The sequence below is a fragment of the Trifolium pratense genome, linkage group LG5 (assembly GCF_020283565.1).
Source record: "Trifolium pratense cultivar HEN17-A07 linkage group LG5, ARS_RC_1.1, whole genome shotgun sequence".
NCBI lineage: Eukaryota > Viridiplantae > Streptophyta > Magnoliopsida > Fabales > Fabaceae > Trifolium > Trifolium pratense.
In genome coordinates, this window is record NC_060063.1 from 35,161,074 (window position 1) to 35,296,359 (window position 135,286).

At 34.4% G+C, this 135,286-nt stretch overlaps 7 protein-coding genes, 1 long non-coding RNA gene and 2 other non-coding genes across 41 annotated transcripts; 6 read left to right on the top strand and 4 right to left on the bottom strand.

The window, feature by feature from the left end:
* Positions 1-7,477: 7,477 nt before the first annotated feature.
* On the top strand, positions 7,478-9,875 carry LOC123884567 (protein SRG1). The gene is made up of 4 exons (XM_045933684.1): positions 7,478-7,809; positions 8,267-8,514; positions 8,752-9,079; positions 9,376-9,875. The coding sequence occupies exons 1-4, from the start codon at positions 7,549-7,551 to the stop codon at positions 9,628-9,630; spliced, it is 1,092 nt and encodes a 363-aa protein (XP_045789640.1). The 5' UTR covers positions 7,478-7,548; the 3' UTR covers positions 9,631-9,875.
* Positions 9,876-16,573: 6,698 nt separating this feature from the next.
* Positions 16,574-25,209, bottom strand: LOC123883783 (dephospho-CoA kinase-like). Of its 32 annotated transcripts, none has more exons than XM_045932692.1 (11): positions 24,909-25,208; positions 24,328-24,414; positions 23,300-23,617; positions 23,047-23,133; positions 20,324-20,446; positions 20,078-20,223; positions 19,589-19,995; positions 18,928-19,058; positions 18,767-18,829; positions 17,808-17,941; positions 16,603-17,655 (listed from the first exon to the last, which is right to left on the bottom strand). In XM_045932692.1, exons 5-10 carry the CDS (start codon positions 20,429-20,431, stop codon positions 17,870-17,872), a joined length of 927 nt encoding a protein of 308 aa, XP_045788648.1. In that variant the 5' UTR covers positions 20,432-20,446; positions 23,047-23,133; positions 23,300-23,617; positions 24,328-24,414; positions 24,909-25,208; the 3' UTR covers positions 16,603-17,655; positions 17,808-17,869. The 32 variants fall into 32 exon arrangements, with proteins under 32 accessions (XP_045788647.1, XP_045788646.1, XP_045788648.1 ...); XM_045932693.1 differs by having other exon boundaries at positions 23,300-23,779; XM_045932683.1 differs by having other exon boundaries at positions 20,324-20,501; positions 23,300-23,779.
* Positions 25,210-28,247: 3,038 nt separating this feature from the next.
* Positions 28,248-28,862, top strand: LOC123886510. Its single transcript, XM_045935825.1, has one exon. The coding sequence runs from the start codon at positions 28,248-28,250 to the stop codon at positions 28,860-28,862; it is 615 nt and encodes a 204-aa protein (XP_045791781.1).
* Positions 28,863-38,335: 9,473 nt separating this feature from the next.
* Positions 38,336-42,842, bottom strand: LOC123886511. Its single transcript, XM_045935827.1, has 2 exons — positions 41,972-42,842; positions 38,336-39,867 (listed from the first exon to the last, which is right to left on the bottom strand). The coding sequence occupies exons 1-2, from the start codon at positions 42,840-42,842 to the stop codon at positions 38,336-38,338; spliced, it is 2,403 nt and encodes an 800-aa protein (XP_045791783.1).
* LOC123887802 lies at positions 42,358-42,464 on the top strand. Its single transcript, XR_006801796.1, has one exon. It is a non-coding gene; the product is annotated as a small nucleolar RNA R71 (small nucleolar RNA).
* A 2,906-nt stretch (positions 42,843-45,748) lies between the features above and the next one.
* On the bottom strand, positions 45,749-50,255 carry LOC123886512. The gene is made up of 2 exons (XM_045935828.1): positions 49,385-50,255; positions 45,749-47,280 (listed from the first exon to the last, which is right to left on the bottom strand). The coding sequence occupies exons 1-2, from the start codon at positions 50,253-50,255 to the stop codon at positions 45,749-45,751; spliced, it is 2,403 nt and encodes an 800-aa protein (XP_045791784.1).
* Positions 49,771-49,877, top strand: LOC123887803. Its single transcript, XR_006801797.1, has one exon. It is a non-coding gene; the product is annotated as a small nucleolar RNA R71 (small nucleolar RNA).
* Positions 50,256-52,441: 2,186 nt separating the features above from the next.
* On the bottom strand, positions 52,442-56,541 carry LOC123887464. The gene is made up of 2 exons (XM_045936782.1): positions 55,930-56,541; positions 52,442-54,517 (listed from the first exon to the last, which is right to left on the bottom strand). Exon 2 carries the CDS (start codon positions 54,064-54,066, stop codon positions 53,122-53,124), a length of 945 nt encoding a protein of 314 aa, XP_045792738.1. The 5' UTR covers positions 54,067-54,517; positions 55,930-56,541; the 3' UTR covers positions 52,442-53,121.
* Positions 56,542-113,266: 56,725 nt separating this feature from the next.
* On the top strand, positions 113,267-117,349 carry LOC123886513. The gene is made up of 5 exons (XM_045935829.1): positions 113,267-113,900; positions 114,006-114,617; positions 114,735-115,587; positions 115,842-116,373; positions 117,341-117,349. The coding sequence occupies exons 1-5, from the start codon at positions 113,267-113,269 to the stop codon at positions 117,347-117,349; spliced, it is 2,640 nt and encodes an 879-aa protein (XP_045791785.1).
* Positions 117,350-130,666: 13,317 nt separating this feature from the next.
* LOC123885099 lies at positions 130,667-134,708 on the top strand. The gene is made up of 3 exons (XR_006801074.1): positions 130,667-131,429; positions 133,804-133,894; positions 134,332-134,708. It is a non-coding gene; the product is annotated as an uncharacterized LOC123885099 (long non-coding RNA).
* Positions 134,709-135,286: the final 578 nt, after the last annotated feature.

Sequence of the window (135,286 nt, forward strand, 5' to 3'; positions counted from 1 at the left end):
CTTGGCACGGGTCCGGATACTAGTTTAAACAATTCAACCACATCTTCCAAATATTCATATAACTCATCAAAAACTCTAAAATGGGTCCCATTAGATCATATAAAAAACACATGTATGGTTAAAATCATATAGTTTTAATATTACATTTGTTTTTATTGAACAAAGCAGACTAATGGCCGTTCCTGAATAGAAACACGTTTTTTTTATTAGGAATGAGGCAGTCTATCAAATATAGGTCTTGTATGACAAAGAGCACGTTTGTTTTCAGTGTAACAACGGTACACGTGGCACCGATATTGGTGCTCTTAGAGTCCTAACTAATCTTGTAGTGACTAGAAATAAAATAGTGTGAATTGGTTTGTATGAGCCATAATATATGATGCTTGTATTTCAAACTTACTACATTTAAAATTTCAAATCCCTTTGTTGATAGGATAAACACTTGTAAGTAGCATCTCTAGATAGCAGTATAGCTTATTTATTTAGGGAGCGTTTCTTTCACTTCTTAAAATAATATAACCAGGATACTAAGGTTGAAAATAAATAAACCCATGTTTGGTACATTAAAACACAAAAAAATAAGCTTTGGAATAAAACGTACTCAGGAACCTCAAACTACCCACGTCCCCCACGTTCTTCTCCAATTTATTCCCATAAGATGAGGGCTGGAAATTTTTTTCCCATGAACCATGAACCCATGTTCTACTATGAAAACTCATTTTTACCTTGATTTACCCTTTGATACACTTTTACATTAAAATTGGCTTAAAGTGATAATACATGAATTCAGTCATGTGATTAAGAGAATTAATTAATTAATTAATTTATCAATTCAATAGCTTTTCTAAACCACCGGTACGTATATATCTTCTTTTCACTTTCGAATATACAAATTTTGTATTTAACAATATATCCATAGCCAATTGCAGTTACTAAAATGAGTAATGGAGATGAAAATTAAAGCTACTATAATATGTGAGACAAATTTTGGACTTCAATACAAACGGATTTTGAAAATATGGTGATAATCATGAATAGATTTTGTAAATCCCCAAGGTAATATTGTTGGTTTCATTGTATATTGATTAGGGGTATTTTGATAATTATAATATTAATTCTCAGGAATATAGATTCCAAACCAAACATAGTTTAGCTATTACTTGGAATTTTTAAGAAAAAATTGTCTAGGAATAAAATTACTAACCAAACACTTTCCTGTGAAACAAGTGTGTATCCGTGAAACAAACACCCCTTAAGAATGTAAAGCTAAACAAATAACTATGGTTTTAATTTTGTATTTTATACGCATTTTCCTAAATTGGAGTGTGTTAGAACCAACCATATAACCTCATTTCCGCATGGTGTATGAGGTTTGAGGGCAGGCTCGTTGACACACAAAAAAGTAAGAGAAAAAAAAAGTGAAGTTGGATGAAGAACCTCATTTCATATGAGATCGAGCAGCTTTGCTCCTTTTCTTAAGGCTTCTTTTTTTCCTTTTCCTTTCATAGATTGAAGACATGTGGCAGTAATAAATCTGATGGCTATAATTTAATTTTTAATTATTAATTATGGTCTTTAAATTATAGCCATCAGATTTATTACTGCCACATGTCTTCAATCTATGAAAGGAAAAAGAAAAAAAGGAGCATTAGGAAAATGAGCAAAGCTGCTTTTTTAAATTAAAGATGCCGAATATTAGTATAGAATCATTCAAGTTCTAGATTAAATTATGTCTCTTTTGGAATGCTTGCTATAGACTTAAGGGATTAGGATTATCATGGTAAAAGATTTGGTCTTTTAGTGAAGTTTAAACTAAAAAGATTCCACAACCACTACTAACACATGACTAAGAATCAATATATTGTTCTTAAATAAATGTCTTTTAATGTCTCCTCTCTTAAAAATTAAAAGGGAACCTTGAAGGATACTACTACACATAAAATCAATCTCATGTATAAAATAAAGAATAATGCTAGCAACACACTCTTTAACGAACACACTTCAACACACTCTCTTTTATTGGTTGAAATTCACATGGGTCCCATAAAAAAATGTGGACCAATATAACTTTTATGGGATCCATATAAAATTTAACCAATAGAAGAGAGTGTGTTAGAGTGTGTTTGTTAAAGAGTGTGTTGCTAGCACTCCTCTAAAATAAATTAATAGCCGATATTACTTTGATCCAAGTGGACTACAAAAAAATTCTTCAAGTAAAAGTTTTGAGTTCAAGTGGAATAATTCTTTGGCGATATTTTATTTATCTCATAACCGAACTCCGGATTACTAGGGCACTATTCCTCTAGAAAATGGAGGGTTAACACAAAGAGAAAAATGAATATGCACTGACAGTGTAAAATAATTTTATGCTGTCAACCAATACCAATAATATTTTCCACCATATCACCTCACTTTCTTAATATGATGTGGAAGAATGCTTCATTCTTATTGGTTGTCAGTGTAAAATTAATGGCTTTAATGTATTTTTGATCCCCCTATTTTGAAAAACATGAACTTTTGATCCTCCTATTTTAAAAGCCAACTTTTTGATCCCCCTATTTTAAAAAATATGAACTTTTGATCCCCCTATTTTAGATTTTTCTGAATTTTAGTCTCACAACTCAATTTTGTAAGATTTTTGCTGATGTGTCAAGCTCATTAATGACGTGGCAGTTTCCATGTTGACAAAACATTTCCGTGCCGCCGGTTCCCAAATCATGACACCCTAAGAAATCAGAAACACAAATAATCATGCTCGTATTAACATCCTTCGTCTTTGTTCGTTTCCTCTCAATCACTCATTGACTTTGTTTTCAATCGTTAACTTTTTTTGGGTAATTTACTGATTTTTTATTATATATATATATATATATATATATATATATATATATATATATATATATATATATATATATATATATATAGAGGTTAATTTTACTGTTTTCGTTCATCTCTGCCCAATCCGTATCATCCATATTTGTCGGCTTCGTTTCGCGCAACGCCTTCTGTAAACTCTGTTGAGCCAACATATCCTTAACCCTTCTCTGCCATAATCCGAAATTGCCCGTTCCGTTGAACCTTGCCACTTCGAATTTTGCCGGGTTAATCGTCATCTAATACCAATTGTCGACACATCAGCAAAAATTTGACCAAATTGAGTTCGGGGACTAAAATTCAGAAAAATCTAAAATAGGGGATCAAAACTTCAGGTTTTTCAAAATAGGGGATCAAAAGGTTGACTTTTAAAATAGGAGATCAAAAGTTCAGGTTTTTCAAAATAGGGGGATCAAAAAGTTGGCTTTTAAAATAGAGGGATCAAAAATGCATTAAAGCCAAAATTAATTTACACTGACGGTGCATAGTCTTCAAATGCTAACACAAAACACAGAAAAAATTTGGGTTTGAAGATGACACTGTACTAGGAGGCTAGTAAGAGTTGTAGGCGAAAGTTAATCATTGACAAAGTTGATAGATACTTCACATTATACCATGATTATAAAAAAAGAAACACAAAATTAGTAGTATTATTTTTCTTTAAACCCCACCACAGTGGGAATTTCATGATACCATGTTATCTTCTTTTTTCCCTTCTCTTTTGGAGGTCAACACACTACTCCAACCAGTGTAGTTTGAAACGAAGGGCACAATATTCGATGATCTTGGTACTAAATTACTTTTGACCTAATTGATATTCTCTTCAGCTAAACTTTAAGCGTGTGCTTATATAAATTTTATTTTGCTTGATCTTGATTCTACAAAGTTGATTTTGATTTGATTAAGTGTAAATTAAAGTTGTTACTCACTTTTGTGTAAATTAAAATCGCTTTGGAATATCACGTCAGCCTAAAAGATGGACGTGAAATTTCAATCCACTTAGCTACTTGACAAAAAAAAAAAAAGCAATCCCTTAGCTTGTTTCCAATATGTATCTAAGATGTTGTTTCTTGAATTGTAAGAGATGAGTACTTTTTGTACTTCTTATAATCAATCTTTGTTTATAAAAAAAAATAGAAAAATGAGAAAAAATATATTTAACTTCAATATGAAGAAGACACATATTGTTAATCCTTTTTCAATTCCGTAATTTCAAAGTTAGTAGTCTTTTTTAACTTATATTGAAAAAAAACTTAATTACCGATTTATACAAATAGAATATAATTAACCTTTTTTTCATGGAGATATTTCCATTATATTTTCATGGAGTAACATGCATGTGAAAATATTTACTTTATATCAATCAAAGGCAGAGACCACAAAATAATTTGTTTGTTTCCACTTGTATCATTATCAAGATGAGCAAAAAAAAAAGCATGTGGGGTGTAAAAGTTATGTATGTGTGTTTGTAACTTATGAATGCTACAATGAAGTTACGCCAACCTTAGCATAGCACTTCCTCACATAATTGATGGAAGAATTAAACAGTAATTAAGTAGACAAAACCATCTGGATTACCTAATTTGATCATTAGAGGAGAGTTTTTTCTTTGTGATTAGAGAGAAGAGAGAACCCACATGTCATTCCTTAATGTTTATTAGTTCATATAATTGGAGGTCATGAGGTAAGCACCCAACAAGCAATTTGTGATGGTTCATAGTGCATGATTCTAAGGTGAAATACAATTTAGTGCTATAATTAACAATTAATTTAACAAGCTTAAAAAGCAAAACTCTTCTATTGTCATCATATCAAAAATTAGTACTCCACAAGTTTTGGCTCAACTGGAAAAAAATATCGAAATTGTTAGGTCGGACGTAATGATTGGAGTTCGAACCCTAACTCCTTCATTGTGTGTGAGTTTATAATGACTTTATCATGTCGTCTATTTATCAAAAGAAAAAGTCAGTAAATGCAAATTGAGAATATAAAATTCAAGGGTTGTTATTTCAGCACTTGGTAATTAATGATCCATAATATTCATTTTACTCTCTAAGTGAATTGTTCATTTTAGAAGAATCTAATACGGTAAATTTTCGTGTTTAACTTGATTAAAAAACATATTTAACTTTTTTTTTTTTTTGTGGAGATATTTTCATGACATTAAAGAGTAGTATGTGGTAAATACTTTATATCAATCAGAGTCAGAATCCATAGAATATTTTGTTTGTTTCCACTTGTATCATTGCCAAGATGATGAAAAAAATGTTGTGGGGTGCTTACAAGTAAATGACGTGATGCAACTTATGCCTGCTACAATATAGTAGCAAAACATTTAAGCATGAGAGGGGGGTAGACAATAGCAACTTGACAAATGACACTAAATTTGGTCTGCAAAATGGTGGCATTGTTTTTTGGACAATCAAATGTGACCGTACTTTACCACTAGTAGGGTAGAATAATATGCACCGCAAGTTATTATTAAGCTTATTTCATTAATTGCTCTTAAATAAAATATGCAACTATATAATAAGAGACTGATTTTTTAACAAAGTCATTTTATCATGCTGTGGAAGGTGATGTAATGCATATTATAGTAACAAAGTACCATTAGACAAAGGAAAAGGGCTTAAGAGAAAAAGTAAAACACAAGTTGGGGGAAAAAGAGAGCAAAGTTGATGCAATAATTTTGGGGCTATGATATTCCACAAAGATAGTTTTGTATTAAGCATTTGATTAATTAATTAGTCCCTTTGGTTAAATTTCAACCGTTGATTAATAGTTAGTAGAATCTATATTATTATTACTCCTCCCTCCGTTTTAAAATTATAGAGTGCGTTTGATATGCTAAAAAATAAGGGATTGGACAGGACAACTTCTGTTGTACTGTGTTTGATTTTAAAACTGTTTCTGGTACTGGACAAACTAGGGGCCAAGTGACAGGACAAAACTTGAAATTCTTGTCCCCCACAGAATCACAGGACGACATTTTGTCCTCAGCACAAGTTGTCTAAAATACAAAAATAATCTTTTATCCACCAAACATCGTACAACACAAAGTTTGTTCAATACCTTAAACGTTTGTCCTGTGCTGTTCTGTCTTGTACTGTCCTATACTGTTCTGTCCAGTATTTATATTTTGCAGATCAAACGGACCCATAGAAAATAGTTTACAAACATATTATAATCTTACCTCGCTCTAAGTATATATAATGAGGTACAATCCTATGAATTATAGTATGCAAATTTTAACTCATGACAAATATTTTTTTATTGTATTTTAAAATTTTATAATGAGCTTTAATTAATAGTTTTTATTTTTATTTTTTAGTTTCATGTTTTATAGGACACAAATATGATAAATTACTACGATTAAAAAATAGACATACATATTATTATATGATTAGAAATATTCAACCTTTTGTCAAAAAGAAATATTCAACCTATTATAATTTATTCTAACAATATTGCGTCAACACTGTGATTCGAGATTTGGATTTGATCTAACCTGTTGATTAGAGTAGGTGATGACCCATCCATTGAGCAATTCGTCCGTCGGAGGGGGGGTTGTACCTTCAGGCACTCCGATGCTTAAGTCAGCAAGAGAATGAGAGATACTCGAAAGAAGAGAGAGTCTGAAGAATTGAATACCTGGCTCTCCTGTATAGGAGAGCTTATATAGTTGCCCTCGGCGCTGAGCCAAAGGTTGGTCTAATGGGCTGGAATAAACCAGCCCAATAGACTCAACTGCCAAGATAGTCCATGTATCGTAGGGGAGGCGGTTATTCGCCCCTATCTTGGTTGGAGCCGTTCCATTATATGTGGGTAATGGATAAGCTCCATGATTAGAGAGGCGGTTGGATAATTGAGCACGCGACCATCGTGCTATGAAGCCGTTACGTCGTGGAGGACACGTCATGGGCTGACGTGTCGGGGAAACCTCCCCTTATTGGGCTGTGCCCCAAATTCCGGGCAGGAGGGTAATTGAGCCAGCTCTTGGCCCAGTCCAGAACAGGATCATCTTCAATTTTCTCTCATGTTTTCTTAATCTAAGCGTTAATTTTCTTTCCTTTTAATTCTTTATAATTTACTGACCCTTAAATTAAGAAAAATGAGAGAAAACATAAAGAAAATTGAAGATGATCCAAATTCCTACTATCCGTGCGTATGTATACGCTGCTGACCAGGTTTGGGTGCAGTCAGGGATTTCTTACTGCACTTCATTTGGGCACATCAGAGGCGTTCAATAACAGACCGGACGATTAGATTTAAAACTCAATTTTATATTTAAAAAACTAACTAATATTTGAACTTAAAATCTTAACCGTCTGATTAAGATCAGACAGTTTGTATGGACTGACTGCATGCATTTTAACTACACCGGATTTTTTTCATATGCTGCACATGATTCACATATTATTTAATCTAACCTTTAACTGAAAGGTTAAAATAAAGATTTCACACAATTCATATTTCATAGATTCATGTGTGAATATAATATAATATAATATTGCACAATTATGCAAAATTATTCTTTTGAATATTTTAATGTAAACGTCACAAAGATCTTAACTTCACCTTCCACTATAAATACAAGCTTAATTGCGAGAATGAAGATATAAAACAATCAGTTCAATATAAAATTTTAGTTCAAAAAAATTCTGTTTCCTTTCCATGGCTCCTGTACCAATTTCTAACATCAACATAGGACACATTGATGATGTTCAAGAGTTAAGAAGAACTAAACCGAAGACAGTTCCTCAAAGATTTGTAAGAGACATGACAGAAAGACCAACATTTCAAACATCTCTTTCCCTACCAAACACTAACATGCCTGTCATTGATTTTTCTAAGCTTAGTAAAGGGAGCAAAGAGGAATTGCTCAATGAACTTTATAAGCTTTCAACTGCATGTGAGGAGTGGGGATTTTTTCAGGTAAAAATGTTAATAATCTCTTAAGCTAGCTACTATTATTTCATTATTATTATTTAAGCTTTGATGTACTTTTTTTTTTTTTTGATAAGCAAGCAAGCTTTCATTTACGTAATGACGTCCTGTTTGGATATACAACTTAATTAAGCGTTTATTGAATAAACGTTTTTCATTTATGTATAGATTATTTTTATAATAAAAGATAAAATTAAGTCAAATTGGCTATAACTATAAGTTGTTTTCATCATAAGCTATACTGGAGAGCTTATGAAAATAAGCCGAAAACAAATTATGAACATGTCATAAGTTATTTTCATAAATTCTTCCAAACTGTCTCATAAATGCTTATGCGAATAGATAAACTCAAATAAGTCATCCGATCAGACCCTTAATATGGTTAACATAAATTTTAAAGACATAATTGTTCATTGAAATTAATAATAGTTATTGTTGTCATTAGGTGATTAATCATGAGATTGACCTTAATCTGATGGAGAACATAGAGGAAATGAGTAAGGAGTTTTTCATGCTACCTTTGGAAGAGAAACAAAAGTACCCTATGGCTCCAGGAACAGTCCAAGGGTATGGACAAGCTTTTGTTTTCTCAGAGGACCAGAAGCTTGATTGGTGCAACATGTTTGCTCTTGGAATTGAACCTCACTATGTTAGGAACCCAAATCTTTGGCCAAAGAAGCCAGAAAGACTCAGGTAATGTACATATATGCAACAGTCACATATGTCTTTAATTAGGACTAAAAAAAAAATAGTTTTAGAAAAATGCATTGTGCCCCTTCTTCAAGTTGTTTAATTATAGCTTATAACAGATTGATCATTCCTACCATGTCATTAGCATAATAGATACATGTCATTAGCACAAAAAATATATTTAAGCCTTTTATTAATTTATTTACTTAGTAAAATGATTTTTTTCCCATACTAATGCAGTGAAACAATAGAATTATACTCAAGAAATATAAGGAAACTCTGCCAAAATTTGCTGAAATACATAGCATTAGGGTTGAATTTGGAAGAAGATGTTTTTGAGAAGATGTTTGGTGAAGTAGTACAAGCCATAAGGATGAATTACTATCCAACATGTTCAAGACCTGACCTTGTTTTAGGTTTGAGTCCTCATTCAGATGGAAGTGCTCTCACTGTGTTGCAACAAGCTAAGGGAAGCCCAGTGGGCCTTCAAATACTTAAGGACAACACATGGGTCCCTATTGAACCAATTCCAAATGCTCTTGTCATCAACATTGGTGACACAATAGAAGTAAGAGGACTAATTGCACTTTTTTCTTTCCCTCTTTATTTAACTTTTGAATTTAATTACTATATTACAATAGTGTACCTAACTATATATATTTCAACATATATATAGATGACGGTTTTAAGTTGTTGCAGTCCGCAACTGTAATTGTGGCCGTAATATAAATAATTGTGAAGTCTCTGCAACACTATATAGTGATCGAATACATATATAAACATTTTTTTTCTCACTCGAAGTATATAGTGATTAAATTGTTCATTATCTTCTGGATGACTTAGCTTCTAATTTACATTTTTTAGGTTCTTACAAATAGAAAATACAAGAGTGTGGAACATAGAGCTGTGGCTCATGAGGAAAAAGATAGACTCTCAATTGTGACATTTTATGCTCCTAACTATGAAATAGAGCTTGGACCAATGCAAGAATTTGTGGATGAAAAGCATCCATGCAAGTACAGAAGATACAATCATGGAGAGTATAGTAAACATTATGTAACAAATAAGTTACAAGGAAAGAGGACCCTTGACTTTGCCAAGATGGAAATTATAAAATAAAAATAAAAATAGGAAGTATTAGTTCTCCAACTAGTTAGGAGCACTATAATATAATTAGACTATTGAGTATATATAAAAATCAACCACATAAAGTATCAAGTCAAGCTCTTAATCATTATTTTTATTGAAAAATAGGTAGAAGAAATAGTTTGGCAATTAGAGGAGTGTGATTGTGGCCAGATACATTATGTAATATGCTAGCTTTCAATGAAAATTAATTAAATCTAATAATACTTCATTTCCAAGTTTGTGTTGGTGTTATCAAATGGAAAAAGTTAGTGGTTCTAAACAATGGTTCTATTTTCTTTGAGCAATTTGAAGAAATTTTATTTTTCTGCTACATATTAGAATAATGCTAGCAACACACTCTTTAACAAACACACTCCAACACACTCTCTTTTATTGGTTGAAATTCACATGGGTCCCATAAAAAATGTGGACCCATATGGAGCACTTCCACACATAATTTGTGAGAGAGACAAAATCATATTAATAGAGGGTCCACATACCATTCCTTAATATATTATTAGTTCATATAATTGGAGGGGCCTGAGGGAAGCACCAAGCAAGTTGAGATGGTTCATAGTGCATAAGGTGAAATACCATTTAGTGCTATAATTAACAATTAATTTAACAAGCTTACAAAAATCAAAACTCTTTTTCTTACATTGCCAATACAAATGATGCACAAAGTGAAAAAATGTACTTTAATAAGTGATTGCATAAAAAAATGAGATCAAGGTGATTTAAATTAAAAAGATGGACGGTTAGCCGAGGTTCTAGAGGTTGTTCGAGAAGAGCGATCGTATACAACACCAAAATTATAGGGGTACCAATTTTTTTTTACTAAATGTATGTGTATGTTTGTGCACTCGCATATGCGAACGTGTTAAAATAAATAAATTATATAATTATTATAACTAAATTTCAAATTTGACTTATGATTTTGATAATAAAATCTTTTTGAAGAATTAAACATTATCAGAGAGATTCTAACAATTAAATTTATTTGGTGTGAATTTTTTCATATTGATATAATCTTAAAAAAAAATATTTTATATTATATATTTATAATGTATGGCTTATAAAAACAAATAAGACACTAAAATTATATCTTGTATAGGGCATTTAAAATTTCAGGACGGTTGAATACTTTTTTTAATAAAATATTAATTAATTTCATGAGTGGTGGTGATTGTTGAGCTAAGCAAAGAAACTATACAAATTGTGTTGTAGAGCAAAGATTTGAGGCATGAAAAGCTACCCAATAAAGAAGGTGCAACATGAAAATTTAAAGAATTTAGTGGGGGAGGAAGAAATATCAACAAAAAGTACATATTAACTAAATAAAAAAACTCAGCACTAGGATGAAAAAAAAGAAGAAGAAGAAGATGAGTGCTAAGTGTCCCAATGGCCCCAAGGTTTAGTCAGGTACTTAAAGATTGAATTCAAAAACTAGGTGCCATAAACTATGATTATATATACTAAACTTGTCATTATAAAAATTATGGGACAACAAAATTTCAAGTTGATCAAGAAACTAATTAATATTCAAATCAGATCATTAATTTGACAAAAGATTTTTACAAATAAAGGGTATGTTTGTTTCAACTTTAAAAAAATAGATTTTTTCTTTGTATTTTCTAAAATAGATTTTGTAAAACCGATTTTTAAAATATTACAAATTTTTTTTATATTTATTTTTTCTAAATTGAAAAACTAATTTTGACATCATATAACATAAACACACATTATTGAAGATCAAAACATAGTCAAAATCACAATTTTTTCAAAAAGTTGTATTTCAAAAATGATTTTTATGAAATGAAATAGCTTCAAAATTAAGTGATTTTTCGAAATTTTGATATCCAAAATTTTTTTCAATAAGATGATCAAATTCCTAAAATAATATTTTAAGAATAACTATTCAAACCAAATTTTCATTTGAAGCTTTTATAAAAAGTTTCTTTGAAATTTTTTTTTACACAAAATTATATAACACTACAAGAACTTTTTTTAAAAAAATCTATAACAAACAGACTCAAAATTGGAGGGATATACCAATAGTTAGTTGGTGTGCAATGATAATTGACATTGTATTTGATAGGAAGGACCACAATTCGATCCCTTACAACTGCGATCAGGAGGGGGTTGGAATCATTTGATACCAGAATATTGGTGGTGAAAATAAAAATAAAAAATTAGAGGGGAGATTTAGTCCATGATTAATTAAGGGAAAAGCTAAAATGTGCCCTAAGGGCACATGTTAGTGATTCAAAAAAAGAAAACATTTTATCATAATTCATGTATCTAATTCATTTTTTAAACTTGATCACAACTTTTAGTCAAAAAAAATAAAATTGTTCACAACTTAATTACACAAAATTTAAGAATATATTTCTACTTTTTAGTTCTTAACATGTGCTCTTAGGGCACATTTTAGCAAGACCCTTTATTTAATTATGTGTGTTTTGTGTGATGATATTATAAATGTTCACAATCACGACCCTCCACCGATAGACAGAGACAAATGGGAATAACAAAACTACGTCTACAAAATGCGAATATCATGATGTTGTTCAAAGGCAACGTGATGCTCCTTGGTCAGATGACCAAGATATTGGCGGAACCTCCTAGTTGTCAACGCTCGATCACTCCCTTTCCCACTAAGTGATTGCTTAGGGATTTTTTCCCTCTCGACTTTGGATCTTAGCATCCCAAAAGTCCGTGAGTACAAACAATCTAGGCCTGTATTCGAAGTTTCTCAGTGGTTGGTAAGGCGAAATTGGGCCACCCTAGCCCATTGAGTGCTCTACCCTGGGACATCGACATTATACGCTAAACTAAAATAGATTTCGCGGCAGTCCTTAACATTGAGAAAAATAGTATTTAAATGTGGCAGATGTATTGAGATGAGAATATTAATGAGACATTATTATTGTACAATCAGGAGTATATTATTAGTGATTGAAATTCAATCAACCTTCTAACCAGGGATGACAATTTGACCCATATCCAGTGGGCACACACAAAAAATACCCATAACAGGTAAGGTAAAAACCTGCATTTTGGGTATGGGCACATGTATGAGTAATTACTTGCAAAAATGAACGGGTATGAGTGCGAGTACGAGTACCTTATTACCCACCCCGCCTTATACTCACATAATATATATTTATTTATTTTATATATATTTTTATATAATAACATATGTATATCGATTTTAAAAAATACATCAACTATTAAACTATTGCACATTTTTAATAAAAATATTTATTTATAATATAATATAAACACAATGTGAAATGAACTTTAACACGAGGTTGGTAAATTTTTTGTTTATAATTTTCATGAGTCAACGTTAAAATCTTAAAAAAAATTAATTATATTAAAACGATATGATATTTTATAATCGATCGATTTATTTTTAGTAAAAATGCGGGTGACGGGTACAAATATATGTACTTAGGTACCCATAGGGTATGAGGACGGGGACAAATGTTGTTACTTACGCGGGTATGAGGATGAGTACATGTATTTTTTCAAACTACATATACGGGGATGAGGACTATAATACCCTGTCCATACCCTACTTGTAATAGCTCTTTGCCTTTTTATTAGGTTGTAATATATTGTGTATATATTGGATTAGTTGATGAATGAATGAAATAAACAGAAAGAATTTTGTGGTGAATCTTATTAAGACGTGACCTTATTATGATTATAGAAATATCAAAAACCATTATGCCATAACTCAAATTGTAACATGATGTTTTTTTCCCAAAAATCCTAGATATCGTAATAAAATTCAGATTTCGAGTTAACAAGCTAAATCAACATTTCAATTGTATTAGTACTAAATTACTAAAGAAAATTCATACATAAAGTTAAATTGTGTGTTTTAATTTGTTATATAAAATTTAATACTGTATGAAATTCATACATAAACGTTAATTTGTGCGTTTTAATTCATACACAATATTTACTTGATGCTATGAAGGAAGTGGAACGCATAGGCCTAATAAATGTCATTTTTGAAACCGACTCCAAAAGTTTTCTAGATGTAATCCATCGCCGAGTCAATGACGTCTCTAAATAGGGTGGGCTGGGTAGCTCAACTGGTTAAGCTAGTTGAGCTAAAGATTAAGGAGCATGAGGTATTATCAACAATCTAATAGTACTTATATGATGAACTTGTAGTTTTAGACACGCATGAATTTTACTATCAAGATCATAAGAGTCTAAGTTTATTTTAAAATTGAGTTATAATAATTATTTTAACATATGGATGCATGCACGCACGCACGCACGCACATGCGAGTGCATGCATGCACATACACACACTAAGTAATAAAAAGAAATGGTGCCCATAAAATTTTAGTGTCTTGTCGACCGCTCCTCTCAATTTCAAATTGCACCTGACATATAATATGGGCGAGAGTAGTACTATTTTAATGGAACCAATCTATGAGCCCGATTGAAATTGGATGTTGTTATTCCTCCTGCTTTTTTCCGTCTTTTTCTTTGGTTTTACTGTGCATCTTCAAATAAAAAGGTGCGACAGGGATTCCTTCTTATTTGGCATTCGACGTTGTGGTTTTTATGGAAAGCAAGGAACGCCAGGATTTTTAATAATGTTATTAAAGATCCAATTAGTTAATATTGTTGAAGAGGTGAAAGTTATGTCGTGGAGGTGGAGCGTTCACCGCCTGAATATTGCGCCTTGTTTATTGTATGAATGGCTGCAGGAACCGGGCTATTGTTTCTGGGGGTGATTGCTTTATCATTTTCTTCTTGGGTGTATTCTGGTGCTGCTTCTTTAGTTTTTCTGTTGCTTGGTTTTTTCTGGGGGTGATAAAGAATGTGTTGTCCTGACAAAGGAGAAAAAACTAACATTGTAATACTACAAACTAATATTGCTCATACAAAAAAAATGACGTCTTTGAATTTAGCTCTTTAATTGTCATGATTAAGAATGTGTCGTCTTTATATTCAAACTTCCCGATAAAGTTTATTAAGTAACAAGCGAACTCGGTAGTCATAAGTTTCCCGGTAAAATAATTCATACACAACATTTCGAAACATGTTTAAACCAACACCGATGTTTATTACTATTATTATTTTTCCTCCTTTAATTGGCATGAGCATGAGGAAATCATTTACAATTTGACTTAAAGCACCCCCATGTATGAGGAACGTGGAAATAATAAATGGGCATATACACTTAAAAATATAACCAAAGTGCTTACGCAAAGTTTTGTGCTACTAGAATTATAGTTTCAGTACTTATAATAAATGTTTGAATAAGTGGTGGGGCCCATGGTACAATTTTGTGGAAATTTATTTATGCGTCACAAAGCAACATTGATTGAATAATTTTATAGCACGAAGTGTTTTTTAGATCAAAGTACAACCGTTGGAATGATGATGTGCTTAAACCTCATCATCAACATAAGGAACATTGACATTCATTAAAGAAATTGTTAGTCTTTGCTTGTTTAGTTAGGTAAGTGAATGCAAACTGTTTATTTTACTTTATTTATTAACTACAACTTAGCATTGATTTGTTATTTGTATAAGTTTGTTCAAGTTCACATCATTTGAATTTGAACCGTTTTCTAGTCGTATGATGCTTTCTCAATAAAAATTAAAAGTAATTGGTTTTTTCAATTTATTCTTCCAAAAACCGGATACTCTAATTGTTTCAAGTCATTGTTTGTTTAATAACTAACTCTCATCGTAGTTCAATTGTTTTAATAAGATGATTAATAAATAAAGGGTACTGTTAACATGTGCATATAGGGCACATGTTAAGGAGTAATAAATGTTAGTTGACCCCACTTATTTTACTTGGAAAGAAGTAGCATCATAAAGTGTGTCTCATAAAAAAATTAAAGACAAAATTGCCCTCATGTATTACAGACAGACACGTATAACCTTACCATGTGAATGGCTCAGATTTACTTTCACATAAATCGATTTAAAAAATTATTTTTTCATCCCGCGACTCTTCTGTGTCTTAGTCTTAGGTTCAACCGCCACACCCTTCGTCTTCAACAATTCGCCCTTCGCCGTCGACGCTGAGTCCTTCACTGGTTAAAGTTAACAGATGTATTAAAGCTTGTCAGTTTCCTCCCCATGTTTCCCATTATTGTTTTAATCTTTCTCCGTGACTATTTGGTTAAATGCTTCAAGTTCAATCTTTCCATCTTTTGAATCTCTTTTAAGTTTATAATCTTTTAATCCTCCCTCTGTTCTTTCTTCAATTTTTAATCTTGCTATTCCTTGACACTAAGTAATAGTGGGTTATTCTTTAACATCTAAAATAATGTGCGAATGTTGGTGGAAAATTGTCTTTTAATCTTTCCCTCTGGTACAACTAGACAAAGCAGTGGCGTTATTTAAAAATGGGTTTTTAAGTTCTGAGATTAGATGGGTTATGCAATGTTGAATTCTAAATTGTGAGAAAATTTGATTCGCTATTTTGTTTGTTTGTTTGTTAAAGTTAAATTGAAGTAAAACAAAATTATCATGTTAATTTAAAACCAAAAATACAGTAGTTGTAAATGGTGTTGTGGTGGCGGTGGGGTGGGTCGGGCTAGGAGAGAAACGGATGGTTTCACTTTCAGTCGAGTTACAGGGTGAGGGGTAATTTTGGCAAAATAAAAAATAAAAGCACATTTTTTTATATTTATTTGACTGAAGTTGATTTTCTTTTAGTCCAAAATAAAAATAGGTGGGACTAACCATCATTTATTACTCCTTATCATGTGCCTTAGGTGCACAAGTTAACATTGCCCATAAATAAAAAGTATATTTTCAAATAACTAAGAGAAACGATCAAATACCTAGTGTGTAGATTATTTGGTTCACAAGCAAGTGTATGTAACTACTATAAATAAACCATTGTAATGTGAATTCAATGCTTAATGAAATCATATTACCAAAACTCATCTCTATTCTCTCATTTTTTATACTTAAAATTCATTGCTTAATCTCAAGTGTTTGTTCATCTTGCTTAGCTTTGTTGTTAGCACGCGTTGCGCCCAAACCTGCATAATTGCAGGCCTTGTTCTAACACAACACATATGTGACAGTTAAATTAAATAGTGTTACACCATTAAAAATGGAACTTCATCAAGCAGTTGGGACTTGATATACAACAATACAAGTAGAGGCACCATAGAACATGCCACAGTGCATGCCATAGCGATGTCAATTAACTTATAGTGCTTTCCACACCCCGCCCCGTAGAGGGAAATTTACCTGTGAATGCAGTGCGGGCCACAGCTCTCCCTTTCACTCGAAACAAGAGTTTCGTGCCAAGCATAAATATTGAATCAATAGGACTATATTCTAATCCTAGAAATGCCATAACTCTCTTTCTGAATGTCTCAACTTTATTTCTCAAAAAACCGGACCGGACAGGGGTGCGGAAATAGCAATAATTAAATGAATAGGCTCTTGTCAATAGGTTGTTTGGCGAATCCACACTAGCTAACTTTACACAGAAGGACCACCACCATTGATACATTGATAGTGGATTAAGTGGCAAACCTATACTATGCCCAAGTGCGGACTTACTTAAGTAAGGGTATCCTATTGCTAAACATCCGGCTACCCATAGTTTGAAGGGAAGAAGCCCATGTCTGGAGCTATGCCACTGTAGAATCATTAATATTCGCGGAGACTATTTATATTATCGGACACATCAGAAACATTGAACAAGACCACAATGATTTAAAATTAAACATGTAAAAGCCTAATTAGTTGCTTCTTATTGCCACATCCCAACATATGCATCTAATTAGCATTAACCAATACAATCTGAAGACAAAGACAACCCACCTCTACATTTTATATTGCAAGAGATAAATAAGAAAACCAGATTAGAACCTGCACAGCCTCTTGACTTCAACTTCTGTCCAATAGAACCCGATTTAAACATGTATGCTGCTCATTACAATTCCTAAACAAGCCTGAACAGTGAAATCTGGCCTTAAAAAATTAATGCAGTCCCAAAACCTGCATCAACAATTAATATCCCTTTTAATAGATAGCACATACTCTTTAATATCACTTTTAACAGTCACATTACAATCATAACCACTCCACCTTTGGAAAATTGGAAATGCATAAAAGACATACTTGAAAATGAAATATACCAACCACCATACCTGGACGCAACAAGAAAACGTAGGGGACAAATCTTTCTTCATATTTTCTCAAACAATTCCATCTATCTTTTCCACATAAGCATGAATTGCAAGTGCTGGTGGCTTTGGAAACAACATCGTGTGGTTCTCAACTCCTGCTCAATCATTAGCAATGTTAGTATTTGTATCATTAAATTTAGAATATAAAAACTACATGTGGAAAGATACTCATAGTTTAGATAAGAGCTAGAGTGAAAGTGATGTTCAATAGAATATTAAGAGAAGTGTCCTAATCATTCACTAGAAAACAAGAGAAAATTACACGGTTCCAACTCTTTCTAAGCAACTCATTGACCACTAAAGCATTCTGCTCATACACTACAGTTGAAATCCAAAGAGAGCACAAAAGAGCAAATCTTGCACAAGTGTTGATGATAAAAAAATCAAAGTGTAACCACAGTCACTTGTGAAACAAGTTAACTGTTTTCTAGTGTATGCTTAGCTGTCGTAACTGCAAAATAGTTAGTTATTATGATATCCTACTTGTATAAGTAGCATACTCTTCTTATTGTATCACCTGAGATTTTGTGAATAATTTTTTTTCTTGCTTGCCTCATTCCACGCCTATTTTCCTACGTTCATCGTTTCTGCAGTTCTGCGCCCATCTTACGCTCATTCATGGCATAACAATTCTACTCTTCACAACAAGAACACATGAAGGCCTAAAAAAAGAAAAGAAAAACACCCTAACACAACAAATACGGATCATCCAATCCGATCTACACCACTTACAACAACTCAAATAAACCAGACACCCACAATAAAATTCCTTGAAAACAACTACACACTTAACCTACGATAAATAGTGATAAAAGTGTTACTTATAATTTTTTTTAATCTAAATCTAGTATAGAGGTCAAAAGATTTGTAACTAGGCCAGAAACCAGTGGTTAAAATTGTAACTGTCAAGGAATTCCTACATTAAGATATTGGTTAAATATTCCACTTGTTTGATTCCCCTTCGCCAGCGCCAAATCTGTAACCTGGAAAAACCCACATAAAGAACGAAATTTTCTTTTATTATGCTACAAAATAGTTGAATATAGAATATCAGCTCAACACAAAGACTTGAATGACTGACCATTCCTTCCATATTTGAGGTAAATTGACCACCACACTGTTGCTTCAACTTTGTCAAAATACTCTTCTCGTTCTCATGGTCATTCATTGTTCTGGGAAAGAAATGAACACTACTCCCGTCTTTCTTAGCACCTAAAAGCATAGCAGGTAATAAGGTTCTTAGTTACCCACAAAAGATCAGTGAATTTCATTGAACACAATTCAAATATATAAATACTAGTGTGTGCAGTTCTCTTGAGGTTAAATTCCCTTGATTACTAAATGCTAGTGTGTGCAGTTCAATATGCTGATCACTTTTCTCATAGGTCTTTAAAATATAAATACTTGAAGAATAATGCAAATACTTAAAACAGTGCTTCAAAAGTAAAAGTATCAAATAAATGAATTATATCTTAATAAAATATTTACTAATGGCCTTTACAGGTGCTTATGAATTGGAACAGATAGAGGATATGCCAATCTCTTGAGGTTTGAAGCTACACTTTCTTACTCAAAAATATATATATAAAACCAACATATATATATATAAATACACATTATTGGCATGTTACATAAAAAAGCTTACTCAAAAAAAAAGTTACAGTAAAACACTTCACAAAACACATTATTGGCAAGTGGCTATGAATTGTTGTTGTTAAATGCCCTCATACATAGAACAACACCTGAGGTAAGTGAAGCAAGAATGATCGAGACTCCCTGCCTAGAACGCCAAAACTCATACCATGCCAAGGGTCCAGTCACACGAACCAAAACCTTTTGAAATTGTTCATTCAAGTCGTCTAGTGACCCGGTGTTGTCAATTACTATATCAGCTTTACTCTTTTTAGCATCCAGCGGCATCTGAGCATTAACCCTGTTACGACCATCCTCCTCACTGGACTTGTCTCTTGTCAAGAGTCTTTGAATCTGTGTTTCAGGATCAACCCACACAACAATAATGGGCTTCGTGAACTTGTCTATCTTGGCCTCAAATAACAAAGGGACATCGAGAACAATGACCTTGTAACCTTTCGACCACAACTTCACAACTTCCCAAAAGATCCCGGACGATATATAAGGTGCCAACAATCTAAAACAATCATCATAACCAAAACTTCAAAAGTAAAAAAAAATAAAATGAAATCAAATAGAGTTCTCACAACATAAATTACCGATTGAGAAATTGACGCTTATCGGGATCAGCAAAAACAATTTGACCCAGTCTAGTTCTATTAACTTCACCATTGTCAAGTAGAATTTCCTCCCCAAACGCAGCAACGACTTTTTTCCATCCACCACTCCCTTTCTTCAACGCCTCCTGGTAATTCAAATCCCAATAACCACCGAACTTGAGAGGGTTCTGCCCGCATTATAAGAAAAATCTAAAAAGTAAAAAACACAATGAAAAAGAAACGTACGCGAGCAACTACATCAGCGTCAACAACGGGGATGTCATGAGACTTGAATAAATTGGAAACGGTGCTCTTGCCACTTGCTATTCCACCAGTCAGTCCAACGATCCTCATTCTTTTTATCAATCACTGCACCCTTGCAACTTGTCAGCTATTTAGTTCAGAGTTTTTTTTTTCACTTACCCTGGTGAGCAGTGACGGTAACAAAAACATTACATCTCAACATGTACACACATAAATAACTCAAATAAGTATACAAATTTAAGGATACTGCACAAAAATGTTTAATACTACAAACAACATCAGAGCAAGCACAATATACAACTGTAAAAACACAGATCAAATATGTGTGCCCATCTACAGAGGTACTATACCGCTACTATGCAGCAGTAGCCGACTAGAAGTAATTACTAAAATGATGAAATTAGACTACTCAAGTAACAAGTCAGGATATTAACAAGAATAAAACCAAAAATAACATGTTTTACTCCATCTTTTATTTATTTAACAATTGATCAATATTGTACCAGAAGTGACTCCAATAAACCTGAAAGTGGGATCCAAACTTTAAACTCTTGAATCCACTACCTTCAAACCAAATACATTCTTCTGTTTCATAATATTGAATAAAAATTTTCAAACTGATTCTAAGGTAAATGCTTCACTCACAGCTCTGTCTGCATTCTATACCTCTGAAAGCTGATGCAAGGTCACTACTCAAGGTTGTTTGGAATCTTGGATGGCAAATTTACGGAAATTTTAAAGGGAAGGTGCATAGGGAATTAAATTGCATCTATTAATTTTACCAAATTACTAGCTTCTGTATTTATTTTGAGAATTAAATTTTTTGAATAATCAACTACACGTACTCAGTTACACACTAGTTATGACTGGAGAATGTGTAACTTGTCTAAGTTTCACAACTCAATTTCAGTGAAGGTGTTTAACAAAGGCCTAATGCCACATAGACTTTTGTACAATGAAAATGCAGTCATAGGCACCACTAAGTCAAAAGTTAGTTAGTTGTTTACAATAATTTAAGGGTTAAATAGGATTTTTAAGTCCCTACAATATCACGACCTTTCAAGTTTAGTTTCTACATAAATTTTACTGTTTTTAATCTATATTTGAAAATTATCCCTACAAAAATATAACAAAAAATTAAGACTAAACTTCAAAGCTCATGATTTTATGAACATATTGAACACATTTATAAAAGCAAATTTTGCAAGGATTTTGATATAGTAGACACTAATTGGCCGCAATCTGACCGCTATTAGTGGTGCTACAGGCTACAGCCGCTACTCAAAATCACAATGCAATGATGTCCCCCGTAGTGCCTAGGGGCGGCTAGGTTAAGCTACATCGTATCATTATCATAGTAATTGCTAACCAACTAAGACAAAACCAATTACTATCATTAATCTATACAAGAAGCTTCAAACTATTAAAAATATTCAAAGTAAAATTGAAAAAGAAAAACCAATCACAACTCATAAATATAAACCAACTAATCAATCAAATAAAGGGAAATAATATGAACCTAGAGATTGAAATTCAAATTGGGTTTCAGAACCAGGTACGTTTTTACAGAAGGGTGTTGCTGAAAGACCCCCCAAAAAAAATTAAAAAAAATAAATCAATGGAAAATGATGAATTGAAACAAAATGTTAATAAAAATCTAAGCTTTTTCACCTTTAAAGCACAAATCAATAGAAAAGTTGCAGACTTTAGAAATCCAGGAAGCACAATCACACAACTCAGTCAAAGCAATTTAATAATCAGCTCATTGTCAATATTTTTGAACAACAATTAAAAAGATATCCACTTATGTTTTGGTGTCTAATATGCTTATTGCCAGGAGGATCATTCCCGAAGATCTAGAATCAGCATTCAAAGTTATATGGAAGTGTCAGGCACCGACTAAAGTCACGGGGTTTGTGTGGATGGTTCTCCACGATAGAGCGCCGACTAGAGAGAATTTGGTTAGGCAACATGTTATTACAGAAGAAGGAGATCAAAACTGCGTTTTCTGTGGAGATTGAGTGGAATCGGGGACTCACCTGTTTCTATATTGCAGAGTAATTTTACAGGTCTTGGAACGTGTTTTTAATTGGTTAGGTATGCATTTCATGTTACCTCACGATGTCAGGTCCCTTCTTAATTATGTTGTGGCAACTCCGAGTGGTAAAAGTATGAGACAAGGTTTGGTAATGATTTGGCATGCGGTGATTTGGTCGGTGTGGCGTCATAGAAACAGGATTATTTTCGAAAATGTGGCGGTGGATAGTGGGGGATTGTTGGAAGACATTAAAATAAAAGAACATATATATATAAAGCCAACATGTTACATAAAACCAATTCAATTTGAAACCTCAGACCAGCATGTTTCCACTAAGAAGCATATATATATATATATAAATAAAAGAATATGTAACTCTTGTGACTTGCCAGATAAACACATATTGGTTTGGCAATTCTAAGCTTAACACTTGTAAATAACAAATATGCATGAATAGCTACTGATAAGTGACATTACCAAACCTAGGCAAGTATACTAATATTTGTTTTAGTTACCATGAGGAAGAAAGCCTATGGATTTACTTTTGAACTTTCAAGTTACTTTACTCTAATCATCTTTTATTAAGCCTATGGACACAAACAGTTACGACTTTAGATCGCCTATGTCATAAAGATAGATATTATATCACAACCCATGAGTCACATACCTTTGGTTTATCTAAGAACAGATTTGAAAGTCCTACCATCTCTTTTCAATTGTTTCTCCCCTCTTCCAAAATTCTGAAACAAGAAATCTGATACAAAAGATAATTATGAGTGCATAGGTAATAAAAAAATCTGTTTAAAACTCGCCAAACAATAACTCAAATGTATTTTTTTCTCATAAACATAAATATTAACAAAAAACTGAAATCAAACCTAACTAAGAAGATGAAAAATTCAAAATTCAAATCCTCTTACTCAAAACTTTGTACTGCAACTGGATGTTGGAATCAATTCAGTCTTGTGCACAGGACTAATTTTGAGAAATATGTTTGTTCATATGCGTACACTGTTGCTGTCTATGGGAGAAAACACAGTTGACTTGTTGAATCGGGTTCCTGGCTGGGTCAGAGATTTGGATTTGGAAGGAATCTGGGTTGGTTTGCTGACTGGGTCATAAAGCTTATTGGGATTAAGATAAGGATTTGGTGTATTTAACATGAATCCTATGTTCCTTATAGTTCCTTAGTATCAATAATTTGTGGCTTCTCAAAATGAAATTGAGGGCATTTACAACTGAAAGAGATAATTTCTCATCATGAAATTATCGCAAGTGCTTATAAGATATATTTTCAAATAACTAAGAGGAGCAATTAAATTACACTAAAATAGTGTTACGCCACTAAAAATGGGACTTCCGCATGCAGTTTGGACTTGATATACAACAATGCAGTGGATCTGTAAATGTGTGAAAAACAATGAAGTAGATGCCAGCTTTGAAAGATTATTACTATAGACAAATAATGGAAAGCACCATAGAAGTACTGAGATATGGTATGGATTCAAATGACATTCCCACTCATTTGATGGCTTTTAAAATCACATTCAAAATACGATTTCACTTAAACTAAAGTAATACAATTCCTATTTCTTATATAGGGTGGGAGAAACAATAGTAGACAGGCAACAACTAAGACATCAGATGTGAATTGACGGGAACCTCAAAATCAAGTAACAAAACAAAGGACACCTCATCCATCCTCCAAACACCTCATCCTATCAAGCTATGATTAATAGTCTTTACATATAAATCAAACATTGGAAAGAAATATCCCACATTTTCAGAACAATTTGTCCAACTCTACAATTTCTAACAACTCCACCGTACATCTCTATGCTATCTTAGTTTTGGTATCCCACATGATCAAAATGCACAAAAACATTGGCGAACTGCGCCAAAATTAAAACAACCTACTTATAAACAATATCAACATTATCACACTCACCGCTACAAATTAGTTGGTGTTGCAGCTGCAGATCGTGCTATTGGAACCCCCTTTCGGCTTTTAAACAATCATCCACTCTTCAGTTTTCTGCAGCAACAAGTATGGTTATCATGAACAACATTCAGCCTTTGCAAACTCGCCGAGGAACAATGAAATGCTACAAGATTGTTTAAGCAGATATATAGTCAAATTGAAATCCTATAATAGAACAACAATTGAAGTGTTTAACGAAAACACCAAGTATTTGTGACAATTTGAAAGCAAAACAAGGGACATATCATTTATAGCATAAACGTTTTTCATATAAGTATTTATAGCATTTTCCATTCTTTTTATAATAGAAGATAAAATCAAGTCAAACTGGCTATACGTTGTTTTTATCATAAGCTATACTGGAGAGCTTATGAAAATAAGCTGAAAACAGATTATGGACATGTCATAAGTTGTTTTCATAAGTTCTCCCAAACAATCTCACAAGTGCTTATGCCAAATATGTCGTACCCGTATCGGCTACAGGTAAGTATATAATAATAGTTTATATAAAGAGATATCAAATTGAAAGTTGAAACAAAAACCTGTACCAAACAGAAACAGAAATAATCGCATTTCTTTGAATGAGGTTAAGGTTCGTCGCTTTCTTGGAAAGAATTGCGTCTCTTCATCTTTCTCTCTCAAGGTGTTCGTGAGTTTGTGAGCACAAACACGCACGTGTTGTTTTTTTGTTTTGTGAGCGGAATCAATTTCTGAGTTTAGGGAGGATCGATTTGGACAAGGAGAACAAATTTGGGGATGAATCAACTTCTTTATAAAACACTTTCTACTTTCTTAACTTCGTTAGTTTCTTTTTCGTACAAGAAGATTTAAGGTTAGACCTTGGAATTTTTTTTTTTCTACCCTAAAGGTATGTTTGGTTCGGGGTTTTTGGATGAGAGGGGAGGGGAGGTGAGGGAATATTTTAAATGTTTTGTGTTTGGTTCAAATTTTATGAGGGGAGAGGAGGGGAGGGGAGGTGAGCAAAATCCCTTCAATGACCAATTTTTGCTTCCCCCCAAATTGGGGGGATTTGGAGGGGAGGGGAGGAGAGATGAGTTATTATAATTTTAATTACATTGACATAATTATCCTCATATTTATTTGAAAATACCAAAACTTTCCTTTTAAAATTTATATTAAATCATACTAAGTTATTTGCTTGTTGCCATTTTTTTTTACGTTGCCAACATCCTGTGTTTATTTTTTACCTGTACTATTTTTATTTTTTTGTTTTAATGTACTTTTTTTTACAAGATACTTATTTTTATTTTTTACCTATCCTACAACATTTTTGGAATGAATACTTTTTTTTTTATATATAATAAAATGAACACTTTTTAATTCGTTGCACTGTACATATATATATATATATGGAGAATGTTAACTTGTGCCCTTAAGGCACATGTTAAGGAAGCAAAAATAGAAATTATTAAATGCTAATTTGTGCATTTTGACTTTTGAAGCATTAAATTTCTTGTATCATTAAATGTTGAATTTCTATTTTGATATATCTTAATATGTGCCCTAAGGGCACATGTTAACAAGACCCTATATATATATATATATATATATATATATATATATATATATATATATATATATATATATATATATATATATATATATATATAGAGTCAGGATCCGTTGACACCAACTAGTTTGACACCAAATGTTACACCTCTCAATAACGTTTTAACCGATATAAATTTTATAAAATCAACCGTTGGATTGAAAGTTTACATCATATAGATCATTTGTGTAAAATTTCAGACAAATCCAAAATCATTTGATATGCTATTGAGACACATAAATATTAACGGCATTTAAAAAAATACAAAAACCGTTAATTTTGATGTATCTCAATAACATATCAAATGATTTTGGATTTATTTGAAATTTTACACAAATGATCTATATGATGTAAACTTTCAATCCAACGGTGGATTTTATAAAATTTATATCGGTTAAAACGTTATTGAGAGGTGTAACATTTGGTGTCAAACTAGTTGGTGTCAACGGATCCTGACTCATATATATATATATATATATATATATATATATATATATATATATATATATATATAAACTATCAACAAGTTTTTTTAGGAAAATTAACTATCAATAAATTGTTTTATACATATTTTCATATTCTACACATTATATTTTAGAAGTGCTCTAATATTTTTGAACATAAAAAATTTTGTTAGAATTTTGCATTTGATTATTTCTGGAGTTTTCGGTTATTGAGTTTTCATATTTAATTGTTTATGTAGTGAATACTGAATAATTTTAAAATGTTGAGATTTTGTAAAGACGACAAGGATAAAAAAGTAAATTAATTTTAGAATCTCTCCCCTCCCCATGTGAACCAAACACATATTTAGTAAAAATCTCTCACCTCCCCTCCCCTCCCCCTCTTTTGAACCAAACATAAATATTATCCTCTCCTCCCCTCACTTCCCCTCCCCTCCATTAAAATTCCTCCCCTTCCCTCCCCTCCCCTCCTCCCCTCATTATCCTAACATTTTTCTAAAAATACCCAATATATCCTTATTAAAAATTAGGCTAAATTGCACTTTTGGCCCCCTAAGTTTCAGAAACTTGCAATTTTGGCCCCTTATGTTTCAAAATAGCACTTATAGCCCCCTAAGTTTCAAAAAGTTGCGATTTTGGCCCCCTATGTTTCAAAATAGCAATTTTGGCCCCCTAAGTTTCAGTAGTTGCGATTTTGGCCACCTATGTTTCAAAATAGCACTTTTGGCCCCTATCTTTACCCCTTTTGCAAAAGGTCAATTTTGATCGAGTCAAAGTTGATGTGGCAAGTCACTTAAGTGACTCAGCTGCCACGTCAACATTTTTTTGTCATCTTATAATTAAAAAAACTAAAAGAATAAAAAAATAAAAGGAAGAAGTCACATGCTTTAAATTTATTCTTTCACTACGTTCAAAAAAAAAAATTAAAATTTATTCTTTCACTAACACACATATATAATCTCAAATCCTAAAGAATTAACCAAATACTTCGTGACGTTTATTCAAAAGGATTTTTCACTATACGTAAAAAAAAAAAAAACCTAATTCCAAATCCAAAAATAGGAAACAATGGAAATTGAAAACTCTTCGTGCTTTTTGTTATGTCTTTTTAATTATGTAATGACTTCATATATGTAATGACTTGATTTGTTATGTCATTTTGATTTAGAAAAGTGTCTTGAACTTCCATTTAGAAAAGTGTCTTAAACTTTCATTTTGCAAAAGGGGTAAACATAGGGGGCCAAAATTGCTATTTTGAAACATAGGAGGCCAAAATAGCAACTTTTTGAAATTTAGGGGGCCAAAAGTGCTATTTTGAAACATAGGGGGTCAAAATTGCAACTTCCTGAAACTTAGGGGGCCAAAAGTGCTATTTTGAAATATAGGGGACCAAAATCGCAACTTTCTGAAACTTAAGGGGCCAAAAGTGCAATTTAGCCTAAAAATTAATTTTTTTTTTTTTTTTTGTCGTATTATACTGTTCCGGTAGAATTTTCATCCTCCCAAAAAACTGTTCCGGTAAGTATTTATCATTACCGGTAAGTTAACTTTACCGATACACTTTTTAAAAAGTGTTCCGGTATGTTAATATTATCGGTACACTTTTTAAAAAGTTTTCCGGTATGTTTATGTTACCGGTACACTTTTTAAAAAGTGTACCGGTATGTTAATTCTACCGGTACACTTTTTAAAAAGTGTTCCGGTATGCTATATTGTCTTCGGTAATCGTTATACATACCGGTACACTTTTTTAAATTGTTCCGGTAGTTAAAGTGTTCCGGTATGTAATACGTGTACCGGTATGTTATTATAATTTTTTTAATTTTAATTTGTTTTTTTATTTTTAAACAGATATGGCTTATCTCGACGATACAAGTCAAATATTGGTAGATACTACGGATGTTCTTACAACTCATCAAAAATTTGCTACCCCAGATGATGTTGTTACATGGGCTCGAGATGTTGGAGATGCCAATAAAATCGGTATTATCATTACTCGGTCGGATAAAAAGAACGAAATAAGAGGAAGAAATGACAAGTTGATTTTGGGTTGTGACAAAGGTGGAAAGTATGACTCTTCAGAAAGTTCCACGACAACTGCATCGAAAAAGTGTAACTGTCCATTTAAAATTAGAGCTGCACCTTCAACAGATGGTCCAGGATGGAAAGTCCAGGTTATTCATGGAGTTCACAACCACGGGTTACCTGACCAATATCATGGTCATCCTCGCAAAGCACGTTTAACCGCTGATGAAAACAAATGTGTTCAAGATTTGACAAAGCGTAAAGTAGCACCAAGACACATTGTTTTAGATTTGAAAGATCAAAATTCAGAGTGTGTTTTGACATTGTTTTCGCTTAGTGGTGTGGTGACTCACATTGTCACATTACAAAGCATGATTGTTTACTCAAGTAGCAATGAAAACAAATTGGTTAATGGAATCAATGAAAACAAATTGGTGTGGTGACTTACAATGTGTAACAAATTGGTGGGCATATACACTTAATGGAATCAATGAAAATAAATTGGTGCACAATGTTCTTTAACTAATGAATTTGTATTCCTTTGATTAATAAAATTCTTCAAGAATTTGTTTCAATTCAAAGGGCAATAAAAGCAGCAGTTGCATTGAGGATATGTAGTTGTTGGGGTCATGGTGATCCATATTGTGACCTAGGGGTGATCGTATCCGAACCAATCCAAAAGTAAAACCGCAAATCGAACCAAACCAAACCGAAAACCGCAAAAACCGCATTTGGTTTGGATGTATTTGGATGGCTTTCTTACTGAACCGCAAACCGCAAAACCGCAAACCGCAAAAACCGAGGATAACCGCAAAAACCGCATTAAGTTACTATTATATATTTATATTCCAATATCGTAAAAGAAAATATATTTATATTCCAATATACATGCCCAATTACCAAGTCAGTCGACCAAATTAATCGAACTTCAAGTTGTTTTTATTTTTTGTACTGAAATTTTATTTTGGTGTTGTAATGTTATTTTAAATAAACAAATTTTATCGGTACCGTGATGTTATTTTGAAAATTCAATTTTTTTATATATTTAAAATTGTAAGTTACTATAATGTTATTTTGGATAAATAATTTTTGTTGGTACTACAATGTTATTTTGGAACTTCAATTTTTTATTTTTTTTTATGCTTAAAATTGTTCGGTACAATCGTTATGTTTTAAACCGCACCAACCGAACCGATCCAAACCGCATTGGTTTGGTTTGGTTTGGATGACTTTTTAAAAATCAACCGAACCAAACCGAACCGCATGCATTTTTATCTCGCGGTTAGGATGACTTTTATGCTCAAAACCGAACCAAACTGCACCGCGATCACCCCTATTGTGACCATTGTGTTGGCATTGAGGAAACAATGCTTCATGTGATGCGTGACTGTTCGGGGGCTTATGATATTTGGAAGCTCCTAGTTCCATTAAGGGGAAGATTGGAGCTTTTTACTTGTGATTATCATGATTGGGTTGTTAGCAATTTCAAAGCTACTGTCATAGTAGCTGAATCAACTTCTTTATAAAACACTTTCTACTTTCTTAACTTCGTTAGTTTCTTTTTCGTACAAGAAGATTTAAGGTTAGACCTTGGAATTTTTTTTTCTCTACCCTAACAGTCTTCTCTTTACCCTAACATTTTTCTAAAAATACCCAATATATCCTTATTAAAAATTAATATATTTTAATTTTTTTTGTCGTATTATACTGTTCCGGTAGAATTTTCATCCTCCCAAAAAACTGTTCCGGTAAGTATTTATCGTTACCGGTAAGTTAACTTTACCGATACACTTTTTAAAAAGTGTTCCGGTATGTTAATATTATCGGTACACTTTTTAAAAAGTTTTCCGGCATGTTTATGTTACCGGTACACTTTTTAAAAAGTGTACCGGTATGTTAATTCTACCGGTACACTTTTTAAAAAGTGTTCCGGTATGCTATATTGTCTTCGGTAATCGTTATACATACCGGTACACTTTTTTAAATTGTTCCGGTAGTTAAAGTGTTCCGGTATGTAATACGTGTACCGGTATGTTATTATAATTTTTTTAATTTTAATTTGTTTTTTTATTTTTAAACAGATATGGCTTATCTCGGCGATACAAGTCAAATATTGGTAGATACTACGGATGTTCTTACAACTCTTCAAAAATTTGCTACCCCAGATGATGTTGTCACATGGGCTCGAGATGTTGGAGATGCCAATAAAATCGGTATTATCATTACTCGGTCGGATAAAAAGAACGGAATAAGAGGAAGAAATGACAAGTTGATTTTGGGTTGTGACAAAGGTGGAAAGTATGACTCTTCAGAAAGTTCCACGACAACTGCATCGAAAAAGTGTAACTGTCCATTTAAAATTAGAGCTGCACCTTCAACAGATGGTCCAGGATGGAAAGTCCAGGTTATTCATGGAGTTCACAACCACGGATTACCTGACCAATATCATGGTCATCCTCGCAAGGCACGTTTAACTGCTGATGAAAACAAATGTGTTCAAGATTTGACAAAGCGTAAAATAGCACCAAGACACATTGTTTTAGATTTGAAAGATCAAAATCCAGAGTCTGTTTTGACATTGTTTTCGCTTAGTGGTGTGGTGACTCACATTGTCACATTACAAAGCATGATTGTTTACTCAAGTAGCAATGAAAACAAATTGGTTAATGGAATCAATGAAAACAAATTGGTGTGGTGACTTGCAATGTGTAACAAATTGGTGGGCATATACACTTAATGGAATCAATGAAAATAAATTGGTGCACAATGTTCTTTAACTAATGAATTTGCATTCCTTTGATTAATTAAATTCTTCAAGAATTTGTTTCAATTCAAAGGGCAATAAAAGCAGCAGTTGCATTGAGGATATGTAGTTGTTGGGGTCATGGTGATCCATATTGTGACCATTGTGTTGGCATTGAGGAAACAATGCTTCATGTGATGCGTGACTGTTCGGGGGCTTATGATATTTGGAAGCACCTAGTTCCATTAAGGGGAAGATTGGAACTTTTTACTTGTGATTATCATGATTGGGTTGTTAGCAATTTCAAAGCTACTGTCATAGTAGCTGAATCAACTTCTTTATAAAACACTTTCTACTTTCTTAACTTCGTTAGTTTCTTTTTGGTACAAGAAGATTTAAGGTTAGACCTTGATAATAAGCCCAACCCAATTTTTTTTTAACACATTCCAATACCTTTATGTTTGGCCCAATGTGATTGAACTCGACATAGATGGTGTTGCCAGCCCCCAACATATGGGAAACGTCGTACTTACCATGGATGAGCAGGTGGAAGTTGGTAGACAGACAGAGGATTTAACATGCGATCCTCACTGCTAATAAATAACCAACCTTGATAACTTCAACAGGAGGTTGATTTTGCATCTACCCGGTAACATGACATATGGAACTGCCTCGAATCTAATGAAAAATAAAACATCAACTGATGGTCCAAAATGAAAATGCATCTCCACAATTCTCACATAACATATATTTGGAATCGGGAGCAAGAGAGGAAGAGACGAGATTAATGGATTAATGTGTGTTGAAATTTTGGGAATTTATGTGAAAGAATAGGAGAAAATAATAAGGAACAATAAAATATTACTGATAATGGAGTCAATAACCCTAATTACAATATTTACATTATTTACATTCTTAAATAGTATGATACTACCTTGGTATTTATAACCAAGTGAATAAATTTAAATCTAAACTAAATCCCTTTATTATAGGGCTAAGAATAAACAAACCAAATCGAGATATTTTCTCAACAAATAATATTATAATATTTTCTATTCTAACACTCCCCCTCAAGCTAAAGCTTACTAAGCTTTAAGCTTGTTACAAAATTAACCCTGAAAATAAATTAAATCCATTGATAGCAAGCCAACGAAGAGCAGCAACCAAAGAACCAGTAGAGGAGCGGCTAAAGAGATGAATCCATATTAAATTAAGTAAAAATACCCGCGGATATAAATATCACAAACGGGGGCCCGCGGATTAAAGACTCACAAACGGGTAACTGTGGTTAAAGGTAACGGGATTAAAGGTAAAGGGGGCCGCGGATTAAAGAATCACAAACGGGTAACAGGATTAAAGGTAACTGGGACCCGCGGATCAAAGAATCACAAACGGGTAACAAAATAAAAAAAAAATTCAATGACGGCTAGGGTTTATATGAAAAAAAGGTTAAGTAAAGCATATATGAACAAAAAGGTAAGTAAAACGAAGAATAATCGAGAGTTAAATCTCGGGAAAAATTGCAGCGGAATTATGTTTCAAGGTGGATACCATGGCTCTGATACCATGTTGAAATTTTGGGAATTTATGTGAAAGAATAGGAGAAAATAATAAGGAACAATAAAATATTATTGATAATGGAGTCAATAACCCTAATTACAATATTTACATTATTTACATTCTTAAATAGTATGATACTACCTTGGTATTTATAACCAAGTGAATAAATTTAAATCTAAACTAAATCCCTTTATTATAGGGCTAAGAATAAACAAACCAAATCGAGATATTTTCTCAACAAATAATATTATAATATTTTCTATTCTAACACTCCCCCTCAAGCTAAAGCTTACTAAGCTTTAAGCTTGTTACAAAATTAACCCTGAAAATAAATTAAATCCATTGATAGCAAGCCAACGAAGAGCAGCAACCAAAGAACCAGTAGAGGAGCGGCTAAAGAGATGAATCCATATTAAATTAAGTAAAAATACCCGCGGATATAAATATCACAAACGGGGGCCCGCGGATTAAAGACTCACAAACGGGTAACTGTGGTTAAAGGTAACGGGATTAAAGGTAAAGGGGGCCGCGGATTAAAGAATCACAAACGGGTAACAGGATTAAAGGTAACTGGGACCCGCGGATCAAAGAATCACAAACGGGTAACAAAATAAAAAAAAAATTCAATGACGGCTAGGGTTTATATGAAAAAAAGGTTAAGTAAAGCATATATGAACAAAAAGGTAAGTAAAACGAAGAATAATCGAGAGTTAAATCTCGGGAAAAATTGCAGCGGAATTATGTTTCAAGGTGGATACCATGGCTCTGATACCATGTTGAAATTTTGGGAATTTATGTGAAAGAATAGGAGAAAATAATAAGGAACAATAAAATATTATTGATAATGGTGTCAATAACCCTAATTACAATATTTACATTCTTAAATAGTATGATACTACCTTGGTATTTATAACCAAGTGAATAAATTTAAATCTAAACTAAATCCCTTTATTATAGGGCTAAGAATAAACAAACCAAATCGAGATATTTTCTCAACAAATAAAATTATAATATTTTCTATTCTAACAATGTGTATTATAACTTCCATACACATTATCAATTAATTGCGTCTCTCGGCTTCCTCTCGGTTCCAAATATATGTGATGTGCGAGAATTGGGGCAGATCTGTATTTTGGACCATTGTGACCATTGTGTTGGCATTGAGGAAACAATGCTTTATGTGATGCGTGACTGTTCGGTGGCTTATGATATTTGGAAGCACCTAGTTCCATCAAGGGGAAGATTGGAGCTTTTTACTTGTGATTATCATGATTGGGTTGTTAGCAATTTGAAAGCTACTGTCACAGTAGCTGACAGTGTGGAATGAAAGGTGGTGTGGGCTACTACATGTGATTACTTATGGAGGTGGAGAAATAGACTCACGTTTGATGCAAATTTTGTGATACCTCTTCACACACATACAGAGATTATGAAGTATGTGGATTATTACTATAAAGCTAAATCAACATCAGACGTGGCTTTGTAGGGATCAAGAAGATGTGTTGATGTCCGTTGGAAGCGTGATTGGATATGCCGCAATACGGATGGTGCCTTATTATGCGGTGTGGCTGGTTGTGGTGGTGTCTTCCGAGATTCTAGTGGTGTATAGAAAGGAGGCTTTGCGAAAAATGTTGGCAGAGCTTTGGGGAGTGTACGAAGGTTTGTGTTTAGCTAAGCCAAGGTTACAAATTGTAAGGTTACACATTGCAGAATTTAGAGAAACGAACTAATAATATTTTTCATTGATTTTTTGATTAAAATAAGCTAGTACAATCAATCAATCTTACATATAAAATAACTAATAGTAACTAGTAAATTTGGATTATAATAAGCTAATAATACAAAACAATCATTCTTACATGAAAATGAGATATAGCTTAACTAGAAAACTACTAGAAACAATAGTACTAAGAAACAATAAAACAGAGGCAATTCAAGAACAGGCGCAGAGCTCAACGAGATCCTAGATGGAGGAGGAATCGGAAGAAAAAGATCCGGTGAAAACAGAACTTCAGAAATGGAGTATATCACAATGGGATTGTGATCGTACACAGTCCCAGTGATAACTCCTCGGGCCAATCCTGTACTAATTTCTACGGTGTCATTATTCACCCGGGAAATGTTGACGAGGTACTTACCATCTCCCATGTTAAAAGTTGCTAATGTTTCTTGTGGGAAGAAAAAAGTTGTGGTTTGTAGAGTGTGTAGGTTATAGTAGGGTGTCAATTTGTGTGATTTGACTAGTCGGTATCTGTTGTTGGCGGAGAGTTTCTGGAAACGGTGAAAAGTGGACTTGGGTAGTTTAAGGAAGGCTTCATCTCCCGGAATGAATACGGTCATTCTGGAAGTGAAAAATTCAAGATCATGGTCTAGATTGGTTAAGGTTAGAAGATTAGCAAAGATGGTGAAATTTTTGTTTGATTTTAGTAATGGCACAGTCAGGTATAGGGAAAGTGATGGTGTTGGGAAATAATACATGAGAATTACAAGATATTACAGGATTGTTCTTGTAATTGATGACATTGTTTGTGAGAGGAGATTGATTATTGATTGTTTGTTGAAGAGGAGGATTTGAATGAGTGAAATTTCTGTTGAATATGATTTGATTTGAATGAAACGATAGGTATTTATTTATAGATATGAAAAAGTAAATGACTTAGGGGGGAAGTTTCGCTTAGTGGTGTGGTGACTCACATTGTCACATTACAAAGCATGATTGTTTACTCAAGTAGGAATGAAAACAAATTGGTTAATGGAATCAATGAAACCAATTTGGTGCTCTTTTTTCTTCAATTTTAGCTAATGCTAACTGTAATTTTCAAATGCATAGTGTTGATTTACATGGATGGTTATACCTCTCATTTAGTTCGTTAATTGATGCGATAACTCTGCAAGTGCACAGGTATATCGTGTAGTTATAAAAGATTATCGATCCCACAGGGACTATTTGTAATATTTCGCTTATGTTTTTAATATATCGTAAGGTTAAGGCTAGATATTAATTAAAGAAGGCGTTTTAGATAATTAATTAAACTGTATTAAATATAATATTATTAAACTAACCGGAATGTGAATTAAGTTGCTTCAATGGATTCGGTAATTAAACTGCGTTTTGAAATAATGTTACTTTTTAATAAACTAAAATTGATTAAAAGATACGTGTCTCACACTCTCGCGCTATTGAGTAATATCGTATAGATATAAAATAAATGTTTCACTTTCGCTCTCGCACTTACTTATAAAAATACTTTTTGAAAATCAATTCAATTTAATTAAAAAGATCTAGTTTTCTCAAAACAACATTAGTTTAAAAATATAGTCTCACGCCGTCGCGCTATTGAACTGATACTATATAATATAAATGAATGCTTCACTCTCGTTCTCACATCTATTTATAAAATACTTTTTGAAAACTAATATAGTTTAATTAAGTTTAAAGAGCTGTCGCGGTGTTTAAAATTAATGTTCAGTTTTTACTATCTGGTACAAATCTCACACTGTCGTGCTATTAATTTATACCTTAGTTAATTTTCACTCTCGTGCAAAATCTTTGATTTAATCATTAAAAACTGAACAGAAAACTAGTTTAAAAATTGAGTATACAAATTAATTACCGAATCCAAATTAGCTTTTAAGTTCACATCCTAGTTTTAATAAATTAGCTAGACATAGTTGCTGGTAACAACATAGTAATTAAATAAATAAACATAACATAAATAAAGCAACGATAGGTACTGAAAGATGTAAAATTTGAACAGACAGTGACTGAATTAAAAGAACAGTGAACAAATTGTAACAAATAAATAAAATAAAATAAATAGAACAAAAGATTAGAACCTTAATAAACTGGAATTGAAAAACTGGAATTGAAAACAATGTCACCGGAACAAGCTTGAATGCTAAACTGAATGGAAAACAGGAAAGTAAAATATTTGCTATCTGTTCTTAAATTCTAATAATTTTGCGTGAAAAAATAATGAGAGATAGATCCTCTATTTATAGGCTAAGAGGAGATATTTTTCTCCCTGCAAAATCGTGTTCCGTTACTGGCTTGCTTACGATTCGGCGTGGAAGAGATAAGATGAGAATATAGTGCCGTCAGTTTCGGTGGGAGTGGTGATCTTCACATGCTTAAAGTTCTCCAATTTAATAGGCATGTGTTGTTTGTGTAAATAAGTGCCTATGAAAATATCTGGTGGCCAATCTCTATACGGCGTGCACCATATATGGTGAATTGGGCCTTGGGCCTTTCTTTCTTTGCTTTAGTTGTTTTCCTTGGCATGCACCCCCTTTTTACTTCCTGCTCCGATCCAATTCTTTATTAGCATTTATTTTGTAACTTAGGAAATTATTTGACGGTTTCCGGAAGTACCTGAAATACATAAAAATAATAGTAATAGTACTACAAAAAATGCAAAGAAATAGTAAAATACTAAGCTAATTTTATTAAATAAATAGTGCATTTTTCGGTGTTATCAAACTCCCCTAAACTTGAACCATTGCTTGTCCTCAAGCAATTTAGCTTGCATATATAGAAAACATTTAAAATACTAAGCAATTCATAAATGTAGACTTAGAAAAACGATACCACAAATACTCATACGTGGTCAGAAATTCAAATCAGCTAAGAATAATTAATTAGGTACTTATTCAATCAAGAAAGGTATTTCAACGACACACAAAGTTCTCCCTCTTATACATACCGAATTCGGATCATGCCGTTATACTAAAATCTAGATCATCTCCTTTGTTTTATCCTTTTTCATTCTAGACAGTCACATTAAGACCCTTTATCCATGTCACACACATGGTAAGAAAATCGGTTGGCGATTTTATTCATTTTTTTTATTTTTATTTCTCGCAAATTATCTCGATGATGCAAATTTTCGTATTACTTTCACAAGCAATATTCAAATATACATATATATATTCACAAGGTTTAACCGTATTACCACAGTATGACCTTTTATTTGCTTAAATGATTCGCTTATATTCATCGACTGACCTACTTAATGTGTGACTTATAGATGGTGTCCGACTGGTAAATAAACTACTAAAGGAATCCACAAATTTAAATCAGGAGATTTCGGCACAATGGTTATTCAAATTGATATCTATACTAGGGAGACTTCTGGGTGTTGGAAAAATACCGATTTTGTTGTAAAATTCCCTAATTTTCTAAACTTAGCTTCTCGTCCTTTCTTAACCTATATACTTTCAAAGTGAATAATTGTCCTAAATCTTTAGAAAAAATTTTAAATTGGCTCAAGAAAAGGAAAAATTTAGAAAAACCAAAGAAAACACTATAGATTTAAATTTTTTTTTTATTATGCGAAAAGGGAAATAAATTGAAATGACTGGGAAATAAATAAAAGTAGTGAAATGCTCCCCTAAACTTAAATCCAACAGTGTCCTCACTGGTGCGACTCAAGAGTAGAATTGGAGTGCAAAACCTGGAGATTGACGCCTATAATGCACTGATTGGGTGTTAAGCGATCAATCTCTTTATTTTCTGCAAATTCAAAGTAAAACATTAAATTAAAAACTCGTGGGTTGCCTCCCACGCAGCGCTTTGTTTAAAGTCGGTTAGCTCGACTTTGCATGATCCTTAAATCAAGAGGGCGCCTCTTTCAGACTGACATCCTTAACACTGTACTCAACATCCTTAGAGATCCATTTGAACACATCAAACCATCTCATAGGTTCTTTCCCTTTTGCTTTCTTTCTAGTGAGAGGAGGTGAAGGTTTCTTCTTTACAGTGTGAATCTTCCCATGTGCCAGCATTTGGCATTCTTTAAAAATCTGGTCGTGAGTATCGGGAAATCCACCTAGCACATTCTCATAATACTGACCCTTCTTGTGTTTTATATCCTGGAAGATATCATTTACTGGGCGGGGTTTTAGGATGTCGGGAGGGACTTGTTCATAGGTGGGTTTATCGATATGTCCTTCAACTTTCTCGAGTCTACAACAAGAGTTCTTGAAGGTGGGGCCTTTCGTGAATTGAGACAGTATAAACTCGATTTTCTCATCCCCAACCTCAAAGGTAAGCTTCCCTTTCTTTACATTTATTATAGCGCCCGCAGTAGCTAAGAAAGGTCTACCTAACAGAATGGGAATATCAATGTCTTCCCTGATGTCCATGATCACAAAATCAGTAGGGATAAACAGTTTGCCGATCCTTACTGGAACATTTTCCAGTATTCCTAATGGGTATTTGATAGACCTGTCAGCCAACTGTAAGGACATCTTAGTAGGTTTTAACTCTCCAAGTCCGAGCCTCTTGCAGATAGATAGAGGCATCAAACTTACACTTGCTCCTAAATCACAAAGGGCTTTATCTATGACATATCTGCCAACAACGCAAGGAATAGAAAAGTTTCCTGGGTCCTCGAGTTTTGGGGCTAGCTTGTTTTCACTAATTGCATTGCATTCAACTTGCCCAATGTCTTCAATCTTTCGCTTGTTTGAAAGAATTTCTTTTAAGAATTTGGCATAGGAAGGTATTTGGGTTATAGCCTCAATGAAGGGTATGTCAATATGAAGCCTTTTGAGCATCTCGATAAATTTCTCAAATTGCCCCGGATTCTTAGATTTGGCAAGTCTTTGAGGATATGGGATAGGAGGTTTGTAAGGAGGAGGGGGTACATATGGTTTTTCTTGATCATTCTCAATCACCTCTTTGGCCTGCGATGTTTGTCCATCCTCCACTGCTATCGGTTCTCTCTCAGTGTCCTTGTCAGTTACACTCTCCGAGTCTTTCTCTACAATTTTTCCTAAGTCTCTCGCTCTAACTCTTTTAGCAGCGGGGTCTTCTAACTCTGTTCCGCTTTGTAGTGTTATAGCGTTAACGTGGCACTTGGGATTCGATTGCGGTTGGCCGAGTAATGTTCCGGCTAGGGCAGCTGTAGCTGCCTGTTGTTGAGCCACTTGAGAAATTTGAGTTTCTAGCATCTTATTATGAGTGGAAATGGAATCGATTTTGTTAGCTAATTGCTTAATCAACTCATTAGTGTGAATATTTTGGTTCATGAATTCCTTATTTTGTTGAGTCTGAGCTAGGACAAAATTCTCCATCATAAGTTCAAAGTTTGACTTTTGAGGGGCAACGGGAGCAACAGGGACTCCTATTTGGTTTTGGAAGCCTGGTGGAGTGCTAGGCGTAAATAAAGCATCATTTTTCTTATAGGGGAGGCTTGGGTGATTTATCCACCCAGGGTTGTACGTGTTGGAGTACGGGTTTCCTTGCACATAATTTGTATAACACCCCGAACTAACTACCCTTAAAAACGTGATCTTAAAAACTTTTTAAAGATAAGTAGCCGGAGCGCTACGGAAAAACATTTTCAAAAACGATCGTGCACATGACACGAAACGTCGCAGCGGAAAACATAACATAAAGGATTTTCAAAGCAATGAACAAAATAGTTCAAAAGATAATTCATTAACATAAAACATAAGTTAAGATGTTCGCATCGATATACGACGGAATACAAACGATCCCCGACTCGATGTTACAAACTACCAGAGCACTAATATACATCTCAACCAAACTAAACTTAACAAAACTATACAAAGGTAGCCTACACTAGCTCCTCACCAAAAGTGCTCCACACCAAAACGATCTGCAGCTAAAACTCGATCGAAACCTCGACCTGAATACCTGAACCCCCAAAGGTCCAGCACATAACAAATAGGTAGAGAGTTAGTAAACATAATCACATACATACGAATATAGAAACGCACCTATATTCAACCTATCACGTAATACTAACTCACACACATGCCTCGATAAGCAATACACCAGATAACACATACTCACAAATACACAACCAGATAGTTTCACGTCGTTTCGGACAACACAAAGAACTCACATAACACATAACACATAATTGCACATTTACTCAAATGCGACTAATGCCAAACATTCAATGTCATGCCAACCTAGACACGACTAATGCATGTGGTACCATCTTCTTTATCAAGGAACTTACCATTGATATTCTTCTTTATTGGACAAGTCCAATATCCTTCTTTATCAGACAAGTCTGATATCCCTAAGTAATGCATGAATTTATGAATGTCATGCATTTACCAAACATATGATAATCACTTAGCACGAAGCTACTGCTCACTACATGGATAACATAATCCATTAAACTTCTTTATCAGACAAACTGATATTCTTCTTTATCGGACAACCCGATATACAAAAATACATATACTTCTTTGACATTTTATATAAATGCCATTACACAACACAATTATTAAACATATAATAATTCCAAACCAAAACGAAACCAAATACATGGATACACACACTTTACAAACATTAACAAAAATTGCTGTCACAGAGCTGTTCGCTAAGCGAAGCCGTAGCGAACCCGTAGCGAACAACATCAGAGGGTTACAGGTACATGGCGAACAGGTAGCGAACTTGTAGCGAACTTATTCGCTAAGCGAACAGGTAGCGAACCACACCAGAAAATATCTGTTCTTGAGTTTTCTAAGGCGGTTTAACATCCAAATCCATCCAAAATACATTATAACATGTTATAAATGCATAACAAGTGATCAATCATGTATATACCATACATATATACATGTATTAACATTCAAAAACACCAAAACACATCACACATACAAAATCATGTCAATTTCTTGCAAAATAAGCAAAGTTGCATAAACATGCAAAACCATCATCAAACATATACATATTCCCTCCTAGATGTTCATTAAGCATACTAAGATGAAAAGACATGTTTATGATAAAGAAAACTTCACCCAAACCCCAAAGAAATTGGATGAGAGAGTTCAGGAATGGAGGCTAGACACCTCCCCTCTCTTGGATCACCCAAGCTTATGCTTAACCACTCTCACCTTGGATTGAATGATGATTCTTGGCCTCTAAACTCTTCTCCTTGCTTGTGTTCTTCTAGCCAAAACCCTAGCTTAGCTTGTTCTTGCTCCTAAGCTTACAACTTCTAACTTCTCATGAAAAATGAATTGTGAGACTATTCATGGTTTTGACTTGCTACTTATACCACTCTCTATTGGTCATGAACCAAGCCCAATAGCCTAAGCCCATTAAGCTCTCACACGCCCCAAGCCCATTAACACGACAAAGGTTTCGCTCAAAAACTTATGTTCGCGATAAATAGTTATAGGTCGCGTAAATAAATATTTAACACTAACCCAAAATATATGCAAATATATAAAATATCGATTTACTAAAAATCGGGTCGTTACAATTTGCTTGGTCGAGTCCGGCCAGTAATTGACATTCAGAGGTTATGTGTCCAGGAACTCCACATAGTTCGCAGTTCGGTTGTACTGCGGCTATGGTAGCAGCGGGAGATAGAGTTAAACTCTCTATCTTTTGAGAAAGGGCTTCTATTTTGGCATTGACATGGTCTATGCCGCTTACTTCGTACATACCGCCTTTTGTCTGGGATTTCTCTATGGCAGCGCGTTCGCTTCCCCATTGATAATGGTTTTGGGCCATGTTTTCTATAAGCTGGGTGGCTTCTTGGTAAGGTTTATCCATCAGTGCTCCGCCGGCGGCTGCATCAATGGTAAGTCTAGTGTTATATAGCAGCCCATTGTAGAAGGTATGGATAATAAGCCATTGTTCTAAACCGTGGTGTGGACAGAGTCTCATCATATCCTTGTATCTTTCCCAAGCTTCGAAGAGTGATTCTCCTTCTTTTTGCCTAAATCCGTTGATTTGGGCTCTTAACATAGCTGTCTTACTTGGCGGAAAATATCTGGCCAAGAATTGTTTCTTCAATTCGTTCCATGTAGTGATGGAGTTTGTAGGTAAAGCTTGAAGCCAAGCTCTAGCTCTATCTCTTAAAGAGAACGGGAAAAGGCGGAGTCGTATTGCTTCGGGTTCAACACCATTGGCTTTTATTGTGTCTGCGTACTGCACAAACACCGAGAGGTGGAGGTTCGGATCCTCCGTGGGCGAACCAGAGAATTGGTTTTGTTGCACGATTTGCAACAGCGCAGGTTTCAATTCGAAGTTCCTTGCTTCGATGTTAGGGGGCGCGATACTCGAATGAGGTTCCTCTTCGGAGGGAACGGCATAGTCCTTGAGAGGACGTTCGCGTTGAGCCATCGGTATGAGGTTAAATTGTTTTTGAAATTCGCGGATTCAGCGTTGTAAATGAATATAACGCTCTATTTCTGGGATAGGTTGTTCTAATGATTCCTCGGAGGTACGAGTACTGGGCATACAACCTAAGTAAAAGGGTTGCCTTAATCGTTACAGATTAAAAACTAAGTAGCGAAAATTGACTAAATTAGTCCCCGGCAACGGCGCCAAAAACTTGATGCGATAACTCTGCAAGTGCACAGGTATATCGTGTAGTTATAAAAGATTATCGATCCCACAGGGACTATTTGTAATATTTCGCTTATGTTTTTAATATATCGTAAGGTTAAGGCTAGATATTAATTAAAGAAGGCGTTTTAGATAATTAATTAAACTGTATTAAATATAATATTATTAAACTAACCGGAATGTGAATTAAGTTGCTTCAATGGATTCGGTAATTAAACTGCGTTTTGAAATAATGTTACTTTTTAATAAACTAAAATTGATTAAAAGATACGTGTCTCACACTCTCGCGCTATTGAGTAATATCGTATAGATATAAAATAAATGTTTCACTTTCGCTCTCGCACTTACTTATAAAAATACTTTTTGAAAATCAATTCAATTTAATTAAAAAGATCTAGTTTTCTCAAAACAACATTAGTTTAAAAATATAGTCTCACGCCGTCGCGCTATTGAACTGATACTATATAATATAAATGAATGCTTCACTCTCGTTCTCACATCTATTTATAAAATACTTTTTGAAAACTAATATAGTTTAATTAAGTTTAAAGAGCTGTCGCGGTGTTTAAAATTAATGTTCAGTTTTTACTATCTGGTACAAATCTCACACTGTCGTGCTATTAATTTATACCTTAGTTAATTTTCACTCTCGTGCAAAATCTTTGATTTAATCATTAAAAACTGAACAGAAAACTAGTTTAAAAATTGAGTATACAAATTAATTACCGAATCCAAATTAGCTTTTAAGTTCACATCCTAGTTTTAATAAATTAGCTAGACATAGTTGCTGGTAACAACATAGTAATTAAATAAATAAACATAACATAAATAAAGCAACGATAGGTACTGAAAGATGTAAAATTTGAACAGACAGTGACTGAATTAAAAGAACAGTGAACAAATTGTAACAAATAAATAAAATAAAATAAATAGAACAAAAGATTAGAACCTTAATAAACTGGAATTGAAAAACTGGAATTGAAAACAATGTCACCGGAACAAGCTTGAATGTTCTTAAATTCTAATAATTTTGCGTGAAAAAATAATGAGAGATAGATCCTCTATTTATAGGCTAAGAGGAGATATTTTTCTCCCTGCAAAATCGTGTTCCGTTACTGGCTTGCTTACGATTCGGCGTGGAAGAGATAAGATGAGAATATAGTGCCGTCAGTTTCGGTGGGAGTGGTGATCTTCACATGCTTAAAGTTCTCCAATTTAATAGGCATGTGTTGTTTGTGTAAATAAGTGCCTATGAAAATATCTGGTGGCCAATCTCTATACGGCGTGCACCATATATGGTGAATTGGGCCTTGGGCCTTTCTTTCTTTGCTTTAGTTGTTTTCCTTGGCATGCACCCCCTTTTTACTTCCTGCTCCGATCCAATTCTTTATTAGCATTTATTTTGTAACTTAGGAAATTATTTGACGGTTTCCGGAAGTACCTGAAATACATAAAAATAATAGTAATAGTACTACAAAAAATGCAAAGAAATAGTAAAATACTAAGCTAATTTTATTAAATAAATAGTGCATTTTTCGGTGTTATCAAACTCCCCTAAACTTGAACCATTGCTTGTCCTCAAGCAATTTAGCTTGCATATATAGAAAACATTTAAAATACTAAGCAATTCATAAATGTAGACTTAGAAAAACGATACCACAAATACTCATACGTGGTCAGAAATTCAAATCAGCTAAGAATAATTAATTAGGTACTTATTCAATCAAGAAGGGTATTTCAACGACACACAAAGTTCTCCCTCTTATACATACCGAATTCGGATCATGCCGTTATACTAAAATCTAGATCATCTCCTTTGTTTTATCCTTTTTCATTCTAGACAGTCACATTAAGACCCTTTATCCATGTCACACACATGGTAAGAAAATCGGTTGGCGATTTTATTCATTTTTTTTATTTTTATTTCTCGCAAATTATCTCGATGATGCAAATTTTCGTATTACTTTCACAAGCAATATTCAAATATACATATATATATTCACAAGGTTTAACCGTATTACCACAGTATGACCTTTTATTTGCTTAAATGATTCGCTTATATTCATCGACTGACCTACTTAATGTGTGACTTATAGATGGTGTCCGACTGGTAAATAAACTACTAAAGGAATCCACAAATTTAAATCAGGAGATTTCGGCACAATGGTTATTCAAATTGATATCTATACTAGGGAGACTTCTGGGTGTTGGAAAAATACCGATTTTGTTGTAAAATTCCCTAATTTTCTAAACTTAGCCTCTCGTCCTTTCTTAACCTATATACTTTCAAAGTGAATAATTGTCCTAAATCTTTAGAAAAAATTTTAAATTGGCTCAAGAAAAGGAAAAATTTAGAAAAACCAAAGAAAACACTATAGATTTAATTTTTTTTTTATTATGCGAAAAGGGAAATAAATTGAAATGACTGGGAAATAAATAAAAGTAGTGAAATGCTCCCCTAAACTTAAATCCAACAGTGTCCTCACTGGTGCGACTCAAGAGTAGAATTGGAGTGCAAAACCTGGAGATTGACACCTATAATGCACTGATTGGGTGTTAAGCGATCAATCTCTTTATTTTCTGCAAATTCAAAGTAAAACATTAAATTAAAAACTCGTGGGTTGCCTCCCACGCAGCGCTTTGTTTAAAGTCGGTTAGCTCGACTTTGCATGATCCTTAAATCAAGAGGGCGCCTCTTTCAGACTGACATCCTTAACACTGTACTCAACATCCTTAGAGATCCATTTGAACACATCAAACCATCTCATAGGTTCTTTCCCTTTTGCTTTCTTTCTAGTGAGAGGAGGTGAAGGTTTCTTCTTTACAGTGTGAATCTTCCCATGTGCCAGCATTTGGCATTCTTTAAAAATCTGGTCGTGAGTATCGGGAAATCCACCTAGCACATTCTCATAATACTGACCCTTCTTGTGTTTTATATCCTGGAAGATATCATTTACTGGGCGGGGTTTTAGGATGTCGGGAGGGACTTGTTCATAGGTGGGTTTATCGATATGTCCTTCAACTTTCTCGAGTCTACAACAAGAGTTCTTGAAGGTGGGGCCTTTCGTGAATTGAGACAGTATAAACTCGATTTTCTCATCCCCAACCTCAAAGGTAAGCTTCCCTTTCTTTACATTTATTATAGCGCCCGCAGTAGCTAAGAAAGGTCTACCTAACAGAATGGGAATATCAATGTCTTCCCTGATGTCCATGATCACAAAATCAGTAGGGATAAACAGTTTGCCGATCCTTACTGGAACATTTTCCAGTATTCCTAATGGGTATTTGATAGACCTGTCAGCCAACTGTAAGGACATCTTAGTAGGTTTTAACTCTCCAAGTCCGAGCCTCTTGCAGATAGATAGAGGCATCAAACTTACACTTGCTCCTAAATCACAAAGGGCTTTATCTATGACATATCTGCCAACAACGCAAGGAATAGAAAAGTTTCCTGGGTCCTCGAGTTTTGGGGCTAGCTTGTTTTCACTAATTGCATTGCATTCAACTTGCCCAATGTCTTCAATCTTTCGCTTGTTTGAAAGAATTTCTTTTAAGAATTTGGCATAGGAAGGTATTTGGGTTATAGCCTCAATGAAGGGTATGTCAATATGAAGCCTTTTGAGCATCTCGATAAATTTCTCAAATTGCCCCGGATTCTTAGATTTGGCAAGTCTTTGAGGATATGGGATAGGAGGTTTGTAAGGAGGAGGGGGTACATATGGTTTTTCTTGATCATTCTCAATCACCTCTTTGGCCTGCGATGTTTGTCCATCCTCCACTGCTATCGGTTCTCTCTCAGCGTCCTTGTCAGTTACACTCTCCGAGTCTTTCTCTACAATTTTTCCTAAGTCTCTCGCTCTAACTCTTTTAGCAGCGGGGTCTTCTAACTCTGTTCCGCTTTGTAGTGTTATAGCGTTAACGTGGCACTTGGGATTCGATTGCGGTTGGCCGAGTAATGTTCCGGCTAGGGCAGCTGTAGCTGCCTGTTGTTGAGCCACTTGAGAAATTTGAGTTTCTAGCATCTTATTATGAGTGGAAATGGAATCGATTTTGTTAGCTAATTGCTTAATCAACTCATTAGTGTGAATATTTTGGTTCATGAATTCCTTATTTTGTTGAGTCTGAGCTAGGACAAAATTCTCCATCATAAGTTCAAAGTTTGACTTTTGAGGGGCAACGGGAGCAACAGGGACTCCTATTTGGTTTTGGAAGCCTGGTGGAGTGCTAGGCGTAAATAAAGCATCATTTTTCTTATAGGGGAGGCTTGGGTGATTTATCCACCCAGGGTTGTACGTGTTGGAGTACGGGTTTCCTTGCACATAATTTGTATAACACCCCGAACTAACTACCCTTAAAAACGTGATCTTAAAAACTTTTTAAAGATAAGTAGCCGGAGCGCTACGGAAAAACATTTTCAAAAACGATCGTGCACATGACACGAAACGTCGCAGCGGAAAACATAACATAAAGGATTTTCAAAGCAGTGAACAAAATAGTTCAAAAGATAATTCATTAACATAAAACATAAGTTAAGATGTTCGCATCGATATACGACGGAATACAAACGATCCCCGACTCGATGTTACAAACTACCAGAGCACTAATATACATCTCAACCAAACTAAACTTAACAAAACTATACAAAGGTAGCCTACACTAGCTCCTCACCAAAAGTGCTCCACACCAAAACGATCTGCAGCTAAAACTCGATCGAAACCTCGACCTGAATACCTGAACCCCCAAAGGTCCAGCACATAACAAATAGGTAGAGAGTTAGTAAACATAATCACATACATACAAATATAGAAACGCACCTATATTCAACCTATCACGTAATACTAACTCACACACATGCCTCGATAAGCAATACACCAGATAACACATACTCACAAATACACAACCAGATAGTTTCACGTCGTTTCGGACAACACAAAGAACTCACATAACACATAACACATAATTGCACATTTACTCAAATGCGACTAATGCCAAACATTCAATGTCATGCCAACCTAGACACGACTAATGCATGTGGTACCATCTTCTTTATCAAGGAACTTACCATTGATATTCTTCTTTATTGGACAAGTCCAATATCCTTCTTTATCAGACAAGTCTGATATCCCTAAGTAATGCATGAATTTATGAATGTCATGCATTTACCAAACATATGATAATCACTTAGCACGAAGCTACTGCTCACTACATGGATAACATAATCCATTAAACTTCTTTATCAGACAAACTGATATTCTTCTTTATCGGACAACCCGATATACAAAAATACATATACTTCTTTGACATTTTATATAAATGCCATTACACAACACAATTATTAAACATATAATAATTCCAAACCAAAACGAAACCAAATACATGGATACACACACTTTACAAACATTAACAAAAATTGCTGTCACAGAGCTGTTCGCTAAGCGAAGCCGTAGCGAACCCGTAGCGAACAACATCAGAGGGTTACAGGTACATGGCGAACAGGTAGCGAACTTGTAGCGAACTTATTCGCTAAGCGAACAGGTAGCGAACCACACCAGAAAATATCTGTTCTTGAGTTTTCTAAGGCGGTTTAACATCCAAATCCATCCAAAATACATTATAACATGTTATAAATGCATAACAAGTGATCAATCATGTATATACCATACATATATACATGTATTAACATTCAAAAACACCAAAACACATCACACATACAAAATCATGTCAATTTCTTGCAAAATAAGCAAAGTTGCATAAACATGCAAAACCATCATCAAACATATACATATTCCCTCCTAGATGTTCATTAAGCATACTAAGATGAAAAGACATGTTTATGATAAAGAAAACTTCACCCAAACCCCAAAGAAATTGGATGAGAGAGTTCAGGAATGGAGGCTAGACACCTCCCCTCTCTTGGATCACCCAAGCTTATGCTTAACCACTCTCACCTTGGATTGAATGATGATTCTTGGCCTCTAAACTCTTCTCCTTGCTTGTGTTCTTCTAGCCAAAACCCTAGCTTAGCTTGTTCTTGCTCCTAAGCTTACAACTTCTAACTTCTCATGAAAAATGAATTGTGAGACTATTCATGGTTTTGACTTGCTACTTATACCACTCTCTATTGGTCATGAACCAAGCCCAATAGCCTAAGCCCATTAAGCTCTCACACGCCCCAAGCCCATTAACACGACAAAGGTTTCGCTCACAAACTTATGTTCGCGATAAATAGTTATAGGTCGCGTAAATAAATATTTAACACTAACCCAAAATATATGCAAATATATAAAATATCGATTTACTAAAAATCGGGTCGTTACAATTTGCTTGGTCGAGTCCGGCCAGTAATTGACATTCAGAGGTTATGTGTCCAGGAACTCCACATAGTTCGCAGTTCGGTTGTACTGCGGCTATGGTAGCAGCGGGAGATAGAGTTAAACTCTCTATCTTTTGAGAAAGGGCTTCTATTTTGGCATTGACATGGTCTATGCCGCTTACTTCGTACATACCGCCTTTTGTCTGGGATTTCTCTATGGCAGCGCGTTCGCTTCCCCATTGATAATGGTTTTGGGCCATGTTTTCTATAAGCTGGGTGGCTTCTTGGTAAGGTTTATCCATCAGTGCTCCGCCGGCGGCTGCATCAATGGTAAGTCTAGTGTTATATAGCAGCCCATTGTAGAAGGTATGGATAATAAGCCATTGTTCTAAACCGTGGTGTGGACAGAGTCTCATCATATCCTTGTATCTTTCCCAAGCTTCGAAGAGTGATTCTCCTTCTTTTTGCCTAAATCCGTTGATTTGGGCTCTTAACATAGCTGTCTTACTTGGCGGGAAATATCTGGCCAAGAATTGTTTCTTCAATTCGTTCCATGTAGTGATGGAGTTTGTAGGTAAAGCTTGAAGCCAAGCTCTAGCTCTATCTCTTAAAGAGAACGGGAAAAGGCGGAGTCGTATTGCTTCGGGTTCAACACCATTGGCTTTTATTGTGTCTGCGTACTGCACAAACACCGAGAGGTGGAGGTTCGGATCCTCCGTGGGCGAACCAGAGAATTGGTTTTGTTGCACGATTTGCAACAGCGCAGGTTTCAATTCGAAGTTCCTTGCTTCGATGTTAGGGGGCGCGATACTCGAATGAGGTTCCTCTTCGGAGGGAACGGCATAGTCCTTGAGAGGACGTTCGCGTTGAGCCATCGATATGAGGTTAAATTGTTTTTGAAATTCGCGGATTCAGCGTTGTAAATGAATATAACGCTCTATTTCTGGGATAGGTTGTTCTAATGATTCCTCGGAGGTACGAGTACTGGGCATACAACCTAAGTAAAAGGGTTGCCTTAATCGTTACAGATTAAAAACTAAGTAGCGAAAATTGACTAAATTAGTCCCCGGCAACGGCGCCAAAAACTTGATGCGATAACTCTGCAAGTGCACAAGTATATCGTGTAGTTATAAAAGATTATCGATCCCACAGGGACTATTTGTAATATTTCGCTTATGTTTTTAATATATCGTAAGGTTAAGGCTAGATATTAATTAAAGAAGGCGTTTTAGATAATTAATTAAACTGTATTAAATATAATATTATTAAACTAACCGGAATGTGAATTAAGTTGCTTCAATGGATTCGGTAATTAAACTGCGTTTTGAAATAATGTTACTTTTTAATAAACTAAAATTGATTAAAAGATACGTGTCTCACACTCTCGCGCTATTGAGTAATATCGTATAGATATAAAATAAATGTTTCACTTTCGCTCTCGCACTTACTTATAAAAATACTTTTTGAAAATCAATTCAATTTAATTAAAAAGATCTAGTTTTCTCAAAACAACATTAGTTTAAAAATATAGTCTCACGCCGTCGCGCTATTGAACTGATACTATATAATATAAATGAATGCTTCACTCTCGTTCTCACATCTATTTATAAAATACTTTTTCAAAACTAATATAGTTTAATTAAGTTTAAAGAGCTGTCGCGGTGTTTAAAATTAATGTTCAGTTTTTACTATCTGGTACAAATCTCACACTGTCGTGCTATTAATTTATACCTTAGTTAATTTTCACTCTCGTGCAAAATCTTTGATTTAATCATTAAAAACTGAACAGAAAACTAGTTTAAAAATTGAGTATACAAATTAATTACCGAATCCAAATTAGCTTTTAAGTTCACATCCTAGTTTTAATAAATTAGCTAGACATAGTTGCTGGTAACAACATAGTAATTAAATAAATAAACATAACATAAATAAAGCAACGATAGGTACTGAAAGATGTAAAATTTGAACAGACAGTGACTGAATTAAAAGAACAGTGAACAAATTGTAACAAATAAATAAAATAAAATAAATAGAACAAAAGATTAGAACCTTAATAAACTGGAATTGAAAACAATGTCACCTAATAATTTTCCGTGAAAAAATAATGAGAGATAGATCCTCTATTTATAGGCTAAGAGGAGATATTTTTCTCCCTGCAAAATCGTGTTCCGTTACTGGCTTGCTTACGATTCGGCGTGGAAGAGATAAGATGAGAATATAGTGCCGTCAGTTTCGGTGGGAGTGGTGATCTTCACATGCTTAAAGTTCTCCAATTTAATAGGCATGTGTTGTTTGTGTAAATAAGTGCCTATGAAAATATCTGGTGGCCAATCTCTATACGGCGTGCACCATATATGGTGAATTGGGCCTTGGGCCTTTCTTTCTTTGCTTTAGTTGTTTTCCTTGGCATGCACCCCCTTTTTACTTCCTGCTCCGATCCAATTCTTTATTAGCATTTATTTTGTAACTTAGGAAATTATTTGACGGTTTCCGGAAGTACCTGAAATACATAAAAATAATAGTAATAGTACTACGAAAAATGCAAAGAAATAGTAAAATACTAAGCTAATTTTATTAAATAAATAGTGCATTTTTCGGTGTTATCAAACTCCCCTAAACTTGAACCATTGCTTGTCCTCAAGCAATTTAGCTTGCATATATAGAAAACATTTAAAATACTAAGCAATTCATAAATGTAGACTTAGAAAAACGATACCACAAATACTCATACGTGGTCAGAAATTCAAATCAGCTAAGAATAATTAATTAGGTACTTATTCAATCAAGAAGGGTATTTCAACGACACACAAAGTTCTCCCTCTTATACATACCGAATTCGGATCATGCCGTTATACTAAAATCTAGATCATCTCCTTTGTTTTATCCTTTTTCATTCTAGACAGTCACATTAAGACCCTTTATCCATGTCACACACATGGTAAGAAAATCGGTTGGCGATTTTATTCATTTTTTTTATTTTTATTTCTCGCAAATTATCTCGATGATGCAAATTTTCGTATTACTTTCACAAGCAATATTCAAATATACATATATATATTCACAAGGTTTAACCGTATTACCACAGTATGACCTTTTATTTGCTTAAATGATTCGCTTATATTCATCGACTGACCTACTTAATGTGTGACTTATAGATGGTGTCCGACTGGTAAATAAACTACTAAAGGAATCCACAAATTTAAATCAGGAGATTTCGGCACAATGGTTATTCAAATTGATATCTATACTAGGGAGACTTCTGGGTGTTGGAAAAATACCGATTTTGTTGTAAAATTCCCTAATTTTCTAAACTTAGCTTCTCGTCCTTTCTTAACCTATATACTTTCAAAGTGAATAATTGTCCTAAATCTTTAGAAAAAATTTTAAATTGGCTCAAGAAAAGGAAAAATTTAGAAAAACCAAAGAAAACACTATAGATTTAAATTTTTTTTTTATTATGCGAAAAGGGAAATAAATTGAAATGACTGGGAAATAAATAAAAGTAGTGAAATGCTCCCCTAAACTTAAATCCAACAGTGTCCTCACTGGTGCGACTCAAGAGTAGAATTGGAGTGCAAAACCTGGAGATTGACACCTATAATGCACTGATTGGGTGTTAAGCGATCAATCTCTTTATTTTCTGCAAATTCAAAGTAAAACATTAAATTAAAAACTCGTGGGTTGCCTCCCACGCAGCGCTTTGTTTAAAGTCGGTTAGCTCGACTTTGCATGATCCTTAAATCAAGAGGGCGCCTCTTTCAGACTGACATCCTTAACACTGTACTCAACATCCTTAGAGATCCATTTGAACACATCAAACCATCTCATAGGTTCTTTCCCTTTTGCTTTCTTTCTAGTGAGAGGAGGTGAAGGTTTCTTCTTTACAGTGTGAATCTTCCCATGTGCCAGCATTTGGCATTCTTTAAAAATCTGGTCGTGAGTATCGGGAAATCCACCTAGCACATTCTCATAATACTGACCCTTCTTGTGTTTTATATCCTGGAAGATATCATTTACTGGGCGGGGTTTTAGGATGTCGGGAGGGACTTGTTCATAGGTGGGTTTATCGATATGTCCTTCAACTTTCTCGAGTCTACAACAAGAGTTCTTGAAGGTGGGGCCTTTCGTGAATTGAGACAGTATAAACTCGATTTTCTCATCCCCAACCTCAAAGGTAAGCTTCCCTTTCTTTACATTTATTATAGCGCCCGCAGTAGCTAAGAAAGGTCTACCTAACAGAATGGGAATATCAATGTCTTCCCTGATGTCCATGATCACAAAATCAGTAGGGATAAACAGTTTGCCGATCCTTACTGGAACATTTTCCAGTATTCCTAATGGGTATTTGATAGACCTGTCAGCCAACTGTAAGGACATCTTAGTAGGTTTTAACTCTCCAAGTCCGAGCCTCTTGCAGATAGATAGAGGCATCAAACTTACACTTGCTCCTAAATCACAAAGGGCTTTATCTATGACATATCTGCCAACAACGCAAGGAATAGAAAAGTTTCCTGGGTCCTCGAGTTTTGGGGCTAGCTTGTTTTCACTAATTGCATTGCATTCAACTTGCCCAATGTCTTCAATCTTTCGCTTGTTTGAAAGAATTTCTTTTAAGAATTTGGCATAGGAAGGTATTTGGGTTATAGCCTCAATGAAGGGTATGTCAATATGAAGCCTTTTGAGCATCTCGATAAATTTCTCAAATTGCCCCGGATTCTTAGATTTGGCAAGTCTTTGAGGATATGGGATAGGAGGTTTGTAAGGAGGAGGGGGTACATATGGTTTTTCTTGATCATTCTCAATCACCTCTTTGGCCTGCGATGTTTGTCCATCCTCCACTGCTATCGGTTCTCTCTCAGTGTCCTTGCCAGTTACACTCTCCGAGTCTTTCTCTACAATTTTTCCTAAGTCTCTCTCAGTGTATTTGTTTAAGGTATTACATTTTTCTTCATATTGCTAATGAAAATAAATTAGCATAAGCATCACTAATAAAAATATTTTTCTTTTCTAACAAGAAACATTTTAAATTAAAAATAAAATGATAGAGTAAATGACTCTAAAAACTCTTCCCCGTGTCACAATCAGAGCGGAGCTTCATCAAGAACTCAAGCACACGAGACTCAACAACCTGGAAAACCTGGACTCCCAAGAGTCCAGCACGTAACACATAACACAAAACAGGGTGAGTTTATGCAATAAGCAAAAAAAATAGGAAATATACAACAAAGTATAAACATGATTATATCACGTTAATAATTCATGCAACATTTCTATCATTTAATCAACACCTCAATTTACACATCATTAATCAATTAATTAAATCAATCATACAACATTAGTTACTTGGAATATCGGAGATATATTACTAAATATCCAACTCACCACTATACATCATTTAGCACTCACCAATTAACACCCACAAATTATCACTTATCATTTAGTGCGCAATTATGCAAACATCAATCAACAATTTATCAGTCACACAACATTTCATCTATTGAAATTAAGTATGCAATGTCTCCCTAGACACGACCTATATGCATGTGGTACCCATCATCATAATTTTGGAAAACTTATTCCAAATGTTTTAGATCATCGTCTCTAAAACAACAGTAAACTAGATCATCGTCTCTAGAATACTCATCAATAGACACAACTTATGAATGCATGAATGTGCATATACCAAACATATAGTTTTATCTCTATTATAACATCAACATAATATGGATAACATAATCCAAATATTCTAAATCATCGTCTTTAGAATACATCTACTCATGATAAATCATCATTTATCATCATCAAGAAATTGAACATCATAGTTATATTCATGAACAATCACACCTCGTCATTGTACATAAGCACGAAACACCGTCATTGTTCATACACACGAACACATCACTAATACACCAAAAGAATTCATACACCAATAAAATTCATCATTTAGTATACGAATAAAATTCATCAATAATCCACGTCAATTAAACTTCATCAACAAACTCAAAAATAAAGTTTATCAATTAAATACATTAACTAACACATTAATTTAGTTTCATTCATATATTCACCACCATCATCTTTTCAATATAACGAACAAAGCACCAACTCAAACAAATCATCTCACAAAAATTGAGTAGATTCACACCACAATTTACCATGACTATAACCCACTATCATAGTATCCCATAACTCCCAAAACTCACATAAATGGATTCATGTTTAGTTCTCATTAATCCTAACTCAGCCTACTCAAATTAACAACAAAACAACAACCAATTCATGAAATTATCGATCAAAATTCATACTTTCAATCTATTCAAACATAACAACTTCAACAGTTCAAGCATGAATTTTTATTGTATAAATCACTACTAACTAATAACAACAACATGAATTATTAATGAGAAAGCATAAAAACATAATCTCTACTCATGGGTTTTCTAAAAAAACCCTCTCCTAAGGAGAATCATAGAATACTTGGGAAAGAGAAGCTTAGCTACTCCTTCATTCTATAACTCAATCCTACTTAAAAACATAAACTTCCCTTACCTTTGGTTGTAAAGAAAATGGAGGATGGGTTCTTGAAGCTCCACCTTGTTCTTGCCTTTTTCCCTCTTTTTCTCCCCAACACATCTGGTGCAATCCGAACTCGATTTCTTCCTCCTCAGACCTTGTTTCAACGATCCGAACGGTCAAAAGTTGGCCTCAGATGTTATGAACTTACCCTCAAAATTTGAAGGACATCCAACGGTTAACGAATCGGGAATCGAAGTTTTTGTGAGGCTGCTGTGTTGAAAACGAGATTTGCATTCCTCATCTCTTCTTTCTCTTCAACTTTCACCAAAACCCTTCTTTTAACTTCTCTCTCTACCTCTTTCTCTCATAAATAAGTCCAAAACCTCTGATTATTTATTTTCTCCCATAACTAACTCCTAAATTATAATACTATCTAATTTAATCTCAAACCACAATAATTACACAAGACATAAAAACACACTTAACATGTCAAAATCAATTTAAAATTCATAAACACACAAATACACATAAGCACATAATTAGACATCATTTAATAAATCATATATCCCTAAAGTATTCCTAATTAAAATTCGGGGCGTTACAACTCTCCCCCACTTAAAGAATTTTCGTCCTCGAAAATTATATGACTGGGACAACTCCGATAAGACTCCTTCATCCGGCTTTCCAAAAGAACCACCAAAACTCTGCTCACTATCAAGTATGATAAAACTAGTCTATTCCAGTCAACACAATTTCGTCTACTATTAACAAGAGATTAAGGGTGATCAGTTCCTCAATTTGTCAATTGATAGCCGACAATCATGACGATGACATATTCCATATTCACCAAACTACAATAGTGCTCCCATAGCACGAACATCCATTGAGTATCATTCCATAATGAGTACAACACCACTACCGCAAGTAAAATTCAATCCATTATACTCCGGAAAAAACATCATCGCATAAAAACTTACAACTTCTCAAATGTCCATAAGTTCTCAATTTTCCCTAAATCTCATAACTGTACCAAACCGTATGTTCATATTCGAATCTCATTCAAACCACCGTCTGAATACTACCATCTCAATCTTCGGTTGATGGCCAAGGCTTCCCAAATTCTCCTGACACAATGTCAAAACTTGTCATCTCTGACAGACAGATTCTTTTACACAATTTTCAATTTCTTTCGTAGAACTAACACGACTATTTTACTTTCAAATCATCACTTAACTACTTTCTATGCACCTCAACACAAAATATTTATCTCTTTTGACTTTCCCAATCAGGGCACATCATGTTTCGTCATAACTCCAAACTCTCCTCCAACTTTTCTTAGTTTTTTTTTTTTCCAAACTTTTCCTCATTTCCCTATTGTGAATCCTTAAGCCACATTCTCATTAACACACCTTCCCAAACAACTAGTCTTTCTCACTCCTTCTATTAGTCCATTGCTGATATACTTTAACCTCATCTCTACATCAAAAGCCTCGTGTGAAATGCTCCAACATACTTTTCCACCTAATGATTTCTCCGTCCTGATTTCTAGTGTAACCTTTTCTCAATCTTAAATCTCTTTTATTTATCTTTGATTATCCATGAGTATTATCTCCACAATTATTGTTCAACTTTCGTTTTGATACATCCGACTTACTACTCCAAGCTCTTATCTAAAAGGTGTTTTTCGTAACTTCCACCGTCATTGGTATACACATCTCAGTTGATACCCAACACAATCTCAACTCCTTATAAGGTACTTCACCATAGTGCTTACACAAATTCATCGAATACTATCCCACTTTCACTCTAGAATAAACTCGACTATCTGCTCAATCTTTGACTTCTGACAAACTAAACAGACATACACAAACTCTGCGACATCTTTCTTTTTACTAAGCAATTCCTTACGGTCCCCTCCAACCTCTTTGAGAATATGGTTCGTCAATTTTTTTTTTTTTAACATGCCCAACTTCACACTACTAGGCGTCATCTCATACACCAATTTCAAATTTCTGATTTTTTTTTTCAATCAAATTTAATCCTCTTGTCATAAACGCAGAAATGTGCAAGAACTTCCTACTCGATGCATCTACGATCACATTCGCTTTACCCGGATGATAACTCAACCTAAAGTCATAATCCTTCAAAATGTCTAACCACCTCCTTTGCCTCATATTCAACTTTTTCTGATTAAACAGATACCTCAAACTTTTATGAGAGTAGTCTTCAGTACATCCTCCGACTTCACATGTATCCGATGATAACTCGATCTCAAATCCGTCTTACTTAACCAACTACACTACTGCTCCACGGCGAAACACTCAACTTAACAGACTTCTTCTCTAGTTGTTCTTCTAACTGTTCCTCTAACTCAGTCATATCTCTGAAGCAGACCCCACGAACGTATGAGCACTCTCCTTAGGACATCTCTACTTTTCCTAGCTTCCCACACTCGAAACATCTCGGAGGGATATAACATTCTCCCCCACTTGTCTCAAACCCACCTGCAACCTTCTGCTGAGACTCCTGATTCCCACACCTAGCTGCAGACCTTTACCGCACTCGAACTTAGTCTCACAAAAGAAACAAGTATAGACAGTGTTTAAACACACGTTGCATACAAGGGAATGAAACACAAAACACAATGTCTCACACAAACATTTAGGTGACATATATCTTCCCTTAATTTTCAAAATTAAGAATCAGATCATAACGAGAAAGGCTGAATATATCGTAACAATGAAATTCCTGAAACTAATCACACATCTTGCAAGATAGTTAAATAGTGACACTAGGTGCAAGTGTAACTATAACAATCAACACATAATAAAATACAAGCGATAGACAAACACAACTGACGCCACGCCCACTCGATCTGACTAGACAGACCTGCTCTGATTGACACATAACACACACCTAGCCCACATAGTCCGATTGGACCAACGGGGCTCTGATACCACTTTGTAACGCCCTAAACCCAATATTCAAAAGTTACTCTAATTCAAGAATGCTTTTCAAAATTCCGCAGCGGTTATAAATAATAAATAGGCTTGGAGTCAAAATAACTTATGAAAATATTTGTTTAAGGTATTACATTTTTCTTCATATTGCTAATGAAAATAAATTAGCATAAGCATCACTAATTAAAATATTTTTCTTTTCTAACAAGAAACATTTTAAATTAAAAATAAAATGACAGAGTAAATGACTCTAAAAACTCTTCCCCGTGTCACAATCAGAGCGGAGCTTCATCAAGAACTCAAGCACACGAGACTCAACAACCTGGAAAACCTGGACTCCCAAGAGTCCAGCACGTAACACATAACACAAAACAGGGTGAGTTTATGCAATAAGCAAAAAAAATAGGAAATATACAACAAAGTATAAACATGATTATATCACGTTAATAATTCATGCAACATTTCTATCATTTAATCAACACCTCAATTTACACATCATTAATCAATTAATTAAATCAATCATACAACATTAGTTACTTGGAATATCGGAGATATATTACTAAATATCCAACTCACCACTATACATCATTTAGCACTCACCAATTAACACCCACAAATTATCACTTATCATTTAGTGCGCAATTATGCAAACATCAATCAACAATTTATCAGTCACACAACATTTCATCTATTGAAATTAAGTATGCAATGTCTCCCTAGACACGACCTATATGCATGTGGTACCCATCATCATAATTTTGGAAAACTTATTCCAAATGTTTTAGATCATCGTCTCTAAAACAACAGTAAACTAGATCATCGTCTCTAGAATACTCATCAATAGACACAACTTATGAATGCATGAATGTGCATATACCAAACATATAGTTTTATCTCTATTATAACATCAACATAATATGGATAACATAATCCAAATATTCTAAATCATCGTCTTTAGAATACATCTACTCATGATAAATCATCATTTATCATCATCAAGAAATTGAACATCATAGTTATATTCATGAACAATCACACCTCGTCATTGTACATAAGCACGAAACACCGTCATTGTTCATACACACGAACACATCACTAATACACCAAAAGAATTCATACACCAATAAAATTCATTATTTAGTATACGAATAAAATTCATCAATAATCCACGTCAATTAAACTTCATCAACAAACTCAAAAATAAAGTTTATCAATTAAATACATTAACTAACACATTAATTTAGTTTCATTCATATATTCACCACCATCATCTTTTCAATATAACGAACAAAGCACCAACTCAAACAAATCATCTCACAAAAATTGAGTAGATTCACACCACAATTTACCATGACTATAACCCACTATCATAGTATCCCATAACTCCCAAAACTCACATAAATGGATTCATGTTTAGTTCTCATTAATCCTAACTCAGCCTACTCAAATTAACAACAAAACAACAACCAATTCATGAAATTATCGATCAAAATTCATACTTTCAATCTATTCAAACATAACAACTTCAACAGTTCAAGCATGAATTTTTATTGTATAAATCACTACTAACTAATAACAACAACATGAATTATTAATGAGAAAGCATAAAAACATAATCTCTACTCATGGGTTTTCTAAAAAAACCCTCTCCTAAGGAGAATCATAGAATACTTGGGAAAGAGAAGCTTAGCTACTCCTTCATTCTATAACTCAATCCTACTTAAAAACATAAACTTCCCTTACCTTTGGTTGTAAAGAAAATGGAGGATGGCAATGGTTCTTGAAGCTCCACCTTGTTCTTGCCTTTTTCCCTCTTTTTCTCCCCAACACATCTGGTGCAATCCGAACTCGATTTCTTCCTCCTCAGACCTTGTTTCAACGATCCGAACGGTCAAAAGTTGGCCTCAGATGTTATGAACCTACCCTCAAAATTTGAAGGACATCCAACGGTTAACGAATCGGGAATCGAAGTTTTTGTGAGGCTGCTGTGTTGAAAACGAGATTTGCATTCCTCATCTCTTCTTTCTCTTCAACTTTCACCAAAACCCTTCTTTTAACTTCTCTCTCTACCTCTTTCTCTCATAAATAAGTCCAAAACCTCTGATTATTTATTTTCTCCCATAACTAACTCCTAAATTATAATACTATCTAATTTAATCTCAAACCACAATAATTACACAAGACATAAAAACACACTTAACATGTCAAAATCAATTTAAAATTCATAAACACACAAATACACATAAGCACATAATTAGACATCATTTAATAAATCATATATCCCTAAAGTATTCCTAATTAAAATTCGGGGCGTTACAATTTTCTTCTTGGGTGTATTCTGGTGCTGCTTCTTTAGTTTTTCTGTTGCTTGGTTTTTTCTGTTTTAGTTTTGTGTTGCTGCGCCTCAGGTGACTGGGGTGTATGTGGCCTGTTTTATTTTTGGTGTTTTGGTGTTATCTCCGGAGAGACATAGAAGAAGGAAATAAGACTTTTTTCTTATTTTGACAGAGTAAATGAGAAAAAGTTAATTAGCTAGAGTTGAAAAGTGAGCATTAAAATATTGCAGAATTTAGAGAAACGAACTAATAATATTTTTCATTGATTTTTTGATTAAAATAAGCTAGTACAATCAATCAATCTTACATATAAAATAACTAATAGTAACTAGTAAATTTGGATTATAATAAGCTAATAATACAAAACAATCATTCTTACATGAAAATGAGATATAGCTTAACTAGAAAACTACTAGAAACATTAGTACTAAGAAACAATAAAACAGAGGCAATTCAAGAACAGGCGCAGAGCTCAACGAGATCCTAGATGGAGGAGGAATCGGAAGAAAAAGATCCGGTGAAAACAGAACTTCAGAAATGGAGTATATCACAATGGGATTGTGATCGTACATAGTCCTAGTGATAACTCCTCGGGCCAATCCTGTACTAATTTCTACGGTGTCATTATTCACCCGGGAAATGTTGACGAGGTACTTACCATCTCCCATGTTAAAAGTTGCTAATGTTTCTTGTGGGAAGAAAAAAGTTGTGGTTTGTAGAGTGTGTAGGTTATAGTAGGGTGTCAATTTGTGTGATTTGACTAGTCGGTATCTGTTGTTGGCGGAGAGTTTCTGGAAACGGTGATAAGTGGACTTGGGTAGTTTAAGGAAGGCTTAATCTCCCGGAATGAATACGGTCATTCCGGAAGTGAAAAATTCAAGATCATGGTCGAGATTGGTTAAGGTTAGAAGATTAGCAAAGATGGTGAAATTTTTATTTGATTTTAGTAATGGCACAGTCAGGTATAGGGAAAGTGATGGTGTTGGGAAATAATACATGAGAATTACAAGATAATACAGGATTGTTCTTGTAATTGATGACATTGTTTGTGAGAGGAGATTGATTATTGATTGTTTGTTGAAGAGGAGGATTTGAATGAGTGAGATTTCTGTTGAAGATGATTTGATTTGAATGAAACGATATGTATTTATTTATAGATATGAAAAAGTAAATGACTTAGGGGGGAAGTTTCGCTTAGTGGTGTGGTGACTCACATTGTCACATTACAAAGCATGATTGTTTACTCAAGTAGGAATGAAAACAAATTGGTTAATGGAATCAATGAAACCAATTTGGTGCTCTTTTTTCTTCAATTTTAGCTAATGCTAACTGTAATTTTCAAATGCATAGTGTTGATTTACATGGATGGTTATACCTCTCATTTAGTTCGTTAATTTATGAAAAAAAAAATTAACTCTAAGGATTTGGTTGTAAAAAAAAAAAAGATTTTGTCTAATGCTAAGAACAAAAATGGATATGAGAAATCCAAGTTCATTCCCTGCTAGGTTTGAGCCACCATCTTTGCATCCTAATTTTTTTTGTTATTCCATGGTTAACATTTTATTTTTAAAGTGAATATGTAAAAACCTGCATTTTGGGTATGGGCACAGATATGAGTAATTACCCGCAAAAATGAACGGGTATGAGTGCGGGTACGAGTACCTTATTACCCACCCCGCCTTATACTCACATAATATATATTTATTTTATATATATTTTTATATAATAACATATGTATATCAATTTTAAAAAATACATCAACTATTAAACTATTGCACATTTTTAATAAAAGTATTTATTTATAATATAATATAAACACAATGTGAAATGAACTTTAACAGAGGTTCGTAAATTTTTTGTTTATAATTTTCATGGGTCAACGTTAAAATCTTAAAAAAAATTAATTATATTAAAATGATATGATATTTTATAATCGATCGATTTACTTTTAGCAAAAATGCGGGTGACAGGTACGCTTATAAGTACTTAGGTACCCATAGGGTATGAGGACGGGGACAAATGTTGTTACTTACGCGGGTATGAGGATGAGTACTTGTATTTTTTCAAACTACAGATATGTGGTATATAATACCCTGCCCATACCCTACTTGTAATAGCTCTTTGACTTTTTATTAGGTTGTAATATATTGTGTATATATTGGATTAGTTGATGAATGAATGAAATAAACAGAAAGAATTTTGTAGTGAATCTTATTAAGACGTGACCTTAATTACAACTGTATTATGATTATAGAAATATCAAAAACCATTATGCCATAACTCAAATTTTGTAACATGATGTTTTTTTTCCCAAAAATCCTAGATATCGTAATAAAATTCAGATTTCGAGTTAACAAGCTAAATCAACATTTCAATTGTATTACTAAATTACTAAAGAAAATTCATACATAAAGTTAAATTGTGTGTTTTAATTTGTTATATAAAATTTAATACTGTATGAAATTCATACATAAACGTTAATTTGTGCGTTTTAATTCATACACAATATTTACTTGATGCTATGAAGGAAGTGGAACGCATAGGCCTAATAAATGTCATTTTTGAAACTGACTCCAAAAGTTTTCTAGATGTAATCCATCGCCGAGTCAATGACGTCTCTGAATAGGGTGGGATGGGTAGCTCAACTAGTTAAGCTAGTTGAGCTAAAGATTAAGGAGCATGAGGTATTATCAACAATCTAATAGTACTTATATGATGAACTTGTAGTTTTAGACACGCATGAATTTTACTATCAAGATCATAAGAGTCTAAGTTTATTTTAAAATTGAGTTATAATAATTATTTTAACATATGGATGCATGCACGCACGCACGCACGCACGCACATGCGGGTGCATGCATGCACATACACACACTAAGTAATAAAAAGAAATGGTGCCCATAAAATTTTAGTGTCTTGTCGACCGCTCCTCTCAATTTCAAATTGCACCTGACATATAATATGGGCGAGAGTAGTACTATTTTAATGGAACCAATCTATGAGCCCGATTGAAATTGGATGTTGTTATTCCTCCTGCTTTTTTCCGTCTTTTTCTTTGGTTTTACTGTGCATCTTCAAATAAAAAGGTGCGACAGGGATTCCTTCTTATTTGGCATTCGACGTTGTGGTTTTTATGGAAAGCAAGGAACGCCAGGATTTTTAATAATGTTATTAAAGATCCAATTAGTTAATATTGTTGAAGAGGTGAAAGTTATGTCGTAGAGGTGGAGCGTTCACCGCCTGAATATTGCGCCTTGTTTATTGTATGAATGGCTGCAGGAACCGGGCTATTGTTTCCGGAGGTGATTGCTTTATCATTTTCTTCTTGGGTGTATTCTGGTGCTGCTTCTTTAGTTTTTCTGTTGCTTGGTTTTTTCTGTTTTAGTTTTGTGTTGCTGCGCCTCAGGTGACTGGGGTGTATGTGGCCTGTTTTATTTTTGGTGTTTTGGTGTTGTCTCCGGAGAGACATAGAAGAAGGAAATAAGACTTTTTTCTTATTTTGACAGAGTAAATGAGAAAAAGTTAATTAGCTAGAGTTGAAAAGTGAGCATTAAAATATTGCAGAATTTAGAGAAACGAACTAATAATATTTTTCATTGATTTTTTGATTAAAATAAGCTAGTACAATCAATCAATCTTACATATAAAATAACTAATAGTAACTAGTAAATTTGGATTATAATAAGCTAATAATACAAAAAAATCATTCTTACATGAAAATGAGATATAGCTTAACTAGAAAACTACTAGAAACAATAGTACTAAGAAACAATAAAACAGAGGCAATTCAAGAACAGGCGCAGAGCTCAACGAGATCCTAGATGGAGGAGGAATCGGAAGAAAAAGATCCGGTGAAAACAGAACTTCAGAAATGGAGTATATCACAATGGGATTGTGATCGTACACAGTCCCAGTGATAACTCCTCGGGCCAATCCTGTACTAATTTCTACGGTGTCATTATTCACCCGGGAAATGTTGACGAGGTACTTACCATCTCCCATGTTAAAAGTTGCTAATGTTTCTTGTGGGAAGAAAAAAGTTGTGGTTTGTAGAGTGTGTAGGTTATAGTAGGGTGTCAATTTGTGTGATTTGACTAGTCGGTATCTGTTGTTGGCGGAGAGTTTCTGGAAACGGTGATAAGTGGACTTGGGTAGTTTAAGGAAGGCTTCATCTCCCGGAATGAATACGGTCATTCCGGAAGTGAAAAATTCAAGATCATGGTCGAGATTGGTTAAGGTTAGAAGATTAGCAAAGATGGTGAAATTTTTGTTTGATTTTAGTAATGGCACAGTCAGGTATAGGGAAAGTGATGGTTTTGGGAAATAATACATGAGAATTACAAGATAATACAGGATTGTTCTTGTAATTGATGACATTGTTTGTGAGAGGAGATTGATTATTGATTGTTTGTTGAAGAGGAGGATTTGAATGAGCGAGATTTCTGTTGAAGATGATTTGATTTGAATGAAACGATAGGTATTTATTTATAGATATGAAAAAGTAAATGACTTAGGGGGGAAGTTTCGCTTAGTGGTGTGGTGACTCACATTGTCACATTACAAAGCATGATTGTTTACTCAAGTAGGAATGAAAACAAATTGGTTAATGGAATCAATGAAACCAATTTGGTGCTCTTTTTTCTTCAATTTTAGCTAATGCTAACTGTAATTTTCAAATGCATAGTGTTGATTTACATGGATGGTTATACCTCTCATTTAGTTCGTTAATTTATTAAGAAAATTCATACATAAAGTTAAATTGTGTGTTTTAATTTGTTATATAAAATTTAATACTGTATGAAATTCATACATAAACGTTAATTTGTGCGTTTTAATTCATACACAATATTTACTTGATGCTATGAAGGAAGTGGAACGCATAGGCCTAATAAATGTCATTTTTGAAACTGACTCCAAAAGTTTTCTAGATGTAATCCATCGCCGAGTCAATGACGTCTCTGAATAGGGTGGGATGGGTAGCTCAACTAGTTAAGCTAGTTGAGCTAAAGATTAAGGAGCATGAGGTATTATCAACAATCTAATAGTACTTATATGATGAACTTGTAGTTTTAGACACGCATGAATTTTACTATCAAGATCATAAGAGTCTAAGTTTATTTTAAAATTGAGTTATAATAATTATTTTAACATATGGATGCATGCACGCACGCACGCACGCACGCACGCACGCACATGCGAGTGCATGCATGCACATACACACACTAAGTAATAAAAAGAAATGGTGCCCATAAAATTTTAGTGTCTTGTCGACCGCTCCTCTCAATTTCAAATTGCACCTGACATATAATATGGGCGAGAGTAGTACTATTTTAATGGAACCAATCTATGAGCCCGACTGAAATTGGATGTTGTTATTCCTCCTGCTTTTTTCCGTCTTTTTCTTTGGTTTTACTGTGCATCTTCAAATAAAAAGGTGTGACAGGGATTCCTTCTTATTTGGCATTCGACGTTGTGGTTTTTATGGAAAGCAAGGAACGCCAGGATTTTTAATAATGTTATTAAAGATCCAATTAGTTAATATTGTTGAAGAGGTGAAAGTTATGTCGTGGAGGTGGAGCGTTCACCGCCTGAATATTGCGCCTTGTTTATTGTATGAATGGCTGCAGGAACCGGGCTATTGTTTCTGGAGGTGATTGCTTTATCATTTTCTTCTGGGGTGTATTCTGGTGCTGCTTCTTTAGTTTTTCTGTTGCTTGGTTTTTTCTGTTTTAGTTTTGTGTTGCTGCGCCTCAGGTGACTGGGGTGGTGTAAGTGGCCTGTTTTATTTTTGGTGTTTTGGTGTTATCTCCGGAGAGACATAGAAGAAGGAAATAAGACTTTTTTCTTATTTTGACAGAGTAAATGAGAAAAAGTTAATTAGCTAGAGTTGAAAAGTGAGCATTAAAATATTACAGAATTTAGAGAAACGAACTAATACTATTTTTCATTGATTTTTTGATTAAAATAAGCTAGTACAATCAATCAATCTTACATATAAAATAACTAATAGTAACTAGTAAATTTGGATTATAATAAGCTAATAATACAAAAAAATCATTCTTACATGAAAATGAGATATAGCTTAACTAGAAAACTACTAGAAACAATAGTACTAAGAAACAATAAAACAGAGGCAATTCAAGAACAGGCGCAGAGCTCAACGAGATCCTAGATGGAGGAGGAATCGGAAGAAAAAGATCCGGTGAAAACAGAACTTCAGAAATGGAGTATATCACAATGGGATTGTGATCGTACACAGTCCCAGTGATAACTCCTCGGGCCAATCCTGTACTAATTTCTACGGTGTCATTATTCACCCGGGAAATGTTGACGAGGTACTTACCATCTCCCATGTTAAAAGTTGCTAATGTTTCTTGTGGGAAGAAAAAAGTTGTGGTTTGTAGAGTGTGTAGGTTATAGTAGGGTGTCAATTTGTGTGATTTGACTAGTCGGTATCTGTTGTTGGCGGAGAGTTTCTGGAAACGGTGATAAGTGGACTTGGGTAGTTTAAGGAAGGCTTCATCTCCCGGAATGAATACGGTCATTCCGGAAGTGAAAAATTCAAGATCATGGTCGAGATTGGTTAAGGTTAGAAGATTAGCAAAGATGGTGAAATTTTTGTTTGATTTTAGTAATGGCACAGTCAGGTATAGGGAAAGTGATGGTGTTGGGAAATAATACATGAGAATTACAAGATAATACAGGATTGTTCTTGTAATTGATGACATTGTTTGTGAGAGGAGATTGATTATTGATTGTTTGTTGAAGAGGAGGATTTGAATGAGCGAGATTTCTGTTGAAGATGATTTGATTTGAATGAAACGATAGGTATTTATTTATAGATATGAAAAAGTAAATGACTTAGGGGGGAAGTTTCGCTTAGTGGTGTGGTGACTCACATTGTCACATTACAAAGCATGATTGTTTACTCAAGTAGGAATGAAAACAAATTGGTTAATGGAATCAATGAAACCAATTTGGTGCTCTTTTTTCTTCAATTTTAGCTAATGCTAACTGTAATTTTCAAATGCATAGTGTTGATTTACATGGATGGTTATACCTCTCATTTAGTTCGTTAATTTATTAAGAAAATTCATACATAAAGTTAAATTGTGTGTTTTAATTTGTTATATAAAATTTAATACTGTATGAAATTCATACATAAACGTTAATTTGTGCGTTTTAATTCATACACAATATTTACTTGATGCTATGAAGGAAGTGGAACGCATAGGCCTAATAAATGTCATTTTTGAAACTGACTCCAAAAGTTTTCTAGATGTAATCCATCGCCGAGTCAATGACGTCTCTGAATAGGGTGGGATGGGTAGCTCAACTAGTTAAGCTAGTTGAGCTAAAGATTAAGGAGCATGAGGTATTATCAACAATCTAATAGTACTTATATGATGAACTTGTAGTTTTAGACACGCATGAATTTTACTATCAAGATCATAAGAGTCTAAGTTTATTTTAAAATTGAGTTATAATAATTATTTTAACATATGGATGCATGCACGCACGCACGCACGCACGCACGCACATGCGAGTGCATGCATGCACATACACACACTAAGTAATAAAAAGAAATGGTGCCCATAAAATTTTAGTGTCTTGTCGACCGCTCCTCTCAATTTCAAATTGCACCTGACATATAATATGGGCGAGAGTAGTACTATTTTAATGGAACCAATCTATGAGCCCGACTGAAATTGGATGTTGTTATTCCTCCTGCTTTTTTCCGTCTTTTTCTTTGGTTTTACTGTGCATCTTCAAATAAAAAGGTGTGACAGGGATTCCTTCTTATTTGGCATTCGACGTTGTGGTTTTTATGGAAAGCAAGGAACGCCAGGATTTTTAATAATGTTATTAAAGATCCAATTAGTTAATATTGTTGAAGAGGTGAAAGTTATGTCGTGGAGGTGGAGCGTTCACCGCCTGAATATTGCGCCTTGTTTATTGTATGAATGGCTGCAGGAACCGGGCTATTGTTTCTGGAGGTGATTGCTTTATCATTTTCTTCTGGGGTGTATTCTGGTGCTGCTTCTTTAGTTTTTCTGTTGCTTGGTTTTTTCTGTTTTAGTTTTGTGTTGCTGCGCCTCAGGTGACTGGGGTGGTGTAAGTGGCCTGTTTTATTTTTGGTGTTTTGGTGTTATCTCCGGAGAGACATAGAAGAAGGAAATAAGACTTTTTTCTTATTTTGACAGAGTAAATGAGAAAAAGTTAATTAGCTAGAGTTGAAAAGTGAGCATTAAAATATTACAGAATTTAGAGAAACGAACTAATACTATTTTTCATTGATTTTTTGATTAAAATAAGCTAGTACAATCAATCAATCTTACATATAAAATAACTAATAGTAACTAGTAAATTTGGATTATAATAAGCTAATAATACAAAAAAATCATTCTTACATGAAAATGAGATATAGCTTAACTAGAAAACTACTAGAAACAATAGTACTAAGAAACAATAAAACAGAGGCAATTCAAGAACACGCGCAGAGCTCAACGAGATCCTAGATGGAGGAGGAATCGGAAGAAAAAGATCCGGTGAAAACAGAACTTCAGAAATGGAGTATATCACAATGGGATTGTGATCGTACACAGTCCCAGTGATAACTCCTCGGGCCAATCCTGTACTAATTTCTACGGTGTCATTATTCACCCGGGAAATGTTGACGAGGTACTTACCATCTCCCATGTTAAAAGTTGCTAATGTTTCTTGTGGGAAGAAAAAAGTTGTGGTTTGTAGAGTGTGTAGGTTATAGTAGGGTGTCAATTTGTGTGATTTGACTAGTCGGTATCTGTTGTTGGCGGAGAGTTTCTGGAAACGGTGATAAGTGGACTTGGGTAGTTTAAGGAAGGCTTCATCTCCCGGAATGAATACGGTCATTCCGGAAGTGAAAAATTCAAGATCATGGTCGAGATTGGTTAAGGTTAGAAGATTAGCAAAGATGGTGAAATTTTTGTTTGATTTTAGTAATGGCACAGTCAGGTATAGGGAAAGTGATGGTGTTGGGAAATAATACATGAGAATTACAAGATAATACAGGATTGTTCTTGTAATTGATGACATTGTTTGTGAGAGGAGATTGATTATTGATTGTTTGTTGAAGAGGAGGATTTGAATGAGCGAAATTTCTGTTGAAGATGATTTGATTTGAATGAAACGATAGGTATTTATTTATAGATATGAAAAAGTAAATGACTTAGGGGGGAAGTTTCGCTTAGTGGTGTGGTGACTCACATTGTCACATTACAAAGCATGATTGTTTACTCAAGTAGGAATGAAAACAAATTGGTTAATGGAATCAATGAAACCAATTTGGTGCTCTTTTTTCTTCAATTTTAGCTAATGCTAACTGTAATTTTCAAATGCATAGTGTTGATTTACATGGATGGTTATACCTCTCATTTAGTTCGTTAATTTATTAAGAAAATTCATACATAAAGTTAAATTGTGTGTTTTAATTTGTTATATAAAATTTAATACTGTATGAAATTCATACATAAACGTTAATTTGTGCGTTTTAATTCATACACAATATTTACTTGATGCTATGAAGGAAGTGGAACGCATAGGCCTAATAAATGTCATTTTTGAAACTGACTCCAAAAGTTTTCTAGATGTAATCCATCGCCGAGTCAATGACGTCTCTGAATAGGGTGGGATGGGTAGCTCAACTAGTTAAGCTAGTTGAGCTAAAGATTAAGGAGCATGAGGTATTATCAACAATCTAATAGTACTTATATGATGAACTTGTAGTTTTAGACACGCATGAATTTTACTATCAAGATCATAAGAGTCTAAGTTTATTTTAAAATTGAGTTATAATAATTATTTTAACATATGGATGCATGCACGCACGCACGCACGCACATGCGGGTGCATGCATGCACATACACACACTAAGTAATAAAAAGAAATGGTGCCCATAAAATTTTAGTGTCTTGTCGACCGCTCCTCTCAATTTCAAATTGCACCTGACATATAATATGGGCGAGAGTAGTACTATTTTAATGGAACCAATCTATGAGCCCGACTGAAATTGGATGTTGTTATTCCTCCTGCTTTTTTCCGTCTTTTTCTTTGGTTTTACTGTGCATCTTCAAATAAAAAGGTGTGACAGGGATTCCTTCTTATTTGGCATTCGACGTTGTGGTTTTTATGGAAAGCAAGGAACGCCAGGATTTTTAATAATGTTATTAAAGATCCAATTAGTTAATATTGTTGAAGAGATGAAAGTTATGTCGTGGAGGTGGAGCGTTCACCGCCTGAATATTGCGCCTTGTTTATTGTATGAATGGCTGCAGGAACCGGGCTATTGTTTCCGGAGGTGATTGCTTTATCATTTTCTTCTTGGGTGTATTCTGGTGCTGCTTCTTTAGTTTTTCTGTTGCTTGGTTTTTTCTGTTTTAGTTTTGTGTTGCTGCGCCTCAGGTGACTGGGGTGTATGTGGCCTGTTTTATTTTTGGTGTTTTGGTGTTATCTCCGGAGAGACATAGAAGAAGGAAATAAGACTTTTTTCTTATTTTGACAGAGTAAATGAGAAAAAGTTAATTAGCTAGAGTTGAAAAGTGAGCATTAAAATATTACAGAATTTAGAGAAACGAACTAATACTATTTTTCATTGATTTTTTGATTAAAATAAGCTAGTACAATCAATCAATCTTACATATAAAATAACTAATAGTAACTAGTAAATTTGGATTATAATAAGCTAATAATACAAAAAAATCATTCTTACATGAAAATGAGATATAGCTTAACTAGAAAACTACTAGAAACAATAGTACTAAGAAACAATAAAACAGAGGCAATTCAAGAACAGGCGCAGAGCTCAACGAGATCCTAGATGGAGGAGGAATCGGAAGAAAAAGATCCGGTGAAAACAGAACTTCAGAAATGGAGTATATCACAATGGGATTGTGATCGTACACAGTCCCAGTGATAACTCCTCGGGCCAATCCTGTACTAATTTCTACGGTGTCATTATTCACCCGGGAAATGTTGACGAGGTACTTACCATCTCCCATGTTAAAAGTTGCTAATGTTTCTTGTGGGAAGAAAAAAGTTGTGGTTTGTAGAGTGTGTAGGTTATAGTAGGGTGTCAATTTGTGTGATTTGACTAGTCGGTATCTGTTGTTGGCGGAGAGTTTCTGGAAACGGTGATAAGTGGACTTGGGTAGTTTAAGGAAGGCTTCATCTCCCGGAATGAATACGGTCATTCCGGAAGTGAAAAATTCAAGATCATGGTCGAGATTGGTTAAGGTTAGAAGATTAGCAAAGATGGTGAAATTTTTGTTTGATTTTAGTAATGGCACAGTCAGGTATAGGGAAAGTGATGGTGTTGGGAAATAATACATGAGAATTACAAGATAATACAGGATTGTTCTTGTAATTGATGACATTGTTTGTGAGAGGAGATTGATTATTGATTGTTTGTTGAAGAGGAGGATTTGAATGAGCGAGATTTCTGTTGAAGATGATTTGATTTGAATGAAACGATAGGTATTTATTTATAGATATGAAAAAGTAAATGACTTAGGGGGGAAGTTTCGCTTAGTGGTGTGGTGACTCACATTGTCACATTACAAAGCATGATTGTTTACTCAAGTAGGAATGAAAACAAATTGGTTAATGGAATCAATGAAACCAATTTGGTGCTCTTTTTTCTTCAATTTTAGCTAATGCTAACTGTAATTTTCAAATGCATAGTGTTGATTTACATGGATGGTTATACCTCTCATTTAGTTCGTTAATTTATTAAGAAAATTCATACATAAAGTTAAATTGTGTGTTTTAATTTGTTATATAAAATTTAATACTGTATGAAATTCATACATAAACGTTAATTTGTGCGTTTTAATTCATACACAATATTTACTTGATGCTATGAAGGAAGTGGAACGCATAGGCCTAATAAATGTCATTTTTGAAACTGACTCCAAAAGTTTTCTAGATGTAATCCATCGCCGAGTCAATGACGTCTCTGAATAGGGTGGGATGGGTAGCTCAACTAGTTAAGCTAGTTGAGCTAAAGATTAAGGAGCATGAGGTATTATCAACAATCTAATAGTACTTATATGATGAACTTGTAGTTTTAGACACGCATGAATTTTACTATCAAGATCATAAGAGTCTAAGTTTATTTTAAAATTGAGTTATAATAATTATTTTAACATATGGATGCATGCACGCACGCACGCACGCACGCACGCACATGCGAGTGCATGCATGCACATACACACACTAAGTAATAAAAAGAAATGGTGCCCATAAAATTTTAGTGTCTTGTCGACCGCTCCTCTCAATTTCAAATTGCACCTGACATATAATATGGGCGAGAGTAGTACTATTTTAATGGAACCAATCTATGAGCCCGACTGAAATTGGATGTTGTTATTCCTCCTGCTTTTTTCCGTCTTTTTCTTTGGTTTTACTGTGCATCTTCAAATAAAAAGGTGTGACAGGGATTCCTTCTTATTTGGCATTCGACGTTGTGGTTTTTATGGAAAGCAAGGAACGCCAGGATTTTTAATAATGTTATTAAAGATCCAATTAGTTAATATTGTTGAAGAGGTGAAAGTTATGTCGTGGAGGTGGAGCGTTCACCGCCTGAATATTGCGCCTTGTTTATTGTATGAATGGCTGCAGGAACCGGGCTATTGTTTCTGGAGGTGATTGCTTTATCATTTTCTTCTGGGGTGTATTCTGGTGCTGCTTCTTTAGTTTTTCTGTTGCTTGGTTTTTTCTGTTTTAGTTTTGTGTTGCTGCGCCTCAGGTGACTGGGGTGGTGTAAGTGGCCTGTTTTATTTTTGGTGTTTTGGTGTTATCTCCGGAGAGACATAGAAGAAGGAAATAAGACTTTTTTCTTATTTTGACAGAGTAAATGAGAAAAAGTTAATTAGCTAGAGTTGAAAAGTGAGCATTAAAATATTACAGAATTTAGAGAAACGAACTAATACTATTTTTCATTGATTTTTTGATTAAAATAAGCTAGTACAATCAATCAATCTTACATATAAAATAACTAATAGTAACTAGTAAATTTGGATTATAATAAGCTAATAATACAAAAAAATCATTCTTACATGAAAATGAGATATAGCTTAACTAGAAAACTACTAGAAACAATAGTACTAAGAAACAATAAAACAGAGGCAATTCAAGAACAGGCGCAGAGCTCAACGAGATCCTAGATGGAGGAGGAATCGGAAGAAAAAGATCCGGTGAAAACAGAACTTCAGAAATGGAGTATATCACAATGGGATTGTGATCGTACACAGTCCCAGTGATAACTCCTCGGGCCAATCCTGTACTAATTTCTACGGTGTCATTATTCACCCGGGAAATGTTGACGAGGTACTTACCATCTCCCATGTTAAAAGTTGCTAATGTTTCTTGTGGGAAGAAAAAAGTTGTGGTTTGTAGAGTGTGTAGGTTATAGTAGGGTGTCAATTTGTGTGATTTGACTAGTCGGTATCTGTTGTTGGCGGAGAGTTTCTGGAAACGGTGATAAGTGGACTTGGGTAGTTTAAGGAAGGCTTCATCTCCCGGAATGAATACGGTCATTCCGGAAGTGAAAAATTCAAGATCATGGTCGAGATTGGTTAAGGTTAGAAGATTAGCAAAGATGGTGAAATTTTTGTTTGATTTTAGTAATGGCACAGTCAAGTATAGGGAAAGTGATGGTGTTGGGAAATAATACATGAGAATTACAAGATAATACAGGATTGTTCTTGTAATTGATGACATTGTTTGTGAGAGGAGATTGATTATTGATTGTTTGTTGAAGAGGAGGATTTGAATGAGCGAGATTTCTGTTGAAGATGATTTGATTTGAATGAAACGATAGGTATTTATTTATAGATATGAAAAAGTAAATGACTTAGGGGGGAAGTTTCGCTTAGTGGTGTGGTGACTCACATTGTCACATTACAAAGCATGATTGTTTACTCAAGTAGGAATGAAAACAAATTGGTTAATGGAATCAATGAAACCAATTTGGTGCTCTTTTTTCTTCAATTTTAGCTAATGCTAACTGTAATTTTCAAATGCATAGTGTTGATTTACATGGATGGTTATACCTCTCATTTAGTTCGTTAATTTATTAAGAAAATTCATACATAAAGTTAAATTGTGTGTTTTAATTTGTTATATAAAATTTAATACTGTATGAAATTCATACATAAACGTTAATTTGTGCGTTTTAATTCATACACAATATTTACTTGATGCTATGAAGGAAGTGGAACGCATAGGCCTAATAAATGTCATTTTTGAAACTGACTCCAAAAGTTTTCTAGATGTAATCCATCGCCGAGTCAATGACGTCTCTGAATAGGGTGGGATGGGTAGCTCAACTAGTTAAGCTAGTTGAGCTAAAGATTAAGGAGCATGAGGTATTATCAACAATCTAATAGTACTTATATGATGAACTTGTAGTTTTAGACACGCATGAATTTTACTATCAAGATCATAAGAGTCTAAGTTTATTTTAAAATTGAGTTATAATAATTATTTTAACATATGGATGCATGCACGCACGCACGCACGCACATGCGGGTGCATGCATGCACATACACACACTAAGTAATAAAAAGAAATGGTGCCCATAAAATTTTAGTGTCTTGTCGACCGCTCCTCTCAATTTCAAATTGCACCTGACATATAATATGGGCGAGAGTAGTACTATTTTAATGGAACCAATCTATGAGCCCGACTGAAATTGGATGTTGTTATTCCTCCTGCTTTTTTCCGTCTTTTTCTTTGGTTTTACTGTGCATCTTCAAATAAAAAGGTGTGACAGGGATTCCTTCTTATTTGGCATTCGACGTTGTGGTTTTTATGGAAAGCAAGGAACGCCAGGATTTTTAATAATGTTATTAAAGATCCAATTAGTTAATATTGTTGAAGAGATGAAAGTTATGTCGTGGAGGTGGAGCGTTCACCGCCTGAATATTGCGCCTTGTTTATTGTATGAATGGCTGCAGGAACCGGGCTATTGTTTCCGGAGGTGATTGCTTTATCATTTTCTTCTTGGGTGTATTCTGGTGCTGCTTCTTTAGTTTTTCTGTTGCTTGGTTTTTTCTGTTTTAGTTTTGTGTTGCTGCGCCTCAGGTGACTGGGGTGTATGTGGCCTGTTTTATTTTTGGTGTTTTGGTGTTATCTCCGGAGAGACATAGAAGAAGGAAATAAGACTTTTTTCTTATTTTGACAGAGTAAATGAGAAAAAGTTAATTAGCTAGAGTTGAAAAGTGAGCATTAAAATATTACAGAATTTAGAGAAACGAACTAATACTATTTTTCATTGATTTTTTGATTAAAATAAGCTAGTACAATCAATCAATCTTACATATAAAATAACTAATAGTAACTAGTAAATTTGGATTATAATAAGCTAATAATACAAAAAAATCATTCTTACATGAAAATGAGATATAGCTTAACTAGAAAACTACTAGAAACAATAGTACTAAGAAACAATAAAACAGAGGCAATTCAAGAACAGGCGCAGAGCTCAACGAGATCCTAGATGGAGGAGGAATCGGAAGAAAAAGATCCGGTGAAAACAGAACTTCAGAAATGGAGTATATCACAATGGGATTGTGATCGTACACAGTCCCAGTGATAACTCCTCGGGCCAATCCTGTACTAATTTCTACGGTGTCATTATTCACCCGGGAAATGTTGACGAGGTACTTACCATCTCCCATGTTAAAAGTTGCTAATGTTTCTTGTGGGAAGAAAAAAGTTGTGGTTTGTAGAGTGTGTAGGTTATAGTAGGGTGTCAATTTGTGTGATTTGACTAGTCGGTATCTGTTGTTGGCGGAGAGTTTCTGGAAACGGTGATAAGTGGACTTGGGTAGTTTAAGGAAGGCTTCATCTCCCGGAATGAATACGGTCATTCCGGAAGTGAAAAATTCAAGATCATGGTCGAGATTGGTTAAGGTTAGAAGATTAGCAAAGATGGTGAAATTTTTGTTTGATTTTAGTAATGGCACAGTCAGGTATAGGGAAAGTGATGGTGTTGGGAAATAATACATGAGAATTACAAGATAATACAGGATTGTTCTTGTAATTGATGACATTGTTTGTGAGAGGAGATTGATTATTGATTGTTTGTTGAAGAGGAGGATTTGAATGAGCGAGATTTCTGTTGAAGATGATTTGATTTGAATGAAACGATAGGTATTTATTTATAGATATGAAAAAGTAAATGACTTAGGGGGGAAGTTTCGCTTAGTGGTGTGGTGACTCACATTGTCACATTACAAAGCATGATTGTTTACTCAAGTAGGAATGAAAACAAATTGGTTAATGGAATCAATGAAACCAATTTGGTGCTCTTTTTTCTTCAATTTTAGCTAATGCTAACTGTAATTTTCAAATGCATAGTGTTGATTTACATGGATGGTTATACCTCTCATTTAGTTCGTTAATTTATTAAGAAAATTCATACATAAAGTTAAATTGTGTGTTTTAATTTGTTATATAAAATTTAATACTGTATGAAATTCATACATAAACGTTAATTTGTGCGTTTTAATTCATACACAATATTTACTTGATGCTATGAAGGAAGTGGAACGCATAGGCCTAATAAATGTCATTTTTGAAACTGACTCCAAAAGTTTTCTAGATGTAATCCATCGCCGAGTCAATGACGTCTCTGAATAGGGTGGGATGGGTAGCTCAACTAGTTAAGCTAGTTGAGCTAAAGATTAAGGAGCATGAGGTATTATCAACAATCTAATAGTACTTATATGATGAACTTGTAGTTTTAGACACGCATGAATTTTACTATCAAGATCATAAGAGTCTAAGTTTATTTTAAAATTGAGTTATAATAATTATTTTAACATATGGATGCATGCACGCACGCACGCACGCACGCACGCACATGCGAGTGCATGCATGCACATACACACACTAAGTAATAAAAAGAAATGGTGCCCATAAAATTTTAGTGTCTTGTCGACCGCTCCTCTCAATTTCAAATTGCACCTGACATATAATATGGGCGAGAGTAGTACTATTTTAATGGAACCAATCTATGAGCCCGACTGAAATTGGATGTTGTTATTCCTCCTGCTTTTTTCCGTCTTTTTCTTTGGTTTTACTGTGCATCTTCAAATAAAAAGGTGTGACAGGGATTCCTTCTTATTTGGCATTCGACGTTGTGGTTTTTATGGAAAGCAAGGAACGCCAGGATTTTTAATAATGTTATTAAAGATCCAATTAGTTAATATTGTTGAAGAGGTGAAAGTTATGTCGTGGAGGTGGAGCGTTCACCGCCTGAATATTGCGCCTTGTTTATTGTATGAATGGCTGCAGGAACCGGGCTATTGTTTCTGGGGGTGATTGCTTTATCATTTTCTTCTGGGGTGTATTCTGGTGCTGCTTCTTTAGTTTTTCTGTTGCTTGGTTTTTTCTGTTTTAGTTTTGTGTTGCTGCGCCTCAGGTGACTGGGGTGTAAGTGGCCTGTTTTATTTTTGGTGTTTTGGTGTTATCTCCGGAGAGACATAGAAGAAGGAAATAAGACTTTTTTCTTATTTTGACAGAGTAAATGAGAAAAAGTTAATTAGCTAGAGTTGAAAAGTGAGCATTAAAATATTACAGAATTTAGAGAAACGAACTAATACTATTTTTCATTGATTTTTTGATTAAAATAAGCTAGTACAATCAATCAATCTTACATATAAAATAACTAATAGTAACTAGTAAATTTGGATTATAATAAGCTAATAATACAAAACAATCATTATTACATGAAAATGAGATATAGCTTAACTAGAAAACTACTAGAAACAATAGTACTAAGAAACAATAAAACAGAGGCAATTCAAGAACAGGCACAGAGCTCAACGAGATCCTAGATGGAGGAGGAATCGGAAGAAAAATATCCGGTGAAAACAGAACTTCAGAAATGGAGTATATCACAATGGGATTGTGATCGTACACAGTCCCAGTGATAACTCCTCGGGCCAATCCTGTACTAATTTCTACGGTGTCATTATTCACCCGGGAAATGTTGACGAGGTACTTACCATCTCCCATGTTAAAAGTTGCTAATGTTTCTTGTGGGAAGAAAAAAGTTGTGGTTTGTAGAGTGTGTAGGTTATAGTAGGGTGTCAATTTGTGTGATTTGACTAGTCGGTATCTGTTGTTGGCGGAGAGTTTCTGGAAACAGTGATAAGTGGACTTGGGTATTTTAAGGAAGGCTTCATCTCCCGGAATGAATACGGTCATTCCGGAAGTGAAAAATTCAAGATCATGGTCGAGATTGGTTAAGGTTAGAAGATTAGCAAAGATGGTGAAATTTTTGTTTGATTTTAGTAATGGCACAGTCAGGTATAGGGAAAGTGATGGTGTTGGGAAATAATACATGAGAATTACAAGATAATACAGGATTGTTCTTGTAATTGATGACATTGTTTGTGAGAGGAGATTGATTATTGATTGTTTGTTGAAGAGGAGGATTTGAATGAGCGAGATTTCTGTTGAAGATGATTTGATTTGATTGAAACGATAGGTATTTATTTATAGATATGAAAAAGTAAATGACTTAGGGGGGAAGTTTCGCTTAGTGGTGTGGTGACTCACATTGTCACATTACAAAGCATGATTGTTTACTCAAGTAGGAATGAAAACAAATTGGTTAATGGAATCAATGAAACCAATTTGGTGCTCTTTTTTCTTCAATTTTAGCTAATGCTAACTGTAATTTTCAAATGCATAGTGTTGATTTACATGGATGGTTATACCTCTCATTTAGTTCGTTAATTTATTAAGAAAATTCATACATAAAGTTAAATTGTGTGTTTTAATTTGTTATATAAAATTTAATACTGTATGAAATTCATACATAAACGTTAATTTGTGCGTTTTAATTCATACACAATATTTACTTGATGCTATGAAGGAAGTGGAACGCATAGGCCTAATAAATGTCATTTTTGAAACTGACTCCAAAAGTTTTCTAGATGTAATCCATCGCCGAGTCAATGACGTCTCTGAATAGGGTGGGATGGGTAGCTCAACTAGTTAAGCTAGTTGAGCTAAAGATTAAGGAGCATGAGGTATTATCAACAATCTAATAGTACTTATATGATGAACTTGTAGTTTTAGACACGCATGAATTTTACTATCAAGATCATAAGAGTCTAAGTTTATTTTAAAATTGAGTTATAATAATTATTTTAACATATGGATGCATGCACGCACGCACGCACATGCGAGTGCATGCATGCACATACACACACTAAGTAATAAAAAGAAATGGTGCCCATAAAATTTTAGTGTCTTGTCGACCGCTCCTCTCAATTTCAAATTGCACCTGACATATAATATGGGCGAGAGTAGTACTATTTTAATGGAACCAATCTATGAGCCCGACTGAAATTGGATGTTGTTATTCCTCCTGCTTTTTTCCGTCTTTTTCTTTGGTTTTACTGTGCATCTTCAAATAAAAAGGTGTGACAGGGATTCCTTCTTATTTGGCATTCGACATTGTGGTTTTTATGGAAAGCAAGGAACGCCAGGATTTTTAATAATGTTATTAAAGATCCAATTAGTTAATATTGTTGAAGAGGTGAAAGTTATGTCGTGGAGGTGGAGCGTTCACCGCCTGAATATTGCGCCTTGTTTATTGTATGAATGGCTGCAGGAACCGGGCTATTGTTTCTGGAGGTGATTGCATTATCATTTTCTTCTGGGGTGTATTCTGGTGCTGCTTCTTTAGTTTTTCTGTTGCTTGGTTTTTTCTGTTTTAGTTTTGTGTTGCTGCGCCTCAGGTGACTGGGGTGTAAGTGGCCTGTTTTATTTTTGGTGTTTTGGTGTTATCTCCGGAGAGACATAGAAGAAGGAAATAAGACTTTTTTCTTATTTTGACAGAGTAAATGAGAAAAAGTTAATTAGCTAGAGTTGAAAAGTGAGCATTAAAATATTACAGAATTTAGAGAAACGAACTAATACTATTTTTCATTGATTTTTTGATTAAAATAAGCTAGTACAATCAATCAATCTTACATATAAAATAACTAATAGTAACTATTAAATTTGGATTATAATAAGCTAATAATACAAAACAATCATTCTTACATGAAAATGAGATATAGCTTAACTAGAAAACTACTAGAAACAATAGTACTAAGAAACAATAAAACAGAGGCAATTCAAGAACAGGCGCAGAGCTCAACGAGATCCTAGATGGAGGAGGAATCGGAAGAAAAATATCCGGTGAAAACAGAACTTCAGAAATGGAGTATATCACAATGGGATTGTGATCGTACACAGTCCCAGTGATAACTCCTCGGGCCAATCCTGTACTAATTTCTACGGTGTCATTATTCACCCGGGAAATGTTGACGAGGTACTTACCATCTCCCATGTTAAAAGTTGCTAATGTTTCTTGTGGGAAGAAAAAAGTTGTGGTTTGTAGAATGTGTAGGTTATAGTAGGGTGTCAATTTGTGTGATTTGACTAGTCGGTATCTGTTGTTGGCGGAGAGTTTCTGGAAACGGTGATAAGTGGACTTAGGTAGTTTAAGGAAGGCTTCATCTCCCGGAATGAATACGGTCATTCCGGAAGTGAAAAATTCAAGATCATGGTCGAGATTGGTTAAGGTTAAAAGATTAGCAAAGATGGTGAAATTTTTGTTTGATTTTAGTAATGGCACAGTCAGGTATAGGGAAAGTGATGGTGTTGGGAAATAATACATGAGAATTACAAGATAATACAGGATTGTTCTTGTAATTGATGACATTGTTTGTGAGAGGAGATTGATTATTGATTGTTTGTTGAAGAGGAGGATTTGAATGAGCGAGATTTCTGTTGAAGATGATTTAATTTGAATGAAACGATAGGTATTTATTTATAGATATGAAAAAGTAAATGACTTAGGGGGGAAGTTTCGCTTAGTGGTGTGGTGACTCACATTGTCACATTACAAAGCATGATTGTTTACTCAAGTAGGAATGAAAACAAATTGGTTAATGGAATCAATGAAACCAATTTGGTGCTCTTTTTTCTTCAATTTTAGCTAATGCTAACTGTAATTTTCAAATGCATAGTGTTGATTTACATGGATGGTTATACCTCTCATTTAGTTCGTTAATTTATTAAGAAAATTCATACATAAAGTTAAATTGTGTGTTTTAATTTGATATATAAAATTTAATACTGTATGAAATTCATACATAAACGTTAATTTGTGCGTTTTAATTCATACACAATATTTACTTGATGCTATGAAGGAAGTGGAACGCATAGGCCTAATAAATGTCATTTTTGAAACTGACTCCAAAAGTTTTCTAGATGTAATCTATCGCCGAGTCAATGACGTCTCTGAATAGGGTGGGATGGGTAGCTCAACTAGTTAAGCTAGTTGAGCTAAAGATTAAGGAGCATGAGGTATTTGTTGGAACAAAATTGATTTTAAAATGTTTGCCCCTAAATCTATAAAGGTTTTGATGATAACAAAGTATTAATTAATAATTGGAAGGACTAAAAATTTATTTTAAGTGCGCAGATATAAGCATCATATAAGCTCTGAGTGAAGTTCAGAGGATGTGAATTCAGAAGTTCACAAGCGCTCAGAAGATGTTGGACTTCAGAGGTTACAACGTTCAGAGGATGAAGTCTTCAGTACTTCTTGTCTGTCTAAGCTTCACCAACCTCTGAAGATCTCTTTGAAAGCTGTGAAAGATTCCTTTCACCAGTCAACTCTTCTACCAATGGAGAAAAGGACCTTTCAAGCCTGATCAGTTCAGCTACCTCTGTTTTGTCTGTCCTAACCTGAGAACGTGGGTCTTCAGTTTTGTTAGCTGAATAAGGAAAGTCCACTCTGCAGTAGTCAAAGTAACTGAAACTCTTTCTTAGTTTTGGATACAACCAAACTGCATCAAGACAGACTGCTTGAAGACAAAAGGTTATCAACTCCAACGGCTCCTTTGCAACGACTCTTTTCTAGTGGTATATATACTAGAAGGATCAGCTACAACAAAAAAAACCAATTATCAAGATCTGAACGTGCGCTGAACAAACTCTGAACTCTGTGATATACAAGCTCTGAACCTCTGTCAAGTGTTTTTGCACTTTAGCCAAATACTCTGTAATATTTGTATTTGCTCTCTTTAGGTTCATCTAAGAGCATTTGTATATTTTTATATACTTTACCATTACTTGAGGAAACTTAAGCTTGTGTGCTTAAGTGTGTAACTTAAACTTGTGTGTTTAAGTGTGAAGTCTTAAGCTTGTGTGCTTGAGCATAGTTGTGAAGTCTCTTGCTTGTGTGCTTGAGCAGGTGTAATCTTGTGTGATTATAGTGAACTCCCTTGGAAGTGCAAGGGGACTGGACTACTCTCGTTCTGTGAGAGGAACCAGTATAAATTGCTTGTGTGATCTCTCTCTCTCTCTATCTCCTTAACTTGTTATTTATTGTGTTACTTTTCCGCTGCTAACGTAGTTGAGTTAAGAACTTGAAAAAGTTTTAACTTAGCTAAAACACAATTCAACCCCCCCTTCTTGTGTTTTCACACCTTCAATTGGTATCAGAGCGCCTGGTCTGTTACTTTCACTTAACAGTGAGACAGTAAAGATCTTGTGAGAACACTATGTCTGGAGGAGATGATAGTAGTACTAGAACTACTGGTGTAGGTGAGGCCAGTGGTGCTGGTGGTGGTCCTAGAAATGCTTTTGGTTATGACTACTTAAGTAATGAATCACATGAACATAGTGGCAATAGAAAAGCCCCTATATTCAATGGTGATGCTTCATTATTTGAGTGGTGGAAAGAGAGACTGTATAGCAATATTACTGCTATTGATCATGAGTTGTGGGATTTGGTTGAGTTGGGAGTAACTTTTGAAAACTTGAATGAACATGGTAGGTTGTCCATGGAGAATAGAAAGTTACTCACACCAGCTAACCTAAAAATCTACACAAAACATCATAGAGTAAAGGACATTGTTGTTGGTGCTATTAGACATGAGGACTATGTCAGAATAGAGAACAAGTCCACTGCTAAATCTATCTTTGATTCCATGTGTGCTACCTATGATGGTAATGAAAAGGTTCAAGAGGCTAAAGCTAGTCTTTTGATAAGACAATATGAACTTTTCACTATGCAACAAGATGAAAACATTGAGACTATGTTTACAAGGTTTCAAATCCTTGTATCTGGGCTGAAAGCTCTTAAGAGAAGTTATTCAACCTATGACCATGTTCAGAAGATTCTGAGAAGTCTTCCTATTGCTTGGAGACCTAAGGTCACTGCAATAGAGGAAGCTCAAAATCTCAAGACTCTGAGTCTTGAAGCTCTGATAAGCAATCTCAGAAGCCATGAGATGGTTCTGGATGCTGACTCAGAAACTAAGAAGAAGTCTAAGTCAGTGGCTTTACAGTCAACTAAGACTACTTCTAAGGCTCTTAAGACTCAGCTTCTTGATATTGAAGAAGAATCTTCTGCTGATGGTCAAGAGGATGAGATGAATGAGGATGAGTTTGCTTTATTCACCAAGTTTCAGCAATGGAACAGATTTAACAAAAGAAATTTCAGAGGAAGTAACAGCTCCAGAAATTTTGTCAGCAAAAAGGATGATCAGAAGAACTGCTTCAACTGTAAGAAGCCAGGACACTTTATTGCTGATTGTCCAGAAATGTCTGCTAAAGACAAAAGCAAAAGATACAGCTCAAAGAAGCAACAATTTAAGAGTAAATTGAGAAAGAGTCTGATGGCTACTTTTGAAGAGCTATCATCTGAGGAAGAAGTTGAGGAAGAAGAAGAAGCAAATCTAGCCCTGATGGCTTCAACTGACTCAGATGTAGACTCAGACGATGAATCAGAATCAGATTCAGAAGTAACTGATGAGGTATTTTCTGACTGTACTAAATCTCAACTTATAACTGCACTTAACAAGGTCATTGAGAAACATCTCAGAGTGTTAAGTAAACAAAAAGTTTTACAAGAAAACCTTAACACTCTGACTGAACAAGCAGAACATTTTCAAGGTCTATATCAAGAAACTCTGAATAGAGTAAATGATCTTGAAAAGGGTTGTGCTGTGTGTCACAAACCTACTGATGAGCAAGAAATGGCTCTTCAACAGTTTGTGCATCTCAACCTTGGTAAGAGCAAAGCTGCTAATCTTGTTTATAATGTCATGAGACATAGAGGAGAGGGACTTGGCTATGAATATGGTAGAACATATTCAAAGCTAAAGACCTATCCCAAAAAGGTTGGAAAATCTTGGGTTTACTATGTTGTACCTCAGAGTGAAGAAGGAAAGAAATTTGGTACTCTGGAAAATGAGGATAATAATCTGAGAGATTTGGGAAATGACAACTCAGAGGAACCAAGTTCCTCAGGATCTGGGAAGAAAAGCTCAGAAGATAAAAGCTATTCAGAACTTGACAGTGTCAGTTCAGATGTTCTGAAAGTTTCAAAATCTGAGGCTTCAACTTCTGGAACCAGAGGAACTCCAGTTCATGAGAAAAGTCAACCTAAAGGCTCAGAAGTTTTTAAAAGAAAGTCAAACCTCAAACCTCAGAGGCAACATAGGACTAAGGTTATTTATAATTCTAGAGTCAGTAAGTATAACCAGTCAAATCAATGGACTGGTGATAAATACAAACTCTGGGAGCATAAACAATTCAAGTCCTGGAATAATAACAGAACTCAAACTAAGAAATATTTTCAAAAGAGTTATTATTCCAAACCAAAATCTTTCTCTCACACTCAACAACACAGTAATCATTTGTGGACTAACAAGCGTGGACCCAGAAGATGGGTACCAAAAGCTGAAATTATGTATCATTCAGATTTACCAACTAGGAAAGGATATGTCCTACCTAGAGTTTGGAAACAAGTTCTATGCAAAGGAAGAAGGGCTTATGTCCTTGACCAATGGCTGACAAGTTCTCAAGTGAACAATCAGAACTTGATCAATGAAGAGGAAGAATATTGGGATGACCTTATCATTAACTGTGATAAAGAGTTCCACCGTAGTGATTAAAGTTGTTTCTCATACAGCCTGTCACTCAAAGAAGTATCATGAATCATTCATGGTATCTGGATAGTGGGTGTTCAAGGCACATGACTGGTGATAAACAACTATTTTCTAAGCTGACTTTGAAAGAAGGAGGTTCTGTTGGCTTTGGAGGTAATCAGAAAGGAAAGATAATAGGTACAGGTACAGTAGGTAATTCCTCCCTATCTATTAATGATGTTTGGTTAGTTGATGGACTTAAGCATAATCTATTGAGCATAAGTCAATTTTGCGACAATGGTTATGTAGTTGTCTTTAATAAGGAATCATGTACTGTGTCTAAACAATCTGATAACACCATGATTTTCAAAGGTCTGAGAAAGAACAATGTTTATAAAATTAATCTTTCTGATTTGAATGAACAAAAAGTGATGTGTCTTTTGACCTTGAGTGAAGAAAAATGGATCTGGCATAAGAGGTTAGGCCATGCTAACTGGAGGTTAATCTCTAAGCTTAGTAAGCTTGACCTTGTCAGAGGTTTACCTAAAATTAAATATCACTCAAACACACTTTGTGGTTCATGTCAAAAAGGAAAGATTACAAAGTCATCTTTTAAACCTAAGAACATTGTCTCTACCTCAAGACCATTGGAACTTCTTCACATTGATCTTTTTGGACCAGTTAATACTGCTTCAATCAATGGAAAGAAGTATGGATTAGTGATTGTTGATGATTACAGTAGATGGACTTGGGTAAAATTCCTAAGAACAAAAGATGAAGCTTATGATGAGTTTAGCATCTTCTGCAAACAAATTCAAAATGAAAAAGGCTACACTATTTTAAAAGTTAGAAGTGATCATGGTGGAGAATTTGAAAATGAACCTTTTGAAAACTTTTGTGAAGAATATGGCATTTTGCATGAATTCTCTTCTCCTAGAACTCCTCAACAAAATGGGGTTGTAGAAAGGAAGAATAGAACTCTGCAAGAAATGGCCAGAACCATGATGCATGAAACTAAAGTAGCTAAGTTTTTATGGGCAGAAGCTGTAAACACAGCATGTTATGTTCAAAATAGAATCTATATCAGATCTAAGTTGAACAAAACTGCTTATGAATTGTTCAAAGGAAGAAAACCTGATATTTCTTATTTTCATCAGTTTGGATGTACGTGTTACATCTTAAATAACAAAGTCCATCTAAAGAAATTTGATGCTAGAGGTTATAAGGGTATCTTTATAGGATATTCTGAACGCTCAAAAGCATACAGACTATATATTTCTGAAACACACACTGTGGAAGAAAGTATGCATGTCAAATTTGATGACAAAGAGCCTGACCAAGTGTCAGAGCTTGTGGAAGGTTTGTCTAGATTTCAGGTATCAGAGGATCAATATTCAGATATTCCTAACTACTCAGAACATCCATTCTCTGAAGTACCTCTGAACACAATAGTTCCTACAGACTCTGAACAACCAAGAACAGAAGCATCTGCTGAACCTGATGTTGATGAGTCTGAAGATGATGAGCCCCCAAGAAATACTTTCAAATACAAGTCATCACATCCAGAGGAACTGATTTTAGGCAACAAGGATAGTCCAAGAAAGACAAGATCTCAACTGAGAAATGAGGAATCATTAGTTGGTCTTATCTCAATGATGGAACCATCAAAGATTGATGAAGCTCTGAAAGATGATGCTTGGATTGTAGCAATGCAAGAAGAGCTGAATCAATTTCAAAGGAATGATGTATGGACTCTAGTGCCTAAACCTTCACACAAGAACATTATTGGAACAAAATGGGTATTCAGAAACAAGCTGAATGAACAAGGTGAAGTGGTAAGGAACAAGGCTAGATTGGTTGCACAAGGTTATAGTCAACAAGAGGGGATTGACTATACTGAAACCTTTGCACCAGTTGCTAGACTTGAAGCAATCAGGTTACTTCTATCTTATGCTGTTAATCATGGAATAACCTTATATCAGATGGATGTTAAAAGTGCTTTCTTAAATGGTTTTATTTCTGAAGAAGTGTATGTTAAGCAACCTCCTGGTTTTGAAGATATCTCAAACCCTGAACATGTTTTTAAACTGAAGAAATCACTGTATGGTCTGAAACAAGCTCCAAGAGCTTGGTATGACAGACTCAGTAATTTCCTTCTTGAAAAAGGTTTTGAAAAAGGAAAGGTTGACTGCACACTCTTTAGAAAAACAACCAAAGAAGACATTTTAATTATTCAAATTTATGTTGATGATATTATTTTTGGTTCAACTAATGCTGCTTTGTGCAAGAATTTTTCTAAGATAATGCAGGATGAATTTGAAATGAGCATGATGGGAGAATTGAAGTTCTTTCTTGGAATTCAAATCAATCAGAAGAAGGAAGGAACTTATGTTCATCAATCAAAATACACTAAAGAACTTCTGAAGAAATTCAATCTAAATGACTGCAAGTTTATGAATACTCCTATGCATCCAACTACCAACATGGGCAAGTCAGATGATGAAGGAAAGGTAGATCAAAAGATCTACAGAGGTATGATTGGTTCTCTACTCTATCTGACAGCCTCTAGACCAGATATTTTATTCAGTGTTTGCTTATGTGCAAGATTCCAGTCAGATCCTAGAGAATCTCATCTTACAGCTGTAAAGAGAATCTTTAGGTATCTGAAAGGAACAACTAATCTTGGACTTCTCTATAAGAAATCCAATGATTATATGCTAAATGGATTCTGTGATGCTGACTATGCTGGAGATAAAATTGAAAGAAAATCCACAAGTGGCAATTGTCAATTTGTTGGTGAAAACCTTATCTCCTGGGCTAGTAAGAGACAAACTACTATAGCTTTGTCTACAGCAGAAGCAGAATACATTTCAGCAGCTAAGTGTTGCACACAACTACTCTGGCTAAAATACCAGTTAGAAGATTATCAGGTAAGCAGTAACAATATTCCTTTATATTGTGATAATACTGCAGCCATTCATTTATCTAAAAATCCTATCCTACACTCTAGAGCCAAGCATATTGAAATTAAACACCATTTTATCAGAGATTATGTTCAGAGAGGCATTATAGATATTCAGTTTGTTGATACTGAAAATCAATGGGCTGATATATTTACTAAAGCCTTATCTGTTGAAAGATTTGATTTTATAAAGAAACATCTGAACATGTTTTCAATCTCTGAATGAAAATTTTTTTGGCAATTAAAGTGTAAGAGGTTATGTATATCAGAACTTATGATTCAGAACATCTGAAACACAAGCTCTGAAGTACTTGACTCTGATAGAGAATTTTAAATAACTCAGAGGCTCTGAATTATTTTAGTGGGAAACGTTTAGTATTCACTGCTGAACAGTTGTCCATTAAAATAGCAGTTACCGAGTAAATTTCTGCACGTGGTCTACGTGTGTCAGGTAGTGGGTGGTTAATGATGATTCTTGGTATTCAACTTTCTGTCAATTAGCGTAACTTCCCAAATTTGCTATTTTCGTGTTAACTGTGTGCATTTAAATAAAACTTACACAATACACTTGCACACTATTCACTTTCACAACCTACACTTTCATATTCTCTCTAAACCTCCAACAAACTTTCTTTCTCTCTCGTTAGTTTTCCAAACCTTACCCTAATCTTCTACAATGGCTGGTGCTTCGTCTTCTTCGTCAAAAAGGATTCCACCGTTTATTTTCAAAAATCTTCAGATCGTTGGGAACGAGATGGAGTTTCCAGAATCTGAACTTACTTTTCTGTCAGAGAAGATGGTTGATTTCGATGGTCTACAAGCTAATGGGTTTGATGTTAAAAAGCACTTTACCACTCAAGGTTGGGATAAGTATTTCGACATGCTTAACGGTCCTATCTACCCAGATTTGTTGAAGAAATTCTGGATGAAAGCAAAGGTGTTTGATAAGCATGAAGCTAAGAAGGAAGAGCTTGCTGCAATAGAAAGAGATCCTAGTCTGAAAGGTAAAACTAGGAAGGAAATGGGTTTGCTGGATTATACAGGTGTACAGATTAGGTCAAATATCTGTGGGATGAACATGGCAATCTCGCCTATTCATTTCAATGCTCTTCTTGGTCTACCTAACTCTGGGATAGAGTTAGATGTGTTTGAAAAGGATACAAGATACAGGGATGATCTTCTGCATCTCATTTGCACAGACTTCTCCTTAAAAGGGAAAGTAAAGGGTTTGACTGATGAATGTAGAGTTCTTTTCAAGATCATCCTAGCAGCTATCAGTCCAAGGGTTGGTGGGACTGATACAATCTCCTGGACGCATCGTCATCTGCTGTATTTCCTTCTGACAGGAAAGAAGGTAAATCTGGGAGATTACTTCTTTGAAAGGATTTGTGAAGCTATTTTTGCAAGTAAATCTCAGAGGAAAACTACTATAGTTTATCCTAGGCTGTTGTCTGACCTTCTGCATCAAGGTCATGTTGTTCAGAACTTGAGGAAATTCCACCCTGAATTGGTTGAGAAGAGGTTCTATCCAGAAATTCTGAACGCTAACTTTCTGTCCAAGATGCGTTTGATTGCATCTAAGCCTGTTGCTCCTCCACAAGAGTTCACTGTTAGGCTTGAGGATCGTCTGTATGTCGCAGGGTATCCACTTATATCTGAAGCTGATGCTGAGCACATTATTCAGGACTATTTGGAGGTGCTCAGACAAGAAGGATTTGTTGTTGATAGAAGTATGGTTCCTCCTGCTCCTGTAAGTCAGTATAATCCTAAGAGGAAACCAAAAAGAAAGGCTGAAGCTCAAGATAATCTACCAAAGCCAGATCTTCTGGCTCAGAAGAAAGTTAAAGTTGAGCAATCTATGGCTGAGCAAAGAACTAAGAGGAAGCATGAAGAAACTTCAAACAAGGCTGCTGATTCCAAAAAGCCTATGGTTGTTGAAGTTGAAAGTTCATCTGAGGAATCTACATCAGAAGATGAGACTGACTCTGATAAGGAGACTATTGCTGCTAGTTTGAGGAAAAGACCTGCTCCTACTCCTAAAGATAAAGGTAAATCTTCTACGTATGTCTTTAATGAAAATGAGATTGGATTAGGTTACACCAAACCTCTCAGAACCATTTTACCAACCTCTGATAATCCAACCTCTGATAACCCCCTATCTGAGTTAGAAAAACATCTTAGCCCTGACCCTCTGAATAACCAAACTTTCACCCAGAAACCTTCATCTCCACCAAAACCTACATCACCTCAACCTGAACCTCAACCTGACATTCCACCATCTGAACCTCAACCAGATATTCCTGCCACTAAACCAACCTCTCCCACAAAACAATCCTCTCCACCTACTGAACCAATCCCTGAACAAACTGCTCCTGAACCATCTCCTGAACATAAATCTCCTGAACCCTCTCCTGAACATGTTCACCCTGAATCCACTTCTGACATCTCATCATCTGAACCAACCCCTGAACCCCATCCTAACCCAAGTGCTGAACATGCTTCTCCTGAGCGTATTCACACTTGTGCTCCCAAGCCTTCAGAGGTAGAAGTTGTGATTATTGACAACCCTACTCCTGAAATACCTACTCTCTCTACCATTCCCAATCCTTCACCATCATCATCCAACACTTTTAGAAATCTATCCACTCAAATTCATGAAGACTTGCTTAGATTATCTACAATAAAGGACAGGTTCTTAGTTTGTCCTTCTGATGTGGATCTCGAAGTATCAAGCATTAAGGCAAGGATTTGCAATGCTTTGGATGTTGCTGCTGCAAAGGTCAAGGCTGTTATTGGTAAGCGGGATCTGGAAGGTATAAGCTTCATGAGGGACAGTCTGGCTAGGGCTGAGTTGAAAAGGTTAACGCCATTCAATCATGAAGAGCATGAGCGTGCTAAGCTTGTTGCTATAGCTGCTGCTGTGAGGCGTATGTCTGAATTCAAACATTGCTGGGTTGATTCTACTCTTCTGCAACGTCTTGAGGATCAAAGGATTGAGACTGCACGTCTGGAAGAAGCTGCTGCTAGAGTTGCTGAGTTAGCAAATGAGCTACATATTGAAGATACCACAGAAGAAGATGTACTGGATGTGCTTGCCTCTCAGGATCAAGAGGATGTGCTGATGATAGACTATCCAGAGGAAGGTGAACCCTCTGATAAAGGCAAGGCACCTTTGATTGAAGAACCAGAACCTGTGATTGAAGATCAAGCTCCTGCTATGGCAGAACAGTTGCAGATATTTCAAGAAGCCCTGAGGGAACAGCAAGAAGGTCTAGAACGTCAAAGAGCTGCTCAAGAGACATTGGAAACCAAGGTGGATGGTTTAGTTTCCAATGTGGGATCTTTGAATGATAAATTTGACCAACTCTTAGCCTTTCTTAAGAAACCCTAGGATTCTATGCACATTTTCTTCATAGTTTTATGTTTTGCTTGCTTATTTTGTCATGTTTATTTCCTTGTTTACCTTCTGAACAATTTTTTCTGGTTTATCTATTTCAAGATTTTGTTTATGTTTTACTTAACTACTTATTTTAAGTCCACTTAATATCTATATTTTCTTGATAAATAAGAACACAAGAACACAAGATGCTTTTAAAAACGAAAATTTTTTTATTAATGATCTGATAATGTAGAGTACATTGGTCAAAAGAAAAAGAAAAAGACAACCTAATCCTAATCAGATGGATAAAACTCAGAAGAAATCTCTGATTTCTCCTCAGCATCCTCTGATGATATTTCAATGGGATCTGGGTTTTGCTCTTGCTCTTCTTCTTCTTGTTCCTCTTCTGGAACATAGTTAGCCAAGAACTCCACATAGTCAGCATCATCTTCATTCTCTTCAGCTTCAGAGTCTGATGAGATGATTATTATCTCAGCATCTGGTGGCTTCTTGTTATCTTTTTTATCTTTCTCTTCGTCTTCGCGTTTCTCTTCGTTCTTCTTTCTCTTAAACTCTGCGATGCGTAAACTAAATCTTTTCATTCTTCCTACTTTCTCTTGCTTCACTTGTTTACTCTTGTTTCTACGTGAAGCAGGCATGTTCACTCGTTCACTTTTTATAAACCCTTGAGCGCGTTGGTTTTCGTTTTTGAAATTAATTCACCTTTGTAACAACCACTCTTCTTTCTTTGACTGTCTTGGTTTTATAACTTTGTTTTACTTTTTGATAATGACAAAAGGGGGAGTAGTTACGCATTAATTGATATGTTCCAAAACTGAAACCACGCCTTTTATCTCGCTTTTATCTGTTAAATTAAAAGTTGTTTCTTTTAAGTTGTCTTACGTATTTCTATGCGGAGACTAAGTTAGTTGAAACTGAAATAAATTTCATAAGTAAGGATAAGTTAAGAGTGCAATTTTAACTTAGCCTTATGAGACTTAGGGGGAGAGCTTGCAAACCTCTCACTCTGAAGAAAGATATGAAATTTGTTTTATTTCAGACTATCTTAATCTTATACTAAATTAAAATATCATGGATAAAACATAAAGTTCAGACTTTATGGAGTATCAATCTTAGGGGGAGCTTGCAAACCTCATAAACCTAAGAGAAACATGATAAGTTAATTTAACAACAATTGTCAATTAATACTATGTTTGTCATCATCAAAAAGGGGGAGATTGTTGGAACAAAATTGATTTTAAAATGTTTGCCCCTAAATCTATAAAGGTTTTGATGATAACAAAGTATTAATTAATAATTGGAAGGACTAAAAATTTATTTTAAGTGCGCAGATATAAGCATCATATAAGCTCTGAGTGAAGTTCAGAGGATGTGAATTCAGAAGTTCACAAGCGCTCAGAAGATGTTGGACTTCAGAGGTTACAACGTTCAGAGGATGAAGTCTTCAGTACTTCTTGTCTGTCTAAGCTTCACCAACCTCTGAAGATCTCTTTGAAAGCTGTGAAAGATTCCTTTCACCAGTCAACTCTTCTACCAATGGAGAAAAGGACCTTTCAAGCCTGATCAGTTCAGCTACCTCTGTTTTGTCTGTCCTAACCTGAGAACGTGGGTCTTCAGTTTTGTTAGCTGAATAAGGAAAGTCCACTCTGCAGTAGTCAAAGTAACTGAAACTCTTTCTTAGTTTTGGATACAACCAAACTGCATCAAGACAGACTGCTTGAAGACAAAAGGTTATCAACTCCAACGGCTCCTTTGCAACGACTCTTTTCTAGTGGTATATATACTAGAAGGATCAGCTACAACAAAAAAAACCAATTATCAAGATCTGAACGTGCGCTGAACAAACTCTGAACTCTGTGATATACAAGCTCTGAACCTCTGTCAAGTGTTTTTGCACTTTAGCCAAATACTCTGTAATATTTGTATTTGCTCTCTTTAGGTTCATCTAAGAGCATTTGTATATTTTTATATACTTTACCATTACTTGAGGAAACTTAAGCTTGTGTGCTTAAGTGTGTAACTTAAACTTGTGTGTTTAAGTGTGAAGTCTTAAGCTTGTGTGCTTGAGCATAGTTGTGAAGTCTCTTGCTTGTGTGCTTGAGCAGGTGTAATCTTGTGTGATTATAGTGAACTCCCTTGGAAGTGCAAGGGGACTGGACTACTCTCGTTCTGTGAGAGGAACCAGTATAAATTGCTTGTGTGATCTCTCTCTCTCTCTATCTCCTTAACTTGTTATTTATTGTGTTACTTTTCCGCTGCTAACGTAGTTGAGTTAAGAACTTGAAAAAGTTTTAACTTAGCTAAAACACAATTCAACCCCCCCTTCTTGTGTTTTCACACCTTCAGTATTATCAACAATCTAATAGTACTTATATGATGAACTTGTAGTTTTAGACACGCATGAATTTTACTATCAAGATCATAAGAGTCTAAGTTTATTTTAAAATTGAGTTATAATAATTATTTTAACATATGGATGCATGCACGCACGCACGCACGCACGCACATGCGAGTGCATGCATGCACATACACACACTAAGTAATAAAAAGAAATGGTGCCCATAAAATTTTAGTGTCTTGTCGACCGCTCCTCTCAATTTCAAATTGCACCTGACATATAATATGGGCGAGAGTAGTACTATTTTAATGGAACCAATCTATGAGCCCGACTGAAATTGGATGTTGTTATTCCTCCTGCTTTTTTCCGTCTTTTTCTTTGGTTTTACTGTGCATCTTCAAATAAAAAGGTGTGACAGAGATTCCTTCTTATTTGGCATTCGACGTTGTGGTTTTTATGGAAAGCAAGGAACGCCAGGATTTTTAATAATGTTATTAAAGATCCAATTAGTTAATATTGTTGAAGAGGTGAAAGTTATGTCGTGGAGGTGGAGCGTTCACCGCCTGAATATTGCGCCTTTTTTATTGTATGAATGGCTGCAGGAACCGGGCTATTGTTTCCAGAGGTGATTGCTTTATCGTTTTCTTCTGGGGTGTATTCTGGTGCTGCTTCTTTAGTTTTTCTGTTGCTTGGTTTTTTCTGTTTTAGTTTTGTGTTGCTGCGCCTCAGGTGACTGGGGTGTAAGTGGCCTGTTTTATTTTTGGTGTTTTGGTGTTATCTCCGGAGAGACATAGAAGAAGGAAATAAGACTTTTTTCTTATTTTGACAGAGTAAATGAGAAAAAGTTAATTAGCTAGAGTTGAAAAGTGAGCATTAAAATATTACAGAATTTAGAGAAACGAACTAATACTATTTTTCATTGATTTTTTGATTAAAATAAGCTAGTACAATCAATCAATCTTACATATAAAATAACTAATAGTAACTATTAAATTTGGATTATAATAAGCTAATAATACAAAACAATCATTCTTACATGAAAATGAGATATAGCTTAACTAGAAAACTACTAGAAACAATAGTACTAAGAAACAATAAAACAGAGGCAATTCAAGAACAGGCGCAGAGCTCAACGAGATCCTAGATGGAGGAGGAATCGGAAGAAAAATATCCGGTGAAAACAGAACTTCAGAAATGGAGTATATCACAATGGGATTGTGATCGTACACAGTCCCAGTGATAACTCCTCGGGCCAATCCTGTACTAATTTCTACGGTGTCATTATTCACCCGGGAAATGTTGACGAGGTACTTACCATCTCCCATGTTAAAAGTTGCTAATGTTTCTTGTGGGAAGAAAAAAGTTGTGGTTTGTAGAGTGTGTAGGTTATAGTAGGGTGTCAATTTGTGTGATTTGACTAGTCGGTATCTGTTGTTGGCGGAGAGTTTCTGGAAACGGTGATAAGTGGACTTCGGTAGTTTAAGGAAGGCTTCATCTCCCGGAATGAATACGGTCATTCCGGAAGTGAAAAATTCAAGATCATGGTCGAGATTGGTTAAGGTTAGAAGATTAGCAAAGATGGTGAAATTTTTGTTTGATTTTAGTAATGGCACAGTCAGGTATAGGGAAAGTGATGGTGTTGGGAAATAATACATGAGAATTACAAGATAATACAGGATTGTTCTTGTAATTGATGACATTGTTTGTGAGAGGAGATTGATTATTGATTGTTTGTTGAAGAGGAGGATTTGAATGAGTGAGATTTCTGTTGAAGATGATTTGATTTGAATGAAACGATAGGTATTTATTTATAGATATGAAAAAGTAAATGACTTAGGGGGGAAGTTTCGCTTAGTGGTGTGGTGACTCACATTGTCACATTACAAAGCATGATTGTTTACTCAAGTAGGAATGAAAACAAATTGGTTAATGGAATCAATGAAACCAATTTGGTGCTCTTTTTTCTTCAATTTTAGCTAATGCTAACTGTAATTTTCAAATGCATAGTGTTGATTTACATGGATGGTTATACCTCTCATTTAGTTCGTTAATTTATTAAGAAAATTCATACATAAAGTTAAATTGTGTGTTTTAATTTGTTATATAAAATTTAATACTGTATGAAATTCATACATAAACGTTAATTTGTGCGTTTTAATTCATACACAATATTTACTTGATGCTATGAAGGAAGTGGAACGCATAGGCCTAATAAATGTCATTTTTGAAACTGACTCCAAAAGTTTTCTAGATGTAATCCATCGCCGAGTCAATGACGTCTCTGAATAGGGTGGGATGGGTAGCTCAACTAGTTAAGCTAGTTGAGCTAAAGATTAAGGAGCATGAGGTATTATCAACAATCTAATAGTACTTATATGATGAACTTGTAGTTTTAGACACGCATGAATTTTACTATCAAGATCATAAGAGTCTAAGTTTATTTTAAAATTGAGTTATAATAATTATTTTAACATATGGATGCATGCACGCACGCACGCACGCACATGCGAGTGCATGCATGCACATACACACACTAAGTAATAAAAAGAAATGGTGCCCATAAAATTTTAGTGTCTTGTCGACCGCTCCTCTCAATTTCAAATTGCACCTGACATATAATATGGGCGAGAGTAGTACTATTTTAATGGAACCAATCTATGAGCCCGACTGAAATTGGATGTTGTTATTCCTCCTGCTTTTTTCCGTCTTTTTCTTTGGTTTTACTGTGCATCTTCAAATAAAAAGGTGTGACAGGGATTCCTTCTTATTTGGCATTCGACGTTGTGGTTTTTATGGAAAGCAAGGAACGCCAGGATTTTTAATAATGTTATTAAAGATCCAATTAGTTAATATTGTTGAAGAGGTGAAAGTTATGTCGTGGAGGTGGAGCGTTCACCGCCTGAATATTGCGCCTTGTTTATTGTATGAATGGCTGCAGGAACCGGGCTATTGTTTCCAGAGGTGATTGCTTTATCGTTTTCTTCTGGGGTGTATTCTGGTGCTGCTTCTTTAGTTTTTCTGTTGCTTGGTTTTTTCTGTTTTAGTTTTGTGTTGCTGCGCCTCAGGTGACTGGGGTGGTGTAAGTGGCCTGTTTTATTTTTGGTGTTTTGGTGTTATCTCCGGAGAGACATAGAAGAAGGAAATAAGACTTTTTTCTTATTTTGACAGAGTAAATGAGAAAAAGTTAATTAGCTAGAGTTGAAAAGTGAGCATTAAAATATTGCAGAATTTAGAGAAACGAACTAATACTATTTTTCATTGATTTTTTGATTAAAATAAGCTAGTACAATCAATCAATCTTACATATAAAATAACTAATAGTAACTATTAAATTTGGATTATAATAAGCTAATAATACAAAACAATCATTCTTACATGAAAATGAGATATAGCTTAACTAGAAAACTACTAGAAACAATAGTACTAAGAAACAATAAAACAGAGGCAATTCAAGAACAGGCGCAGAGCTCAACGAGATCCTAGATGGAGGAGGAATCGGAAGAAAAAGATCCGGTGAAAACAGAACTTCAGAAATGGAGTATATCACAATGGGATTGTGATCGTACACAGTCCCAGTGATAACTCCTCGGGCCAATCCTGTACTAATTTCTACGGTGTCATTATTCACCCGGGAAATGTTGACGAGGTACTTACCATCTCCCATGTTAAAAGTTGCTAATGTTTCTTGTGGGAAGAAAAAAGTTGTGGTTTGTAGAGTGTGTAGGTTATAGTAGGGTGTCAATTTGTGTGATTTGACTAGTCGGTATCTGTTGTTGGCGGAGAGTTTCTGGAAACGGTGATAAGTGGACTTCGGTAGTTTAAGGAAGGCTTCATCTCCCGGAATGAATACGGTCATTCCGGAAGTGAAAAATTCAAGATCATGGTCGAGATTGGTTAAGGTTAGAAGATTAGCAAAGATGGTGAAATTTTTGTTTGATTTTAGTAATGGCACAGTCAGGTATAGGGAAAGTGATGGTGTTGGGAAATAATACATGAGAATTACAAGATAATACAGGATTGTTCTTGTAATTGATGACATTGTTTGTGAGAGGAGATTGATTATTGATTGTTTGTTGAAGAGGAGGATTTGAATGAGTGAGATTTCTGTTGAAGATGATTTGATTTGAATGAAACGATAGGTATTTATTTATAGATATGAAAAAGTAAATGACTTAGGGGGGAAGTTTCGCTTAGTGGTGTGGTGACTCACATTGTCACATTACAAAGCATGATTGTTTACTCAAGTAGGAATGAAAACAAATTGGTTAATGGAATCAATGAAACCAATTTGGTGCTCTTTTTTCTTCAATTTTAGCTAATGCTAACTGTAATTTTCAAATGCATAGTGTTGATTTACATGGATGGTTATACCTCTCATTTAGTTCGTTAATTTATTAAGAAAATTCATACATAAAGTTAAATTGTGTGTTTTAATTTGTTATATAAAATTTAATACTGTATGAAATTCATACATAAACGTTAATTTGTGCGTTTTAATTCATACACAATATTTACTTGATGCTATGAAGGAAGTGGAACGCATAGGCCTAATAAATGTCATTTTTGAAACTGACTCCAAAAGTTTTCTAGATGTAATCCATCGCCGAGTCAATGACGTCTCTGAATAGGGTGGGATGGGTAGCTCAACTAGTTAAGCTAGTTGAGCTAAAGATTAAGGAGCATGAGGTATTATCAACAATCTAATAGTACTTATATGATGAACTTGTAGTTTTAGACACGCATGAATTTTACTATCAAGATCATAAGAGTCTAAGTTTATTTTAAAATTGAGTTATAATAATTATTTTAACATATGGATGCATGCACGCACGCACGCACGCACATGCGAGTGCATGCATGCACATACACACACTAAGTAATAAAAAGAAATGGTGCCCATAAAATTTTAGTGTCTTGTCGACCGCTCCTCTCAATTTCAAATTGCACCTGACATATAATATGGGCGAGAGTAGTACTATTTTAATGGAACCAATCTATGAGCCCGACTGAAATTGGATGTTGTTATTCCTCCTGCTTTTTTCCGTCTTTTTCTTTGGGTTTACTGTGCATCTTCAAATAAAAAGGTGTGACAGGGATTCCTTCTTATTTGGCATTCGACGTTGTGGTTTTTATGGAAAGCAAGGAACACCAGGATTTTTCATAATGTTATTAAAGATCCAATTAGTTAATATTGTTGAAGAGGTGAAAGTTATGTCGTGGAGGTGGAGCGTTCACCGCCTGAATATTGCGCCTTGTTTATTGTATGAATGGCTGCAGGAACCGGGCTATTGTTTCCAGAGGTGATTGCTTTATCGTTTTCTTCTGGGGTGTATTCTGGTGCTGCTTCTTTAGTTTTTCTGTTGCTTGGTTTTTTCTGTTTTAGTTTTGTGTTGCTGCGCCTCAGGTGACTGGGGTGTAAGTGGCCTGTTTTATTTTTGGTGTTTTGGTGTTATCTCCGGAGAGACATAGAAGAAGGAAATAAGACTTTTTTCTTATTTTGACAGAGTAAATGAGAAAAAGTTAATTAGCTAGAGTTGAAAAGTGAGCATTAAAATATTGCAGAATTTAGAGAAACGAACTAATACTATTTTTCATTGATTTTTTGATTAAAATATGCTAGTACAATCAATCAATCTTACATATAAAATAACTAATAGTAACTAGTAAATTTGGATTATAATAAGCTAATAATACAAAACAATCATTCTTACATGAAAATGAGATATAGCTTAACTAGAAAACTACTAGAAACAATAGTACTAAGAAACAATAAAACAGAGGCAATTCAAGAACAGGCGCAGAGCTCAACGAGATCCTAGATGGAGTCGGAATCGGAAGAAAAATATCCGGTGAAAACAGAACTTCAGAAATGGAGTATATCACAATGGGATTGTGATCGTACACAGTCCCAGTGATAACTCCTCGGGCCAATCCTGTACTAATTTGTACGGTGTCATTATTCACCCGGGAAATGTTGACGAGGTACTTACCATCTCCCATGTTAAAAGTTGCTAATGTTTCTTATGGGAAGAAAAAAGTTGTGGTTTGTAGAGTGTGTAGGTTATAGTAGGGTGTCAATATGTGTGATTTGACTAGTCGGTATCTGTTGTTGGCGGAGAGTTTCTGGAAACGGTGATAAGTGGACTTGGGTAGTTTAAGGAAGGCTTCATCTCCCGGAATGAATACGGTCATTCCGGAAGTGAAAAATTCAAGATCATGGTCGAGATTGGTTAAGGTTAGAAGATTAGCAAAGATGGTGAAATTTTTGTTTGATTTTAGTAATGGCACAGTCAGGTTTAGGGAAAGTGATGGTGTTGGGAAATAATACATGAGAATTACAAGATAATACAGGATTGTTCTTGTAATTGATGACATTGTTTGTGAGAGGAGATTGATTATTGAATGTTTGTTGAAGAGGAGGATTTGAATGAGTGAGATTTCTGTTGAAGATGATTTGATTTGAATGAAACAATAGGTATTTATTTATAGATATGAAAAAGTAAATGACTTAGGGGGGAAGTTTCGCTTAGTGGTGTGGTGACTCACATTGTCACATTACAAAGCATGATTGTTTACTCAAGTAGCAATGAAAACAAATTGGTTAATGGAATCAATGAAAACAAATTGGTGTGGTCACTTACAATGTGTAACAAATTGGTGGGCATATACACTTAATGGAATCAATGAAAACAAATTGGTGCACAATGTTCTTTAACTAATGAATTTGCATTCCTTTGATTAATTAAATTCTTCAAGAATTTGTTTCAATTCAAAGGGCAATAAAAGCAGCAGTTGCATTGAGGATATGTAGTAGTTGGGGTCATGGTGATCCATATTGTGACCATTGTGTTGGCATTGAGGAAACAATGCTTCATGTAATGCGTGACTGTTTGGGGGCTTATGATATTTGGAAGCACCTAGTTCCATTAAGGGGAAGATTGTAGCTTTTTACTTGTGATTATCATGATTGGGTTGTTAGCAATTTGAAAGCTACTGTCATAGTAGCTGACAGTGTGGAATGAAAGGTGGTGTGGGCTACTACATGTGATTAATTATGGAAGTGGAGAAATATACTCACGTTTGATGCAAATTTTGTGATACCTCTTCACACACATACAGAGATCATGAAGTATGTGGATTATTACTATAAAGCTAAACCAACATCAGACGTGGCTTTGTAGGGATCAAGAAGACGTGTTGATGTCCGTTGGAAAGAACCTCAGCGTGATTGGATATGCCGCAATACGGATGGTGCCTTATTATGCGGTGTGACTTGTTGTGGTGGTGTCTTCCGAGATTCTAGTGGTGTATAGAAAGGAAAGGAGGCTTTGCGAAAAATGTTGGTAGTGAAGGAATTTAAGAGGAGTTTTTCAAAATTTAATCCTCTTAGCGGAACAATCCCGATGAACGGATCTTGATTAAACCATTAATCACAAATCAAAGAACACAAAACCACAAGTTTATGTGTTTACCTCTTGAAGTGCAGAACCTTTGAAGTAGAAACTGTTTCTGATCACGAGCAAAGCAAAGTAGCGATGCATCTACTCAGTCCACACGAACAGACCTTCTCCGATGACCGGTGCTAGCCAATTCCACCAGAGATTCAGAGAGAACCGGGTTTTAGAGAGCGGCGGCTAGGTTTTCACTTTGTGAATTAGGTTAAGCTCTTTTTTAAAACTTCATCACAAGGGTTCTATTTATAGAACCACTTGTGTGGTCATCAAGCCAAGCACTACACCGTACCTTACGGTGGACCGCATTTCTCTATTTTCATAAATTAAATAATAAGTCATACTTAATTATTTAATTACTAATAAGTCTTACTTATTTATTTCTCTCATCTATCTGTCCTTTGTGTGTGACCCTATAGGTTCTCGTAACGTTGGCAATAATATTAAATCACATATTTAATATTATAAACAGTGAGCGGTATCTAGCAACACATCACTGCTACCCAAGTGACGAGAATGTCATGTGATCTGACGAAACCTTTCTGTGATAATGATCGTGTGTATAATTACCCCTTTGCCCTTATATTTATATTGAACACAAGACATAGATCGTGTCATCCTTGTATGGTTCAATATCTTATTTCTTGATCCCAGAATATACTGAACAACGAATAAGCTCAATATCTCATATTGACTTAGTTCAGCGTGGCCACGCATTTTATCAGTCATATTCCATCAAGAGGCCTACAGATATTGCTCCTGTTATGTAGGAGGGGCAAATTCCATCTCGGTCACTCATGTCCCTCAGCATGATTTATGGAGTACCCATCAACCGACTTTATAGTCATCCTGTTACGGACAATGTTTGAACGGCAACTAAGTACTCTACTCCACATCTAGGGTCCATAGTGGTTTCAGGTCGAAGGGTGGTATACACCATTATCACTATGAGAATAACTTATAACACTTTTCATAACATACTATGTAGCATTCTCATGGCGGGTCAATCCAATATAAATATTACTCCTAATATTTATATCTATGTGAAGACTTGATATCTCATATCCATGACTCGTGAGATGAAGTCATCAGTCTACTCACATAATAGTCTCTTTATTTTACTGTTATCCCACATCACAGTAAAACTTGACTATGGATACTTTAAGAATAGTGTCATTATTAATTAGACTAGCTATTCTAGGGACTTTATTAGTTTGAAACAAACATAACAAAGAAATGCCTTATTATATATATTAAATATATAAATCAAAGTCATCATACAAAAGAAGATTCTATCAAAATAGATTGGCTTTTAGGGCTTACTCCAACAATCTCCCACTAGCACTAAAGCCAATCAGATATTAACTCAACATCTATTGGACTAGCGTCATCATCAAGCATCTTCTATGCAAGATTTTCTATTAGTGGATAAGGAACTCTTTCCTATGTTGGTACCCGATACATCTTCCAATTTACACTTTTGATCTTCTATCAAAAGAAATAAAGTGTCAAAACTTGTATTTGAATCGTTGGTGAGATCTGATTTTCCGTTGCTTGCAAGATTAAACCATTACCATCTTTAATGAGGTCAAGGGAATCTGCAACGCAAGGAAAACAATTTTCTGCCTCATCTTATGAGACAAACGATTCAAATCATATATTTGACCTTTGTAATAGATATATCAATCTTCTGAAGCTTGTAAGCTTACAGATTTGACATCCGAGCATAAAGTTATTCCAGACTACAATCTGGGTATACTGTTCTTCGGTTTTGGACAATCAGTATCATTGTAACTCATTTACAATGATCATTTCCAGATCCGATCAAGAAGCCATCCTTAGTGATTTTAAGATATCCATGGATATTCTTGATGGTGATCTAATGACAATCACTAGAAGTAATTGGTACATATTGTTTATGCTAATAGCATATAGTACATCTGGTCTAGTACATATCATGATATACATGATCAACGCAATTGCCAAAGCATTTGGATACTTCTCATGCATCCCTTTCTTATCCAATGAGGTTGGATATTGTCTTTGAGACAAAAATACATCATGTGACGTATGCAATAATTTCAATAAAATTAAGCACATGAGGTGTCTGTACACTTCATCAAATTTGTACATAGGCTAAGGTTGAGATATGTCAACAATCTATCTCTATAGATCTTGATTCCTAACTTTTAGGAAGTCTCGCCTAAGTATTTCATCAAGAAACAATTACCTAATCATGTCTTACATGTGTAGTGTATGAAAATTGTCTTGATGATCAGTATGTCATCCACATACAATATCAGATTAATTTAAATACTCCCACTGACTTTCTTGTGTGCACAAGAGTTCCTTTATTAATCTTAGTTTTCATAAAAGTTGATCAATAAAACTGATAATTCAACTTTGAGAAATTTGAACAAATTCATAAATGAATTTTGTAATTTATATACTTTTCTAGCATCCTTTAGATTAACGAAACCCTATCCATATGTCAAATACATATGTAAGGTCATTCCAATTAAGGAATGCAACCTCGTTATCCATCTGCCAGAACTCGTAGTAAAACATACAATAATTGCAAGTGGAATCAAATGAGTTTAAGCACTATGATTGAAATAAAGGTTTCATCATAATTGCATCATGATTTGTATGAAACCTTTCACATTCAATCACACCTTAAATGTATTCACAATACCATCCATGTGAGTCTTTACAACAAGACTCATATTTATCCTATGAGTCTTACTCAATTGGATGACAAAACAATATCCATATATGTTTTGTGTACATGGACTCTTTATAAGTCACATTTGCATCTTCCATGAGCATCATATACCACCTTGTCGAGTCATGGTAAAACCGTGACTCTCAACTGTGTGATATAACATATCCTACTTATATAGGTCTTGTGCTACTCGAACTGTTGATCCAACAACAACTCTTGTTGAACCGATTCATGTTCCATTCTCAAAAATATGTGTTTTGTGGTACTCGAATTTACTCAAGTTCTACATCACTCCCACTATTTTTTCTAGAGACACATTCCTTCTAAAGGAATATTTTTAATTCTAGTAACAAAACAACTTTTGTCCTAGAGAGTGTTGAAGAATTAGTATTTCTAAGTTTCTTTAGGATCCCTCCACAAATACACATTAATCCAAGTTGGATTTATGTTTATGTTATAAACCTTACAATCCCAAACTACCATAAAGTCAAACTAGGTACTTTTACCTCCATATCAAATATGGTGTCGTTATGATTTCTTTGGAACTTTTGTGGGTAAAGAATAACTCTAATTAAAATAATTTTTTTCCAAAGAGTCGTCGGAGATAAACGAACTATCTTATTTGTAATCATGTCAAACATGATGTAATATAAATAGTTATTACTATACTCCTTATCTAAGTATTTACCATTACGACTTGTTTGTATGGTCTTAATACTTTTTCAAAATTATTCATTTACTTCATAAAATCTTTGAACAAATTCAAAGAATCATACTTTGTGTCAACCACACATATTCACATCTACTAAGCTAATTAGTAACGTAAATGAAGTAAAAGAAATAAAATTATATCTAGCAAATAATTAGTTTAGTGGTTCATATACATCTCATATGTATATATTTCAAATAGATCAAATGTCACTTTGCCTTAGTTGGTAATTGACATACCGAACTATTTTCAAAAGTGGAACTCACATCCTTCAAATGATATAAATCAAATGAGTCCAAAAATTCCTATCCATGGAGTATGAAAATGTGTGTCTCACCAATTAGTACTAAACAATATTAATTGCCACTAATTTACAAGGTTCAAATCTTATTTGATCCTTATTTATCATTGTTATAGATAAGGTTATCAAGTTGATGGAACTCAATTCCATTACTTGATTAGAACACTAGAATAGAAAACATTGTTGGAATAATGTAACAACACTTGTCTATTATTCATGCAAGCAGTCATTTTTCTTGTCAATACAAGGTTTAGGTTCAACGTTTCTATTATTAAAGGAAACTTAATAACAATTATTTGGTTCCATGTCAAACTCAACTTCTACGATCAATGAAACTATTTCATTCTAATCGTAGGTTGATTTTATCTATAGTCAAATTTTCACTTCTTTAAAACAATTTCATATTTCAACAAATATGAAATTAACAACCGGTATCATATACCTAAGATAAAAAAATGGATAATTTAACTTTCTATAACAAGGTCAATGAAGAAGTCTTACTTCTTTCTTCAACTTTAACTCTTCCAAAATCATTAGTAGTTTTTCTCGTATTTGATAGAACGATTCTCAATACATGTACCAATTCAGAAACTCCTTTCTGAACCTTCTGTCCTTCCTAAGGACATTTTATAGTAAAATATAAAATATATGCCAAATATATCTAACTACGAAAATAAGAATATTTGTATCATGATTAAAACATATTTAACTAGGCCTTTAATTAAATATGCTCCCACTATTTTACTCAAACCAAATGACCCTTCACATTTAATTCGGAAAATCTTGTTGGAAGATTTTCTAGTGGGTCGAGATCCGTATTTTACCATGTCTTGAGTCAGCTTTGGCTGATCACCCAAAACATAGCTATTTAGGTAGGAACTCCTTCCAATTGTATCCTATACAATTCTCGAATATTACTTATAGTTGGGTGAATAACGCCATATTCTAATCCATAATATAGATTGTTCCCAACTCTTGCTTCTAAACTTTTATAATCGTATTATAATTAGTTTAGTTAAGTTAACCCAAAAAATAGCAGTCGGATATTACAATTATCCTATCGCACCTTACTAGTATAGAAAATGCACCTCGCTTTGGCGAACCCACATAATTCGATATTAGTCTTGATGAGTGCTAAATGTTGGAAAGCTTTCAACTTAATATTTCTTTTAAGGGATTTTAATTAAATTTAATCTCACCGTATTTTGTATCTCATACAAAACATGTTTCAATTTACATGACACTCATGTAAATATATGTTTAACAATTATATAAAATATTCACAACATATATAATTAAAACATTCATCTCATGCATCACATACATAAAATAAACTAAGGTAGTATAGTTATGGCCTCCTAAAACGAAAGAATTAAATAAACTAATTTATTACAATTCTTTGACCCTCGAGCAAACTTCTCAAGTTTCTCCATCGTCATCCTTTGTTTGGCTTTGTCTCCCGTCATCACGAGCAATTACAATTATTTAAAATAAATAAAGTAAATAAATTGTCACGACACGCAGGTCGTATTTAAAAAATAATAACCACGACATGCAGGTCGTATTTAAACCAAACAAAATAAAATCAAACACGCTATGGCCATAACTATACACCTCTAATAACTAATTAAAATTAAATAATTAATTAGCGCATCACAAAATTATTTAACAATAATTGTTAAATAACACTTTAATTATTTGAATTAAGTATTAATTCAAAGAAATTACTATAATTGATCATAATTGGTTTCCAAGACCAAAATAGGATTCCGGTCATTAAAAACAATGAAACCAATTAATTTTGAATTTGATTTGCTGTTTCAAAACATGCCTAATATAATTTATTGATATATATGGCAGTTCCAAATTTTTTTTAAAAAGGAAAGAAAAAACGGCAATTCCAAATTTGAACTATTCTTTCTTGGAAAGTTAATATATTATCAATCTATTATATTTAATCAAAATACTTTTGAAATAAATAATTATTTTAAAACTGAATCAAATTCTTTGACTCATGATTGCTTTAGAAGTACCAAATTAACTCCTTAACCGTTAAAAGCCTTAACCGTTAAAAGCCTGTCGTAACAAATTACGAGCGATTGGTTTCAAATTTACGTAATCAATATTACCTCTTGAATCATATTCAAATTGAAACCAATTAAATTAAAGTACTGGGCATTCAAAAACAATATTCATAATAACTTATGTGCGGAATGCAGTTTATATGACTATTCAATATCAATTAATTGAATCAACAATCAAATAAATAAATAAAATAAATTAATGATATCAAATATCAATCAATTATCATATAATTGAAATCATTCAATTCAGAGAGCAAATCAGATTTGCACTCCAAAACATTATAATTATATCATCAAAATTAACAAATCAAATTTGCATTCCAGATTAATATAATTATATACTGCACACAAGAGACAATAATAAACCGTATATGATCATTATCAAATGCCAAGGCTTACGTACTGGCAAGTCATTTGAATTAACTAATTCATTCAGCCAAATAAAATAATACTCTATCCACTAATCACGTGAATAACGCATTCAATCAAACAAACGCATATAAACATGATCATATCATCATATAACCATCGACATGCATAAAAGAAAATTTGAATTTAATGATTTAATCGGAACCGATGCTCTGATACCACTGAAGGGATTTAAGAGGAGTTTTTCAAAATTTAATCCTCTTAGCGGAACAATCCCGATGAACGGATCTTGATTAAACCATTAATCACAAATCAAAGAACACAAAACCACAAGTTTATGTGTTTACCTCTTGAAGTGCAGAACCTTTGAAGTAGAAACTGTTTCTGATCACGAGCAAAGCAAAGTAGCGATGCATCTACTCAGTCCACACGAACAGACCTTCTCCGATGACCGGTGCTAGCCAATTCCACCAGAGATTCAGAGAGAACCGGGTTTTAGAGAGCGGCGGCTAGGTTTTCACTTTGTGAATTAGGTTAAGCTCTTTTTTAAAACTTCATCACAAGGGTTCTATTTATAGAACCACTTGTGTGGTCATCAAGCCAAGCACTACACCGTACCTTACGGTGGACCGCATTTCTCTATTTTCATAAATTAAATAATAAGTCATACTTAATTATTTAATTACTAATAAGTCTTACTTATTTATTTCTCTCATCTATCTGTCCTTTGTGTGTGACCCTATAGGTTCTCGTAACGTTGGCAATAATATTAAATCACATATTTAATATTATAAACAGTGAGCGGTATCTAGCAACACATCACTGCTACCCAAGTGACGAGAATGTCATGTGATCTGACGAAACCTTTCTGTGATAATGATCGTGTGTATAATTACCCCTTCGCCCTTATATTTATATTGAACACAAGACATAGATCGTGTCATCCTTGTATGGTTCAATATCTTATTTCTTGATCCCAGAATATACTGAACAACGAATAAGCTCAATATCTCATATTGACTTAGTTCAGCGTGGCCACGCATTTTATCAGTCATATTCCATCAAGAGGCCTACAGATATTGCTCCTGTTATGTAGGAGGGGCAAATTCCATCTAGGTCACTCATGTCCCTCAGCATGATTTATGGAGTACCCATCAACCGACTTTATAGTCATCCTGTTACGGACAATGTTTGAACGGCAACTAAGTACTCTACTCCACATCTAGGGTCCATAGTGGTTTCAGGTCGAAGGGTGGTATACACCATTATCTCTATGAGAATAACTTATGACACTTTTCATAACATACTATGTAGCATTCTCATGGCGGGTCAATCCAATATAAATATTACTCCTAATATTTATATCTATGTGAAGACTTGATATCTCATATCCATGACTCGTGAGATGAAGTCATCAGTCTACTCACATAATCGTCTCTTTATTTTACTGTTATCCCACATCACAGTAAAACTTGACTATGGATACTTTAAGAATAGTGTCATTATGTTTAATGGAGTCTCACTATTAAGTCACACTTAATGTTCCATTAATTAGACTAGCTATTCTAGGGACTTTATTAGTTTGAAACAAACATAACAAAGAAATGCCTTATTATATATATTAAATATATAAATCAAAGTCATCATACAAAAGAAGATTCTATCAAAATAGATTGGCTTTTAGGGCTTACTCCAACAGGTAGAGCTAGTACTTATTTGGCGGAGCTTTGGGGAGTGTACGAAGGTTTGTGTTTAGCTAAGCCAAGGTTACACATTGTAAGTAATTATTTTTAATAGTAGCATCAATGTTGCCCTCAGTAGCTGATAATTGTTGTTTTTGCTCTAAGTTACCCATTGTAATTAGTAAAATTCTTTAATTTAGCAGCTTTCCTGATAAGAAAACAGTCTAGAATGATATTTATAAGAAATTATATGATACCTCCCCTATACGATTCATAGATTACTCGGGTTAGAAGCACTACAGTTTTTGTCTTCTATACATGCTCTATTGTGTATGCCTTATTCAGTTAGCTTCTCAGGTTAAATTAATTGTCCTTTATTAATTCAGAATAACATATGCAGTTTTGTTTTGAGAGTTCATGGTACAGTATAATCATTGTTGTTTCTCAATCTGTTACTTGCTGGTCTTAGGTAATTGCCAATCAATGTCAAAATTCAGGGTTCCATTCAATGCTATGGTTTGCACTTGTCACTAGCTTTGGACAAAAAGCTCAATTAGATAGTTTAAAGCATGGCGTTGTTGTCTTAACAGCGCACCTGCCCGTTTTTTTGTTATTTTTTGTTATTTTTTGTTATTCCATACTATACCTTCTAATTCTATATAGGTGTACTACTTATTTAAGAGTACATTTCACAGAATGTTTAACCAAACTGAGTTTGTTGTTGCATGATAAATGAGTAACAAACCTGTCGATTTTCCTTCATTTGTCATGTTAATAGATTAGTTTAGGTGTGCCTATATTTAACTTCAGTGTATGATATTTTTTTCTTTGATTTTTCTGATAGACAGTTTGTATGTAATGTGAGTTGTACAATCATTTGTCTAAGGTAAGCTAAAAATAAAATACCCTCTTTTGTCCATGAACTTCTAAAATTTAGTTTTTATTATAATGTCTTTGTTGTGCATAATTTTGTGTTTTTAAAAAAAGATGGGATTGCAGTTTTCTTTTTAAAAATAATCAGAATCTTTACGGGATTACCTTTTCCTAGCCTTTACCAAACGATTAACTAAATTAAATCGAGGAATTAAGGACAATTTGATGACTCTCCAATAGATCTCGATTTACAGACGATGTTGTTAAAGAGTCGACACCGCTTTGCTAAGTTAAGAGGTATTTTGTAAAGTTAGTCTTTAGCTTCTTAGCTGACTTCTTCATAAGTAGTTGTTTCGTTGGTTAAACATTAACTCAACTTAAGAAGTGTTTTCTTAAGTCGGTTAAAAATCCAACTTAACAAATCAAAACTTCTTCCCGTAAAAAAAAATCAAAACTTCTCAAGTCGGATGAGGATCCGACTTAAAAAGGCGGTTACCATTCTTCATACAAAGAAATTCTATTTTTGCAGATACAATAAAGAAACATAGTATTCCTCTTATGCAAAATTTTTGCTTTGTTATTTAAATGTATATGTTCTAATATTTGTTGTTTACCATTTTTATTAGCAAGTCTTATTCTCGTGTTCGTCGGAGGTTGTGGGTTAGGAGCGGAGTTCGTGGGCTAGGAGCGCGCCATGTAAGAATCTACTCGGCACCCAAGTAAGTAACGTAATTTTAATTTATAATACTTAGTGATAGTTGTTTTTTTTACCGTATACTTAGTAATAGTTATTAATTAGTACTTTGTAATTTGTTACTAACATTTTCTTATCACTATGTATAAAAATTATTGTTTTTGTAAAAAAAAATAAAACAAATATATTTAATTTTGATTATTTCGAAAACAGTAAAAAAAAATTTGAAAAAAGATTTTTTTTTTCTTCAAAAAAACAGTATATTTATATTCTTTTTTTTAAAACCGAAATTTTTAAAAAAATCTTTTTAAAAAAGAAAAATCTTAACAGTTTGTGTATTTTTAAAAAAAGTAATTTAATTTTCGTATCTCCATCCAAAAAGTGGTAAGTGTTTGTGTTTTACTTTTACAAAGTTAAACTTTTTGCTTTGTTATTTAAATGTATATGTTCTAATATTTGTTGTTTACCATTTTTATTAGCAAATTCTCGTGGTCATCGGAGGTCGTGGGTTAGGAGCGGAGTTTGTGGTTAGGAGCGCGCCAAGTAAGACTCTACACGGCACCCAAGTAAGTAATGTAATTTTAATTTATAATACTTAGTGATAGTTTTTTTTTATCGTATACTTAGTAATAGTTATTAATTAGTACTTGGTAATTTGTTACTAACATTTTATTATTACTATGTATAAAAATTATTGTTTTTGTAAAAAAAAATAAAAAAAGTATATTTAAATTTGAAAATTTCGAAAACAGTAAATATTTTTTAAAAAAAAGAATTTATTAATTTTTTTTAAAAAAATAGTATTTTGTGAAATAATAATCCATAAAAGAAAAATATTATATTTAAAAAAAGATAATATGTTAAAAGTCGGTAGTTTTGTCAACTAAAAAACTTAGTATTTTTTAGATTTAATAAACCATAAACTTTAAACATAAAATGTTAAAAGTTTATATTTGCGTCAAAAAATAAAAATAAAAAGTTAGTATTCTTTGAAATAAAAACAACACAACGATAAATATGTAATATGTTATTGTTGAGTAGACATATATATGTCCAAAATACTTTTGAAAAATAAAGTAAATTTAATACATTGATCTAATTATATATTAATTAAACTACGCATATATGGATTTTACCAATCGTAATTGGATGTACGATAGACATAATCCTGGAAAGAGATGACGAGTTAAAGAGGAATTTAAAATAGGGGTCGAAATGTTTATCAATACAGTAAAATATAATGACATTGTGATACGTGAAGGGGGAATAAGATGTCCGTGTGTACTTTGTCGATGTACAAGAATACGTAGCGAAGATGAAATTAGGTCTCATTTATATAAAAAGGGATTCCAACCTAATTATTGGGTTTGGTCAAGTCATGGCGAGGGATGTTCCACGAGTGTTCCCGTGAATCAAAATCGTGCTTCAAGCAGTGTTTTTCAGCCCGTTGTTGTTCCCGAATATTATCATCAGCATTATGATCCGTTAAATGAGATGGACAATATGATAACTAATGCCCTTGGGTTTAATACGCCGATTTATGTGCCAAATGACGTCGACGACCCTGCTGATGATGAATATGACGCTGATGTTAACGTCGAGCGACCAAATGAGGAAGCCCAGCGATTTTTTGATCTTTTAAAAGAGACAAATACACCGTTGTGTGAAGGCTCTCGAGACTCAAAGTTAACGGTGTGTATTAGACTTTTGGGTATCAAGTCTGAATGTCTTGTTTCAGAATACACCATGGACTTGATAACGAAACTGATGTTGGATATAACAATAGACCACCCTCTTGATTTGCCAAAAAATTATTATGAAGCAAGACAATTGGTTGCAAAGTTAGGACTCGGAGCGAAGAGAAATGACTGTTGTGTTAACGGGTGTATGTTGTACTATAACAACGAATTTGGTGTAGCTGACGGTGCATTACTTGAATGTAAATTTTGTCAAGAACCAAGATATCGTGTAACAAGAAATTCACGGTCAGTCAGAAGGAAGCCAATCCCAAGAAAGGCGATGTTCTATTTACCCATAATACCAAGGTTACAAAGGTTGTATGCATCGATGAAAACTGCCAGTAAAATGACATGGCATCGTGAAAACTATGAAAGGAGAAAAATGTCAGGTGAGTTGCGACATCCTTCTGATGGAATGGCTTGGAAGCATTTTGATCAAGTTTATCCCGAATTTGCTTCGGAGCCACGGAATGTCCGACTTGGGTTATGCTCAGATGGATTTACACCATATACTCAAGTATCAGCCACTCCATATTCATGTTGGCCTGTTCTAGTTACCCCGTACAATCTTCCTCCTGACATGTGCATGTCAAAACCTTACATGTTTTTAGCCGCTGTAATACTAGGCTCATCTAGTCCAACTGTTGGTATTGATATCTATTTACAACCTTTGATTGATGATTTGAAGAGATTGTGGAACGGTGTTGCGACGTATGATATCAATCAAAAACGAAATTTCAATATGAGAGGAGCTTTAATGTGGACTATTAATGATTTTCCTGCATATCGGATGTTGTCTGGATGGGGGACACATGGTAAACTAGGATGTCCTATTTGCATGATGGACACCAAAGCGTTTTGGTTACACAACGGTGGGAAGGCTACTTGGTTTGACTGTCATCGTCGTTTCTTGCCTACTAATCATCTGTTTAGAAGAAATAAAAATGCTTTTGTTCATGGTGAGACCGAGACTCGTGATCCACCAGATTATTTGGCATCCCGACAAGTCTGGAACAAAGTGGAAGATATTCCAAAGGTTGAGGTTGTAGGTGGCGTTGCCTCTAAACCGCGTGGTTATGTACAAACGCACAACTGGACAAAAAGAAGTATCTTTTGGGATCTGCCGTATTGGAAAGACAACCTTTTACGTCACAACCTTGATGTTATGCATATTGAGAAAAATGTGTTTGAAAATATATTTAACACTGTCATGAATGTCAAAGGAAAAACGAAAGATAATGACAACGCGAGGAGAGACATAGGGTTGTATTGCAAACGTAACGAACTGTTGTTGTTGGAGACATCTAACGGCAAACTTCTTAAACCTCGTGCAAACTATACTTTATATCCTGACGAAGCAAAATCTGTTTGTCGATGGGTAAAAGAAGTGAAGATGCCAGACGGTTATTCGTCGAATTTGGCGAGATGCGCTGATGTTGACCACGGAAGGATGCGTGGGATGAAAAGTCATGATTGTCATGTTTTTTTCCAGACTTTACTTCCGATTGTATTTAGTTTTTTACCCCAACATGTATTGAATCCGCTTATTGAAATCAGTCAATTTTTCAAGAATTTGTGTTCGACAACGCTAAGAGAGGCTGATCTCATCAAGATGGAAAATGACATTCCACTGATCTTGTGTAAGTTGGAGAGAATATTTCCTCCTGCCTTGTTTGATTCTCTGGAGCATGTTGTGGTGCATCTTGCATATGAGGCTAGACTTGGTGGGCCGGTTCAATATAGATGGATGTACCCGTTTGAAAGGTTCATGGGTTATGCAAAACGTGCCGTGAAAAACAAAGCTAGGGTCGAAGGCTCAATTTGTGCAACATACTTACACCGCGAAACAATTTACTTTTGTTCGCATTACTTCAAAGACACGTTGTCATCAAGCCATATTCGCAATGAAACTGAAACATCTCGGCCTGTGAGAATTCACCCATTAAACATGTCAATATTCAGCTTGCCTGGTCGTAATGGTGGTGGTGAGAAAGTGTTGTATCCTGGTGATAAAGTTCTATATTCAGCGCATGTTCACTTGCTGATTAATTGCAATGAAGTCGAGCCCTATTTACAGTGAGTATTTTTAATTAATTAATTAAATAATTATTTATTCCAAGTTCGTTTATAACTAACGATGTTTAATAACTTAGGATGTTTTTAACACAACATACTTCTGCTCAAATCAATTCGCAATTTCCAGCATGGTTCAAAGAATACATGTACCTTCAAACACCCGCAACTCGTATCATACAACACTTGAGAAACTTATCTGATGGCCCAAAGTCAATCGTTAAATAATGGCACACCAACTTTGTCAATGGTTACAGATTTGAGACACACAGTTGGAGTGAAGGAAAAACAACAGCAAACAGTGGAGTGTGTATGAAAGGTGTGACTAAAAATGGTGAAGGAGATTTTTACGGTGTTATTGAGAACATATTTGAATTCGAATACAATTACCTTGATTATAAGAAAACAGTCGTGTTGTTTTACTGTAAATGGTTTGATCCTTCAAATAGAGGTACCAGATATGATTCAAAGACTAATACCGTGGACATAAAAATGAACAAACATTATCCATTGTATGATCCGTTTGCTATGGCTCATAACGTCAGACAAGTTCACTATGTCCCTTATCCATCGACTACAAGGGATAAGCGAGGTTGGTGTGCCGCAATAACATCAAAACCAAGGGGTCTGATTGAAAAAAATGAGATAGATGAACGTGAAGATGAACCATATCAGGAAGATGAGATGTCCAATGTTGATGATGTCATTGCAGTTGAAACTTTTAATCAACTTTGTGTAAAAGAAGAAGCCGAAGAAGTACCTTCTAATGGTGATGTTGATGAAGAGGATGTAACGACCCAATTTTCATATTATTAATTTTAATGAGTTAAAATATTTTATTTAACGTGACATTTTAATTAAGTTAATAACTAGAGTTATTTATAGAGTACTTTAGTTATTAAGCGATAGTGAGAGTTATCGTGCGTTTGGGCCAAGCCAATTGGGCTTGAGGCCCAATGGGCCTTGTGAGGTGTGTGTGGCGCCATTTGGCCATGAGTAGGAGAAGAGAAATTCATTTCCTCATAGTTTTGTGTTCTTGAGAGAAGAGAGGAGTGTTTGTGGAGCTAGGGCAAGAAGAAAAGCTAGAGATTCAAGATCTTCGTCGAGTTTTCTTCGAATCCAGGTATGAGAGTAGATTCCTTAATCGTGGGTGATCCGAGGAAGGGGAGAATGTCGATTTCTCCTCACCCGAACTTCCTCCACCCCATTTTCGTTTTAGCTTGGAATGGATTTTCTTGATGAAAATCGTTCCTAAGGTTCTTGATATGTTTAACATGCTTTTAACATGATTAATGAACGAAAATAATGGTTAAAAACGAGTTTTCTAACAGATTAAACTCAAGAACTTGGTGTTCTTGAGAGTTTTGATGAAATAGTGTCAATCTTTACTTTTTCGATGTTTCTGAGGTAGATCTGAGAAATGGACCGTCCTTTTGAGCTTATATATGTGTTATATACATGAAAACAAACATATTTGGGATTTATAACATGAAAAATGGGATTTTTGGGTGATTTTGAGTGAAAAATCATATTCTGGAACTCAAGAACAGATGTTCTTCTGGTATGGTTCGCTAAGCGAACCAGAAGCTTCGCTTAGCGACCACGCTCGCTACCTGTTCGCCACGAGCTCGAACTACTCTGACTTAGTTCGCTGCAGCGAACTGAGCTTCGCTTAGCGAATAGTTCGCTACCTGTTCGCTACTGGTTCGCTTAGCGAACAGTACTGATTCTGCAACTTTTTGTTGATGTTTTACAGTGCTTGTAGGCATTTGTAACTTGGTTTAATGATACTCTTACATGATTGTGGATGTATGTTGATGCTATTAATGCTTATTGCTAATCGTTAAATGATTGTTAAACGTGTATGAAGTATAAATGAAGAATATTAAGGTTTTGTTAAATCTTAATGATGAAGTATGTTGGATAGTGTTCCACATAGTAAAGGAAGGGCTTTACGCTATATAATTGTGAGTGAATTCATGAAAAACATATACATGCATTCATGAATTAAATAGGATATTGGATATTCCAATAAAGAAGTATATCGGATTATATTTATCCGATAAAGAAGGATATTAGATGTGAGATACTCTAATAAAGAAGATGGTACCACATGCATTAGAAATGTCTACGGTGACATTCATGAAGTTGAAGCATTAGAGTTGCATTAGGCTATGTGTGCATTTTATGATAAATGATATGTGACACATGTTTGACTAATTGTGATATTTGATAATTGATACTTGATAGTTGGTATTCGATTATGTGTCTTGAGAACTGCTAATTGGATTATAGATGTGAATATATGTATATGTATATGTATATGTATATGTATAATTGTGAGGCATGCTTATGTATTGAAGTAGTGTTTAAGTATCAATTTACTTGCACTTGTATTGTGATTATGTGATCTAACTCTCATGCTTTGTGTTATGTGCTGGACCGTTGGGGGTTCAGGTTCTCAGGTTGAGGATCCCGATCAGAGTTAGAGGGCTTGCTCGTGCTCGTGGTAGTGCGCTTTTTGGTGAGGAGTTAGCGTAGACTACTCCTTAGATATATGTTATATATCTTTTTGATGGGTTGTATAGTATTGCTCTGATTAGGTCTTACCGGGTCGGGTTATTTCGTTTGGATTGTATTAAGCCCGTGATGGCGTATTTTAACTTTGCTATTCCTATCTTTTGAATTGTAAACATAATATCCTTTGTTGATATGGCCTAGAGCCTAGGGATATTGTGTGAACAATTATGATCATTGTATGATATACATTATGATAATTATTCGCTTTTAATTCCGCTGTGCTAGCATGATTGTAATTATGCCGTGGTTTGTATATATAACATGTGACGCCTGAATTTTCTTAAGTGTTACAGAGGACGTCGAAGCTAATGGTGATGATGGAGGCAGTGATGATGAAGATGTATCAGATTGGGATGACAATTAATTTTATAATATAGTTACTCGCGTTGTAATAATATTTAATCGTTGTACTTGAATATTTGTTTTTGGTTGCATTTGTTTATCGTTTAATGATGATGAATTATTATATATATATATATATATATATTTGTCATATATTTATTTATTATAGATGAATCCAGATGAAGACAATTTTGATGATGACAATGTTGATGATGACATTGATGATATTCCACCACCACCGAGCGTCGGACGCGGAGGACGCGGACGCGGAGGACGTAGACGAGCTTTACCCCGCCGCGTTGTTCGGAATCGATATTTGGAGGGTATGCCAAAGTCTCGGACTGTAGATGGTGTGGAAGAAGAATACGACTCCTACGACGATGATGATGACCACGAGGATGAGGAAATTGCCGAAGTTGCACTTCTAGCTCCTCAACATGAATTGTTGGTTGACCGATATAATAGACCCATCATCATGCCATACACCGCCACAGAGTAAGTTAATTATTATTAAGAATTTGAGTTTAATAAATTAATTGGATATATATGATTATTATTCTTAACTAATATATATATTGTTTTAATTCATTTTTGTGCAGTTTGCAACCGCAAAATGCGGCAACGAAGGCCATCAACAATGCATTGAAATCCAAATTTCAAGCTCCATATCTAAATTGGACGGAGGTCAGAGCAGATGAAAGTGGATATCAACAATTTTGGAATGGCTTCAGAGTACGTTATTATTTATAATTACTTTTTTATTCAATCAATTTTGTTAATAAACATATATATATTATATTTACTAATTTATTAACAAATTTTTCTTTATTTTTCGTACTCACAAGTAACTTGGCTAAATCACCACACAGCGACTATTGAGGCAATATTCAACAAAAAAGCCACCAAGTGTCTGTCGACCTTACTTTTTGAAGCACGAAAAAAGGTTAAAAAGGATCCTTCAAAACCACCACTCTGGCTCGCTGGTAATTCATACCCTCTGTTGCGCCTCAGATGGGAAGAGGAAGAGTATAAGGCAAAATTTCAGAAGAACAAAAACAACAGAAATACTGATGAAGTCAATCGTGCATGCGTACACTCTGGAGATTCGAAATCTGCCGGAACACTTCGCCTTGAGTTCATTCAACAATTTGGTCGTCCACCCACCTTTATGGAAATGAATGAACTGATACACAAGTATGCAGAATCCGGTGAATGGACGGGGACAAGGGCGCAAGATGTTTCGGTAAGTATTTATATATATTATTTATTATTTATTTCTTATAACATTATTTTTTAAACAATATAATTATATTTAAACATTATAATTAATTAATTATAATTATTTTTTAATTTATTGTAGAGGTTGACGCAAATTTTTGTTGAAGAATATAATGCCAACCAACAAAGACTACCACCTCATAGGCGAGATAATGATGAGGTTCGTCGAAACAAGATTTCGTTGGCTTTTGTTAAGAATGCTGGTGGTGCGAATCGAGGTCGCAAATTCGCTGCTGGGTCTACATCTTCTTTATATGAAAGTGACCCAAGTGGATTGAGAGATGTCAGTTACACATCTAGTATGAGTACAGGACGCTCTCGGCCAGCTCAAAGAGAGGAAACCGATGATGAGTATCTAGCGCGAATGAGGGCCACGATTCGAGAAGAAGTTCACGAAGAGTACGAAGCAACACTTGAGGAGCGGGTGGACCAACGGGTTGAACTTCGTTTGCAGGAATTCTTTGCGCAGCAGAGGGCGGCGGGGGTTGGATCATCATCTCAGGGATCGGCACGACAAAATCAAAATGCCGGTGAACAAGAATATCGACCGGATTTGAATAACATTGTCAATTTGAATCAGCTGCCGGAGTACCGAGAGGGTGATTCAATACTGAGTATGAGCATAGAGGATATGAGTCAAATGCTTAATGATCCAGTTCATTTGCAATTTTTTGATCCTGTTGGGCAAACAAGTGGAAGCAGAAGTGGCGGTAGCGGTAGAAATAATCAACAAACTGCTTTCACTGAATACCATCGACAAAGATCATCAAATCTATATCAACAAGACTTCATAATCCCACATGACAACCCCAATCAACCCCAAGACAATTTCTTCCCGAATCAAGCCAACTTTGATCCCAATCAAGCCAGAAACTTCGTTCATAGGTCTGTGGCATGACCTCCTATGGCGCGACCGATTCCACTCCCCCCAGTAAGAATAATTGAGGGAGGTAGAGGCCGAGGCCAAGGAAGGCCGCGTGAGCCAACATACAGTCGCAAGGGGAAGCAACCACTAAATCAGCCTGACCGACCTTGATGTGTAATTTTAATTATCTGTTGATTTAATTAGTTGTATAACATAACGACAATTTATTATGTTTAATTTTTTTTTTTGTGATGGTATGTTTAATTATGCTTGGTTGTAATGACAATATTATTGTTATGTTTAATTATGCTTATGTTAAGTATTTATATTATGCTTTTAATTAAATTTTAATATTTTTTTTGTAAAAATCAAATTATATTTAATATTTTTTAATTATTTATTATGCAGTATATTTTAAAAAAAAATTAAATTATTAATACTAGAATTTTTTTAAAAAAAGTTAATAATTTAATTATTTAAAAATTAATACAACTTTACTGACGGCTGCAGTCCGCCAGAAATTCACCCTCGAATTCCGTTATTGGCGGCTGCAGGCCGTCACAAATGTGCGTTGCTTTTTGAAATTTGAATGGTCATTATAGGCGGCTCCAGGCTGTCTGTAACGTTATTAACGGTCCTGGGCCGCCAGTAATCAATACCGACGAGTTATTTGCAGAGGGCCCTTGGCCGTCAGTAATGCATGTAATTTTGACGAAAATTGTGCATTATTGAGGGTTTTTGGCCGCCAGTAAAGCCTTGTTTTCTTGTAGTGAGATAATTAATTTAAGGTTATTTCTTAATGGCTTAACCTCCGGCAAAACTATATAATATATATCTTAAATTATATTTTTTTTTTTATTAATGTCGAAAGATTACAAGTGTATTTTTCTTTTTGAGCCCGTAGTTTATCATTTTTCAACAAACTTATCATTACCCGTAATTCATTATGATACACTATTGCAATATGCATCTATTAATTAATGATCCATAACACCCATTTTACTTTAAGTGAATGGTTCACTTTAGGAGTTCAATGTGGTAAATTCTCCAATTTAACTTGATTTAAAAATACATATTTAACTTTTTCTTAAATGGTGTTATTTTTATGACATTAGAGAGAGTATGTGCTATAGGAAGTAGCATGTGCTAAGTACTTTTTATCAATTGAGTGCAGAATACACATTATATTTTGTTTGTTTCCACTTGTAAAACATCTAAGCATGGGGGGTGGACACTAAAAATTTGGTGTACAAATTGGTGACATTGTTTTTTTTTGGACAATTATTAATTGTGCCCTACTTTATGACAATACCTTGATTTTATTACAAAGTCTTTTACTTAGGTTGTTGATGGCGATGTAATACATCATATTATTGAATGTAAAAATATAATATACTTAGGTTGGGACTACCTTAGTTCAAAGTTCATAATATTGTATCAAATTAAGTTTGTGCATATTCATTCATTCATTGTATCAATTGTCAAATTAGTACTACACACTATTATTGGGGAATGTTGACGGTAAAAGGAGTGAGTCAGCTGAAGATCCATGTATGCTTTAATTTGCACCCAACTCTTTACTATATTTGATTCCACATGTAAGAAAAAAGAGTTTTGTTTCTTTTAAGCTTGTATCGCTAAACTAATCACATTTCGAATCATCATCATGTACTAGTACTATATCAACCTGTTATATGAACTAATGCATTAAGCAATGGTGTATGCAGACTTCTCTTTTCCTAATCACAAAGTAAAAGCTTAATTTATGATCAAGACACATATGCACAAGACCAATCACATAAAGCAGTCGAGGGAATCAATCATATACAGCAATGGTGTCAATATGTGTGATTTGACTAGTCGGTATCTGTTGTTGGCGGAGAGTTTCTGGAAACGGTGATAAGTGGACTTGGGTAGTTTAAGGAAGGCTTCATTTCCCGGAATGAATACGGTCATTCCGGAAGTGAAAAATTCAAAATCATGGTCGAGATTGGTTAAGGTTAGAAGATTAGCAAAGATGGTGAAATTTTTGTTTGATTTTAGTAATGGCACAGTCAGGTTTAGGGAAAGTGATGGTGTTGGGAAATAATACATGAGAATTACAAGATAATACAGGATTGTTCTTGTAATTGATGACATTGTTTGTGAGAGGAGATTGATTATTGATTGTTTGTTGAAGAGGAGGATTTGAATGAGTGAGATTTCTGTTGAAGATGATTTGATTTGAATGAAACGATAGGTATTTATTTATAGATATGAAAAAGTAAATGACTTAGGGGGGAAGTTTCGCTTAGTGGTGTGGTGACTCACATTGTCACATTACAAAGCATGCTTGTTTACTCAAGTAGGAATGAAAACAAATTGGTTAATTGAATCAATGAAACCAATTTGGTGCTCTTTTTTCTTCAATTTTAGCTAATGCTAACTGTAATTTTCAAATGCATAGTGTTGATTTACATGGATGGTTATACCTCTCATTTAGTTCGTTAATTTATTAAAAAAAATTAACTCTAAGGATTTGGTTGTAAAAAAAAAAAAAGATTTTGTCTAATGCTAAGAACAAAAATGGATATGAGAAATCCAAGTTCATTCCCTGCTAGGTTTGAGCCACCATCTTTGCATCCTAATTTTTTTTGTTATTCAATGGTTAACATTTTATTTTTAAAGTGAATATGTAGAAATGTTCAGAATTCAAACATTTTATTTTTAAAGTGAATATGTAAAAACCTGCATTTTGGGTATGGGCACAGATATGAGTAATTACCCGCAAAAATGAACGGGTATGAGTGCGGGTACGAGTACCTTATTACCCACCCCGCCTTATACTCACATAATAAATATTTATTTTATATATATTTTTATATAATAACATATGTATATCAATTTTAAAAAATACATCAACTATTAAACTATTGCACATTTTTAATAAAAGTATTTATTTATAATATAATATAAACACAATGTGAAATGAACTTTAACAGAGGTTAGTAAATTTTTTGTTTATAATTTTCATGGGTCAACGTTAAAATCTTAAAAAAAATTAATTATATTAAAACGATATGATATTTTATAATCGATTTACTTTTAGCAAAAATGTGGGTGACAGGTACGCTTATAAGTACTTAGGTACCCATAGGGTATGAGGACGGGGACAAATGTTGTTACTTACGCGGGTATGAGGATGAGTACATGTATTTTTTCAAATTACAGATATGGGGTATATAATACCCTGCCCATACCCTACTTGTAATAGCTCTTTGGCTTTTTATTAGGTTGTAATATATTGTGTATATATTGGATTAATGAATGAATGAAATAAACAGAAAGAATTTTGTAGTGAATCTTATTAAGACGTGACCTTAATTACAACTGTATTATGATTATAGAAATATCAAAAACCATTATGCCATAACTCAAATTTTGTAACATGATGTTTTTTTCCCCAAAAATCCTAGATATCGTAATAAAATTCAGATTTCGAGTTAACAAGCTAAATCAACATTTCAATTGTATTACTAAATTACTAAAGAAAATTCATACATAAAGTTAAATTGTGTGTTTTAATTTGTTATATAAAATTTAATACTGTATGAAATTCATACATAAACGTTAATTTGTGCGTTTTGATTCATACACAATATTTACTTGATGCTATGAAGGAAGTGGAACGCATAGGCCTAATAAATGTCATTTTTGAAACTGACTCCAAAAGTTTTCTAGATGTAATCCATCGTCGAGTCAATGACGTCTCTGAATAGGGTGGGATGGGTAGCTCAACTGGTTAAGCTAGTTGAGCTAAAGATTAAGGAGCATGAGGTATTATCAACAATCTAATAGAACTTATATGATGAACTTGTAGTTCTAGACACGCAAGAATTTTACTATCAAGATCATAAGAGTCTAAGTTTATTTTAAAATTGAGTTATAATAAGTATTTAATTATTTTAACATATGGATGCATGCACGCACATGCGAGTGCATGCATGCACATACACACACTAAGTAATAAAAAAAAATGGTGCCCATAAAATTTTAGTGTCTTGTCGACCGCTCCTCTCAATTTCAAATTGCACCTGACATATAATATGGGCGAGAGTAGTACTATTTTAATGGAACCAATCTATGAGCCCGACTGAAATTGGATGTTGTTATTCCTCCTGCTTTTTTCCGTCTTTTTCTTTGGTTTTACTGTGCATCTTCAAATAAAAAGGTGCGACAGGGATTCCTTCTTATTTGGCATTCGACGTTGTGGTTTTTATGGAAAGCAAGGAACGCCGGGATTTTTAATAATGTTATTAAAGATCCAATTAGTTAATATTGTTATCAAGATCATATGAATATTGTGCCTTGTTTATTGTATAAATGGCTGCAGGAACCGGGTTATGATTGGAGGAGCGTCCTATTTTTCTTGAGGAAAGTGGAGCGTGCTAGCTCACTATTTATATGAAGACCAAGACCAAGACTAAGCATCTCATTGAAATATATTGAACTATACATTTGAGTATTTGTTAAGTATCTGTATTTGTTATTTGTGATTCTTACTTGTGGATTCTATAACACAAGATAAGAACTGAGTTTGTTTTGTGTGTTTTAAGGTTACTCCCAAGCTTTGAAGTACGGAGTTAACAGTGTGTGATTTACTTGAAGCTTTTAAGCAAGAGTGAAATATTGTCTTGGTCATTGTCACCACATTGTATCCAACATTGTAAGAACAACACAGGTTGTGTTGGTTGAGTGGAAGTGAGATGGGATCTCATGTCTAGGAGTTCCTAGGCAGAAGTTGCATGAGTAGTGTCGAGGTTATAAGACGTAAACCAAAGGATTGCTAGAGGTCTTAGTGTAAGACGTAAGCCTGAGGGTTTGCTGGAGGTCTTAGTGACTAGAGCTATTAGTGAATTTCCTTCTTGGATTGGTATCCCCCAAAGTAGGCAGGTTGGCTGAACTGGGTTAACAATTACTTGTGCAATTTATTTGCTTCCTGTCATTTTTACATGTTATGTCAGATGTGCCAACAATCAGTACAACATTATTCATAAAGCAGTTGTTGGGACATCTGTGGTAACATCATTCTAGCGATACTAGAATTTCAATTGGCATCAAAGCAGGCACCCTGTTCTGTTATTTTGGGTGAGCTCCAGGGAAACACTTTCTGATACAATGGATAAAGGAGGTTCACTGTCTAAACCACCTTTGCTGACAGGTCCTAATAACTATGATTATTGGAAATCTCGCATGAAGGCTTTCATAAAGTCAATTGATAGTAGGACTTGGAAGGCTGTGTTACGTGGATGGGAACCACCGGTTGTTCTTGACAAAGATGGTAACAAAACTGGAGTCAAGAAGCCAGAGGATGAATGGTCAAAAGTTGAGGATGATCTTGCTCTTGGAAACTCCAAAACCTTGTATGGGATTTTCAATGGTGTAGATGCAAATATGTTCAGACTTATCAAAAGATGCACTGTTGCTAAGAACTCTTGGGAAATTCTGAGAAAAACACATGAAGGAACATCTAAAGTAAAGTTATCTAAGCTTCAGATGCTTAAAATCAACTTTGAAAATCTCAGAATAAAGGAGGAAGAAAGTATTCATGATTTTCAAATGAATGTGCTTGACTATGCTAATTCATTTTATGCTCTTGGTAGACCCATTTCTGATGAAGAGCTTGTAGGCAAAGTACTCAGATCTTTACCCAAAAGATTTGATATGAAATTTACAATCATTGAAGAGGCTCAAGATCTTTCAAGCCTGACTATGGATGAACTCATAGGTTCTCTTCAAACATATGAGATTGGCTTGAACAGGAGAAATGAAAAGAAAGATAAAAATCTAGCTTTTGCATCAAAAAATATTGTTGATGATTCTCAAGATGAATCAGAAAACGAAGAAAGTCTTTCTGAATCTATGGCTATGCTAGGGAGACAATTCAACAAATTAATGAGAAAAATGGACAAGAGGCCTAAGTCAAATGGCCAGTTCAGCATCAACAAACAATCCAACTTTCATAAGAAGACTAAGGAAGATGAAAGAGGAGTTAAATGTCATGAGTGTGAAGGGTATGGTCATATCAGAACTGAATGTGCTACTTTTCTAAGAAAACAAAAGAAAAGTATAGTTTCTTCATAGTCTGATACTGATTCAGAAGAAGAAATGAAGTCTGCAAAATTTGTCAATGCCTTGACTAGAATTTGCTTGTCTGATACAGAGTCATGTGATGATGATGTAACTTATGAAGAATTGGCTGCTACTTACAAAGACCTACATAGTAGAAGCATAGAAGTTTGCCAGGCTCTAGAGAAACAAAAAAAGATCAATGGCAAAATGCAAACTGAAAGAACTGATCTTGTCAAAAGACCTATATTTTCACTAACATATTAATAAGGTTGCCTATTTTCTAATAATTTTTACGGGACTATATTTATACTCTTATATTGAATACACAGACATAAGTTTTTGGTTATTTTTACAAGACGATATTTTTACTAATATATTAATAAGGTAGCCTATTTTTTTTCATGATTTCTCCATTATCTATATTTATATTTTTTTTTTGAACAAAATTTATATTATACTAATACGGATATCTGATGTTTTTTTGTGATGGTTTTACCATTGTTCTTTTTCTATTTTTTTTTACCAAATATTATATCCTTTCTGATTTTTTTTTATCTTTTGAATTACTTTCCAGTAAATTATTATTTCATGTTACCAAGTGAAGAGCGGCAATGGCGCGACTCCCGTGCGGACGCACGGGTATCCAGCTAGTTGTTATAAAAATAGTTCTTTCATTCCTTCTATTATTATTCCTTTTTAACGGTTAAATATTCAATTATTAATCTATAACATAAACCCTATGTGCATGAGTGTATGGGGAAAAAGCCCTTACCTCAAACACTTTTCTTCCAAGAGCGAGTGACCCGAACCTTTACAAGTTGCTTACGACGGAACTGACTCTAACTTTGTGTTCCAAGAGAAATTAAGTGATAGACGTTCGGGAATGCTTAGAAAATTTGCGAGAGAGAGAGAGAGAGAGAGAGAGAGAGAGAGAGAGAGAGAGAGAGAGAGAGAGAGAGAGAGAGAGAGAGAGAGAGAGAGAGAGAGAGAGAGAGAGAGAGAGGAGGGAAGTTGACATGAAGATCGACTTAAAAGACTTGAAATATTGTTGTATCAAAGTGTGAACCAAGAATTGTTGAAAGTAAGTGTTAGAGGCCTATATATCTAAGAAAACAAGAACTATCAATGTGTGGGTGGGAGAGATATTTTTCTTTCACTTTGACTTGATTATAGTGTAGAACCAATTCAATATATATAATTACACGACTAGCAGAAAACGTATAGCATAGGAATAGGAATGGGAATGGCAGGGTTATTGTCATTTTGAAGATAATTTAAGTGGAATAAAATGTATCCAAACTCCAAAGGTTTATTGGCGTGAGGTTTATTGGCGTGAGGTTTGTAACGACCCGATTTTTATTATTCGTTATTTAAGTGTTTAATTAAATTGTTGCGATGACTTTTAATTAAGTTAGTGGCGAATAGTTATTTATCGAGAGCTTTAGTTAACGAGCGAATTATGTGGTGTGTGAGTGTTGGGTCATGGGTTGTGGGCTTTTGGCCCATTGGGCCTAAGTCACAATAACGGGGGGGAGCTTTATAATCTCAAGTAGAGAGAGGGGATAATTTTTGGTGATTCAAGAGAAGAAGTAGAGAAAAGGAAGGAAAAGGAGCTAGAGAAAAGGAAAAAGCTAGAGATCTAAGAGCAATCATTGAGATCTCGTCGAATCCAGGTACGAGAGTTAGATTGCATATTCATGAGTGGTCATAAAGAGGGAAAGATGTCGATTCCTCCATTCCCAATCTCTTTCACTCATTTTCGTTTGGGTTTTGGTAGAATTTTTCTTAATGAAAATGAAATCTATCGATTATAACATGTTGAATAAACTCTTAACAAGTTGTATGAACAAAATTATGGGGTTTTGAATGGAAATTTGTAGATGTTTTGGTAAGAACTTGGTAGTTTATGAGTTTAGATCTAAATGTGTCAAATCCATGAAATAAGTGATTATTGATGTTATTAAGTTGCTTTTTAAGTGCTTTTGAACATGTATAAAAATATTCTATGTGTGGTATGTTTTATGAAGTTGAAATAAGTGATTTTGGGTCAAAATAAGTGTTTTTACGCTCAAAATCGTGTTATGGCAGATCTGGACTGATCCCCTGCGCCTGGGCGCAGCTTGTCTGCGTCTGGCGCAATATTTTCAGAAAAATCTGCTGGTTCCTGCACCTGGGCCCAGCTTTTCTGCGTCTGCCGCAGCTCGGTCAAATTTCAGTGTTGATTGTTGACTTTTGACCTTTTGACGGTTTATGCATCCGGAACCTATTTTGCTCAGTTTTTCGTGTAGAATCCGATTCCGGAGTTAGTTTTCTGAGAGAATGCATGCTTATTAATATTTACTTATATTAGTAGCATTATAATGAAAATGAATAGGTTATGTGAAACCAATTGATTAACAATCAAAGACTAGTTGTCGGTGTTTGATTTCAATATTATTTGGACTATCGAAATGTGAAGTAAATGCTTATAACATGAATTAATTGTATCCTTGTTGATGTGTGGATGTGTTGATGATATTTGTTTAAATATCAAAGAAGTATATTAAGAATGTGATGGTAACATGATTTATTCTATGCTTATGTGATGATGTATGCGATTGAATTATGTGTGTGTATCCTGTTTGGAATGTGCAATGAATTTTGTAATGAGAAGATAATTATTAATAGGATTAATTATGATGTTGACGATTGTTGATGGTTTTTGATGATGTTTGTTTAAATATCAAAGATGAATATTAGGTATAGTGTTATCTAATAAAGACGAAATGTTGGATAGTGTTCCACATTTATATTTGACGAGCTTAGTGCTAAACAGGGACGGAACCAGGAAAAAATATTAAGGGTGGCGAAAATGTACATACAATGTTAAAATAAGAGTATTAACGATGTAAGTTTTTTCTAATTTACATATTTCAATAAAATAAATCACATCATCACGCCACTTTTATACGTTAGTTTTTATTATATCATTACGAATATTTATTTGGTGCGATTTGTATATACAAATTTTTTGTGTAAGAGTCCAGTGGACAAAATTTTACCCTTTAAATAAATAAATGGCCTTTAAATAAATAAATGGAGAATTTCTAGTTTGAATTTTGACCTTTACATATTATAATACTCTTATTAAGTGAGTTATGCTAACAGATACTTATATACAAATTTAATCCTAAAGAAAATAAAGAACGACTAGCATTTATTATTAACAAATATATTAAACTTTTCTGCGCAATTTTTCTTTTCTTTCGAACACAAGTAAAATAATCATAATGGTTGTCCCTGTGTGCTTAGCTCCGTTAGTAGGGATATTGCATTATATATGCAGGAGTCAGAGTTCGAATTCCTGACATCCCACTTATCCATCTTTAATGTGAAATTTCTAGTCATTAGACTACTAAAAAAACATAATGGTTAAGAACTACCATTGATTATTCATTGAAAATAGGAATGAAAATTCATTCACTTCTAACATGCACTAACGAAATATTTTAATACTATACTATGTCCATTTAAATCCATTTCTATGACAAATCATGTGGGTTGGCAGTTTATTTAACAGGGTCGAGCTTGTATGTATTAGATATATATACCATTATTCCTTGGTTATAGGGGTGGCGACCGCCCCTTTTCCTTTCTACCTAGTTCCGTCCCTGATGCTAAATCTATTTGTTGATGTGTCTTAATAAATGAGCAGAGTCCGTCATGACTTAAATATGAATAATGAGCAGAGTCTGACTTAAATCTGAACACGAGTAGTGTCATAAATGACTTAAAATTGTATGGATTATGTATTCGAAAATGAATGAATAATTGGTATCACATGCATAAGAGATGTCTAGGCATTGGTCATTTTACCCAATATTATGGGATGTTTGTGGTTTGAAGTCATAAAATTGAACATGAAAAGTTGAAACCTTTCATGAAATATGGTAGAAAGAATGGATACAACCCAACCAAAAACACAAAACATTGAATAAAAACAGCTGAAACCATTTGATAACTCATTGTCATTGCCATAATCGCTTCACCTTAAAAACAGCTTATTGATGTGTTGTTCCCGCCGCTCTGCCACTGCCCTCTCCACCGTACGCACAACAACATCATCAAATTAGAACGGGAAATGAAGAAATAAACAAAACAAGAATGGAGCAGAGGGAACTCCTTATCATGATGGCCTTTTATTTTTTGTGAATTGTGTTTTTAATTATTATCATAATAATTGTGATTACAAGCAGTCAAAACAACCGTAAAAGTCACACATCCGGCCATTCTATTAGACATCTCAAAAACTTCTTCAAACCTACCATGCATTCCATAACCTCCCATCATCGTCGACCAAGTAATCTCATTCCTTTCACACATTCCATCAAACACTTTACGTGCAAAAACTAAACACCCACATTTAGCATACATATGTATCAAAGCATTCAAATTTCTCAAATCCAAAACAAACCCCATTTACCAAAACAGCATTCAAATTTGATTGTGCGTGCGTCGTGAACTGTTTTGAGGTTTTTTAAGTGTTTTGTGGAATAACATGTGTTAAGAAGTGTTGCGTAGAATGGTATGAGTTCATGCGCTTTTGCCATGATCTTAATTAACACCACTCACTGCGCTCAGCTAGCTTTGGCGTTTTCCTCTCTGTTTGTTGCATTGCACACATAATTTGGTATGTCTTATTCTATTACTCCATGTTCATTCATTATTCAATAATAAATTGAATTTGGAAATCAAAAGTTAAAACCCTAATTTAAAATGTAAATTGTGTTTTTAATTAATATCATAATAATTGTGATTATTGGAGCAGAGGGAACTCAGTTAAATAATCTAGAGAATTGGTGATGATGCTAGTAGGAAAAGTAGAAACATTCTCAAACACTTGTTTATTTCTAGCAGACCATATACCATAAGATGTCGCCATCGCTAGTTCTCCAATGTTAAATCTTCGTTGCTCATAGTGTTTTGAAACCAATCAGTGAAAGATAAAGGACAATTACTCATTCTTAATGTCTTCACTAGCACTCTCACTCTCACGTCTAGGGCATTGACCAGTGCATAGAACCCCTTTGTGTCTCAGGTTACTCCTAGTAGGCAGGCAGTTGTGAAAAATTCTCTACATAAGATTCACTTATTTAGGGGGGACATTCATATTCCAAATTTTATTCCAAAGCGGATCCTCAGAACTGCTACAGCTAGCTTGGTTAGAATTAGTGCTATCCCACCCACCTCCTAAGAGTTTGATAGCTCAATTTGACTGAATATTCTCCGTCTTTGGCTTCAGCCCACATAATTTGATCCGGGATATTCGGGCCAAATCAAGGAAATTTGCCTGATGTAATCCGCCTCAAAAGGGAGAAAGAGGCTGTCCATTTTCCTGTGATTCCAGTTAAAATTAGAGTCTATCAGATCCTTGACCCAGATGCAGTTCTTGGTCTGATTAAAGTGACTTAAAGGCTTATAACCATTATTTGGTAGCAACCAATTGTCCTCCAAAATTCTAATATTATGACCACCATTCCCAACCCGCCAGCAACGACCTTTGTTTAACATCCAAATAGAACTATATAAACTTCTCCAATGAAGCTGGGCCTACTCCCAATATTGGCTGTGAGAATATTAGAATTATGGAAGTACTTAGCTCTTAAACACATTGTCACTAGAGACTCCGGATGCCTAAGAATTCTCCAGCTTTGTTTTGCCAAGAGAGCCATATTGAACTCCCTGAAAGTCCTGAACCCAAGTCCACATTCTTGTTTTCTTTTACATAAGTGTTTCCAGCTCTTCCAATGAATCTTTCGGTTGTCCGGGTTACCACCCCACCAGAATCTACTAATGAGGCTCTCCATTTTGTCACAAGTAACCTTAGGGAGCAAAAAGCAACTCATAACATAAGTGGATGGCTTGAGCAACTGCTTTGATTAAGGTACTCCTTCCTGCGAAGGAAAGGTTTTTTTTTTCCACATTCATAACATAAGTGGGGATGGCTTGAGTGATGTTTTCAATAGTCTCTTGAGTAGGCTCATCCACATTCCCATTGACCAGGGACAAAGGCATTTTGAAACTTTCCAACAATCTAGGGAAGAATACCTTTGATTCGGTTAGCAATTGTCTTTGGTAATAATTTTAAGAATAACATTTCACAAAGTGATAGGCCTGTACTCTTTAGGTTCAAGAGGGTTATTGTTTTTTGGAATTAAACAAATGTGGGTATGGCTAAAGGAGCTCGGATCATGGTTGTGATTGAGAACCTGGAGCACCATATTAGTAGAAGAGAAATTGATCAAAATAGGTCTGTGATCAGAGGTGTACCGATTTAAATGAGACACATCATCAAAAGGGAAGCAGTTAATCCAATTTGAGGTAGCCAAAAATCTTTCAAGTCTGGCCTTGATGTGATTGCGGTCCTCTTGGTTATTAAACCGAGTGAACATGTTTCCTTTGTAACCAAGGTCAGACAAATCACAATCATGAATGATGTCTTTGAAAAGATTAGTTATGTGGATTCCCACCAATCTTTTCAGCTTGAGTTGTAACAATATTAAAGTAAAGAAAAAGAAAAAAACCAATTATTTCTATCGTCGTGCATATACAGTCGCCTAATCATGTCACACGTTTTATTCTTCTCTTCTTTAGAGGGATACCATAAAGGCCAAGGGCCATCCACCCACTAGGTAATACATATATCAATGAAATTTGAGAATGAATTTGTTGACATGCATATTGCATTTGATTTATTGAATTTTATTTATCCACAAATTGAAGTTATTTGAAGAGAATGTGTGATGATAGAGTTTGATGGTAAAATCACGATTTATACCCAGCGTTATTTATTATTTATTTCTTTTTATGTGTATTAAATATATTCAATTAGAATTATGAATATATGAATGAATCCCAATAGATTGTTACTTTTTAACTGCTTGGTTTCTTGTATTTTTGTTTGGAATTAGAAGCAAAATGTTATGGTTTTTCAAATCTAGGACTTTTAATAATAATAATAACAAGAAGTAGAACAACTTAATTTACTTCAGTGCTTTTTGCAGGCGTATCTTGTTTCCAAAGTCTGTTGTACTGTCCTTAAGTCATTAATACAGGGTGTTGCAGTTTGGATGCTAACAAGTATCTTGCTGCAAGGTAGGGTGCTGCAATTTGTTCAATTTTGGTTTCTAATAACATGTCCTCGATGTTTCAAATTGATACTAACAAGTATCTTACTTTTTAATAGTAGCATCAATGTTGCCCTCAGTAGCTGATTCTTGCTGTATTTGCTCTATGTTACCCGTTGTAATTTATAAAATTCTTTAATTTGGCAGCTTTCCTGATAAGAAAACAGTCTAGAATGATATTTATAAGAAATTATGATAACTCCCCTATACGATTCATAGATTACTCGGGTTAGAAGCACTACAGTTTTTGCCTTCTATACATGCTCTATTGTGTATGCCTTATTCAGTTAGCTTCTCAGATTAAATTAATTGTCCTTTATTATTTTCAGAATAACATATGCAGTTTTGTTTTGAGAGTGCATGGTACATTAAAATCATTCTTGTTTCTCAATCTGTTACTTGCAGGTCTTAGATACTTGCCAATCAATGTCAAAATTCAGGGTTCCATTCAAATCTATGGTTGTCACTTGTCACTGGTAGCTTTGGACAAAAAGCTCAATAAGATAGTTTAAAGAATGGCACTGTTGTCTTAATAGCGCATCTGTCCGTTTTTTGTTATTTCATACTACACCTTCTATTTAAGGGTACATTTCACAGAATGTTTTAGCAAAACTGAGTTTGTTGTTGCATGATAAATGAGTAACAAACCTGTCAATTTTTCTTCATTAGTCTAGGTGTGGCTATATTTAAGATCAATGAATGATATTTTTTTTCTTTCGTTTTTCTGATAGACAGTTTGTATGTAATGTAAGTTGTACTATCATTTGTCTAAGGTAAGCTAAAATACCATAAACTTCTAAAAATTTAGTTTTTATAATAATGTCTTTGTTGTGTTTGGTGAAGTACCTTAATAAAGATAGTACAGTAATGCATAATTTTGTGTTTTAGGGATTCTTTAATTCTTGATACTTTTGGTCTAAACACAAAATGGTCGGTTCTGACATCAAGTGGTGGTCACCTAATCCGGTCTAGTAGTCAGTTATGACATCAAGTGATTTCAATAATCTCCAATGGCGGTTGCAGGAATCGAACTTCTTAATAGTGACTTTTGTAACTTTTCTCTCTCATTTACAACAATTCTTAAAATAATAAACTAATTTCTATTCTAATGAGAAAATTTATATTTTTAGACTATAAATTGTTTCAAAGCCTAAAGAAACACAAATAAAACTATTAAAAATATTGATTTTTCTCTCAAATAATATGTAACAAACCTACTTTAAAATGTTAATTTAGTGCATTGAGCAGATAAAAAATGAATTAACATGCAGAACTCCATTTTCCCCTTACTCTTGATATTTGGTCACATAAAAAAATGAAGGTAACAACAAATACAATGTCATGATAAAACAAAGAAAGA

What these genes read in the sequence shown, in the direction of transcription:
- LOC123886510 (XM_045935825.1), top strand. Translation starts at nt 28,248, where the DNA reads ATGGCTTATCTCGACGATACAAGTCAAATATTGGTAGATACTACGGAT.
- LOC123883783 (XM_045932691.1), bottom strand. Translation starts at nt 20,431, where the DNA reads ATGAGGATCGTTGGACTGACTGGTGGAATAGCAAGTGGCAAGAGCACC. An exon ending in ACGCTGATGTAGTTGCTCGC is followed by an intron (nt 20,224 to 20,323) that starts GTACGTTTCTTT and finishes TTGAATTACCAG; the next exon opens with GAGGCGTTGAAGAAAGGGAG. An exon ending in AAGCGTCAATTTCTCAATCG is followed by an intron (nt 19,996 to 20,077) that starts GTAATTTATGTT and finishes TGATTGTTTTAG; the next exon opens with ATTGTTGGCACCTTATATAT.
- LOC123886512 (XM_045935828.1), bottom strand. Translation starts at nt 50,255, where the DNA reads ATGGCTCAACGCGAACGTCCTCTCAAGGACTATGCCGTTCCCTCCGAA. An exon ending in CGGACTCGACCAAGCAAATT is followed by an intron (nt 47,281 to 49,384) that starts GTAACGACCCGA and finishes GCACTCCACCAG; the next exon opens with GCTTCCAAAACCAAATAGGA.
- LOC123886513 (XM_045935829.1), top strand. Translation starts at nt 113,267, where the DNA reads ATGGACAATATGATAACTAATGCCCTTGGGTTTAATACGCCGATTTAT. An exon ending in GCACAACTGGACAAAAAGAA is followed by an intron (nt 114,618 to 114,734) that starts GTATCTTTTGGG and finishes TGAATGTCAAAG; the next exon opens with GAAAAACGAAAGATAATGAC. An exon ending in GAAGTCGAGCCCTATTTACA is followed by an intron (nt 115,588 to 115,841) that starts GTGAGTATTTTT and finishes CAATGGTTACAG; the next exon opens with ATTTGAGACACACAGTTGGA.
- LOC123884567 (XM_045933684.1), top strand. Translation starts at nt 7,549, where the DNA reads ATGGCTCCTGTACCAATTTCTAACATCAACATAGGACACATTGATGAT. An exon ending in AAGAAGCCAGAAAGACTCAG is followed by an intron (nt 8,515 to 8,751) that starts GTAATGTACATA and finishes ATACTAATGCAG; the next exon opens with TGAAACAATAGAATTATACT. An exon ending in ACATTGGTGACACAATAGAA is followed by an intron (nt 9,080 to 9,375) that starts GTAAGAGGACTA and finishes TACATTTTTTAG; the next exon opens with GTTCTTACAAATAGAAAATA.
- LOC123887464 (XM_045936782.1), bottom strand. Translation starts at nt 54,066, where the DNA reads ATGCTCAAAAGGCTTCATATTGACATACCCTTCATTGAGGCTATAACC.
- LOC123886511 (XM_045935827.1), bottom strand. Translation starts at nt 42,842, where the DNA reads ATGGCTCAACGCGAACGTCCTCTCAAGGACTATGCCGTTCCCTCCGAA. An exon ending in CGGACTCGACCAAGCAAATT is followed by an intron (nt 39,868 to 41,971) that starts GTAACGACCCGA and finishes GCACTCCACCAG; the next exon opens with GCTTCCAAAACCAAATAGGA.